Below are 144179 nucleotides of genomic sequence, written 5' to 3'. Positions count from 1 at the left end.
AGTCCTCCTGCGCTGGCAGGCAGGGCTTGGGGACTCCCAGGTCCTTTCTTCCTACTTCAGGTTTTCGATGTTGAGCTTGATGGTTTGGCCATCCCAGGTCTAATTTGGGGCTTTGGTTAGGGTTCTGGGCTTGTGCAAACTCACACTGCAGATTCACTCACTTGAACCGGCATTGAAGTCACAGGCATCACCCCATCCATGAAGCCAATACCAATAAACAAGAGTCGCCTTTTCCATCCTCAATGAGGATAATGAAGTACCTGCTGGACTCCCTCACACTCTGCACAGCTGTGCCAGGAAACTGGTCCACTGCTGCCTGGGCAAAGAGCTCCCCCAAGGTGCTGTCCTCTAGCTTGATGTAGGCCACCTGACCCTTCTCAGTGATCCGCAGCTGGCCACTCCGTATTGGCCGGTCCAACTGCCACTCCGAGGCCCTGCAGCCGCAGTTGGTGGCCGGCGGTGGGATGCCTTACACGTGGACCTCTGGCTTGACACAGCACAGACTTATACTCTCTCGTCTCCATCTCCAAGCCCACAGTCCACCGGACTTCTGGCTCCTTTCCCACCCTCGCGGGATTGGAAGCAGGCAGGACCTACCTGATTTGCAAAGAAATTTTCTCATCAGATGTTAGAATCATTTATTTTCTCAATGTCTGAGAAAAATATTAAGGCTATATGAAAGTTCTTTTATTAAGTGACTACTAATTATACCAGTCACTCTTACATTTAGAGGTACCTTGTTTATGGAACTAAAGTTGACTTGAACCTGTTAAAATACTATAAAATTGAAATTGTGCATTTTAGAATTTTTATTTTGGTTATGCACAAAAACATACAATTATGCTAAATTTTGATTTTTTTTAGGTCATCTTAAAGAGCATTAGAAAGTAAATAAGGTATGTAAAGTAGATATTTGAGAATTAAAATTTACAGATTAAAAATTTCATTTTATGGTTACAAAGTAGTGTATAGTTATACATTTGGCATTGTTATAATTGCATATCTTCTACTGAGAGAATGAAACCAGCTTTATATCCTAGGTTGCATCTAACAAAGTTATTGTCCTAAACTTATATGTAAATAGAAATCCTACTTTTCAGAGTGCAGTTGAATCTATGTGAAAATATATAGAAAGTTAAAGAGAGAAAAAGAGGGAGAAGTAATGGGTCCTTCTGAATTCAGGCTTACAAAAGTATTATGAATGATTGTTAACAGGGTTGCCTTGGAATGTGTCCCTAAGGCTAAGGAAAAATGAATGTGGGTTTACAATATCCAGTAATCTTTTGATAAATGTTGATGAAAATATCTTCCTATTGGTCTGAACAAACAAAACATTCATTCATCCACGTTCCTTTTATTCCAAATGCACATTTACCCATTGGAAGACAACATAGGATTTTTCATCTCTTCTTCCTTGACTCCAACAAAATAGGCAATTGAGGCACTATGGTACACAGAGAAAAGAAACAATACTCATCCAACACTTTCTCACTACTGTGAATTGTGAAAATTCATAAACTGCTTTGCTGCAGATTTGGTATCTGCTGACCTGCGTTTTACAATCTTGAATATGTGAATTTCACAACAGAATGATAAGCCCTGGATCCTTTCCATTAGAGGAGGAAACGTTTATTTGCGGGCTCACAGTTTCAGAGGTCTCAGTCCATAAGTGGCTGACTCCATTCCTCAGGGCCCGAGATGAGACAGAACATCATGGTGGAAGTGTGTGGCAGAAGAAAGCAGCTTGGGATATGGCACTAGGAAGCAGAGAGGGAAGAGCCCTGCTCAAGGAGAACAAAATATAAACCCCAAAGGCACACGCCCATCACCCAGCTCCTCCAGCCACCTCCTTCCTGCCTACAGTTACCACCCAGTTAATCCTTATCAGGGAATTGATGCACTATTTAGGTTAAGGCTCTCATAACCCAATCATTTCACCTCTAAACTTTCTTGCATTTTCTCACACATGAGCTTTTGAGAGACATCTCACATCTGAACCGTAACTCCCACCGCCACACTCTACAATATATTTTAATTCAAAACATCCCCAAACATCCCCATACATCCTATTTCTAAAACTGTGCTTCATTCTCTTTATTATTATTTTTTTTATTTTTTTGTGGTACTGGAGATTGAACCCAGGGTGCTCTACTACTGAGCTACATTGTGAGTCCTTCTTATTTTTTATTTGGAGACAAGGTCCCACTAAGTTGCATAGGCTAGACTTGAACTTGTGATTCTCCTGCCTCAGTCTCCTGAATCACTGGGATTACAGGCATGCACCAACACACCTGTCTGTGCTTCACTCTTAATGGAAAATATGTTATAAAGACATGAATTCCTGTCGTGGGTTTATGGTGCCTTAATTAAAGAAAGCTTCTCTGATACACTGAGAAATGTTGCTTGGTTTAGTACATTGAAAAATGCAAAGGCTGGGGAGATAGCTCAGTCGGTAGAGTGCTTGCCTCGCAAGCACAAGGCCCTGGGTTCAATCCCCAGCACCAAAAAAAAAAAAAAAAAAAAAAAAAAAAGCACACAGTAAGATTTAAGAAGGATAAAATGTATGAATTTCTTCTGTGAAATCAAAAAGGTAAATTGTGAAAGGGGAGGTGAGAATAGAGAACTGGTAGGGACATTTTCCTTTTTGGAGGGGTATCAGGGATTGAACTCAGGGGCATTCGACAACTAAGCCACATTCCCCAGCCCTATTTTCTATTTTATTTAGAGACAGGGTCTCACTGAATTGCTTAGCACCTCACTGTAGCTGAGGCTGGCTTTGAACTCATGATCCTCCTGCCTTAGCCCCCACCCCCACCCCACAAGCCACTGGGATTACAGACGTGCACCCTGAGCCTGATAGTTGACATTTTCTTGATTAAGACAAATGTATAAAATTTTGCAAAATATGGTTATGTATCTGAAAGTAAAAAAATAACCAAAACTGGGACAGACCTCTAGGGATCAGCAATGCTTTTATTAAGCAGGAGAAGGGAGCATTTTTCAGGAGAGAAAATAGTGAGGGGCTACAATAGGGTCTGAGTTTTATAGGGTTCAGCAGAGCCAGGTCATGGGATGAGGTGGTTTGGCAGGCTCATTTAGGGTGGTACAGGAGGGCAGGTAGGGAAGTTCCTGGGGCCTATTGTACTGGGGTTAGCTAATTTAGTCCGGTGGGGTTCAGGTGCAAGTCAGGTGCAAGTTCCTTTTGTATTCTCCGTGTTTTCCCTTCGTGCCTTCCTTTAGCCTGAGGCCTGGCTTTCTAAATGACAAAAGCTCCAATTTGCCTCAGACTTCTCCCTGGGGGACCAACTGCAGATAGGGGAAATGCCCCAAGTCCTTCAGTATCTGTGCCCATACTCTTCTGGAATGTCCTTCTGTTCCCTTGGGGTTCACTTAACACAGGTTAAATACTCTGAGCTTAGTACAAACATGAGTCCATGTCAAATAAAATTAGGATTCTGCAAACAAGGACAATCCTACAATGTCTGCAATTGTCTTCTAGGGTGAGTCAGAAATAGCAATTGTAGAGGAAGGAAACTCAAGCTTTCTAGAGAACAAAAGTAGGATTGCTAGGCCATGCAGACCACCTGCTGGAATCTGTAATTAACATTTGATTGCAACACCAGTCTGAATTGGTTTTGTCATTTTTATGCCACCACTCGGCACTCAAGCGCTGACACAGGGCAGGTGAATGGTGGAGCTCATTCAGGACAGAGGTTGTGTAGGCAGATAATGTGAAAGAAAGGCAATTAAGCCCAGAATATTTGCAATAGAATGAGTGTAATGATGGGCCTAGGAATCTAAACTGGTATTAAAACACTGAATTTGGGACACCGCCCCCCAACACCACCCACCTTTGGGAACAAAATTTCTCCTGCTGAGAAAGGAAGCTAAAGGGCTGAGACCCTGTATCCTGACAGGCACCAGAGAAGCTGGAGAACAGAGAGGGAAGATTGGCCCCTATCTGTGTCCTGTGTTTATTAACACAGAATAACCAAATCTACGTACACATATCCCCTGGCTTTTATTTCTGTAATTTGTCACTGCTTCTGTGGGGCCAGAGGGGAGGAGCTATCTAGCTGCTTCTCCTGGGTTCAGTCTTTTTTTTTTTTTGCGGTGCTGGGGATTGAACCCAGGGCCTTGTACTTGCAAGGCAAGCACTCTACCAACTGAGCTATATCCCCAGCCCTCCTCCTGGGTTCAATCAAACTGCATAAAGTTAATTTTTCCCTTTTCTTGTCTTTTGCCTATTTCTTATGCGGTCAGGTGGCAGATCCAGCCTGCTGGGATACAGGAAGCATTCCTGGGCTAGGTTGTTGGTAACAGTATGGGTAAGGGAGGGCAGAGGGGCATGACAGAAAAAAAAAAAAAGTGGTGGACAAATCATAGATCAAAAAGTCTGATGAGGCCAAGTAGAAAGTTGGAAGGAGGGAATCATGGGTGAAAAATGGGATGTTTGCACGTTTGTGATTGGTGAGATGATAAATTTCAATTTTGGGGGTGTGTGTAACCATGGCCCTGAGCGACTATGGAGCAAGATTCCTAGTAATTAGGAGGTTAGGGAATGGCAACACAGGGCTACTGGATGGTCTTCAGGGTTAATGGCCATAGACATGTGAAAAGGGCTGGTGTGAGTGAGGCCCTTGGTCAGTGTGAGCAGGAAGCAAAGGGATGACCAGTAAGTAGGTAGTTATTCCAAGGTGGGTTGGTGGGCTATTTTTTTTTTTTTTTTTTTTTTTTTTTTAATAAGAGGGTGAGATGCAGAAGAAAGGCCTGGAAGTGGCTCAGTAAAGCAAAACACTTCCACTTCTCTCCCCTGAGGGTATGGTGCTTATCAAAGTTCACAGGCTCTTGGTGCACTACACAGAATCCCACTTCCCTTTCTGCAAATAAAGTCAACTGTGATTGTGGGTAGATGGGGCTAACCCTGAAAATTTATATACCCAACACTGAGAAATAAAAGCAAAATGGAAAATATGTTTTAAAATTTATATTTTCCAAATGTATGGAAATGGATTTTTTAAAATTAACCTTAAGAATTTCCCTACATTTCTTGATTTTCAGCGACTTCTTTGGTATTTCTCTCCCACCTCTGCCAGATTTAGGTAAGAGGGCTTCTCACTATATCAAATTATAATTTATTTTCTGAGTCCTACCAATACAATAACTTTGCACTTAGTGATCTGTATTGCTAATTATTTTCTACTTCTTTCTGCACTTAAATGAATACTTGGTGAGTGCCAGGAATGAATTCAACATTTCCTCCCCTCAAGGAGCTTTATCTAATAGGGATACAGTTAGATGTCTCCTTTATTTATCCATGCATGCATTTAAAACATTTTTTTAGTTGCTGATGGACCTTTTATTCACTTACTTATATTTATGTGGTGCTAAGAATTGAAGCCAATGCCTCACGAATGCCAGGCAAAGTGCTCTACCACTGAGCCACAACCCCAGCCCTGCATGCATGTATTGATTTATCCATCCATCCATCCATCCATCTATCCCTCAGCAAACATTTATTAAGTGCCCAATTTGGACATTGAAGGGTTACGGAAAATAATATTCCTAAAAGACAGCTCCCCAAGAAAAACGGAGGGACAGTGTGGCTTGAGAGGAGGAGAAATTGGCCAAACATTAAACCTCTCCCAGCGCACCCTTTCCTATTAACAATGGGCCCGAAACTTAGACTTCCCCCATCTCAAATTAGCCCTAAATGGGGGCACAGCAAATATTGAAACTCTGGGAAACAATGGATCTCAGAATAAGAACAATGAGTTTCAACCGTTTTACAACCACCCTCCTAAGTTAAAGTTTTAACCTGTACAACTAGACCCTGACAGTCAAAACTGCACGTACACGGCTTCCAGTGATTACATCATTGTACCCTATAAAACCAAAATACCCTCTGTTACTGAGGGTCATTTTCCCCATCTGGAAAATGGGTCCAATGGTATCCAACTATGCAAAGGAATAAAGGCTTCTCTGAATCCATTCAGGTCTTTTGCGCGTACAGACTTAGCGCTGTTTAGCAACTTTAACCACAGTGCATCTATAGAGATCCACAACCTGTAATGATGGGTCTGATGAGTAAAGATAATATTTTAAAGTACAGGGTACATCTTACTAATACTTAGCAGTGAATAAAATGCATATTGTTAGCCACAAAAATACCCCCAACGCAATATAACATGCCAGGACTTTGAAATCAAATACCCTTGGATTCAAATTCTGATTCCATCACATTTTAGTAATTTCCCTTTAGGCAAGTTTAATATCTATGGTCTTCAGTTTCCTTCTCAGTAAAAAGAATGTATACCTATTATTGGCATCAGATCTGCCATTTTGCTGCCGCCAGTATTCTGCCCCCTCTCGCTCCATTTTATAACCCAGATCATCAGTCTGCGAACATCCTAGCCAGTCATCGGTCTGCTCGTCAGCCTGCGAACATTCTCAGCAGTCACTGGTTCAGATTGTTAGCCTGTGAACCTCCTCGCCAGTCATTGGTCCGTTGTTATTAGCCTGCGAAATTCCACTACTTAAGCTCCACCGCCATTTCTCTCTCCCTCTTACTCTCACTCTTGCTCACTCTCTCATGTTCTCTCTCTCACTCACCCTTACTCACTCTCCTCCTCACTCTCTCATGTTCTCTCTCTACTCACCCTCATTCACTCTCCTCCTCACTCTCACTCACTTTCTCTCTCTCTCTCTCTCTCTCTCTCTCTCCCCCTGCAGGCAAACACTCTGCCTGTCTGCTTAATAAAATCTCTTGTGTGAGTTCCCACGTCTGGAGTGGTTTTTCTGGGTGCTTTCACCTATCTCATGAAGTTGCTGAAATTTGAGCAAGATGGTATCTATAAAGTGTTTAGTAAAAAAGTTCTCATGAGGTAACACAGTGCCATAGAGAAACCATCATTAAGGAAAATAGAAATAGACAATACTGGATGGCAGTTCTCCATGACCTTTTCTTTGTGTTCTGCCAAACTCAGTAATGAACAGTTAGAAAAGAAAGGGTGTGAAAACACAGGCATCTGGGCATGAAGACACATGCACGGACACATCCACACATGCACACCACAAATGCACAAAGACACCTGTGTGCACACATGCATATGTGCATGCACACACCGTTTGGGACACAAGAAAGCACAGGCAGAGTGGAGAACCCCGAAAGCACAAGTCCAGGTCATCTCTGTGACTCAAGACTTTTTCCATTTTACCAGCGAACCAGCTGTTCTCGGCACTGGGAGTAAAAACTGGTTGTGTAAAAAAATTAGGATTACATTGGCCAGATGCTTTATCTGGGGCTGAAAAAGACACTGGTTCGGATTTGACACTGTCGGAATTTTGCCTCAGATTCTGCTGAGCCATCATGGCTTTCATCTGAAAATGATAACAATGAGGGGAAGTGGTGAAATTCAGCAGTTAACCAATATATTAACTTTTCAGAGAAGAGGCTTTCAGTTTGCTTGAACATTGGAATCATTATGGAACTGGTAAAAAATACTGAAGCCAGTTCCCACCAGGGAGATTCTGATTTAATTGGTGTGGGTGGCAACCTGGGCACCGGGATTGTTAAAAGCTGCCCAAGTGATTCTAATGAGCAGCTGGAATTGGAACTTCTGCCCTCAAGCCTATGTTCCCACTTCAAGCAACAGAGGGGTTCCCATCCATATGGTGTGAAGCAGATGGTGCCTGCACACATGCATACACACTCACGCATACTCAATTCACACAAGACTCACAGGCACTCACATTCACACACACACACACTCACAATCCAGCCACCTCCTTCCTATTCTTGAGATCTCATTGAGAACAACGAAGTGATAAAGTGAATGGACACTAAGGAAGTTTTAACTTGAACACAGTTGGGGAAGAAATCCTACAGAATAGGGAGGGTCCAAGACCATTTGTAGACAAGGGAGAAGGCATTTGTACAGAGAAAGAAGGGATAGGAGGCTCATTTGCCTCTGCTTATTTTCAGCAATTGTGGTAGAAGGATGGAATGAAGGAAGGGAAAGAAGCAAGAGGGAAGGCAGTTGAGGGGAGTCACAAAGGTGTGCCAGTTTGGAGATGGACTGGGGTATTGCAGGAAATCTAGGCAGCCCCTGATAAAGATTCTGTGCAAAGTCAATGAATTACAAGTTCTGCTGGGAAAGGAAGGAAACTCAATTGATGATGGGCACATATTTGTTGGATTCCCTTTAATTAAATTTGTAAATTTTTTCAGCAGCCATACCTGGATTCTATTATGAATGATCATGGCTCCAATTTGAAAGATTTAGAAGACTCTCATTCCTGACTCAGAACATATATTTTCTTTTTCTCTTTTTTCTCTCTCCCTTTCTTTCCCTCTTTCTTCTTCCCTCCCTCCCTCTTTCTTTCCTTCCTTTTCTCCCTTCCTTTTCTTTCCCCTTCTCCCCTTTATCTATCTTCTAGTAGACACCATGGCCTGATTCTCAGCCCAACTCACGGCACCCTGCAGTCCACAAACTAACTGTAATACATGGTAATTTTCTCTGCAGTTATGCCACCTCCCTTGGAGAACGGTGGAGGCGCCATTTACATTGTCTCCACTGGGATTCTCATCATCTCCACCTCTTGCTTATTGTTACATCTGGCAGGGTTTAAAGATACACTTATATGTGCTGAGGGAGAAACTGTTGGTGACTCCAGAGGGATGACACCCAAGACTTTGATCTTTTCAGAAATAGTTTGGTGCAAAGTGTAGTCCTTGGTATCAGCAGGTCTTCCCTGATACTTTCATGAGTTCTCAGTAATGGAGCCTAAAACAGTGCACTTTCTTCCTGACTCATTTTCATGACAACAATCGTAGTGAAGATTTAATTAAATGGTTGTGAGTACCAAGGACAGACAGCTTCCCCTGCTTATGGTTGTGGTCTTTCCAGGCACACTTTTCACATGCCAGTAGGTTGGTGTCTGCCATCCTAGAAGGACTGCTTTAAGAGCAAAAGAATAAAAGATATCCTCAAATGAAGAATCCTTGAACTTCTTTTTAACCTCTGTTCTACCAACTGTGTAAAGGAACAAGGCACAACAGGACAAATTTAAGGGTTTCTGAAAAAAGCCAGATACTACTGAAAGACATGACATAGAACATAAATGAACAGCAGAAATGAAAATGTGCCATGAAATCTGATACATGTGTGATTTAGTGCCTCTTTTCTTGGGGAATTAACGTTTTTGGCAATAATTAGCACAAAGATAATATCTGATAGAAAAAATTGTGATGACCTTAATGCCTATTCAGTAAGTTTGTTGAATAAATTATGAAGCAGCAAATATAGTAGAATTTTATGTAGCCATAGAAGCGGAGTGTCTCATTTGACACAATGAGGTGTTTATTATATTACCTTAAGTAAAAATGCTGATTGCAGAACAGTGTGATCCCATTTTAAAAAATCTGGGAGACCAGGCGTGGTGGTGCATCCCAGCTACTCGGGAGGCTGACGCAGGAGGATTGCCAATTCTAGGCCAGTTGGGCACCTTAGCAAGATCCTGTCTCAAAACAAAAAATTAAAAAGGCAGGAAATGAAGCTCAGTGACAGAGCATCCTTGGGTTCAACTCCAATACTGTAAAACAAATAAATTCTGATAGAGACAGAGTACTATGTGGTAGAATGACAGGGACTTTCACTTCTTTTTCCACATCATTGAGTTCTTACAATAAACAATTCTTGTATAATCAGCAAAATGCTGGACCGATTCCATGCATACCCCAATAAATCAAAGAGAAAAGTTTTCGTGTGAGCATATAAGAATTTATACAAAAAGTGATGTACCTTACCTAAAAGGTGAATTACACTGCTCCCCCCATCCCACACCTTTCCCTCCTGGTATTAGAATTCAAAACCAACATTCCAGTGACAGACAGAAGATTTGGTAGCATAAAGACACCATGTCCCATGAACTTTTTTGAAGAAATTCACAAGTATGAGGATTTGAGAAAAACCTAACAAGTTGTCCACTTTTATGGTGGTGTGTTTGCACGTTTACAGGTTTAGACATGGCTTGTCCTGTGCCTTTTCTAGTGAATGTCAGACTCTGGGTGAATGTCAAGGGATGGACATTTCATATTCCCTCCTTCCTCCCTGATCCCAGAGGAAGATCTCCTTTTAGAACGATTAGCTGCGTCTAGCACCAGCCCTGGGGAACCTTCTTCCGGCATCCTGGCCATGGGATGGGCTTCCTGCTCTCAGCCTCCCATCTCCCCACCCACTGCCATACCAGAGCTGCATTCTCCCTGTATTTGTCATTTGTGTTCCCCCATCACACACCTCTGCCTTTCCCAGGCTGCTAAAGAGCATCACCTTCTACTTCAACTCCTTGCTGAACTACAACAACCCCTATAATGGTAGATCTGATTTCCTGGTTAGGAGGAATTACTATGATACTACACTGTAGATGATCAATCCTCTGACATGTACTATGTCACCAGGGCTAGTTACATCTTGGAGAGCTAACTTGGAGGAATTGATTTGTAATTGTGGAATTTCATCCAGGGATATAGACTAATCAGGAAGGTATTTTGGGTTGGGGAGAAGCTAGTTAGAAAAAAACAACTAGAATTAATTGTTTCCCCATTGCCAAGTCCAAGGCCTTTCTGGTGATAGTTTGCTGCTGATTTTTTCTCCTTTATTGGGATTCAACACTCTTGTCACTATTTTATAATTTGAAGAAATTTCCATCGTTCATCACTATTGTGATTTTGATATGATTTGAACGTGTCCCCCAAAGATACTGGTTGAAATTTAATCCCTATCGTGCAGCAACTTATGGTATTTAGAAGTTGGGACTTTGGGAAATGATAAGGATTGGATAGAGTCATCAGGGTGGAGCCGTATTATTGATTATGTGTGGCTTTATAAGAGGAACACATACATAGATGCTCTTTATCTCTTGCCATGTGATCCTCTGAACAGCCTGAGGACTTTGCCAGGAAGAAGGCCATCTCCAGATGCAGCTCCTTTGATCTTGCACCTCCAGAACTGTGAGTCAAAATAAACATGTTTTCTTTATGAAGTATCTTGCCTCAGGTATTTCATTATAGTAATGCAAAATGGATTAGGGGAAAAGTCTAGTTAGAGAATGTGCACATGAAGCTAATGTGTTTTAGGCGCTGTAGTATCACAAAGGGTTATTATATTGTAGTATTTGCAGTTTAAAAAAAAATCAAGATAGTATTTACCCTTGCTGTTTAAGAGAGAGTGAGTTGTGGGGTCAGACTGGGTTTAATGAGTTGAATTACATGCAATAGTAAGTTCAGCCACTGTGTGACCTTAGGCAAATTTTTCATGCCTTCCTATGCTTCCATTTCTTATTCTGTAAAACATGACAATAAAGGAACTCTCTTTTCTGAGGATTGGATCCAGGGTCTCACCAATGGTAGGCAAGGACTCTCTCACTGAGCTACATTTCCAGCTCACTGCTAACGTCATATGAATTGCTGCATATAAAACACTCGCGTCAGTGCCAGGCCCCAAATCAACTCTTTTTTTTTTTTTAAGGTTTTTTTTTGTTGTTGTTGTTGAGATGGACAGCATGCCTTTCTTTTATTCATTTATTTTTGCATACACTGCTGAGGGTTGAACCCAGTGCCTCACACGTGCTAGGCAAGTGCTCTGTCACTGAGCTACAGTCCCAGTCCCCAAGTCAACTCTTCTATTTTTTAAAATTTGTTCTAAATAGTCGTATATGACAGTAGAATGCATTAATACATTTTGATAGCTCATACATAAATGGAGTATAATTTCTCATTTTTCTGATTATACATATTGTAGGATCACAGTGGGCATGCAGTCATATATGTACATGAGGTAATAATCTGTTTCACTCTATTATCCTTCCTACCCCTATGCCCCTTCTTCTCCCTTCACTCCCCTCTACCTAATATAAAATAACTCTATTCTTCCCTATCTCCTTCCTCCCCCACCCTTATTGTGAATTAGCATCTGCATATCAGAGAAAACATTTGACTTTTGGTTTTTGGGGATTGGCTTATTTCACTTAGCATGATATTCTCTAACTCCATCCATTTACCAGCAAATGCCATAATTTCATTTTTCCTTAAAGCCGAGTAATATTCCATTGTGTGTGTGTGTGTGTACATACCACATTAATAGATACTCCTTACTATAGTAGTAGGTGAAATGAAAGTGTAGGTCATATATACACATGCATTCAAGTTAGAAAAACAAATCTGTAAAATATATTGATGAGAAGAGTCAGGAAGACTAACAAGAACAGTAACAGAATGTAGACTTTGTTAGACATTGCAATGTATAATACAATCAATCAGTACAATCAATGAAACCAATGAGGCTGTTGCAGCAATAAATGGAACGGAACAGAAATGTCTGAAAGCAACTCCTCCACACTTGAGAACTGAGTACTTGACAAGATTGACATTTAAAATTTGGGAAGAAAAGTAGAGTTAATCAATAAATAGCTGAAAGACAAATATGAACAATTAGGAAAAACTGTCAGATGTACATTTTATAATTTACAGTAAAATAACTAGTGAATAAGGTTAAATCTAAAAACAAAATGAAAATACAAAAGCATGAAACTAGAGATGATAAAGATATGAATCTGCCATCATGGTAAGAAAGGACTTCATAAGCTTGAAATTAAAGGAGAAGCTTTAAGTAAAAAGTTTAATAGATTTGCATACATAAAAATGTGAAACTGTGCTGAGGAGATAGCTCAGTTGGTAAAGTGCTTGCCTTACAAGCACAGGGCCCTGGGTTCGATCCCCAGCACTGCAAAAAAAAAAAAAAAAAAAAAAAAAAAAAAAAGTGAAACTTATGCACATTAAAAAATAAAGAAGTGGGGGAAAAGTCACTTATGCAGACAAGAACCTTAATTTATAAAACCCATTTAGAAATCAATAAGAAAATATGGCACCCACTGAAACAGAAAAACAGGAACGGTCAGTTTCACAATTTCCAAAGGACTTTTTTTTTTTCAAAATAGTACTAGGGATGGAACCCAGGACCTCACAAAAGTTAGGCAAGTGCTGTACCACTGAGGTACACCCCCAGTCCGAACGGTAGTTTAATAACAGCAGAAAAAGAAATTCAGTTGGATAAATATTTTAAAGAATACAAATTTTTAAAAAGAAATACTGTATGTCTCATCAAATTTGCAACTTTTAAGACTATAATCCCCAGGATTTGTGAAGATTTGGGGAATGGATATTTTCAATAATTGTTAAATTGAAGTATATTTTGCTACAGTCTATCTTCAGAACCATTTGGTGATAGAGCAGGAAGTCTTAACAATGGGTATTCTTTAGAACAATAATTGTACTCTTTAAAATGTATCTGAGAGAAATAATTAGGGATGTGACCGAGGCTTATCTGCAAAGATACTCATTGGACAGTTCTCATATTCAGCAGAAATAGAACAAAACAAGATTTGGGGCAAATAAACTATGGTTTCTTTCATAATCAGGAATAAAATACAGTTATTAAAAATAATCAAAGCTAGGTGTGATGGACCACAGTACACTTGTATTCCAGCTCTCTGGAGGCTGAGGCAAGAGGAACGCATGTTGCAGGCCAGCTTCTGCAACTTAGTGAGATCCTGTCCCAGAATAAAGATTACAAGAGCTGGTAATGTAGCTCTTTTAGTCTAAGGGCACAATTCCCTATACTGCCAAACAAACAAACAACCCCTACCCCAAATATTTTAGGAAACTATGTAAAGACATTGAAAACTGCTCATAGTATATTAAGTTTAAGAAATTAGCTTTTCAATGGTTCAATATCAATAATTTGCAATACAGGCTGGGGATCTAGCTCAGTCACTCGGTAGAGTGCTTGCCTCCCATGCACAAGGCCCTGAGTTCAATCCCCAGCACGACTCACGCACACACACACAAAACAAAATTTTTTTTTTCTTTTGGTACCAGGGATTGAACTCAGAGGCACTTAACCACTGAGCCAAATCTGCAAACTTTTTAATTTTTATTTTGCTACAGTGTCTTGCTAAGTTGCTTGGGGCCTTGCTGAGTATCCAAGGCTGTCTTTGAACTTGCAATTCTTCTACCTCAGCATCCCTAGATACTATGATTATAAGTGTGGACTGCCATGCCCAGCTCAATACAAATTTTTAAAAGCTTATAAGAACATATTTCAAAGTATAAGCAATTGCTTATTTTTAAGTGACAACATTGAGGATCATTTTTATTTTGTTCATACTCTTTATCATTTGCATATTTTCTACAGAGAGCATGCATTATTATTTTAGTTGAAATTTTAACTGAGATCATTGAAGATTTACCTGCAATTGCACAAAATAATCGAGATCCACATACCCATTACCTTGTTTCTCCCAGTGGTTCTATCTTGCAAAACTATTATATGAAGTCACAACCAGTATATTGACATCAGTTTCAATTGAAGCATAGATTATGTTCAGATTTCCCCCGTTCTACTCGTATTCATTTCTCTGTGTGTGTCTCATTCTTTGCAATTCCATCACATCTGTAGTTGTGTATCCTCCTCACTGTCAAGGTGCATACCAGTTCCTTTCCCATCAGAAGTATCCCGTTTCCTTTATACCCTCACCTACCTTCTTCTTGTTCCACCCTCCCACTCTGTCCCCAAATCTGAAAACCACTAATGTGGTTTCCGATCTTGAAAATTTATGATGAATATGTTTTAAAACTTGTTAAATAATTTAAAATATAGAACCATTAAATAAAGGGGATAAAAATGTTCAGAATATGTTAGATATTGGAATGTCCAATGTGAACATTGAAATGTTAAATAGATATACCTGTACAGGAGGCAACCTTGCAGGATTGGCTCTTTTCAACACAGCATAATTCCCTGAGACCCATCCGGGTTCCTGCATGTATCAATATTTTGTTCCTGTTTAATCCTGCATCTGTTCCAACTATTTACCCACCAATGAGCTGAGCTGCTTCCAGTTTGGGGTTGTTGTGAATGAAGCTGTTCTGAACGTTCAGGTATAGGATTTGGTTGGATGCAAAATTGCTTCTCTTGCCCAAAAGTGCAATGCTGCGTCACTTGATGTTTTCCTCTTTGGTTGTGAAAGGAACTCCCAGCGACTCTGTTTTCCCTGGGGTGGCATCACTGTGACACTCCCATCAACAGCATATCAGGACTCAGTTTCTCTGCATTCCTCACCAATGCTTGGTATTGCAACCATTTTCCATTTTCACCATCCTGAGAGGGACATCTTGAGGTTTTAATTTAATTTCCCTGATGGCTCATGATATTGGGTATCTGATTATTTGGACAGCTTCAGTGGAATGTCTGTTCATGCCTTTGACTCGTTTTCTAATTGAATTGTGCATTTTTTTTTTCAGTATTAGGTTTCAATTTTGTATTTGATGAGTATGTGGTTTGTAAATATTCACTCCCAGTCTGGAAGTTGTCTGTTCATTCTCTGTACATTCTTCACGCGAACCTTCACAGAGGAAAAGGCCCTCTCCCAAAGCCCTGCCACTGGAGATCTAGTTGATTTTAAAAGCTGTCCAAAGAACATTTTAGAAACTAGCTGTTTTAGTCAGCTTTTTCATCACTGTGATCCAAAGACTTTACAAGAACAATTTTAAGGAGGAATTTTATTTTGGGGCTCATGGTTTTAGAGATCTCAGCTCATAGATAGCTAGCTCCATTCCTAGGCTCGAGATGAGGCAGCACATCATGGTGGAAGAGTGTGGTAGAAAAAAGTGGCTCAGGACATTACACCAGGAAGGAGAGCGAGAGCGAGAGAGCAAGAGAGCGAGAGAGAGCGAGAGAGAGCGAGAGAGAGAGAGAGAGAGAGAGAGCGAGAGAGAGAGAGAGAGAGAGAATCTCCTTACTATGACAAAATATAAACTCCAAGGGTATACTCATCAACCCAGCTCCTCTAGCCACATCCTACCAGCCTACAGTCACCACTCAGTTAATCCCTATCAGGAGATTAGTCCACTGATTAGGTTAAAACTATCACAATCCAATCATTTCACCTCAACTTTCTTACATTGTCTCACACACTAGCTATTTTTGACAGAACTAGTATAAGATATCTGGGGTTTATGCAAAACTGGTTAATGTCAAACAGGGCTATCACAATAACTGTTAATGTTATCTGTTCCACTAGACAGAAATTATTCATATTTGTATCAAACAAGAATCTAAAAGTTCACCTCCACTGCTGCAGAGTTGTAAAAATGACCCAGTCAATAGAAAGTCAAGCTTAACAGTGCACAAGAACACTCAGCGATCTCTTTTGCTTCTTTGAAAGTACGATATGGCGCTGGGAGCCCAACACTAAACAAGTCAGTGAGAATCCTCAGGTCTTGAGCTTTAAAGGAAATACAGGTAATCAATATCCTCTCTTGGTTCTTGATGGAATGTTTAACCTGGGGCAGTCCTTCCATATTGACCATTACCTGAACAATTGCTAGGATTTTCCTTGCTGAGTTGGTTGGAGGAGTTCTCCACAGGGCTTAACTTCCACTCTTCCTGGGCAGTATTATAAGCATTGAGAGTGAGTCAGGTGGCCTTGCTGGCTGTAATACTCTGTGACAGTGATGGGCAACCCTAATTCAGATCCAGAAACTGCACCCTCCATGTGTCTGTGGACAGGTCCACATCTCCCTCCTGAGTTTCTCAAAATGAAGTGAGAGTGAAGACAGAAGCAAGGGAGGGTATAGACATGAACTAAGAGAGGACATCTTTTCCCTGTGCATCAGGCTCCAGGAGCTATGGAGAGTTCTCATTTTCAATGCCCCAGAGCCTTTCCAAGGTACGATTCCTGGTGATTTTGACATCTCATGGAGGAATTCAAAAGATCACCTTGATTCATTAAATAATGCTTCTGAACAATGCTCCTCCTTGGTAACCAAATCCCCAAGGTGGCTCTGTTTCATTAATCCAGGTCTGAACCCACTTGTTCAACTCCCTTTATCTCCAGTTTCAGTAACCTGAAGGCAATTTTTCCACTGCCTCACTCCTGACCCATGGATCTTTTCGTTAGGGTCTCATTGTTTTTGTTTTCAAAAATATAAACTATAGCATACAGGGACAATGGTAAACTACAAATGTGCCACTGTTTGATGTAGAACAATGATGTAAACATCCACAAAACACCATTTTCATTAAGAAAGAATGGTCGCTAGGTCAGAGGCCCCAAGCTCAGCCCCCTCTCCCTATCCCTCCCAGAGGTAACCACAAGCTAGACATTTGTGATAATCATTTCCATCCTTTATAGTTTTCCCCATTTTGTATGCATCCCTTTAATAACAGTTTAATTTTGCCAAGTCTTAAACTTTTATGATTGAAATCATACAACATTACTTGATACTTCATTCAACACTACATTTATGAACTTCATCCACTGTATTGAGTCTGACTGTAATTAGAATATATTCCTGGTTATATAGTATTATAAGATTATATCATACTTTTACACACTTTAAAATCTATTCTGTTGTTGAACATTCAAATTGATTTCAGTTTTTGGAGTTATTATAAGCATCCTTATGCATATTTACTGTTATATTTGTGGCAATAGTTTCTCCAGGGTAAATACCTAGGAGCAGAAGTTCTAGGTCAGAGGATATGGATATCTTCAATTTTATAGAGAATGCCAAAGATGTTTGCCAATTTACTCTCCCACCACCAGTTTCCATGCTCTGTGTGAGCAAGTGTATGTTTATAGTTCTGGTGGTAACACCTCTGTGGCTGGTAATTTCATATAGAAATTCCTTTTCCTTTTGTTTCTGTGGATCCCTGAACACCAGAAGTAGACCCATTACCTGGCTCAGATGGAGACTAACTCTACCAAAAGACAATAAGTTTCAAAGTGGTGTTCACTGAGCAGGTGGCGATATCACCATTAATATCACTGACAAATTGGTAAAGAGAAGATGTAATTTTGAAAACTTAAGATAATTTTGTAAGACATTAATCTGTGTTTTGCATTGAACAACATTAGTAGAAAATGGGATGAAATATTTATTAATAATTCTGCCACTTAAAAAAATCATACTGTTTTTCTGTTTCTTTTCAGACATGGCTCAAAAGACTATTTCTTCTTTTTTTTATGTAATTGTAGAAATCACAGCATGGATATAAGTTTGAGCTTTGTTCTATTTCTTTAACAAGATATTTTGAGTATTTTTTTATATTGCTACATAAACCTCCTAATAATTATTTTAGTCACTGTAATAGTTTGTCAATAGTGGCAGCCCCAGTGGAGATAGTTGGAGCTGATCCTCTTCTTCATTCCTCACAGGCTAACTTGTTTTGGTTTGTATATCATTTGAGTATGTTCTCTGAGGTTTCATGTTCTGGAAGCTTGGTCCCCAGTGTGGTGGTGGTGGACAGACTGGGCCTTTAAGAGAAGCTGCCTAGTATATGGTCATGGAGTCTTCACCCTTATGAATGTATTAATGCTGATCTGGAATTGGGCTGGGTCTTGAAGGACTGAGTTCCTATGAGAGTGAGAGCAGGTAGTTATTAAAAGAGTGAATCTGGCCTCTTCCCAGTCTCTAGTTTCTTGTCTTGCCATGTAATTTCCCCCTCCTTGCACATAGTTCCACCATGATGCTATCACCATGTTGTGATGTAGCCAGAAGGCCCTCACCAGAGACCAACTGATGGGGCTGCTTAATCTTGGACTTTCATCCTACAAAACTATAAGATAAATAAACCTCTTCGTGTATCACCCCACCTCAGGTACTTGGTTACAGCAGCAGAAAATAGACTAAGACAAACTCCACAAAAATATTCAGTTTAAGTAAAGAGAGCATTCAACCTATCTAAATGCAGCTGTAAATCCCTGGCCTCCCTCCTACAATACTCTATTCCATACTTTTAACATGTAGCAGTGCAGGGGCTAGGGAGATAGCTCAGTCGGTAGAGTGCTTGCCTTGTAAGCACAAGGTCCTGGGTTCGATCCCCAGCACCCAAAAAAAGAAAACATGTAGCAGTGCTGACATCATCCTGACTATCAAGGGTATATCATCACTGATTTAACTCTTCCCCCACTGTGAGCCTTCAGGATTATTTCCAATCCACTGGAATTTTAATCATAATCATCCATATTGCAGTTTCCTTCCTTTGGACTATTTCATTAGCATACATTCTTCTAAGAAGTCATAGTGAGTCAAAGATTTGAATCTTGACATACCACTCTAAAGCTCTTTACAAAACGTGTTCCAACTTACAGTTTGTATCAAGGATTCACAAATAACTCTACTGTATTAATCAGTGAGTGTCCTTAGGAATTTATTGGTCCTTCCAGAAATCCAGAGAATCAATCCTGGAAAACTATACAGCTATGAAGGATGCCCATGTTATATTAAGGAACACCAGAGAAGACTAGGTCAAAAGACAACACCAGAGCTCATTGACTAAATCTAGGTACTGGCTTGTGCCAGACACTGCTGCCCTCAAAGATGGACACTTCAGTTTTCACTTCCATTAGATAATGAATTCTGTACAGCACCTACATCTACCTATTGCCTTCAATTGACTGAATTTGATTGGTTGGATTTAAGTTACACATCTATATCTGTGTTGAAGGCAGTTGGGAATATCAGTTCTGAATTTTGTCAGACAGGGTCTTGATTAAGTTTCCCAGGCTGGCTTTGAACTTGTGATCCTGGGGTTCTCTATCATTGAGTTACATCCCAGCCCTATTTATTTTTATTTTTTTGAGACAGGGTCTCACTGAGTTGCCAAGTTTGGCCTCAAAGTTGCAAGCCTCCTGCCAGCCTCCCTAGTTACTGGGATTATAGGTGTGTACCACCAGGTATGGCTGAGTTCTGTACATTTCCTTAAGAAGCAGGATTCAAGGCAGGTGTGGTGGCACACCCTGTAATCCCAGCGACTCAGGAGGCTGAGTCATGAGGATCAAAAGTTTGAGGCCAACCTGGGCAGCTTAGTGAGACTCTGTCTCAAAATAAAAAATAAGAAGAACTGCTAGGGATGCAGCTAAGTGGTAGAAGAGCACCTTTGGATTAAATCTCCAGTACCCTGGGGAGGGGTAGAGAGATAAAGTAAGACTCCTAACTTGGAAACTTCTCCAAATATAAAAAAGTTGTTAATATAAGAAAGTTAAAAAGACGCGGGTGGTCACAGATATGCTATATGTCCACGTCACTTCCATAACACTGTGGGAATTAAATAATCAAGTTGCTTTTCCTAATTAGTTTCTTTTTGTTTATCTGATTACATCTTAAATTCCCTTCAAGTTTTTATGAACTAATTTTACATCTACTGACATAAACTGTCAGTTCATCTTCCTTGTCAATTTTCCTATTAGAAATATCTGTGAAAATATTTGTTAATAAATTTCTTATGGTTGTACAGGAACTTTAAGTATGAAGCTTATCCTTAGTTGTCAATGTTTTAATCTTTCAACATCTAAATGCCATGGTCATTTGTGTGCAGAGTGAAGGTCAGTTAGGTTCATCTTGTCTAACCCCAGCCCTTGTGTCTTTTCATTGTTGTAATATTACTTATTCTGAGAAGCAGTTGGTCTCTGTTCCTACACGTTGACATATGCCAGAGAATTTCAAGAACCTCCAAAAACAGAAGAAATGATGAAACTAAAAATCACAACTATCTGTGTACATATTTCATGAACCTACTTATTTTAGGAAGCAGAAGAGGAGTATGCTTTTACCTGGCTGAGACAGATGCTAATGTCTCATATGGTATTTTTAAAAGCAAGATAGACAGCCTTGACCTTGACATTTTCCTCTCATCTTCATTGTGGATTGATGAAACAGGCAAGGGAAATGATATTTGTTCTTGTTTAATCTTTCATCCAAATGATTTAATAGTTTACAAACATTAATCTCAAACAGAATCTACACTATAAATGGTGAAAAAGAAGTGTCTGCTAAGAAATTTTATCAAGGTTATAAATACTTTAACAACAAAGTCAAGAATTGACTCTTTCGCATATTTGGTCCCCTGTTATTATTATTTTATATGCCTTTTCTACAGAATTGTACAATGATCCACTGACATTGTCAAGAGCCAGGTGTTAGGCAGCACTCATTGGGACACAAGGCCACATTCTTTCCTCCTCCACCAATAAAAATTTAAAAGGTGCAGGTTACCTCATCAACCAAGCAACTGAGCAGATGCTTAGATCCTTCTGGAGCAATCTGCTCATGTTTTCTGTCACTTCTGGATTGCTGCCTCTGATACTGCCCATGTCTCTGGAAGGACTTGGACAGGTGAACGGCACTTTCCACTACTTGGTGAATGATGTGCTCTTGTGGATAATAAAAATGAATCTAACCAACAGGATTTCATTTCAGAGAGGGGGTGGCAGAGCAGGGAGCAACCAATCAAAAGTATCCGGAGCACCAGATTATGCCCTAGAGAAGTCATCTTGCATATCCTTGGTTTGGTTTCCATGGTAGTAGGACTGCTTGGGATACTCAAAGGCAATTTAAATGCATTTAGGCCACAGTTTACAAGGGGATAATCTGAGGAAAATCAGAAGCGAGTCAATATTAACAGCTAGTAAAATAAGCAGTATTAAAAGCCACACTCCATCTTGCTTGATTTTCTGTTTAGTGAAAAATATATATATTTTTTTTTTTTTTTTTTTTTTTTTTTTTTTTTTGCGGTGCTGGGGATCCAACCCAGGGCCTTGTGCTTGCAAGGCAAGCACTCTACCAGCTGAGCTATCTCCCCCGCCCGAAAAATATATTTTTGACATCTGGAAATTATGCCTGCTTCTAACTTGGGCTGAAGATGACTCATTTCAAGACAGTGCCACATTTGCCACACGCTAGAGTGCAGACATTTCAGGCTGCTTAGTTTTTTTTATCTTAATTTATAAGGTATGAATTTTCATTACTGTTCTCCCCAGGGCCAGCCTCAGGAATTCACAGACCAGGCAAGGGAGGGTTCCTCCAACTGAGAATCCTACTCCTTACTGAAGGGGTGGGGCCAGAGATCCACTTCTTTCATCTCTGTTGATCTATCTGCCTTTTGAAGTCTGGAGGAAAAATTCAAAGACTGCTTAGAGAAAGAATTTAAGATTGACACCTTAAACATCACAGGCTCTTCTCTTCTAACACCTTGATAGGAACCTGGTAAGAGTGCTCAAGATGAACACGGAAAAAGGCAGAAGGGACTGAAAGAAGGAAGGGATTGTATTTGCAAAAAAAAATTTTTACTAGTATGTGTCAGATGCCATTTTACAAGTATTAATTAATTATTAAACATTATAAAGATTCACTCATTTATTCTCCATAAGAGCCTTAAGAAGTAGGCACAGCTGCTGTCTCTGTTGGTTAGATGAGGATATAGGCACACAGAGGTTGAGGTGGAAGGTCCCAATGTCACCACCTTGTAAGGAGCAGAGCTGGGATTCTGGATCTAGGTCACTGGGCACCAGAATCACATCTTCGCACTTCTTCATTGTGTTTAAATGTAAGATGTATATGTTTTCAACTCTCTGTGAAAGCTTTGGGATTAGGGATTGCACATGAGCAGAGAGGTCAGTTTTGCAGTAACCCCTGGCTTTGGAATTCAGTTTTCAGAGAATTTATACTACTCTCTGTGGGAGGAGTTGAAAAACAGTTCTGCAATGCTATTCTTTTGCCTGCTTTGGGTAGCATTTGGAGAACAGCAGTCATTTGCTATCTCTCCATTCATCTTTGAATGAAGATTTTGATGTTGATCAAATAAAAATTTTAATTTTCAATGGGAAGGGAGATTGAATTTCCCCAGACAGAAACTGGACATTATTATCTCGATGACCTATAAAAGAAACTTCACTCTTTGGTCATTTGAAAATAGAGAATAGTGGGATGGGAGAATAAATGAGGAAACTGGAAGTATTTTGTGGTGTCTGAAAGTCTTCTATGTGGCTTAGAATCCTGGGAATTTTCTTGGCCTGGGTTGGGAAGGTAGCGTGACCCTTTCTCTATAAGGGATATGAGTTCACTATTTCCAACTATACAATGGCTTCATTATTTCACACTCCCATTTTATGTTTAGGTCAAAGAAAAGGACCATTGTTGATACTAAATTGTTACCTGAAAACAAGAGTATCATGCTTCCCCTAAGATGTCTTAATTTGTTCTAGGGAACAGTATATTTTATTTAGGATTGAAAAGCAATTTTCACACATCCTTATACAAGAAAAGATACTAGCCGAGCATGGTGGTGCAAACCAGCATTCCCAGAGACTCGGAGGCTGAGGCAGGAGGATTGCAGGTTGGAGGTCCAACTTGTCAAGTTAGAGAGACACTGTTTCAAAATCAAAAAATAAAAAGGGTTGTGGATGTAGCTCAGTGGTGAATCCTCAATACTGAGGGGGAAAAAATTATTAAATCTTCAAAATATGAAAACATCCCTCCTCAAAACCTATGTTCTGTCTTTTTTTTGGTCTTTTTGCAGTGCTGGGGATTGAACCCAGGGCCTTGTACTTGCAAGGCCAGCACTCTACCAACTGAGCTATCTCCCCAGCCCTGTGTTCTGGTTTTGTTTTTGTTTTTGGTATTGGGAATTGAACCCAGGGGCATTCTATCACTAAGCTACATCTCTGGTCCTTTTATAATTTTTAAAATTTTATTTTGAGACTGCATCTCACTAAGTTGTTCAGGGTCTCATTAAATTTCTGAAGCTGGTCTTCAGCTTTCATCCTCCTGCTTCAGCCTCCCTAGTTGTTGGCAGTGTGTGTGTCATTGTGTCCTGTTTGGGCTCTACTTTAAAAAATGTTTTAGTGTTTTAGCAGACTTGTACGCTTATTAGAAACCTGGGTTTTAAGTCTGTGAGAGTTGCAGAGGACACAAATGGTTTAGAGACCACAGCATTCCAAAGTCTCAACGAGACCAAGGTTGGATCCCAGGGTACATTTGTCAATGGCTAGAGATAGTTTTGGTTATTGGGACTGGTGGTAGTGGAATCTGACGTTGCTACTGGCATCTGTGGACTGAGACCAGAGACACTGTTAAATATTCTGTAAAGAATTGGACAGCCTCTTACGATGGATGAAGCATTGTTTGACCCAAAATGTTACTAGTGCTGTTTTAGTTAACTTTTTCATTGCTTGACTAAAATACCAACCAGAATAATTTTAGGGAAGGAAAAGTTTATTTGGGGACTCATGGTTTCAGAGGTCTCAGTCCACAGAGAGCTGAGTCCATGTCTCAGGCTTGAGGGGAGGTAAAAGATCATAGGCAGCAGAGTGTGGTGTAGGGAATTAGCTCACATGATGACATGATCATGATGATCAGACAGGAGAGAGAGAGAGAGAGAGAGAGAGAGAGAGAGAGAGAGAGAGAGAAGGAGAGAGGGAGAGAGGGAGAGAGGGAGAGATGGAGAGAGGAGGAGGGAGGAGGGGGGAGGGGGAGAGAGGAAGAGAGGGAGTACAGGAGAGAGATTCCACTCACCAGATACAAAATACATGCCCCAAAGGTACACCCCCATGATACACCGCCTCCATCCACACCCCACCAGCCTTCAGTTACCATCCAGTTTAATTCCATCAGGGGATTAATTCACTGATTGGGTTAAGACTCTCATAACTCTATCATTTCTCCTCTAAACCTTGCATCGTCTCACACATGAGCTTTTGGGATCATCTCACATCCAAACCATAAGGACCAAGGACTGAAATTGATCTTTTCAAAACCTTATTTGTAGAATTTTTTATGCAGATTGTTCATTTTACATTGCTTATTTTCTAAGCCCCCTCTCCCTTTTTTCTAAAACTTTAAATAAGATACAACCTCTGCTCTAAAAGTACTCACAGAATGGCAGGGTTGAGAAACAAGTCAAGTGGGCTGGGGAGATAGCTCAGTTGGTAGAGTGCTTGCCTCATAAGCACAAGGCCCTGGGTTCAATCCCAAGCACCGCAAAAAAAAAAAAAAAAAAAAAAAAAAAAAAAAAAAAAAAAAAAAAAAAGAGAGAGAAGAGAAACAAGTCACGATAGCACAGTGTGAGAAGTGCATATGGGGTGCTTTGGGAAGATGGGAGCAGAAGAACTTAACTTAGTCTGAGGGGAGCAGAGGAAAAATAGGCTCTATCCAGAAGAGGTGGCACTCGAGCCACCTTTTAAAGGCAGAGTAGGAGTTTCCCAAGCACATGTGGACGTGAGCAGGAAAATGGAATATAGGGAGATGCTCTAGTTTCTTACTTGGACTAGGTGAACAATGATGGCAGTGGTAAAGAAAGAGGATGTAGAGGGAGAGAGTTTTAGTCACGTTGCTTAGAAATGAGTCACCTGGAGTAGACTAGTACTCAGGTGAATATAAGAGTTTGGAAGGAAGGGGAAATAAAATAATTTAAAAAAAAATTTAGAATCTGGTGTAAGTCAGATACTGTCAAGTGGTTTAAATACGCTATTTCATTTAATTTCCCCAAAGTGAGTTAATTGCATTTTATTATCTCCATACTACACATCAATAAACCAGGGCTTTTCTCAAGGCCACTTAGTGGCAGAGGTGGAATCTGAATTCAGATTTATGTCCCTGCCCATGGTCTTTCCAGGATCTGAGGTTGTTTCAGGGAGAGATGATAGAGGGAAGGGTTGGAGACTGTTTGGGAATATCAACCCAGAAAGGATGACTCACCCTGCATTTGCATTTCTTTTATAAAATTGGATCGAGGTGTCCCTGTCACAGTAATTTTTGGTGCATAATTTTATTTATACTAGCTATTCTTTCTTTTTCTATTTTTTTCTTCTTTTTTTTAAAATTTTCGGCTAGGTAAGAGCAGTAGTATGGTTTTATTATTATTTATATTTCTTGTAAGTTAAGATTTGAACCAAAATTGAGGTTTAATGGTGTTATTAAGTCTGGTAAAATAGCCGACTGACTCCCAACCATAATTTAGTCTGCTTTGATAGAAGCACATTTGCTTCTTCATGCAGGAGAAGTGATCACTATGGTCAACCAAGATGAGAACTTAAATTTTGTCTCCAGTAGTTAAAAAGTTTATCCCATGAGCTATAACTAACATACAGATAAGAACCGTCATAAATTTGGCTTTCCTTGAATTATTTTTGAGGTTGCCAAAGTAGAAAAAGAGCCCCTGTTTAGGCTGATGGGAACTGCCTCTCTCTTGCAATTGCTTTCTCCCTTTTTCTGATCTCAGTCTCTTATCTTTCTGTCTCTCTGACCTTCTCTTTATTGGTAACACATTGAAATTCAGTTTTTCAACTTAAAATTCTTTTTTTTTTTTTTTGCGGTGCTGGGGATTTGAACCCAGGGCCTTGTGCTGGGGATTTGAACCCAGGGCAAGGCAAGTACTCTACCAACTGAGCTATATCCCCAGTCCCATCAACTTAAAATTCTTAAAACTAGAAAATCAAGGCTTCTTTTGAACGAGAAACATTTTATCCAAGCAGATCAATAGTCATGGGGAAATATCAAGACAGAGCAAATGTGTTGATTTCCATTCATCTGTCCTTGCAATTAGGAACAAATATCCAAAATTCCATTTGAATCATCTTGATCTCACTATTAAATGATAATTATAAGTCATCCAGTAGAGGGCAGTGTGGACTTATTCATTAACGCCCTCAATAGAAATTGGAAATTTAATAATGAACTCCTTTTCTTTCTTTCTTTCATTCTTTTGTTCTCTCTGTCTCTATTTTTTTTTTTTTTTTTTTTTTTTTTTTGGCTTTGCTGGCATTGAACCCAGAGTCTTGTACATGCTAAGCAAGTGATTTACCAATGAGCAGGGTAACCAGCCTGAAAGCCTTTTCTTGATGTAAATAGTTCAACCAATATGCAAATCAGATGATTCTTAATGCAGTAAAAACCACATTAATTCACATTTAATGGAATCAGATTTCATGATAATTTTCCTAGCAACTAAATTAGGGAATTTGCTTTCATGTTTCTTTTCCTCCCTTGGCTTTGTGGGTCTCTGAAAATCTTTAACTATATCAGTCTCATTTTTCCCTTTTAGAAAATGACACATTTGGTACAGATAAAGGATAACATCCCTTTTGCTTTGAGGGACATTTATTCTATAAAAAAGTATGCCAAATAAATCAATTTGGCAATAGAGATTTCCTGTTTAAAGTGGAAATGTCCAAGTCTCCCTTATCATCAGAATCACTGAGTTAGTATCACTCCAATGCCTTTGAAAGCTTTCCAGGAAGCTAAAGTGGCCTGGGTGTGAGTAGTGTAGGGAAACACACTAACCCTCCTGTGACCTCCACCTTTATTCACTGAAGAGGAAGGCTAAGAAATCAGCCTGAGTTTGAGATGAACTTGATGTACATCACTACTTCAGAGGTCAACGGAGTTTACACTCCAGTGTGATGGACTGGAAAGTTGCTGATTCCACCTGGGTCATGGAAGATTATTCCTGCATCCCTCTTGCATTCATTCTCACATAGAGCTCTTTCTACAGAGAGTTATAGAGTAAATACAGCTGTTCCTCCACAGCTGTGGGTTCTACATCTGTGGAGTCAATGAACAGTGGATGGAAAATATCCTTTAAAAAAATCCTATGTCTGTATGAACATATACAGACTTTTCTTCTTGTCATTAGTCCCTAAAAAATGCAATACAGCAACTAGTTACATAACATTTACATTATATTAGGTATTATAAGTAATCTAGAGATGATTTAAAATATATGGACTATGTGTGCAAATTATATGCCAATATTTGCCATTTTACATAATGGATTTGAGCATGTCAAGATTTTGATATCCTCAGGGGAATTAGAACCAATGGAAACTGAGGAACAACTGTGTGCTATTCTTTGAGGGTGATATGGTCTCTGTCTCAACAAGCAGTTATAATATGGTAATTCAAAAATAGCCATAGGAGTTGTCAGATCTATGTAACAAGTTACACTAAATTCAGTGGCTTAAAAGAGCAAATAATTATTATCTTATAGTTTTTTGGGTCTTGACATCCTCTTCATGGTCACTCACAAGGCCACCATCACAATGTCAGTCAGTGGTGTGATCTATCTGATGGCTCAACTGGGAAAGAACCTGTTTCCAAGCTCACTGACAAGGTGGTTGGTTGGATTGCATTTTGTATTGGCTGAGACCCTCAATTCCTTGATGGCTGTTGACCAGGGGACACCTTCAGTTCCTTCCCATGTGGGCCTTTTATATTGAAGCAGGCAAACTGAGAAGGCAAAGGGAGAAAATAACAGCAAGAGGGAGTCATGGTCTTCCAAAATCCAACCACAAAAAGAATACCCTGTCACATTTGCTGTATTGTGCTTTTAGAAGAAAACACCAGAACTGGTCCACATTCAATGAGGACTGTATAAGGATGTGAAGACTAGGAAATAGGCCTCTATGTGATAAGATGTCTACTACAGCAGCCATTGACAATATGCAGGTGAATGAGCATATATGTGTTCCAAAGAAACTTTATGTACAGGAACAGACAGATGGAGTGATGGCAGCAAAAATGGTGGGGTGGGTAGCTCCAAGGGCACCTGTCAACCAGAACATCCAAATGTCAAACAAAATCTCTCACTATCAAGTGTTAGAATTCTGCCAAGAAGACAAAAACTTACAGCAAAAAAAAAAATGAAGAAAAAGGGGAACTTAGAATGGTAGGCCATGGAGACAGTGAAAAGACAACCCACAAATGGAGCAAAATATTTGCACATCATAAATCTGATACTTGATTAATATTCAGAACTTATAAGGAACATCTATAACTTCACCACAACCATCACAACCCCAAACCAAACAACCTTATTCAAAACTAGGCAAAGAACTTAAATAGACCTTTTTCCTAAGAAGATAAACAAGTGGTCAAAAATCATACGAAAACATGCTCAACATCACTAATCATGAGGGAAATGCAAATTAAACCCCCAATAAAATATAATCTTATATTCATTAGGATAGCTACTATCAAAAAACTAGAGGTAACAAGTGTTGATGAGGATGTGAGAAATTGGAACTCTGTGTGATGCTGATAGGAATATAAAATGGTGGAACCAGTATGGAAAACATCGTCCCTCAGAAGTTAGGCAACAAATTATATAATCTAGCAATTTCACTTCTGGGCATATGCCACAAAGAATTGAAAGCAGGGACCCAAATATTTGTATACTGATGTTTCTAGCAGCATTATTTACCTAACATGGGCATAACCCAGATGTATACTGACAAGTGAATGGATAAAGAGTGTGGTATATCCATACAATGGTACATTATTCAACCTTGAATGAAGTTCTGAGATAAGCTACAGCATGTGTGAACCTTGAGGACGTTATAATAAGTGAAATTAGCCAAAGACAAAATGTCAAACATTGTATAATTCTGCTTATATGAGGTATCAACAATACTCAAACTCATAGAGACAGAAACTGAAATGGTGGTGACCAAGGTCTATGGAACAGGATGGAGTGTTATTCTTTGATGGGTAGTATTCAGTATGAAATAATAAAAAAAAGTCATATACTTTTGTATTACATTTTTCAGAAAGTGCATGACAATATATAACGAGGGAGGAGTGGCGGGGGGAAGAGAAGAATGAAGGAACTTTGGATGGTATAGAGGAAAATGGGGTGGAAGTGAGTGGAGGACAGAAAGATTGTAGAATGAAACAGACGGTGTTACCCTATGTATATGTATGGTTACATGAATGGCGTGAATCTACATTGTGTACAATCATAGAAATGAAAAGTTGTACTCCATTTGTGTACAATGAATCAAAATGCAGTCTGTAAAGATAAAAAAAGATTTTAATAAAAAAATTGAAAAAAAGAACAATATGGTTATGCCCAAAGTCATTGAATTGTATACTGAAAAAAATAGTTAAAATGATAAATTTTATGTTACATATAGTTTACCACCATAAAAAAAAAAAAATGGGCAGAGGAATGGCTTCAGCAGGGGAACTCAGAGTGAGTGATGGAGTGAAGCGGGAAGCCGTCCTCTGACACCATCCTAGCCTGACTCACTCTCTGATCATGAAAGCTATCCACCTCTTCCTGCTATTCCTTCCTTCAGACCCGCTGGCTCATGGATGATATGACATGGATTTCCTGTCTCCATTTCCTGATCATGACCAGTACACCTAGCATAGCAGTCAAGATAGACAACCCAGACTGCTATGAGCATCCAGAAGTGTCAAAAAACTTGACACCAAAAAAACAAATATCCCAATTAACAACTGGGCTAAGAAACTGAACAGACACTTCACAGAAGAAGAAATAGTCTATCGACAAATATATGAAAAAAATGTTGAATTTCTCTAGCAATTAGAGAAATGCAAATCAAAACTACACTGGGATTTCATCTCACTCCAGTCAGAATGACAATTATCAAGAATACAAGCAACAATAAATGTTGGTGAGGATGTGGGGAAAAAGACACACTCATACATTGCTGGTGGGACTGCAAATTGGTACAACCATTATGGAAAGTTGTATGGAAATTCCTCAGAAAAGTTGGAATGGACCCACCATTTGACCCAGCTATCCCACTCCTCAGTTTATACCCAAAGAATTTAAAATCAGCATACTACAGTGACGGAACCACATCAATGTTTATAGCATCTCAATTCACAGTAGCTAAATTGTGGAACCAATCTGTGCCCTTCAACAGATGATGGATAAAGAAATTATGGTATATATACAAAATGGAATATTACTTATCCTCAAAGAAGAACAAAATTATGGCATTTGCTGGTAAATGCATGAAACTAGAAGATATCATGCTAAGCAAAATAAGCCAAACCCAAAGAGCCAAAGGCCGAATGTCTTCTCTGATATGCCGACGCTAATTCACAGTAAGGGGCAGAGGCTAGGGAAGAATACAGGTACTTTGGATTAGACAGAGGGAAATGAAGGGAGGGAAGGGGGCATGGGAGTTGGAATGATAGTAAAATGAATCAGACTTTATTACCCTATATGCATATATGTTTATATGACTGGTGTAACTCTAAATCATGTACAACCAAAAGAATGATGAGAAGTTATACTCCATTATGTACGATGTGTCAAAGTGCATTCTACTGTCATATATAACTAATTAGAACAAATAAAAAAAGGGCACCACTAAGAACTTTACATCGAAAAATAAAAGAAGTAAAAGAAAATCTAACTATACATCACAGGTAAACCAACTAAACACAAAAGAAGGAAAAAATAGAGGAAAGAGGAACACAAAGATCATAACACATAGAGAATGCAAACAGCACAATGTCAGAAGTTCTTCCTATCAATAATTACTTTAAAGGTAAATGAATTAAATTCTCTAATCAAGAGACACAGTTGCAAAGATTTTTAATACTCTATGTTGTCTCTAGACAGACTTTAGGTACTAATACACAAATTGATAAAAGTGAAAGGATGGAAAAAGATATTCCATGCAAATTTTAATCAAAGAGAGCTGAGAAGACTATACTAATACTGGACGATATGGTCTAAGATTATGCTTCAAAAATACCAGTTGGAGAAGACATTTTAGGGATATTGAGGAAACTTGAAATTGGGGTAGATATTTGATATTACTCAGAGGTACAGTTTATTTTTGTTAGCATGAAAATGATATTGTGGTTATGTGAAAAAATGTCTTCATATTTTAAAATTTGAGACAATTTTGAAGTCATAGCGAATTAGAGAAGCAATCCAAAGAACTATTTGCGGTGATGGGAATTGAACTGAGGGCTTTGATGCTTGCAAGTCAAGCACTCTACCAACTAAGCTATATCCCCAGCCCCAAAGAACTCTTAAATAACCTTTGCCCAAAGACCCCAATCAAGTTTCACCGGTTGTCACAATGTGTTTCACATCAAAACAATCCAACACCCTGTTATGCCTTGCTCTGGTTTGGTGTGTCTCACTAGAGCCTTTAGTCCTGATAATCTCCTCAGACTCTCATGTGCTATTGTCCTTAATACATTTACTTATTTGTCAATTCTAGTGTCTAAGGCGAGTTTCTGCTCCTGTTGGGTCATCCCCTTCAGGATGCCCTCCTCTTGTGTCCCAAGTCCATACCCCTGTCTGATGCTTTCCATGGGCAAGACCTGGCAATTGGTAGGTTGTCTTTCCACCAAGAAGAAAGGAAAGAAGGCAGATCAGCAGATGTCTTCATTTTCAGGAGAGATATTATTCATTATTTGAGATGAAATTTTTTTGTTAGTCTCAGTTTGCTTGCATATGATTCCACACACACTAAAAGAATATGTCCTTATATGCATATGTAATTCTTATAGATGATACACATATGTTTTAGTCAGTTTTTTCACTGCTGTGACCAAAAGACCTGAAAAGAACAATTTTGGAAGAGGAAGTTTATTTGGGACTCAGTTTCAGAGGTCTCAGTTTATAGATGGTTGACTCCATTCCTTGGGGCCTGAGGTGAGCAGAACATCATGGCAGAAAGATGTGGAGTAGGAAAGCAGCTGGGGACATGGTACCAATAAGGAGAGAGAGAGAGAGAGAGAGAGAGAGAGAGATCCCCTCACCAAGAATAAAATACATACACCAAAGGAATGTCCCCCAATGACCACACCTTACATGCCTACAGTTACAACTCAGCTAATCCCTATCAATGCATTAATATACTGATTAGGTTATTTTATATATGAGATGCACTTGTACATCATAATAAGTCTATTTGTGGTTAATAGCACTGTTTCCTAAACTTATAAGAGATCTAAAGCAAGTTTTTGATTTTTCCCCAGTGCTATTAACACACGTAAATTCGTTATATGCTGATCTATGAGATTACAGTTGTTCTAAAGAGCCATGAATTCTGAATTTCATCTCGAAAGTAAAATATATACATAAAAGATATATATGTATCTACATATATATATGACTTCTGTGTAGTTGTGATGCTAATTTTTACTGTCTTCTTTGTATATTGAACATATTTATGTTCCCTAAGTATGTCAGGCTTCTGAAGTGCCAAGCTTGGGAAAACACTTTACCAAGCTGTTGTTAACTAGCCTAAAACTATTGGGCCTCTTCCTTTTCAGCATTTTGTTTGTGGGCTCCTAATTATATCATGATATCATCTTTGAGCAAAGATAATTAGATATATCCAAACATTGGCATTTCAAATTGTGTTTTTCTAATGATTAAGCTTGGTTGTTGGTTACCCAGGGACTACGTATATAAAGAAGTACATTCTTTTTGTTTTTAAAACATTTTTAAAAATTGAGTGGAGATTTATTTAAGTATTTAATACTTTGCAATTGGATAAAAAGAACCTGTTGTTGATGAAATATATGGAGAATTATGCTATTCTTTACATTGTGGTGAGGATTTAAATGTGTTTTTGGAAAGATAATGATAGACTGATTGATATATAGGTTAGCAATATAAAACATAAAGATATTTTGCCACTTCTTCCTCATAGAAAGGAAGTTAAGAGCACTATTAGCCTTTTGTTTGGTTCATGTTTCAGATGTGATGCTATTTTGTTAACTGTCTTCAAATAGACCCAGGAAAGTTGGGTTTCAGATTTCTGTGGAAATTTTGTTTTTTGATACTTCCAAATACAATGATATTTAGGAAGGGAGTGAAGATTAGCTTCAAATACATGAAGTTTAACCAAGATTTGTCAGAAGGGTTTGCTTCACCTAGCGTTTGAGTTTTCTTGGGTATAACTTATGTGGCACTGACATAGAATTCATATAAAACGTGCATGTAAGATCAGTACTACAAAATTATGGCTGTGCTTGGTGGATTTTCTCTCTGTTTTGTTTTCATTTTCTTGGGTTGTGTTTCAATGGAACACAAGACCTGGAGCTTACTAAGAAAGTGCCCTACCACTGAGCTTCACGGCCAGTCCTACACTATTTTTAGAGTTAGGAATCTCCAATACATTGCCATTTTATTGACTGTGGGACTTGGTCTTGCTCAATCCCCTACATTTCCACAGGTAGAATGTGTGTGCCTCTTCACTGTCATTGGCTGCTTTGTGGGTGTTTGTGTTAGGTCCTTGGTGCTTTGTGTTTACTTGGACTTTGAGAATTGAATAAAATTAGTTTCTATTTTTATTATGTAATTCTACAAATTACTAACCAAATTATATCTGAAAAGGATAAAATATTGAGAGTACTTGAATGAGTATTCAGCAGCTAGACAGTGAAGTTATTTTCTCTTATCAAGCAAAAGTTAGAAGTTACAGTCACTAAAAATAATGTTAAACAAATTGATTTTTAATTTTTCAATTATTTTACTTTTGCTGGAAAGGTAAGTTTTGAAGGATTTAAAATTTAATTGTAGTCTATTGTGTAGTTGTAGATGTTGCCAATTTGCATATTAATCTGACATATTACCACTTATTTAATAAGTTATACTAAAATTTGTTTAACACACAGTTAAAATTTTAGTAGCTTTTAAATTTTAACTTTTAATTAATTTAAAGATTGAGTCATTCTTTATCTGCCTTGACAAAGGTAAGCTTTTTTTTTTTCGCGGTGCTGGTGACTGAACTCAGGGACTTGTGCTTGCAACGCAAGCACTCTACCAACTGAGCTATCTCCCCAGCCCCAAAAGTAAACTTTTATAGGACTTGCTTATATATAAAGTGAACAAATACATACAGTACATAAAAATATATTATATATCTGTGGAATTGCTATTTCATGAGGGGGAGTTTTAGGGGAAAATGCCTAAAAAACTCCTTTTGGGTAGTGGGATAAAGAAAAATGTTAAAAGAACATGAAAATTGACTCTAATACTCCAAACAGCTGGGGTCATAAAGATGGGCAGACTATGAAGAAAAAACAATTATGCTCTTTGACTGTTCTATAGATAATAGTTTTTTTTTTAACTTTAAAAATTAGACATCACATTCACGTAATATAAAATTTAAAAATCCATAAGGACATATGGTAAAAAGTCAATTTTGATCCTTGTTCCCCGGATTCTCAGTATGCTTCTCTGAAGGAAACCATCACTTCCTGCCTCTTGTGTCCTTCTAGAGAATCCTCTGCATTTCCAAGCATGTTTCTCACAGGTGAATTTTAAAGGAAACTGAATTAGGATATTGCCTGTTGATCCAGAAAAATCTATAGCACAAGACAAGATTATGAAAAGGGAAATCAACCACACATATAAGGAAAACTCAGGTTTTAGTTGACAGAAACCTCAGCGTGAATCAGCTGTGATGTGCCCCCCAGCAAAGATGAGGCGAGTCTGGCTGCTTCTGTAGACACTTAGTGTCTGAAGAAACAACTACCAGTGATACCTGTGTGCTGGGCACTGGGGGCACAGCAGTGACCTGCCACAGCCTGGGTCTTCATAGACCCTACCCTCTGCAGGAAAGGGAAGTGATTGAGTCAGCCTATCCTGTTCTGCTCTGCCCAAACTCCACTGGAATCCTGCGTCCTGTTCTGGTTGTATCCCTTCCACAGGAGCATTGACCAAGGAACCAGAGCTGGTAAACAGATGTTGTGAGAAGAGTCAACGACCAGGTGCTCATGACATGTGAGGATAGCAGCAGAAGTTGAATATGCTTATTTAGCCTTAGAGAAGCAAGAGATGGGAGCACTTTGGGAGGACAGACAGTTGTCTTCAAGCACATGAGGACTGCCATGTGGAAGAGGTTGGGTTTATTCTTTCTGATGCCAGGAGGCAGGCCTGTTGCCCACTGCTGCCAGTCAGCAGAAGTGAAAGCTGTATCCCATCAGTGGAAGAAAGAACCCTGGAATGATCAGACTTGTGTGAAAGTCCCAGATGACTAGCTTCCACACCCTGTGAGGGAAGGAAGTAGAGACTAGTCAACAGTTTGAGGAGAGAATTTTCAAACTGGGTTTAGCATTGAATGTAAGTTTCTTTCTAACTCTAAAAGTCTGTTCTCAGGGACTCTTTATTGGGGTGGGGGGTGAGTCTTTATGTATACCAGATTTTGTGAAATGTAAATGAAAGCTGGTGCTAAACAAAAGTCTTCTGGACACTTTTTTTTTTTTTTTTTTTTTGGCGGTGCTGGGAATTTGAACCCAGGTCTTGTGCTTGCAGGGCAAGCACTCTACCAACTGAGCTATATCCCCAGCTCTGGACACTTTCATTATTGGCTTTATGAAATAGTTGCTTATTGGTATAAAAATGAAGAAATCTTTGTTAGCTCTAGGTCAGTTAATAAACAATTCCAAATAAACTATATTCCTCTTAGAGGCTGAGTATGAAAGTATCTGAAATAATGAGTAGTCAAAAGCTAAAGGCTTATCTGAATACACACATGTCATTCCCGTGAAGTCCTTCTGGCTCAGTTGTACCTTTCCACAAATGTACATCACCTAAAAGGAGAGATTTATAGCCCAGACACTGCTAGGGATATGTAAACATCCAGGTTTAGATGTTTACAAGAGACTCTTTTCCTAAGGACTTTTGTATATTTGGAATGTTTAAGAAACATACTGGTTTTAAAATAGTGACTATACAAAGGGCTGGTATGTATAGTAATTTGGTGGAAGAACACTTGCCTAGCATGGGTGAGGCCCTGGGTTCAAACCCTAGCACAATAAAAGAAAATTGATCATGTTTCAATGTGTGTTATCATAAGACAGTGGACAGTGTGGACTTTGGAGTTAGATATACTTAGGCTCAAATGCCAGCTCTGGCAGGGTTCTTGAATAATGATTAAATAGTTATTTAGTTTTGAAGTCCTTTCTGTGTTTCAGTCTCTTCGTTAGACAGCAAGGCTGACCAATGAACAGGACAGATGGGGTCCCAGCCTTGATGGAACTTACAATCTAGTTACAGTAAATTAATCTCTGTTAACCTCAGTTTTCTTTTTCTAAAATGGTGAGAAAATAATACTTATTTCATAAGGTTCTCATGAAGGTTTTGATAAGTAAGTCAAAGCACATAGAAGTAACAAATACAAGTTAAGTCAGGAGTATTAACCCCTTGGCCAAAGAAGGAGACATTAGAACAAAGTCATTGAGTGAGCATTTTATGTAGTAAAAATATAGCAAAGATAATTAAAAGAGAAAGAGAAAGTTCATTGGTTGAAAAAGAAGATAGGAAGAATCCTCAAAGGAGAAAGTGGGTCTTCTCAGAGAGGGGAATGACAACTCCCTTCTTTGTGTACCAGTTTTTATTAGTTACAAGGGGTGTTTCTCAGAGGGTCCTGCTGGAGCACCACCTCACAGCTCTTGATTGATAGTTGGATTGTATCAGATTTTTAAAGCCTGAATGTATATGTCTTATTCCTAAGTGTCTATGTGAAACCCACAAAGTTAAATAATATGCTGAGAACCCCAAGCAAATTTATTCATCTTGGTATGTGCTGACCAGTTTTATCTGGAACTTATGTTTTATAGATTTTATGGGAGTTTTAGGCCAGGACAATCTGTCCTCCTTTATCAGAAGAGGAGTCTTGGCTAGACACTTCTCTCCAGAGAAAAATATGCTGTTTGTTAGGGGCTATAATTTTAAGTCAGAGCAGTGCCAGGATGACTTGTGTAAGTTGTTCCTTTAAAATCTGTTGAGAGTTAGTACATAGGCTCTGTCGACAGAATTAACCTGTCATTTTCCATGCTCCCTCCTCTCATGTTGACCTGTACCCTATCACTATTACAAAATCACATTAGCTGGCAGAAATCCTATACAACTGGCAAATGGAGAAAGTATTACTTTAAAAATGTAGGATGATTACATCTTATCATAGAGCAGCACTTGGGATAGTGGCATTCCTCATCAATAGCTCAATTTAATAAAGTTGGAAGAACTTACTGAAAACAGGCTGGGACCTTTAGGGATCATCTAATCTGAATTCACCATTATATGGAGAAGGAAAGTAAGTCTGGGAAACGAGTTTCTGTTTGGTTAACTTTACTTTTCTTTATGATACAAGTGGATAAATATAACCTTGGTGTGAACTATGGAGCTATAAGGCTTAGCTGGAAGTAAAGATGCAAAATTTACCAACATGCTGAAATATACAAAATACTGTGTGGGGTTACTGCTAATAATATGACTTGTATTCATATATTAAAAATTAGGTAGAAGACAGTTTCTTAGAAAATTTAAAATTTTAAGCTCCATATATTAGGTCTTAACATTTCGTGGTATTAAGGTTTGTTTATTCCAGTCTTTGACATTGGGTATAATCCATCACTTATTTTCTGCCCTCCAACCCTACTCCTTCTTTAATAGAATGGGAGCTGACTGACATGGTGGTGTGGGTGACTGGAGCATCCAGTGGGATTGGCGAGGAACTGGTTTACCAGTTGTCTAAACTGGGAGTTTCTCTTGTGTTGTCAGCCAGAAGGGTACATGAGCTGGAAAGGGTGAAAAGAAAATGCCTAGGTAAGTGAACCTGAAACAGCAGCTGTGCTTCCTAGACACGAGTCAGACTCCAAACTCAAGTGCAGCCTGGGAATTGTAGAGGGGAGATGGGCTTCTCCTGCCAATCCCCCCACCCCTCCAAATGTGCCAGCGCTTTGCCCCTGGCCCTTTTCTTCTGTCACCTCTTGGTGGCTTCCCTTCACCTTTCATGCCTCATTTTGTCAGCTTTGTACTCCTTTTTTTTTTTTTTTTTTGCACTGACCCTTGGTATTAGGGAGTGATTGCCAATTCTGTCCAATGCTGGTGGCTTTTTAGTGACTAAGTGACTGTGGGCTCTGAGCTTAAAATACTATTTTCTACAATGTGTGTAAGGCAGCAGTTCACCTTTGTGAGCCTACTGCAAAATGAACAAAACTGTACTTCTAAAGAAATTGCTCTACAGTTTTTGTTTCTTATAGCTTGTAGATTCATCTTGATTTCTGTCAGAGTCTGTTGTAAAGTTCTACTGTCTATATTTGAACTGAAGCAAGCCATTGATGTCTGGTGAAGCCCAGGTTTTGTCTCAGATGTTGCCCTATGACCAGTAGTTCTCTTCCTGGTACCTGAGAGAAACTTTCAAAGGGCCACAGAGAAGTGAATCTGTTGGCAACTCCTGTTCTAGGGTGTGTGTTTAACTTAGAGTAGCAAGGAGCATAGTGAATCTATGTCATGATGTCCCCACTAATTTTTAAGTATCTTTATTTAGAGAATGGCAATTTAAAAGGAGAAGATATGCTCGTTTTACCCTTGGGTCTGAGTGACAGAAGTTCCCATGAGGTGGCAACTAAAGCCGTTCTCCAGGAGTTTGGTAGAGTAAGCAGCAATGTATGCTTATACAGTGTTAATGGCATTGCTCTGTCTGAGTTTGAAATAACAAGAAAGGATATTCTCATCTATGGTGCTCTGGGGGACATGGGTGTATGAGGTACGGTCAGGCCCATGATTTTTGGACCAGTTAATCATTGAGTCTTTGTCTTTAGGCAATTAATACTTTTCAAACTTTAACAATTACTAATTGTTCCCTATAGAATGAAAGCTAAAATTTCACTGCTATTTTTATTTTTATGACATGTATTATTTTCCATAAAAAGTTACATAACATGGGAGTGCCATAGTTGCATTCTGGTTATTTTATTTTATTGTGTTTTTAACTTCTAGAAATTTACCACTCTTTCATTGAGTTTTTTTTTTTTTTTCAAGTTAATGATATAAGCAATAAGCCTAGTAATTCCATTCATAGAACCATCCGCAAGCACCTTTTTTTTCTGACTTGAATTTTACTAGACTGATGTTCTGATCAACAATCCTGGAAAAGCACAGTGTACTTTGATTGTGGAAACCAACCTACATATCTTTAAGGAACTAATTGAACTTAACTACTTAGGGACAGTGTCCTTGACAAAGTGTGTTCTACATCACATGATTGAGAGGAAGCAGGGAAAGATAGTTACTGTGAATAGTTTTGGGAGTGTTACATATGTACCTCTATCCAGTGGATATTGTGCTAGCAGGCATGCTCTTTGGGTAAGGCTGCTGAAACTCAACTCTGATAGAACTGACCCAGAAGGGGAATGTGGCCACCACTGGAACTGAAGAGTAATCTGTGAAAATAGATATAGGAGAATATTGGTAGAAGATATCCCCACTAGATGATAAAAAATACTTGAACCACCAAGTATTTGACCCAGACATGCTTCCAACTTGTTCGATATATATGTATTGAACACCTGCACTGTGCTATGCAATGCAACAGATCTTGGGAATGTAAGATATGATTTGTACTCTTAAGTTATATAGTCTACTCAGCATATGACCCTTTATTTTACCCTAGTCCTAACACAAACTCAAGGTACACTAGGGCTCTTCCCTCCTTTCTTCACACTGACTTGAGGATGTACTTTTCCCTCCTGTTCTTGTGACTTCCTTTCCTTCCCTTTTGTACTCACTCTCTGTTTTGCCTGGTCTCATTTAAACATGCATATGGGAAGAGGTGCTGCCAAATGATGATTAATCCTGGGCCTCAGTCCCAATGGGAAAAACCCTCACCCTATTCCCTCTGGATTCACTGGAGGAAGAAAACCTAGCCAAGGTAGAGACCAGGAGAAGAGTTGGATTTTGAGTTGCATAACTTCTGACGTATAAATATTAGAGTTGAATAAAATTTTAATGTTGACTTTAGAGTGGATAGAACTCATTAGAACAACCCATTATGCCCATAAGAGGAGAATGCTTATAGGAGGTTCAAAAGGTAGAAGCAATAGTGCTGAAGGTCATTTTGAGTCACGATTTTACTGTTGGGATAATGAGATGCGATAGCTGCATAGTCCATCTTACTCTCGTGAGAAAGTGAAGCTTTGGTCATCGGTGCCGTGATAAGCAGATGATTGCTGTGGTGATGATGTAGAATTCAGCATGATGAGTCCTCCTCTTTAGCAATGTGCTGTAGTCAGTGCCTGTAGGACAACTGGAAAAACCTCAGAGGGGCAGATGAGAGAGGGTAGCCACTGGCCTGTTGGTGCCAAGATTCTTACAACATGTGCAGGATGCTCTAGCAAAACACAGATGAAATGTCTGACCTGCCTCCAAGACTCTATGTTTCCTTACTGGATTTGCCCTTCTGAGAGTATGTGTAAGGTTGAGGTGCTAGTAAGTTATATCAGCAGTGGAACACTGAGACCAGAAGGTTATCTGTGAAGAACATAATTGCTTCTAGGATTCTCACCAAGTTAAGGAGGGGACTTCGTTCATTAAAAACTTTACATATTATAGTATATGTGATTTCAAACAAGAGGTTTGAACCTTTTAAAGAGAGAGGTGTCAATTCTGATGAGTGGCTTGCTTGATGCCCTCTCTACTTTTGTTATAGAGGGACAGGAGGTTAAAGGTTCAGAAGTTCTTTATCCATTTGCAAATCACTTTTTCTTGGTTCATCTCTGTCAGGAACTGTGTCAGTCTCAGATGGCAGGAACCCTCCTAATCCTCATAAGACTCAGGATTAATCATGCAGGTCACAGCACCTCATAGTTTATTAGAGGTCAGCATTTAAGGGCTGGTAACTGAGTGACAATACTGGATCATATATGAGTGTACCATGGTTTAGGTGTTTAGGTTTTTTAATAGTTACCCTGGCTTTATAACAAAGTAGTCTTGGAAAATCCTAATTTATGAGCAGTGGTGATGGGAAGCAGATTTCTGCCGACTCCCTATTGGATTAGAAATGACCAGTATGTTTAAGTCCAGAAGGTCTAGCTTGTCTCTACAAATGTCATTCAGTAGGTGATCATGTTACAATTTTAACTGGTCAGGTACTTGTTATCACCTGAAAAAAGACACGTCTGCTGAAACTAGCACATCCTGTTAATGCAGTAGTCTACATTGAAAAGGTTGCCTTCTTTCTCTGTGGTGAAGTTCTGTGCAGCACTGATCCCTCTGCACTCCCTACTGCCCCAACACTGGCACTTTAGATGACTCTGGGGAATAAAGAGAACGTCCACCCCAGTGATTTCTGGAGAACATGCACTTGTTTTGGAGAAAGGAGATGAGGATTGCTATGAGGAGGGTGTATCAGAATTTTCTGGGATAGTTTCTTGCTGGTTCAGGGCTTGGCCTTCCACAAAAACCATTGATGACAAGAGCCACTACTACCAAGGTGGCAATCTGCAAGAGCTGAGTCCTTCCTGGATCGCCTCTGTTCTCACAGTGAAAAATGCCTAACAAGCTTGTATGACTATACTACCTGTCCTTTACTCAGGTATTTCAGAGCTTTTTTAAGAAATCATGCCATATGAGTCTCCATTTGATTTTATTTGTCTTTTTTCTTTCCTTTGCTTTTCTTTTCTCTTTCTCTCTCTACTCTCTCTCTCTTTTTTCTGAGTGTGTGTGTGTGTATGTTAGGGTTTTTAAAATAGCCTCCAACATGAACTTTCCAAATATCCAGGCCTAAGAGTTTCTAACATTTGCCCAGGATCTGTCCATTCAAATATTATAAAGAATGCCCTAGCTGAAGAAGTCACAAAGATTAAAATTTTATAGTTGAGGAATAATTTGAATGCTTTACCAGTTATATTTTAGTGCTATATTACTATATGTCAGGATTTTTGTGTCAGAACTGCTTTTATGTCAGAAACTTAACTCATAGTATTATGAATGTTATTAAAGTTAGCTGATTGTGCATTTGCATTCAGTTTAAATAAAGTATAATTAAATTTCTAAGATAATATTTACAAGTAATGTGCCATTATGTGTCCACTATTATGTAACAGGATTTTCCCCCTATTTAGTCCCTCCCCGTAGGGCCCCCCAGGCTCCCCCACTCACCATGGAGTGGCCTTATGCTTGTAAGGCAAGCACTCTACCAACTGAGCTACGTCCCCAGCCCCTCCCACTACTTAGAAATCCCTTTTATCTTCTCCTATTTCATCCCATGGTCTTCCTGTTTTATGGGATTTCATTTGGTAAATGCACATAATAATAATTTCAATTTTGTTCTTAAAGTGATATTTAAATTATTACTCTAAGATGATGCAATTTCAATTAAAAGCAAAGAAGTTTCATATTTTATCTTTTCCATTCAATCTTAATGTGTGATTCTTATTGATATTTTTGAAATATTACAAAAATCGGGCTGGGGATGTGGCAAGTTGTAGAGTGCTTAGTTTTCATGCACAAGGCGCTAAGTTTGATTCCCAGCACTGAAAACAAAAATCTTAAATTTGAAATATTACAAATTTTATAAACCTCCATTAGTATCTATCAGGACTTCTAAGTGGAATGAGGATTCACTAAAGTAACATAACTAGATGGCCTTTGGGTTTTTCTAACTTGAATGTTATGAAACAACTTGAAAAATTACTCAGCATTCACTTTATTTTTAATTTTATTTATTTATTTATTTTGCGGTACTGGGGATCGAACTCAGGGCCTTGTGTTTGCGAGGCAAGCACTCTACCAACTGAGCTATCTCCCCAGAAGCATTCTAAAAATGCTCCTAAACTTTTATTAGACTGTGGTCCATGATGGACAGAAGTCATCCAAGATGGCAACTAGTTGTTGTGTACAGCTGATGTTAATTGCCATAGCTAACAATTTGAAGGAAGTTTGGATTGCAGAGCAACTTGTTTGGTTGCTGACATATCTGTGGCAATCTATGCTGACTTTGGTCTGGTGGATAACCAACAAGTTCTAGAAGAAAAAGATCAATAACATTAAGAGTGATGTGGTAAGAGCAATTTAAATATTTCCTATCCTTTCCATTTCTTTTTTAAAGTTGACCTCTTATAAGTTGTTTTTAGTTTTTTTTTGTTGTTGTTTTTTTTTTTTAGTTTTCTATGGATCTTTTATTTTTTTATTTATATGTGGTGCTGAGGTTTGAACCCAGGGTCTCATGCATGCCAGGCAAGTACTCTACCACTAAGTCACATCTCCAGCCACAATATTTCTTAATAATATGTATCAAACTTATAGAAAAATATTAAATCCTTCAGTTATTAAAACATTCTTGCTAACCTCCATGTATTTCATTATATTAATGCAAAAAGTATAACAAGCCACTACATATCTGGTGGCTTACCATAAGTTATTACTAGTCTTGGAGAAATGAGTTTTCTACAAGGTAAAATCAAACCAAAGTTTGCCATTTTTTTTTTGCACTTACTGTTTGATCCAGGATATGTGTCCAAGTGCTCCTTCCCCACTGTCTCTCTTTATTTAGACGGTCTTACCTACCTGTCTCTCAGGTCAGGTGTCACCTCTTTGAAGTGATCCCTGGCCTTCCCTCCCACTCTCCCCAGAACTAGGTGCATCTCGGGCCCTGCACTGTCTTCTGTCAAAGCACTGACTGCACTGCTTAGACACTTGCAAGCACACTGTGCAGGACACACTCCTGTTACCTCATTCCAGAAGTACTCTGCACATCTAGCAAGTGCCTGTGGCCACAGCTACAGAAAAAGTGTACACTGCTATAGCAATTAGTGAGGCATATCATTCGCTGATTGATAAAATCGTGACCACGAGGAGAATTTAATGCATGAATAACACAACAAATGTAATGAGTTAATCTCAAAAATATAGATTGATTGTGCAAAGAAAGGTAGTGCTATGGATGTATTTTTTTGTTAAAGGTATTTCTTTCATACTTTGTTACTATCATGTTTTAGAACTCAGAAAATGCAGATGACATAGAGAAGGAGAATTATAAAACAGGATCATGCTCCATATGTTGGTATATAAACTACCACTATTTTAAGCAATCCATTGAAACACCTAATCTACTTGTTACACATTTAATTTGTTCTAACTTTTTGTAGTGCTGGGAAAATGATTTACTGGGGAAAACAGCAAAACACCAGAATGTGCCAAAATGCCTAGAGATTTTTATAAAATAGTTTCATAATGCACAAAAAATTCTAGAGCTTAAAAAATCAGAAGACAGTTTTTCACTGTGTCTATTTTGTAATGTGGTACAGTTTGATCGGGGTCAAATCATTTACAACATTTTGCCACTGTTGGGGCTCAGTAGTGTTGAGGCATTCCAAGGCAGAAGTTGATTAAAATTATGCCTGAGATTTAAATTTGGAGCATAGTTGATCTAATGGCATCAAGCTCAGCAATAGATAAGAGTTGGAAGAGAAAGGCCACCTCTCCAGAGGGAAAGCCCAACAACCTGGCTGAGAGCATGGAGCCTAGTGCTGGGCCAACCATCCTTGCTCCTTGACCTCAGCTCTACCCATCCTTGCTCCTTGACCTCAGCAAGTTACTTCTCCATAGCTCAATCTCTCCATCAGGGCAATGGAGATTAGTGAATACTACCTAGTCACAGGATTGTTATGGAGATTGAATGAATTATTACACAGAAAGCTCTTAAAACATAGTCTGGATTGTTATAAATGTTAGCTGTTGTGTTTTTATTTCATTTCTCATTTTGGCTTTCTTAGTATCAAGATATTAAGCATATACAAATATATGGTAAAGATCAATGATTTTTTAATGTTATAAGTGAAAAATCAAAATCATATATATGTAATGTGTCTAATATGGTGATTTTTAAAAAATATTTTTAGTTGTAGATGACACAATACCTTTATTTTGTTTATTTAGTCTTTTAATGTGGTGCTGGGGATCAAACTCAGTGCCTCAGGTGTGCTAGGCAAGCGCTCTACCATTGAGCCACAACCCTAGCCCTAATATGGTGATTTGATATATGTAAGCATCATTAAAAGATGACCACAATCAAGTTAATCAGCATATCCATTACCTCCCATTGTTACTTTTTTTTCGTATGTGTAGTGAGAATATTGACATTAAATATCTTATCAAATTTCAAGTATATGCCAGGCATGGTAGTACATACCTGTTATCCCAGCAACTTGGGAGCTAAGACAGATCATAAGTTTAAGGCCAGCTTGGTCCACTTAGGGAGACCCTGACTCAAAATAAATATTAAGAAGGGCTAGTGATGTAGCTCAGTGGTATAGTGTACCCTGGTTCAATCCCCTGGACAAAAAAAATTTGAATATACAGTACAGTGTTATTAACTATAGTCACTATGCTGAATATTAGGTTGACATTTCCAAGTCATATAAGCTCTTCATCTTGCAGCTGAAAGTTTGTACCTTTGACCAACATCCTTCCATTTTCTTCATCTTCTGGTCTTTGCAAACCTTAGTTCTATTCCTCCCTCCTGTGAATGTGACTTTTTAGATCCCACATATACCTGAGATCATACAGTATTCTTTCTTATTTGCCTATTTTGCTTGTCATAATGTCCTCCAGCTTCATCCATGTTTTTGGAAATGACAGGATTTCCTTTTCAATGGTTGAATAATATTCCTGTGTGTGTGTATGACCTTTTCCTATTCATTCATTGACAGATCCTTAAGTTGCTTCCATATCTTGGTTCTTGTGAATAATGGTGAAATGAACATTGGAGTACAGACACCTCTTCAAGATACTAATTTCATTTCCTTAGGATATATACTCTGCTATAGTTTGTATGTATTTCATCTTTCAAAGTTTGTCTCCCAGTGTGGTGATGTTGAAAATGTAGAATCTTTCAGAGGTAGGAGCTAGTGCCAGATAATTAGGTCATGGGGGCATCATCCTTGGAAATGATTAGCATACTACTCACATGTCCCCAGTTACTTCTTGAGTGGGGGCAGGGGTTGTCACAAAGCAAGGATATTGTGTGCACTTAGTTCCTTCTGCATGCAGCTGATCCCATTTTTTTCTCCACCATATTGTGACCCTGCCAAGAGGTACCTCACCAGATGCTAAATGGATGAGATAACTCAGTTGTGGACTTTCAGCCTCCACAATTGTGATCGAAAACTTCTTTTCTTTATATAGTACTTAGCCTCAGGTACTTTCTTATAGCAAGAGAAAGTGGATTAATGCAAATTAATAAGAATATATTATAGAATAATTATATTATAGAATGATTTTTGTTTAAATAATATCTGTATTTAAAATATAAACAGCACTCTGAAAATCTAGCATGTGATTATGCTTAGTTATTTGTAAAAGATGGTTTCTTTTTCTTTTCTTTTTTTTTTGCAGTGCTGGGGATTGAACCCAGGACCTTGTGCTTGTGAGGCAAGCACTCTACCAACTGAGCTATCTCCCCAGCCTGATTTCTTTTTCTTTCATCATCTTTACCAGTATATTTCTTATCATAGGATCTTATTGTCTTATCACTTTTTTTTAAATGATAAACTCAGCATTCTCTCAGTTCTCAATACTATTTGAGACATAATACCTCATTCTTTAGCCCAAACCACAGACCAAGAAGCACACTTAATATTGTGTTACCATAGTCATTATTATTTTTGTCTTTCTTAGTGTGAATTTGTGAAGGAGGTAAATGCATAACTTCCCAAATAGAAGCCATATCTTCAGGATGAACAAGTTTCCTTTTTAAATTACTTAAACAATATATTAAGTTCATAAATAATTTTAGAGTTATCTTTGAAATATTGCATTCTAAATGCTCTGGCCTATTCTTTGTATTTATTAGGTTGTATTTATTAAGTTAGTGTAAATATGATATGCTAATCAAGAAGAGTATTAATAAGATAATTCCTTATTTAAGAAATTTCATGAGCAGATACTAGCCAATGGCATTTATGTTAGACAGAGAAACTAATGGAGCTAAGACCATTGGAGCTATTTATATGTAGACCTAGGCCATTGGCTATGATTCTTGAATTCCATTTAAAGAATTTTACCCAAGGTTTCTAAGAATTTTTATCAATGAGTCATAATGAGATAGTTTCTGCAAACAGAAGATTCGATCCAAACAAATATGAATACAAAAAAAAATGCTGGGTGGAAACTCAGGGATAGAATATTTACCTACTGCACAAAAAGTTCTGGGTTTCATCCCAAGCACCAGACACACACACACACACACACACACACACACACACACACACATGCGGGCACGTCTTAGGTACATAGGAAGAGGGACTGATTCATGTTGCTGTCCCTCTTTTATAGGATGTTTGCAAGACAAAACATAAGTGAAAAGAATGCTTGAAGTTTTCAAGCCATTCTCTAATATAAGTGGAACACATAAAAACAATTTGCTTATGCTCAGAAGATAAATTGAAGGCTAATTTGTGATTTTGCTTCTGGATATCACTCTTTTCACCAAAAAAAAAAAAAAAAAAAAAAGTAAAAAATAAATGATAGCCATGAGTCTTGCAAAATGGTATTGACACATATTACATTCTTGAATAAAAGAACACCTAAAAACACTTAGGCATATATGTTTAAAATCTAGGTTAACAGAAATCGAACCAAAGAGTTAATCATTCACACAGTGTCTTTGTCCATCCGTTCTTCTATAGTAACGTATCACAAACTGGATAATTCATAAACAACAGAAACTTGTTTCTTGCAGTTCTGGATGCTGGGAAGTCTGGTATTGAGTTACCAGAAAGATTGTTATCCGGAAGGGCTGATGTCTGCCTCCAAGTTGGTGACTAGTTGCTGTGTTTTCTGCAGAGTCGAGGGACACTGTGTTTTTCCATGGTGAAGGGTGGGAAAGGCTAAAGGAGCAGGTTCCTTCATCGAACCTTTTCTTTTGTGGGGGACACATATCCACTTTCATGACTTAGTCACCTACTACAGTCACTTACTACTATTACATTGGAGATTACATGAATGCTGGGTGGAACAAAGACATCCTAAGCACAACAACATAACTGTATGGAATATTTCACACAAAGCAGAGTGCTGAATAATGAGCAGATATAAAGAAGTGTTTTGAATGATCCTACCTCCAAGAGGCTTTTACTTGCCTAGAAACATGGAGAGGTACAAATGACCGTACTTTGAAGCAATAAGTAGGACTCACAGCAGCCATGTTCTGTTAAACACCTGTAATATGCCATTTGCTATACTGGGGTGCATAGTATTAGCTAACTCATTTATTCTTCCAAAGAGACGCTAAGGTAGGGGTATTTTCTATCCCTTGTAGATGAAAAAAGAGATGCACAAAGAAAGGGGGTATAACTTTCCAAGGTCACAAGGTAGTAAGGGGTAAAATCAGGATTAAACTCAGGTAGATTCTACTGGCAACTCATTACCACTATTATAATTATCATTATAATATTGTAATTACTTTTGCTTTTAACATTAAAGTCTTGCAGCAGAAAACGTGTATAGGCCATAGTACCCATTGATAGGAGTAACAGAAGAAACGCATGGTCTAGCAGTTCACAGTTGAGCTGAAGACAAAGGAATATACATAAGATAACTGCAGGCTAGGTGTTGAGCACAGTGGTGGTCTTCCAGGACTATCCCTGTGAGAGGAGAACGGCGAGATGTGGCGATGGTACACCAGGACACAGAGCAGGTAGAAACAATGGAATCAATGCACACACGTGAACTTGAGCACACACTGTCCACGTGCTCTGGGATGTATGTCCGTAGAACACAGGGCTCGTTTTGCAAGAAAGTATGGAGTGAAAAGATAGCACCCAGAATTACAGTGGCATCATGATGGCCGCTGAGAAGGCCGAGGGGAATGGGGGTGCTCGATGGGGATAAAATGTAGTGGGCAAGGGAGGTGTGGCATGGCCTGAGATGAAAGTGGGAGGTGTGACTTATTGACCATGCCACCCCTAGGGTAAAACCCGAGTGGAAGAATTTTAGAATAGAATAAAATAATGCATTCATCATGTGGTATGATAAATAAATAGGATAATGTGGAAGCCCTTTGTGTGGAAGCCATGACTTGTCCTGAGTCTTGAAAGAAGGAGATTGAGGCAGATGAAGAGAAACTTCAGGTTTGTTTTGGCTCTCACTGAACGCCCAGTGGGCACCTGGCATCCTGCCTGCTGCTGTTAGAGCTTGTTGAGAGAATGAGAGGCAAGCAGCCTTGCCCCTAGCACATCGTGAATGAAAACTCACGGGCTGAGTGGGATGGAGAGGAAGTGGAAAGTTCTCTCACTGGTTTGTTCAGTTATTCAGCCAATGCAGGTAGAGGAAGCGTTCGAAAATTAAATGATCTTTGGAAGTTCATCTCTGTGGTGTTTTCTATGGAATGAGATATTAGAAATTATTATTCCTAATATATTATGATATCATAATAATTAGAAAAATACCATAGAAAATATACAGCACACCCGCTTTCTTCCTTAGGCTCTTTCATCATCAGACCAAGATAACTTCATATCAAAGTCATTCTGTCGGACAGTCAAGTGACACTTGGTAAAACCAAGTGTTCACGTACTGTTTGGGAAGCGTTCGTTCTGTACTGACTTGAGAGATTTCCCAATCATTTTCTGTTTTTAGCATGGCTAGGGATGGGACTAGGGCCATATACACGCTTGGCAAGTGCACTACCCCTGACGGGCACATCCAACCCCCAAACATTATCTCTAATGCCTCTTGGAAATATGTAGAAAATGGTTCATTGGACCAATATTGATAGAGAGGCACAGTTGGAGTTTGGTCACGTGACGACTGGTAAGTGGTGACTAACTGCTCCAGGAAGTCACATGAAACCACAGTCACAATTACTCAAAGGCAGATTTAACAGACATTATTGAATTATTTTTAATACCTTTACCAAGGTTTAATTGATGCACCGAGGTTTAATAAACTACACATATTTAAAGTGTACACCTTGGAAAGATTTGACAGGTGGTTACATTTGTGAAACTAACCATCATCAAGGGGACTAATATGTCCATCAGTCCCAAAAGATTCCCTGTGAACCTTTCCCCATACACCCCAATCAGGCTATCAGTGATGGGCTCTTCAGTCATACAGATTTGCTTTCATTTTCTGCAAAATGAAGGATCTGGGTCTGGAAATTTCTTTTTTCAGTAGATTTGACTTTATGAATTAAATTTTGGTAATGCTTGCAGGATTCTCAGGTTGTCTATATCATCTCAGTTGGGTGTAGATTGTGACTTTCAAGAACTGGATTATTTTTTCTGATTTGTCTAGTTTGTGAGCCCAAAGTAGTTTCTAGTTTCTAGTATTTATTATCTTTCCAATCATTGCCTGATTTATAGTGATATTGTTCATTTCATTTCTAGCTTTGGTGATTTGTTTCTTCTTTTTATCAATAAGCCTTCTACAGGCTTATTGATTTTGTTCTAAGAACTAATTTCCTACTCCTGTGATTTTCTCTTTTTTCAATTTCATTGATTTCTGCTCTTTCCTGTTTTCATTCCTTTGCTTATTTTGGGTTTATTTCACTGTTCTTCTGGTTTCTTGTGGTAGGAATATAGGTTTTGACTAAGTTAACACTATTGCTTACTTCTGATGTAAGCCATCTTCAAAGGTATCGCGTGGGAGCTAGGATACATCGCTTCATCACTGTGACCAAAATACCTGAGAGTAACATTGAGGAGGAAAAGCTTATTTTGGACTCAGGGTTTCAGAGGTCTCAGTGGATGTGTGGTTGAGTCCTTGACTGTGGATTGGAGATGAGGCAGACATCATGGTGCAATGGTGGGTCAGAGGAAAGCTGATCACTGCATGGCGGGCGGGAAGCAGAGAGAGGGCTGGATGAACCAGGGACAAATAAAAGTCCCCAAGGCACACCCCATGGGACCCACTTCCTCCAGTGACAGCTCTTTCTGCCTATTAACACTCAGTAATCCATACAAATTACAAATTCAAATGAATTAGTTCACAGAGTAGGATATGACTCTCACAATTTAAGCATTCCACCTTCTGCACTAACACAGGAGCTTTTAGGGGGCACCTCATATCGAAACTATAAGGTATGTTTACTTGGGGACCAGAGTAAAGAAGACACTTGCAGAAGGGAAACCCAGCTGCCTCTTTACTCTCTGCAATCAAAGCAAAAGGGTTTCAACAGTCCAACATTAATTATTTTCAATACTTTTTTTTTTTTGGTACTGGGTACTGGGTATTGAACTCAGTGCAGTTAACCATTGAGCCACTCTCCAGCCCTTTTTTTAATTTTTAAAGTGTGTTTTAATTAGTTATACATAACGGTAGAATGCACTGTGACACATCATACATAAATGGAGTATAATTTCTCGTTCTTCTAGTTGTACCTGATGTAGATTCACACCAGTCATGTAGTCATATATGCACATAGGGTAATAATGTCTGATTCATTCTACTATCCTTCCTACTATCCCTTCACTCTCCTCCACCTAATCTAAAGTAACTCTATTTTTTCCCTAGCCCCCACCCCCTTATTGCGAATTAGCATCCACATATCAGAGAAATCATTCAGGCTTCGATTCTTTGGGATTGACTTATTTCACTTAGCATGATATTTTCCAGCTCCATCCATTTACCAGCAAATGCCATCATTCCATTCTTCTTTAAGGCTGAGTAATATTCCATTGTGTATATATAACACATTTTCTTTATCCATTCATCTGTTGAAAGGCACCTAGGTTGGTTCCATAGTTTAACTATTGTGAGTTGAGCTGCTATAAACATTGATGTGGCTGCTTCACTGTACTATGCTGATTTTACGTCCTTTGGGTATAAACCAAGGAGTGGGATAGCTGAGTCAAATGGTGGTTCTATCCCAAGTTTTCAGAGAAATCTCCATTTTGCTTTCCATAGGTTGCACCGATTTGCAATCCCATCAGCAATGTATGAATGTACCTTTTTCCCCACATCCTCACCAACATTTATTGTTGCTTGTTTTCTTGGTTTTCCATTTATTTATTTATTTTTTATTGTTTGTTCTATTTAATTATTCATGACAGCAGAATGCATTTTGATTCATTGTACACAAATAGGGTACAACTTTTCATTTCTCTGGATATACACAATGTAGAGTTACACAATTCATGTAATCTTACACGTACTCAGGGTAATGATATTTGTCACATTCCACCATCTTTCCTTACCCCCATCCTCTTTCCTCCCCTTATTTCCCTCTACACAATCCAACATTACTCCATTCTTCACTTACACCCTATCCCTGGCCCCCCACCCCTGCATTATGTATCAGAATCCACCTATCAGAGAAAACATATGGCCTTTGGTTTTTTTTTGGGATTGGCTTATTTCACTTAGCATGATATTCTCCAGTTCTATCCATTTACCTGCAAATGCCATAGTTTTATTCTTTTTTATGGCTGAGTAATATTCCATTGTGTATATATACCATAGTTTCTTTATCCATTCATCTATTGAAGGTTATCTAGGTTGGTTCCACAATCTAGCTATTGTGAATTGAGCTGCTATAGACATTGATGTGACTGCATCACGTAATATGCTGATTTTTAAATTCTTTGGGTATAAACTGAGGAGTGGGATAGCTGGGTCATATGGTGATTCTATTCCAAGTTTTTTGAGGAATCTCCATACTACTTTCCATAATGGCTGCACCAATTTGCAATCCCACCAACAATGTGTGAGTGTGTCTTTTTCCTCACATCCTTACCAACACCTATTGTTGCTTGTATTCTTGATAATTGCCATTCTGACTGGAGTGAGATGAAATCTTAGAGTAATTTTAATTTGCATTTCTCTAATTACTAGAGATGTTGAACATTTTTTAATTTATTTGTTGCTTGATTGTGTTTCTTCTTCTTGGAAGTGTCTGTTCAGTTTCTTAGCTCATTTATTGATTGGGTTATTTGTTTTTTGGATTTTTTTTCTTTATATATCCTAGAGATTAATGCTTTATCTGAGGTGCATGTGGTAAAGATTTTCTCCCACTCTGTGGACTTTCTCTTCACATTATTGATTGTTTCTTTTGCTGAGAAGAAGCTTTTTTGTTTGAATCCATCCCATTTATTGATTATTGATTTTACTTCTTGCACATTAGGAGTCTTGTTCAGAAGTCAGACCCTAGGCTGACGTGGTGAAGATTTGGGCCTACTTTTTCTTCTAGTAGGCACAGGGTATCTGTTGTAGTGCCTAAATCTTTGAACCACTTTGAGTTGAGTTACATGCAGGGTGAAAGATAGAGGTTTTATTTTGTTTTGTTACTTGTGGATTTCCATTTTTCCAAGCAACTTTTGTTGAATAGGCTATCTTTTCTCCAGTGAATGTTTTTAGCACCTTTGTTTAGTATGAGAAAACTGAATTTGTGCGGGCTTGTCTCCGTGTCTTTTATTCTGTATCATTGGTCTACATGTCTGTTTTGGTGCCAATACCATGCTGTTTTTTGTTACTATAACTCTGTAGTGTAGTTTGAGGTCTGGTATTGTGATGTCTCCTGCTTCACTTTTCCTTCTAAGGATTGCTTTGGCTATTCTGGTTCTCTTATTTTTTCCAAATGAATTTCATGATTGCTTTTTCTATTTCTATGAAGGAAGTCATTTGGATTTTAATAGGAATTGTGTTAATCTATATAATGCTTTTGACAATGTTAATTCTGTCAATCCAAGAGCATGGGAGAACTTTCCAGCTTCCAAAGTTTTCTTCAATTTCTTTCTTTAGTGTTCTGTAGTAGTTTTCATTTTAGAGATCTTTCACCTCCTTTGTTAGATTGATTCTCAAATATTTTATTTTATTTTTTTTTTGAGGCATTGTAAATGGGGTAGTTTTCCTAATTTCTCTTACAGTGGATTCATCACTGATATATAGGATGAATATGATTTATGGGTGTTGATTTTATATCCTGTACTTCACTGAATTCATTTATGAGTTCTAGAAGTTTTCTGGTAGAATATTTTGAATATTCTAAATACAGAAACATATCATCAGCAAATAGTGATAGTTTGAGTTCTTCTTTTCCTATTCATATCCCTTTAATTTATTTCTTATATCTAATTGTTCTGACTAGAGTTTCAAGGATGATGTTGAATAAAAGTAGTGAAAGAGGGCATCCCTGTCTTGTTCCAGTTCTTAGAGGGAATGCTTTCAGTTTTTCTGCATTTAGAATGATGTTGGCCTTGGGTTTAGTATTGATAACTTTTACAGTGTTGAGGTATTTTCTTACTATCCCTAGTTTTTCTAGTGTTTTCAACATGAAGGGGTGCTATATGTTGTCAAATGCTTTTTCTGCATCTACTGAGATGATCATATGATTCTTGTCTTTAAGTCTATTGATACGATGAATTATGTTTGTTGATTTCCATATGTTGAACCAACCTTATATCCCTGGGATGAACCCCACTTGATCATGGTGCACCAACTTTTAAATATGTTTTTGTATGTGATTTGCCTGTATTTTATTGAGAATTTTTAACCTCAACATCTGTGTTCATCAGGGATATTGGTCTGAAGTTTTCTTTCCTTGATGCATCTTTCTTTGGTTTTGGTGTCAGAGTGATTCTCATTCTTCATAGACTGAGTTTGGAAGGGTTTCCTTCTTTTCTATTTCATGGAATAATTTGAGAAATTTTGGTGTTAATTCTTCTTTGAAGGTCTTATAGAACTCAACTGAGAATTGATCTGATCCTTGGCTTTTCTTGATTGGTAGACTTTTGATGGCATTTCTTTTTCATTGCTTGAAATCAATTTGTTTAAATCGTGTATGCCCTCCTGATTCAATTCGGTAGGGCATATGTCTCTAAAAACTTTTCAATGTCTTCAAGATTTTCTATTTTATTGAGCTCTAAATTCTCAAAATAGTTTCTGATTATCTTTTGTATTTCAGTAGTGCCCATCACATTTCCTTTTTCATCATGAATATTACTAATTTGAGTTTTCTCTTTCTTTCTCTTCATTATGGTGGCTAAGTGTTTATCAATTTTATTTATTTTTTCAAATAACCAACTTTATGTTTTGTCAATTTTTTGAATTGTTTCTTTTGTTTCAATTTCATTGATTTCAGCTCTGACTTTAATTATTTCCTATCTTCTGCTGACTTTGGTGTTGATTTGTTCTTCTTTTTCTAGGACTTTGAGATGTAATGTTAGGTCATGTATTTGTTGACTTTTTGTTATATTAATGTATGAGCTCAATGCAATGAACTTTCCTCTTAGCACTGCCTTTATAGTATCCCAGAGATTTTGATATGTTGTATGGGTGTTCTCATTTACCTCTAAGTATTTTTTAATTTCCTCCTTGATTTCTTCTTTTATCAATTCAATAGCATACTATTTAGTCTCCGGGTGTTGGAGTAGCTTCTATTTTTTATTTTATCATTGATTTCTAGTTTCATTTCTTTATGATCTGATATAATTGCAGAGTAGTATTTATATTTTTTTGTATTTGCTTGAGAGTTGCCTTGTGGCATGACCTATGGTCTATTTTAGAGAGGAATCCATATGCTGCTGAGGAGAAAGTGTATTTGCTCTATGATAGATGAAATACTCTATATATGTTCATTAAACCTAAATAATTGATTGTATTATTTAATTCTATAGTTTCTTTATTTAGTTTTTGTTTGGAAGAGCAATCCAGTGGTGAGAGAGGTGTGTTAAAGTCATCCAGTATTATTGTGTTGTGGTCTATTTTATTCTTGAAATTTAGAAGGGTTTGTTTGATGTATGTAGATGCTCCATTGTTTGGGATATATATATTTATGATTGTTATGTCTTGTTGGTGTATGAGTCGTTCCTTTAAGCAATATGAAATGTTCTTCTTTATCCCTTCTGACTAACTATGGTTTGGAATTCACTTTATCTGAGATGAGGATGGAAACACCTGCTTGTTCACACAGTTCATGTGAGTGATATGTTTTTTTGCCAGCCTTTCACCTTCAGTGTGTGGATGTCTTTTCCTATGACGTGAGTTTGTTAAAGACAGCATATTGTTGGGTCTTTTTATCTAATCCAATCTGTCAGTCTATGTCTCTTGATTGATGAGTTTATGCCATTAACATTCAGGGTATTATTGTGATATGATTTGTATTCCCAGTTATTTGGGTTTATTATTGTTTTTTAACTTGACTTAATTTCTTCTTTGCTCGTTTTCATTGCTTTTTAAAATTTCTTCCTCATGGAATATTTTGCTGAGAATGTTCTGTAGTGCAGGCTTTCTAGTTGTGAATTCTTTTAACTTTTGTTTATCATGGAAGTTTTTATTTCATCTTCAAATCTGAAGCTTAATTTTGCTGGATATAAAATTTTTAGTTGGCATCCATTTTCTTTCAGAGCTTGAAATATGTTGTTCCAGGACCTACTGGTGTTGAGGGTCTGGGTTGAGAAATCAGATGAGATCTGAATTGGTTTCCCCCATATGTAATTTGAGTTTTTCTCTCAGAGCTTTTAAAATTCTATCTTCATTTTGTATGTTAATCATTCTCATTATAATGTGCCTTGGTGTGGGTTTGCTGTAATTTTGTATGTGTTTTGGGACCTATAAGTTTCTTGTAGTTGATTTTCCATTTCATTCTTTAGATTTGGGAAGTTTTCTGACATTATGTCATTGAAAAGATTGTATATTCCTTTGTTTTGTATCTCCATGACTTTTTGTCTATTCTGATAGATCTTTAATTTGGTCTATTCATGTTGTCCCATGTTTCTTGGAAGTTCTGTTCATGGTTTCTTACCACCTTCTCTGTGTGGTTGACTTTATTTTCAAGTGTATATATTTTGTCTTCATTGTCTGAGGTTCTGTCTTCCAAGTGGTCTAGTCTGTTGGTGATACTTTCCATTGAATTTTTAATTTGATTTGTTGTTTCCTTCATCTTGAGGATTTCTGCTTGATTCCTTTTATAATCTCTGCCTCTTTATTGAAGTGATCTTTTGAAGTGGTATTTTTTCTCCAATACCATCCTTTATTTTGAGGATCAATTTAACTAAATATTTTCTAAACTCCTTCTCTGACATTTCTTCTAATGTGTAATCTATGGATTCTATTGTTGGACCATCTTGGTTGGTTTGAGGTGCTTTCTTCCCTGTATTTTTTCATGTTGTTTGTGTGTCTCCTCATCTAGCGGTATGAAGCTGAGGCAGTACAGATTCTACCCTGTAGTCTTACAGTGTCCCTGAAGGCTTCCAGTACCTCACCTTTTAAGGGGGAGACCAATATTAACAGCACCCAGTGCAAATGATATGTCACCTTAAACCAAATGGCTCCTATTAGGTGTTCAAAGTTTTGTCACAATAAACATAAATGAAGTGATCAATTATTGTCTACAATATAAACAGTAAGTTTGCTAAAAGGGTTTACCATTTCATATGATGGACAATGAGGGAATGAAAGTAGTGTAAGATGTGATGTTTATGAGGGAGAGGGAGAGAAGATAGAGGTAAAAATTTATAGTAAAAGTGAGAGAGGAATTAATAGAGGTTGGCTGTTAGTATGAGAGAAGTGAGAAAGAGAATCTAGGGAGACAGGTAGGTGAGAGAAAAAATATATACTGATTTAAGAAAAAAAAGTAAAAATATAGGAATATACAACAAAACTATCATATACTATCAGACATCCCATTCCTCAATAAATTTATGCATGAAAAATATTTCGATTCAAAGATGGTAGAAGTGTAAGCGAGAAGGTGAAAAAAGAAGAAACAGAAGGAAAGTCTCAATGGAAAAGTGAATGATTGCTTCTGTTGGCTTTCAAAAATTTTCTGTTTCCCTTCTCTGGTGTCTTTAGTCTTGATACCCCATCACTTGGCCCTTGAATTCTGGATTCATCATACCCAGTGCAGGTGGTTCCTGCAGCCCCAGGGTTGTCTCTGTCTACTCTGCCATCTCACTTCATTTTCTCTTTTTCTTGCTCAAGTTTGGTGCCTAAGCCGTGGACTGACAACAGATGAACAGCCAAGTTCTCCTCCTGTGCCACCTCATCCCTCATCTGGTGAGGAAGCCTACTTCTTTTTTAGGGGGAAGAGGGGAAAACCTGTCTGATTTCTATAGCTTTCTCATAATTTCCTTGTAGACACATTGGGAGAGGAGAAAGGAATTTGTTGGGATTACATTTTGGAGTGGCAAAACAGATTCTTTGGCTACAAAGAAGCCTAATGAGGTGTTTGGACCCTTTTAGAACACAAAGTGTGTACTGTATTTTCTCCTCAGAACTGGATTCTAGTCACCAATTCCAAAGACAGAGGAAAATTTTTACTCCTCATCCCGCTGGGGACGATTCTGAGGTTTTGGCCTTACAGAGTTATGGCATCACTAATTGAGATGGGAGAAGCATTATGGGGAGAAAAGCATCAGGAATAGAAGTCATGGGTTCTGTTAGGACATTTTAAGTTTGAGGTGAGTGACAGACAACTGGATAGGTTGTACATTTGTTAGTCCAACATTATAGTTTGGATACAGATGTCCCCCCAAAACTCCTGGTAATTCAGTAATGTTCAGAGGCAAAATGATTCTGTTATGAGAACTGTCACATAATCAGTCCATCTTAGTCTGAATGGACTGAATAGGTGTAACTGCAGGCATGTAGGGGCATAGCTGGAGGAGGTGGGTTGTGCCCTGCATGTGCATCTTCCCTGTAGCTTCTTCCCTTACTCTGACTTTGCTTCTGTACCTTACCATAAGTGGAGTAGTTTTCTTCCTTCATATTCTTCTGTCCTGTCTATGGACTGTCTGTGGGCTGTCTATGAACTGAGACTTCTGAAGTGGTGAGCCCCAAACAAATTTTTCCTTCTCTAAGTTTTCCTGTCATGAACTTTGTTCACAACAATAAAAAACATTGCTAAAACAGAAATCGTTACTTGAGAACTGATGTTCTTGTTGTAACTAACCTGACCATGGGGTTTAGAAACCTTTGCAGCTGCTTTACAATAGGAATTTTTTTAAAGTTTAGAGATGTACCAAGTGTGGTGGCACAGTCCTGTAATCCCAGCTGCTTGGAAGGCTGAGACAGGAGAACTGCATGTTCAGCAACTTAGCAAGACCCTGTCTCAAAATACAAAATAAAAGACCTGGGTATGTGTCTCAGTGGTAAGCACCCTGGGGTTCAATACTCAGTACCAAAAAAAAAAGCTTTAGAGATGCAAGCTGGAAAAGAATTAGAATATTGTCAGTAGCACTTAATGGGTGATTCTGGTTGGAACTCAGAAGACCAGAATGCTGATAGGACTGCAGACAGTAAAGACTGGTCTTATGAGTATTCAGTGAATAGGGAGGACTTTATTGGAAATTGAACTATAAGCCTTTCATTTTACGTTCTAACAGGGAAGTTGTCTACACTTTGCTTGTGACCTGAGACTTTGTGTGAGGTTGAATTTAATGAAAATGAAATAATTAATCTGATGAAGAAAATTTCATAGCATCTGGTCAGTGGAATGGATACTGTAGTCAACTTTTTAATTTTGTTTTATTTTATTTAGTTGTAGATGGACACAATATCTTTATTTTATTTATTTATTTTTATGTGGTGCTGAGGATCGAACCTAGTGCTAAGCAAGCTTCACATGTGCTAGGCAAGTGCTCTACCACTGAACTACATCCCTAGCCCTAAAGACAGCTTTTAACTCAGTTTACTGTCAAATTCAGGAGCAGAAAGCAGAGTTAAGATATTTTAAAAACTTTTGGTTTGGATAGAAAAGTGCACATTAAGCTGGCACAAAGGAAAATGGGCTTATTGAAGAAATTATAGCCTGAAACATTTGCAAATTTCTTTGCACAGAGACAATAGGAAAAATGACTCATAGGTATCTAAAGAACTCGTAAGACCATATCCACTACAGGATCCAGAGCACAGAAGAGAAAATTCCTTTGAGAAGAGACCATGTGGGAATCCTGCTCACACAGGTAGAGGCCCTTCTGCCATGATGTGCTGCTTCATGCCTAGAACAATGGAGTAGGTCATCTATGGACTGAGATCTTTGAAACTGTGAGCTGCTATTAATAAGCTTTTCACTTTTTTTTTTTTTTTTTGCGGTGCTGGGGATTGAACCCAGGACCCTGTGCTTGCAAAGCAAGCACTTTACCAACTGAGCTATCTCCCCAGCCCCCAATAAGCTTTTATTACTCTAAGTTCTTCTTTTTGAGTGTTGTGGTCACAGTTATGTAAAAGTTAGCTAAAATATCTATGGAGAAATCAGTACCAGAAACAAACACATGAGTCTCATCAGAGTATAGAAGGGATACAAAAGAGAAACCAAGAACATGCAAAGAAACAGAGGGGCCAGAGAGGAGGTCAAGGACTGCCCTGATTGTCCTCCAACATTCAAAGGTTAGGAGGAGAAAAGGGAGCTAGCAATGGAGACTGAGAGGCAGGAAGAGCACAAGTCCAAGGCCACCCTGGACAACAGAAACCTTGTTTCAAAATAAAAATTTTAGGAAAGGCTTGGAGATGTAGCTCAAAAAACTCTCCTGTTTTCAATCCTCAGTACTGCAAAAGATAAAAAAAACACAATAATGAAAAGGCGGAGCATCCTATACATGGGGAGTAGTGAGAAGAGCAAATGAAGAGCAAATGAAGTAGATGAGGTGGACATAGAGCACGCAGCCATCTTTTCAACTCTGATTTTCAAAAGAGCAGTGAAAAATGGACCAAGAGCTAGAGGGGAATTTGTGATTAAAAAATTGTTTCTTTTTCAATAAGGAGCATATTATAAAAGTTTTAATGGTGATTCAAATGTAGATAGAATCAAAGATTTATGATGCAGAGAGGAAAAAAAAATAACAAAAGTAAATTGCAATTATAACTAAGACTAAATTAATGTCTTGGTGTTTGCATTTTCTAGTGAGAGGAACACATGATCTGGGATGAAAGAGAGAAAAAAATAACATACAAGTAAAATTATAATTATAATTAAGATTAAAATTATAATGTCAAATATGGAATTTTGAAGTCTGTAACATAAAAGTAAAAAGGACTATATCATGTAGGTCTCTGGTTTACTAGTGACGAAATACAATTCAAAGCAGTTGAGCCCCAAAGAGAAAGAATTTATTAGCACATGTATCACAGGGAGAAAGCAGCATGGGCCATAGGAGGGGGAGAAGGCTCAGAAACAGTGTAACAGTGGTGACGTCCTTGTCACCATCTGCCTCTTGTCTCTGTTGTGGCTTTCCTTTGCATGCTGCCCTCCTTCCCTCCCCATTTCAGATGTGCCTCTTCCATGGGGTCAGTGTTTGGTCACAAACGGTCTCCAGTCTACATTTCCCCAAAGCAAGAGGAACTCTTCCCAACGACACTAGCAGGTGGGTCCTGGAGGATGCTGAGTGGTCAGCAGGGTCACATGTCCATCCCTGAACTTGCCACTTGGGCTGAGGAGTCTTTGACCAGTTCACGGTCACATGTGCACCCACTGACATGCTCTCTCCTTCTTCTTGCCACCTTTGAAGTGCAGCTGAATGAGAAAAAAAGGAAAAGCAAAGCAAGTGAGAAAGAAAATCAGATACAATTCTCCCACTCACAATCCATACATTCCCTCCCAAAGGAAGATGACCCAATGTCACCTGCATCTACTGTCAAGTCTGATACCCCTTAAGGATACATTATTTCCTTTGATGCAGCAGTGTTTCAAATACATTTACATACATGAAATAATACATTTAAGGGCCTCCAACACAGAGCACCCAGCATTAGGCAAGGATGGGAACCACCATTAGCCTCCCCTGACTGTGGCATGTCCTGTGCTGCTGCAGAGGAACAGGCACAGGCAGGCTTTGCTCCCTGACAGCACACTGCCAACCTGGTTGCCCTAAGTTCTGCTTACAGGGAGGTGCAGAAGTGAGGGGTCATCCTTCCCTCCCTTTACTGTTGGAGACCACTAGGGGCCTGAGACATGTTTCAGACTGTGCCATTTAGGTTGAGGGCTTCTGATCCCATAAATCTCAGAAGGGGCAGTCCCTTGCTTTCCTGGCAACTCCTTGCCTGCTGGGGACTCCTACTGAGGGAACATGCATGGAGCTGGCCTGAGTGGTGGGTGGCGGGGGAGGGTGCCCCTGGAGGAGCATGGTGGACAGAGCACAAACACCACATCCTGTTGTGTGTGCCCCAGCAAAACTCCACAGCAACCCAACTTGTCTTCTTTTATATATTCTCAGTCCCGTCCAGATTGTTCACTTTGCCACATGTCAGAGGATGAGTTTACCCAAGAATTGTGCAAATATGAGAGATTGTTTTGAGGTGGACTACTTTTTCTCTTACTTCTGCACTCATTCTTTTTCTTTCTTTCTTTCTTTCTTTCTTTTTTTTTTTTTTTGCTAAATTATCTCTTTATTAGGAAAGCACCAACACCACATTCTTCAAAATTACTGGAATTTTATTTGCCTCAGGCTTATGACTTGCAACCAAAGACATTGTGCAAAGAAAACAAAGATTAAGTACACTTTAGGGAGAAGGAGACAATACACATTGGTAACAGAGGAGATCAGGTGGACAAAAGAAGCCATCCAGTACACTATATAGATTGCAATATTCAATAGCGTTTTCAAAAACTTTTTAAACCAAGAGAAAAAAAATTAAGCAATGTTTACAGTAGACATAAATCTTATACAATTCAAAAAGCATTTGTTTTTCAGATCATAGAGCATAAAATGGAAAAATGTATATGCAGGTGAAATCTAACTACTGTACATTTATCACCTATTAAAGTTGCTGATACGTACCACAGTGTAAAAAAAAAACAATACTGAACAAATAAAAATCTTGAAAATTGCCTGATGAAAAATAAAATAACTCCTGGTTATCAGTGCTACAAAAGACAAAAATCTCATCTGAACAGGTGATAAAACCAGGCACAATCAAATCGTTACCAAATTAGACCCACCCATAGAAATATACTATCCACCCACGTATTTTCCACCAAAAGCTTGTTTTAATCTTTGAATCTTTGAGGCCCATTTGGTCACAATATGTTACACCATGATATCATATGTTTGTCGGGCACTATCCTAAAGCTAGTTTATAGATGTTGATGAAGACATAGAAACAACACAGTACCCAAATGACAATGAACTCACTGGGTAGAAATGAGAAAGAAGGGGAAGGAAAGTGTTCCGTTCTACCATGGAAAAAGGTCCATAGGATCACTCGTCATCAGTCCCACTTGCTTCTGACTGCTCGTTTTCATCCTGTTCTCCGTCGCTGTCAAAATCACTCACTATGGGTTTGGCTTTTCCTCGATTTGACCTTTTCTTGCGCTTTCCTTTGTCCTGGCCTTTCTCATCTTTTTTATTGAGCTTGATTTTCACCTTAACAGATTTTGCCTTGGACTCGGACTCTTCCTCCTCTTCCTCTTCCTCTTCCTCCTCTTCGTTGCTTTCCTCCTCACTTTCTTCCTCTTTGGCAATTTTCTGCCGAGCACTCTTAAATATTGACTGTAAGACGATAGAATCTTCATAGATATGGGATCCCTGCAAGTTGAAGGTCTGAGAGAAGCATGGCATCTTTCTCCAGGTCTCCCAGGCTCTGGTACTTATGATTACAGATTCTTTCCTTTATTTTTTTGAAATCCATGGGCTTCCTAATTAATTCATAGTATTCTGGTAACTCTTTCCTGGAAGGTATCTGAAAGAAGACTTCACTGAGCTGTCGCCCTGAACTGTTTCCTTCTATTTCCAACTGAGAATTACTGGGCACCTTCTCCACGTTACACCTATCTTTGTAGTTTATCACAGTATCGATGATGGCGTTCATCTGCTTTGTCAGTTTGGGGGGGTTTGGTGATAGTTTCTCAGCTGGAGGGTGGCCTCTTCTCTTCTTAGCTTTTTCCACATCTTCCTTTGCCGGATCTTTTTCCACATTTCTTCGTCTTTTTCTCTTCTTAAGCTGTACTTCCTCTTCCATTTCTTCCAAATTTCTGTCTTCGATGGCCTGCAGCCAGTAAAAGCTCACAAAATGCCGCTCAGCAGAAGGAAATTCACAAAGGAGCCCCTCTGCAGGAGGGTCAGGCTCTGCACTCATTCTTATGAATCACGCTTTTCACTTTTTCCTTAAATCTTATCTCTCCTGTGTGTGACTAAGTTATTTACATGTATACTGGGAGTTAGGGGGCAGATATAATTCAGCCTCTGACAATAAGTGAAAAAAACAAAGTTGAATTTTTTTGATAAGTTATGTAGGGATGAGCTCATCAGGAACAATCTCCTAATTAATCTTTTGGGGAAGTGTGAAGTTTCGGTGACTGAATGTCAGCTGAAGGACAGTGATTACTAGAGTGAGACTGATTGATTTGTTGGCGAATGGTAGGTGTTCAGTGAACCTGTGCTTCCACAAGTGACTTACTTTCACAAGTGAGAGACTGTCCTGCTTGATTGGCTCCTAGAAGTGTATTTTTTTAAGTGAGTTGCTGATTAGTTAAAAGCATTCTAAGCTTCTAGAGATTTCATGGTGAATAAACTATCACTTATATTTATAAACTGTGTTTAAAATAATTTCTGACCACATCTTATTTCCTTGGAGTGTGGGAACTTTACAATTTCTCAGTGGAGTCAAAGAATAACAACTTTGTGTCAGTGAAAATTCATATGTTGCAGATTGAAACAGTTCCATGGTTAAGGTGATGGCAGTGGAAGTATTCCAAGTCATCCCCAAAACTGAGACTGGTCTCTTCTTGTCCCCATCAGATCAGGCAGAGAGATCTTTGACTAGGCAGGTGCTGCAACCTGTTAATTCAGGAAACTGTTAATGCAAGGCTGTTAATTCAGGAAACTGGATACGGGGTGAGGGGAGATTAGAAAAGACAAACACACAAACAAAGACAGAAAAAGCTGGGGCCCAGTGGATCTTGTCCCCTGATGAGGGATGGATGATCCAGAGCTAGCTCAGCATGTTTAGTATATAGGTTTTATCATCAAAGTTTTTTTAAAATTTAAAAAAATTTTTTTATTTTGTGAGAAAGATTCTTCAAAGCACACAGATCCAAGATCAAGACTAACATCCCAATTATAATTATCAGCTTGCACCCATGATTCTCTACCCCAGGCAGCTGGTGAAGAACTGATAATCCCAGGGCAGGTACAAAACCTCCTTTTGACCATGGCTTCACCATAGCAACTGGGCAGTCTCCACCTGCACCTTCACACTGAGAGTTCCCAGAAGAGGCAACACTTCTACTGCCAAACAGCTCAAGGACTATAATTCACTCACCACTCCCAAAAGGCAGGGTAATCACCCTTTACCAGTTTAAAGCAGTTCTGGAAGACTTGTCCTCACCCATCCTTCATTGTCCCTTATAAATAAGAGATTTCAATTGGGGAGGGGGGGAGAAATGAGATAGGAATTTGGGGGTAGAGAGAAAGAAAAGAAGTAGACTGAGTCTCAAAAGAGAAGAACCCATGAATCCTTGGAATACCAACAAAGCAACTTGTGGGCAACCCAGCCAGCACCTTTGCCCTGTATTCTTGCTCCCACAAAATAACAGAAGACAATGCCCAAAAGTGATAACGAAATAGGCAGGAAATCATATAACTTTTCCAACTCCACATCTCGTCCATCCCCTACCTATGGTCCCCTTATGAATACTAAAATGCCAAACAAAGGGGTGACTGAATCTCCCTCTGGAGAGGGCCTGCATTCTCCCTTGAATGTATATTCCTTGCTTTACCCCAGAAGGTGTCTCACTCTTGAAATAGCCAGCATTCTCCCTTGAATTTGTATCTACTTCCCTAAATAAATTCAAAATATCTCTGTACCTGTACCCACAAGTTCTTAGACTCATTTATTTGATGTTTGTCTTGAGTCCATGTGCCCCACTCTCAGGGAACATTCCATTGTACATCTTTCAGTGTCACAGCCTCCACCAATTCTAAAACTAAGAATGCTGTAGTAAGAAAGCCCATAGAAGAGATTTTCCCACCTCAGTGTAGGGTGCCTATATGATGTTCCCACCAATGTAATTGGTAAATGTATTGATTTCTGACTTTCTTTCCCCTGTGGCTATTAAAGTTCATGTAACCTCTTTCACAGTGGAACATATCATTTGGGTAACTTAAATCAGTTCCCAGACCATTGTCACTGGTATTTGGCTCAGAATAAACTATTTCTTATGTCCTTTAAAACAGACTTGTTGTTTTTCATCACAAGTTCTGGGTAGGTTCAAGGTTAGAATGTGTGTTTCTTTCCAAGGCCGAATCACTGGAATTGGAAGAAAAGTACTTGCCCTCAAAATATCTTTTAAAAAATGAACTTTTTTTTCTTTCATGTTTTTGTGATTATGTCAAGGTATATCCTGGTGTTGTATCATAACTAAAAAGAATTTTTAAAAATCTATCTAAAAGTTACAATGAATAAAAAATGGTAATCCAAAACATTTGGCACTACCATGAACAGAATGTAAAATATGTGAATTATCTAGATTATGACAATAGAATGAATGCTTTCTCTGAAATAAAAGGGGAAAATGTGTATGATTAAAACAAAAACAAAAACAAAACCCAAACTCTTTCTTATCATCACAAATCCTATTGACTACTATCCCAGCAGTATTGCCAAGTAAGTCATTCATGCCTTCTGTTCCTACTGCACCTTCATTAGGTGCACAAGCAAGCCAAAGAGTACCAATGACCAGTGGCCAGTTTGGGGACAGTACCTGGCACCTCAGCTCTCTGTGCCCATGGGGCAGGCCAGGACCACTCCTCTTTCCCGCCTGTTCCCTAGGTGGAGCCAGGAGGTGAAGGCAAAGTGTCATTTAGGGCTAAGGTTCTTCAGAGGTAAAGCATTGCTTGGGGCCAGGGCAGTCTTCTGCTAGCAAAACTGCACCAAAAGGCGATGAGCTGGAGTTGGCTGCTGGCTCTGTGTGTGCCGTGTTTCCTGGGTGCTGATGGCCACCTAACTCTGATGTGGACCATGTGGCAGGGGTGACGACCAGATGAGGACCTTCCATGGCCACCAACCCTGAGTGGGAGACCCAGCTAGTGAGCAGTGGAAACCCATCCAGGTCTCCACTGGCTCCGAGTTCCTCATGGGTCACTCCTGATTGCATGGAGCTTCTGGATCTCAGGGCGGTGCCTTTCCCAGGGGCCGAGGCGGAGAAGCGAGAAGCCAGGGTAAGTAGATGATCAACTCCTTTGTCCTCTCTCTTGGTCCAAGATGTCCATGATTTGCTTCCAAGCCTAAGAAACTGCTCCAAGGGTTGCCAAAATGCAGAACACTGGAATTGGAGGTAGCCCTTAGAACTCATTTCTCAGCTAGGATTCCAGTGCAGTGTCAGGGCAGGACACTTGGAGAAATGAGGAGCATCCTCCTGCATTGTCTGGCAGTCAGTCTGCTTGTAAAGAGTCTCAGTGCATCTTCCTCAAGTCATTTATCCTCCACTTCTCACTGTTCTGTAGTGTGGAATCAAATCTGACGTAAAGGAGTCTCCCACCTGCCTATCCACTAGGATAAATGTGTAACACTACAGAGAGCTGAACTGGCATTGTCCCTGGGAAGAGATCATTCTTGGGACACAGAGGCATTCTGCCTATCCCACTTTTGTCTTCACTTTGCTTCCTTTTTGACAATCCTATAATGTGTGTGTGTGTGTGTGTGTGTGTGTGTGTGTGTGTGTGTGTGTTCATGAACATGGTGTGTACTAGGTAGGCAGTGTGCTTAGCACTTTGCAAGCATAATGTTTGGCCTCACAAAACTGGTACAAACTGGGCACTACTCTTGTTTTTCTACTTCGGGAAATTGATGTTCAGAGAAATGACCTGCCCAAAGGTGAAGTTTCCCTGAACCGAGTTTCCTGCATGAAAAGACCTGAAACATGTAATGAAGTTGGCTTGGAAGTAAAATAGTAGCTCAGAAGATAGACTATGTTTTCTAAATAGCTTAGGGGTGGAGGTAAAAATTGGTTCTTGCACTGAAAAAAAAAAATTCCATGGTACAGTGTTTTGTGCCTCTCCAAAGCTCAACAGTACCTGATGAAATCTTATTCTGTGGTGTTTCTTTTCTCTGGTTGTTTTTCTTGTGTACAATGTGTGAGGCAGCACTGTTGCTGAATTAATACATAGCAGGTCAGACTACAGCACATAATTGGCTGTGTTGGTGTGCTTCCTCTCTGTGGATTTTTTTTAATGGTCTAGGAAAGAGCTACACCTCCAGTCTCTGTTTCTTTTCAAGTTAGGGATCCCAAATACACTGCAGTTTTATTAATTGTAGGATTTTATTCTGATTGATGGCTTCATTTCCACAGGTGGAATGCACATACCCATTTGCTGCCAATGACTGCCTTGTGGGTATTTGAGTTTGGTCCTTAATGCTTTGTGTTAACTTGGACTTGGAAACTAAATAAAATTATTTTCTATTTTATTACATACTTTTAAAAGTAATTCCATTCATCAAACTATGTCTGAAAAGTTAAAATGTTGACAGTATATGAATGAATACCCAAAAGCTTATAAGTGAACAGTTATTTTCTCATATTAAGCAAAAGTTAAAAGTAAAGGTCTCTAATAATAATGTTTAAGAAATTCATTTAATTTTTTTCAATGGTTTTACTTTTCCTTGAAGAAACAGTTTAAAGGATTTTAAATTTACTTACAATTATGTAGTTATGTGTTACAAATTTACATATTAATAACATGTAACCACTTAATAATTAAAAAAAGATTTTTAACAGAAATACTTAAAACTTTAATAGCTCAAGTTTTAATTAAAAAATTTAGTCATTCTTAATCTGCACTGACAAAAAGTAAGCTTATATGACTTCTTTTTTTAGTGCTCTTGTAATGTATGAACCAAATGCAAAACATATATAGTATATAAAAACATACTGTGTATCTGTGGAATTATGATGTCATTAGGGAAAGCTTGAGGGGGAAAATGTCTAAGAAGACTCCTGGTGGGGTGGAGGAATAAATTAAAAAAATTTTTGAAAACATGGAAATCAACTCAAATATCCCAAACAGCTTAGGCCATAAAGATGAGCAGATCTATTTAAAAAAAAAAAAAAAAAAAAAAAAATATATATATATATGTATATATTATGCTCCTTGACTGTTGTGTAGATAGAAATTTGTCACCTTAAAAATTAGACACCACACTCATCTAATATAAAATTAAAAAATGCAAAAGGATATATGGAAAAAAAATAAACTTTGATCTATCCTTGTACCCCAGCCTCCCAATATGCCTCTTGGGAGAGACATTCTCTGCATTTCTGAGCATGTGAGAAGGTAAAAGGTGAAATTTAAAGTAAACTTAGCATGGATACTGTTTGATCCAGAAAACTCCATGGCACAAATCCAGAGTATGAAAAGGGAAAACAGCAGGACATGTATGGAAAACTCAGGTTTTAGTTGACAGAAACCTCAGTGTGAGTCACCCGGGAAGTGGCTCCCAGCAAATGAGGTGGGTCTGGGCTACATCTGCAAATGTTAAGTGTCTAAAGAAATGACTGCCAATGATGCCTCTGTGCTGGACACTGGGGACACAGCAGGGACCTGCCACAGTCTGTCCATAGACCCTACGTTCTGTGGGACAAGGGAAATGATGGAGTCAGCTCACCCTGCGCTGCACTGCCCAGACCCCACTGGAATCCTGGGTTCTTCTGGCCAGCTCCCTTCAACAGAGCATTGAACAAGCAATGGGAGCAGAGCCCAGGACCTGGTGCTCATGACATGTGAGGATAATAGCAGAAGTTGAATATGCTTATTTAGCCTTAGAGAAGCAAGAGATGGGAGCACTTTGGGAGGACAGACAGCTGTCTTCAAGCACATGAGGACTGCCATGTGGAAGAGGTTGGGTTTATTCTTTCTGATGCCAGGAGGCAGGCCTGTTGCCCACTGCTGCCAGTCAGCAGAAGTGAAAGCTGTATCCCATCAGTGGAAGAAAGAACCCTGGAATGATCAGACTTGTGTGAAAGTCCCAGATGACTAGCTACCACACCCTGTGAGGGAAGGGAGTAGAGACTAGTCAGTGGTTTGAGGAGAGAAGTGTCAAACTGGGTTTAGCATTGAATGTAAGTTTCCTTCTAACTCTAAGAGTCTGTTTTCAGGGTTCTTTATTGGAGGGGGGGGTGTGTCTTTATGTATACCAGATTTTGTGAAATGTAAATGAAAGCTGGTGCTAAACAAAAAGTCTTCTTCAGGGTGGGAGGGTGGATGTCAGAATTGAGTGTACTACGGTAAACTCAAGCCTGGACATTTTCATTATTGGCTTTATGAAATAGTTGCTTATTGATATAAAAATGAAGAAACCTTTGTTATCTCTATGTCAGTTAATAAACAATTCCAAATAAACTATATTCGTCTTAGAGGCTGAGTATGGAAAATATCTGAAATAATGAGTAGTCAATAGCTAAAGGCTTATCTGAATACACACTTCATTCCTGTGAAGTCCTTCTGGTTCAGTTGTGCCTTTCTACAATTATCCATCACCTAAAAGTAGAGATTTGTAGTCCAGACACTGTTAGGGATATTTCATTCCAGGTTTAGAGGTTTACAGGAGTCTTTTCCTAAGAACTTTTGTATTTTTGGAATGTTTAAAAAACATATTGGTTTTAACCGGGCATGGTGGCGCATGCCTGTAATCCCAGCACCCCAGGAGGCTGAGGCAGAAGGATTGCCAGTTCAAAGCCAGCCTCAGCAAATGCCAGGCGCTAAGCAACTCAGTGAGACCCTGTCTTTAAATACAATACAAAATAGGGCCGGGAATGTGGCTCATGGTTGGGTGCCCTGAGTTTAATTCCCAGTACTCACCTCTGGAAAAGAAACATATTGGTTTAGAAATATTGACTATACTTAGGGCTAGTGGTGAAGTTCAGTGGAAAAACACTTGCCTAGCATGGGTGAGGCCCTGGGTTCAAACCCTAACATGTCAAAAAAATTGATCATGTTTCAGTGTGTGTACCACAAAACAGTGGAGGTGTGGACTTTGGTAGATATACCTAGGCTCGTATCCCAGCTCTGCCAGGGTTCTTGGGTGTTGATTAAATAGTTATTCAACTTTGGAGTCCTTTCTGTTTCTTTCAGTCTCATTATTAGGCACAGGGGCTTATAAAGAAACAATACAGGGTCTCAGTCTTGATGGAATTTATAATCTATTTAGGATAAATTAATCTCTATTAACCTCAGTTTCCTTTTTCAATATGGTAAAATAATAATACCTATTCCATAAGGTTATTGTGAAGGTTTTAATAAGATAAAGTGAAGGTCATAGATGTCATTAAAAATATTAATTGATCAGTCCTTAGAAAACTTGGAATGGACCCACCATTTGATCTAGCTATCCCACTCCTCGGCCTATACCCAAAGGACTTAAAATCAGCTTACTACACATCAATGTTATAGCCACATCAATGTTCATAGCTGCTCCATTCACAATAGCCAGACTGTGGAACCAACCTACATGTCCTTCAATTGATGAATGGATAAAGAAACTGTGGCATATATATACAATGGGATATTACTCAGCCATAAAGAATAATAAAATTATGGCATTTGCAGGCAAATGGATGAAATTGGAGAATATCATGCTAAGTGAGATAAGCCAATCTCAAAAAACCAAAGGATGAATGATCTCGCTGATAAGTGGATGATGACACATAATGGGGGGTAGGAGGGGGGCAAGAATGGAGGAAGGAGGGACTGTATAGAGGGAAAAGAGAGGTGGGAGGGCTGGGGGGAGGAAAAAATAACAGAATGAATCAAACACCATTTTTTCTCACATTTTTTATTGGTGTGTTACAGTTTTATAACATTTTGGGATTTGTTGTTACATATTCATACATTCACACAATATAACAATATAATTTGACTAGTGTCAATCCCCAGCACATCCCCCCATGATCTAGATTTTTATGGGATCTCATTTGCTAAATATGTCACAATAATTTTATTTTTATTACTAAAGTGATAATTAAATTATCTAAGATTAAGCAGTTCTAACTAAAAGCAATAAAACTTCATCATTTAGCTAGCCCATATGCCCTTATCTGACCTATTAATACTTTTAAAATATTACAAAAATAGGACTGGATTGTGGCTTGGTCAATGAGTTAGCACACAAAGACCACAGGTTTGATGTTAGCTACTGGAAATAAAGCTTAAATTTGAAAAATTGCAAAAGTTTCATACTGCTACTAGTGTTCATGGGGACTTCTATGGGAAATGAGACCCCACTGAAGAATAAACACAAGTAGTTGGTCTTTTGTTTTCTTCTAACTTAAATATTTTATGAAACAGCTTGAGAAAATACCCAACATTGACTTAATTTTAAGTTTTTCTTAGATTGCAGACCATGATGGAATTCAGGGACACAGCACTAGTGGCACAGGGGCCACTAGTCATTGTGTACAATTGATGTTAATTGCCATGGCTAATGATTTGAAAGAAGTTTGGATTGTAGAGAAACCTGTTTTGTTGGTGACGTATTTGTGGCAATATACCCCAACACTGGCCTGGTGGATAACCAACAAGCTCTGGAAGAAAACGATTGATAACTTTAAGAGTGGTGTGGTAAGAGCAATTCAAATAGTTGTTAATGTTATATACCAAACTTATAGGAAAGTATGAAATCCTAAGGTGAATAAAACTTTCTTGCTACCTTTCCACCTATTTCATGCTATTAACATGAAAAGTAGAACACGTATTCTTGGAGACTATCATGTGAAGAAATAAGCCAACCCCCAAAACCCAAAGGCGGAATGTTCTCTCTGACATGTGGATGCTGACTCACAGTCGGCGGTGTGTTTCATTGGATTGGACAGGGGGAGGAGTGGGGAGCAGAGAGGGGATGGGAATGGGAAAGACAGGAGAATGAATCAACATAACTTTTCTATGTGCATATATGAATACACGACCAGTAGCTGCACATCTTGTACAACAACAAAAATGGGAAGTTATACTCCTTGAATATATGATATGTCAAAATACATTCTACTGTCATGTATAACTAAAAAGAACAAATAAAAAAATTTTAGAAAAAATATTCTATCCCCAAACGTATCTGAATGTTTACTGTAAATTTTGACTAGTCTTGGATAAATGAGTTTCTTACAAGGTAAAGTTTGCCATTTTTTTTTTCTACACTTACCGTTTTACCAATATATGTGCCAAAGTGCTCTTTCCCCACCGTCTCTCCCTAGTAAGTCCTACCCAGCCTACCAGTTTGGGGACCTACCCTTCTCAGGTCAGGAGTCACCTCCTTGAAGTGATCCCTGGCCTTCCTTCCCCCTTTCCCCAGGTCTAGGTACACCTTGGGCCCTGTGCTACACTGTGCACTGACTGCACTGCTCAGACAGGGGCATGCACACTGTGCAGGACACACTCCTGTTACCTCATTCCTGAAGTCCTCTGCACATCTAGCATGTGCCTGTGGCCACATCTATGGAAAAAGCTGATTACTCTCTTCAGTTCTCATTGCTATAGCAATTAGTGGGGTGATTCACTAACTGATTGATACAATTGTGACCATCGGAAGAGTTTAATGTATCAATTGCACAGCAAATGTAATGAGTCAATCTCAAAATCAAAGATTATGATTGTGCAAAGAAAGGTTAGTGCTATGGATGTATTTTATTGTTAGAGTTATTTCTTTTTGATATTTTGTTATTACCATGATTTAGAACTCAGTGAATACAGATATAATAAAGCAGATACAATAAAACAGAATTGATATACTAAGGCAGAATTATCAAAAAGAATCATACTCTATATGTAACTGCATAATCTGCCACTATTTTAAGCAATCCAGGGAAACAACCTAACCCACTTGTTACACATTTAATTTGTTTCAACTTTTTGCAGGGTGATGAAAATAAATCACTGGGGGAAAATAGCAGAACATGACAAAATGCTTTGAGATTGCTCTAAAATGGTTTCATGATCATGAAAAATTCTAGAACTTAAAAAATCATTAAGGGAGTTTTTCATTATCTATTGCTTTGTAATGTGGCACAGTTTGTTTGGAACCAAACCATTTACAATTGTTTTGGCAGTGCTAAGACTCGGTTGTACAGGTGTTCCAAAGGTGAACTTGGCCAAAGATTACACCTGAGATTTAAATTTGGAGCAAAGCTGATTTATTGGCATTGAGCCCAGCAATAGATAAAGAGTTGGGAGGGAAAGGCCACCTATCCAGAGAGGAAGCCCAGCATCCTGGCTGACAGCACAGAGCCTAGTGCTGGGCTACCCGTGTTTAAATCCCAGCTCTACTCATCCTTACCCCTTGACCTCAGCAAGTTACTTCTCCATAGCTCAATCTCTCCATCAGGGCAATGGAGATTAGTGAATATTAGTCATAGAATTGTTATGGAGATTAAACAAGTTACTACACCGAAAGCTCTACATATAGTCTGTATGGTTATAAATGTTTACTGTTGTGCTTTTCTTCTCTTTTCTTTCTTTCTTTCATTCTTTTTTTTTTTTTTTTTTTTTTTTTGTAAAAAATGGTTCATCAATTCCATTTTTGTATAAAACATATGGGAGAAACCGAGCTAATCAACACACAACTGTCACCACATGAAAAGGCACTTTATCAAACTTGGAGTCTAAGAACATACAAATATTTCTTTTAGCATGTGTACAGTATTTGTCTATGCCTTTCCATTTAACTGTTTTTAAAAATTCCACATATCCCCATTGTTATCTTCTGTCTCAGTTACAGTACAATGATGGGGAGGAAGAGGGTTAGTTAAAACAACCCCCTAAGCAGTTTTCCGCTGTCCCTTCTTTCTAATTAGAGATTTGTGAATCTGAGGGATCGCACCACCCCAGCTATGGCAGCCTTGATAAGATATCCAACTCTTCATCAACATGGATTGCAAGCTGCAAGTGACGTGGAGTGATATGCTTCACTTGAAAATCCCTGGAAGCATTACCTGCCAGCTCCAGACCTCAGCAGTGAGGTCCTTCAGAATCGCCGCAAAATACATGGCAGGAGTGTCACCCAGCGGTCCGTGGCTTGTGGTGCGAGTCTTCAGGTGTCTGTGGATGCGGCCCACAGGAAACTGAAATTGTAAGACTTGCAATAAAGCAAGTCTTAGCAAATACAAAAAACCTCTCATTCTATCAAGTCATAATGAAATGAAAATAGAAATCAACTATAAAATTAGAAAAAGAAGCTACTCTAACACCTGGAGACTACATAATACACTATCGAATGAACAATGGATAGCAGAAGAAATCAGGGATAAAATTAAAAAAAAATACTTAGAGGTAAAAGAGAACAACACAATATATCAAAATATCTGGAACACTTTGAAGGTGTTTCTAAAAGAAAGTTAATTGCATCGAACTCATTCATTAAGAGAATAGAAAATCACAAAATAAATAACCTAACATTATGTCTCAAAGCCTTAGAAAAAGAACAAATCAACACCAAATGTAGTAGAAGACAAGAAATAATTAAAACCAGAGCCAAAATCAATGAAATTGAAACAAAAATAATTTAAATTTAAAGAAAAAAAAGTTGGTTATATGAAATAAATAAATAAAATCAATAAACCCTTAGCTAAGCTAACTAAGAAAAAGAGGGAGAAATTCAAATTACTTAAATTCATGATGAAAAAGGAAAAATCACCTACTGAAATACAGTACTGAAATACAGATGATAATCAGAAACTTTTAAAAATTCACACTCTAATAAAATAGAAAACCTTGAAGACATTGACAAATTTCTAGAGACTTATGGTCTACCCAAAATGAAGCAGGAGAACATAGGATATTTAAAGAAATCAATTTCAAACCATGAAATGAAGATGCCATCAAAAGCCTACCAACAAAGAAAAGTCGAGGACTAGATGGATTTTCAACCAAGTTCTACTAGACTTTCAAAGAAGAATTAAGTCCAATAGTTCTCAAATTATTCCATTAAATAGAAAAGGAGGGAACCCTTCCAAACTTATTCTATGAAGCTAGTTATCACCCTGATATCAAAACCAGATGAAGACACATCAAGGAAAGAAAACTTGAGACCAATATTCCTGATGAACATAGAGGAAAAAATTCTTAATAAAATACTGGCAAATCACATACAAAAACATATTAAACACAGAGTGCATGAGGATCAAGGGGAGTTCATCCCAGGGATGCAAGGTTAGTTCAACTTATGAAATCAATAAATGTAATTCACCACATCAATAGACTTAAAGACAAGAACTACATGATTATCTCAATAGATGCAGAAAAAGCATTTGACAAATATATCATCTATTCATGTTCAAAACCCTAGAAAAATCAGGGATAGGAGGAACATACTTCAACATTGTAAAAACTGTATATGTTAAACCCAAGGCCACCATTATTCTAAATGGGAAAAAATTGAAAGCATTCCCTGTAAAACCTGAACAAGACAGGGATGCCCTCTTTCACCACCTCTATTCAACATCATCCTGGAAATGCTAGTCAGAGCAATTAGACAGATTAAAGAAATTAAAGGGATACAAATGGGAAAAGAAAAAACTCAAACAATTCTATTTGCTGATGACATAATTCTTATTTAGAAGACCCAAAAAACTCCACTGAAAAACTTCTAGAACTAATAAATGAATTCAGCTGTTGGGGGCTGTTCTGCTGCTTCTGAAAGTGTAGTCTCTCTCTCTTAAGCAAAGTCTCTCTCTTATGCAAAGCCTCTCTCTCTCTCTCCTCTCAAAGCAAGTAAGCCTCATTTCCTCTATCCTCTATAAACAAGCAAGTAAGGAAGCAGCTCAGAAATAGAAGTAGCTCAGTTTTCAGTCCACCTTTGATAAATACCCACGTAATTGTTGCCGCGGGCGGTAATAAATATCGGCGGACGGCAACATTCAGCAAAGTAGCAGGATATGAAATTAATACCCATAAATCAATTGCATTCCTATACATCAGTGATGAATCAACTGAAAGTGAAATTAGGAAAACTATACCATTCATAATAGCCTCAAAACAAAACAAAACAAAAAAACCATACAGAACACTAATGAAAGAAATTGAAGAAGACCTTAGAAAATGGAAAGATCTCCCATGTTCTTGGATAGGCATAATTGATATTGTCAAAATGGTCATACTACCAAAAGTGCTATACACATTTAATGCAATTCCTATTAAAATTCCAATGACATTCTTCATAGAACTAGAAAAAGTCATCATGAAATTCATTTGGAAAAATAAAAGACCCAAAATAGCCAAAGCAATTCTTATGAAAGTTAAGTAAACAGGCATCACAATACCAGACCTAAAATTATACTATGGAATTATAGTAACAAAAATGGCATTGGTATTGGCACCAAAACAGGCATGAAGGCCAGTGGAACAGAATAGAAGACACAGTGACAAATCCACATAAATACAGTTATCTCATGTTAGACAAAGGCTCCATAAACATATAGTGGAGAAAAGATAGCTTCTTCAACAAATGGTGCTGGGAAAACTGGAAATCCACATGTAGAAGAATGAAAGAACCCCTGTCTCTCACCCTGCACAAAACTCACTCCAATGTGCATCAAGGAGCTAGCCATGAAACCAGATACCTTATGCCTTCTGGAAGAAAATGTAGGTCCAACACTCCAACATGTCAGCTTAGGAACTGACTTCCTCAACAAGACACCTAAAGCACAAGAAGTAAAATCAAGAACCAATAAATGTGATGGTATCTAACTAAAAAGCTTTGTCACAGCAAAGGAAACAATCAAGAACATGAAGAGAGAACCTATACAGTGGGAGAAAATCTTTACCACCTGCACCTGAGATACAGCATTAGTCTCTAGGATATATAAAGAACTCGATAAACTTAACTCCAAAAAAACAAATAATCCAATCAATAGATTGGCAAAGGAACTTGACAGGCACTTAGAAGAATGAGAAATGTGATCAGTCAACAAATACATGAAAAAATGTTCAACATCTCTAGCAATTGGAGAAATGCCAATTAAAACTACACTGAGGTTTCTTCTCATTCCAGTCAGAATGACAATTATCAAGAATACAAATAACAATAAATGTTAGCAAGGATGTGGGGAAAAGGTACACTCATACGTGGGTGGTGGGACTGCAAATTGGTGCAAGTACTCTGGAAAGCAGTATGGAGATGCCTCAGAAAACTTGAAATGGAACCACCATTTGACCTAGTTATCCCACTCATTGGCATATACCCAAAGGACTTAAAATCAGCAGACCATAATGATACAGTCACATCAATGTTTATAGTAGCTCAATTCATAATAACTAAGCTATGAAACCAACCTAGGTGCCCTTCAACAGATGAATGGATAAAGAAAAGGTGGTGTATACATACACAATGATATATTACTCAACCATAAAAAGAATGACTTTATGACTTTTATCAGTAACGGATAGAACTGGAGATTATCATGTTAAGTGAAATAACCCAACCCTGAAAAAACCAAAGCTTAAATATTCTATCTGATATGCAGATACTACCACATAATAAGGCCAGGGCATGGGAGGGAGATTAGTGGAGTAGAAAGGGAAAAGAAGGGATGGGAAGGAGGACAGGAATAGGAAAGAGCAGAATGAATTGACTAAACTTTTCTATGTTCATATAAGACTACACCACCAGTGAAACTCCACATCATGTACAACCACAAGGATGGGATCCAAATTAGAATAAGTTACACTACCTGTATGGATCATATGTCAAAATACACTCTATTGTCATGTATATCTAAAAAGAACAAATAAGAAAAAGAATAATAAAAAAGAATTGCAGCTGGCAATATCACAAAGAAAGCTTTCCTTGAGAAATTTTTTAAGGTTGCCATAGTAGAAAAACATCCACTATTTACTCTGATGAGAATTGACTCTCTCTTCCAGTCACTTTCACTCTCTTTCTGATCTCAATCTCTATCTTTCTGTCTCTCTGTGGAGAGTAGGCTGTGTTCTCTTCTGAGTCCTGTTCTGGTGTATAGAACAGGAGTTTTCAGGCTTTGCCTGAATCTGCGTTACTACGATTTGTAAAGCAGTAGTTTTCCATGAGGTGTTCCATTTTGAGTACAGGTGCTAAGACAGAAAGACTCTACAATCACCATCTGACTGACAATTGTAAGGCACAAACTGATAAATTAATTGTGCAAATGAATAGTGATCACCTTTGAACTTACTGAACTAAATCTGAAGCACACATATGCGTGTTTATCAACCCCAAATCAGAAAAGCCAGACCCATGAGTGTATCAAATACACCAGAATACCAAGCGAAGCAAGTCTCTCACCCATGAGAAGGGTTGCACCTGAACACCGTACCTGGGTACACCAACTGTCATTCAGCCATCCAGTGACCAAGTCAGGAAATCCACAGGAAATACCTCTAACTCTCAGTCTCAGGATTCAGGTCAGTTTGATCTCCCGGAATCTCTCTGAAACTGCCTGCTTTCTGGCCCTGCCCTAGAATAAGCTCTACACTCCTGAACAAGTTTTTGGCTGTTTCATAATCTGATCTGACCCACCTACAGTGACTCTAGCATTTGTGTCTGCTCTCTGTCTTTTCTTTCAGTCCAGCTTTCTGGCCCCCTGTGGCCCTCTTAACTCTTCCTTAGCCTTTATATATCTTTGTGTAAAGTGTGGTGTTTGAATTGAATGTTTAAGATTTGTATAACTGTCCAGTTTATGACCACCAGGTGACCTGTGAGTACTCAGTGAATTACAACCGATAAAAGTGATGCAGCTTGTGAATTTATTGTTATTCAATAAATTCTGACATTTTGTAAAGGCAAAACTGGGCTGTTTTAATGTCATAGGTCCTGAACTACACTCTCTCTTTTTTTCTAACACATTGGAATTTCCCTTTCCAACTTACAACTTGGAAGAGAAACATTTTGTCCAACCAGATTAATAGGCCTGGGTGAATATCAAGACAGAGTAGGTGTCCTGGTTCCATTCATCCTTCCTTGAAATTAAGAACAAATATCCAAAATTCCATTTGAATCATTTTGGCCACAACTAATGAGCCATAAACAAAAGTCATCCAGTAGAGGACAATGCAGACAGTCATTAATGCCCTCAACAGAAAAGGCAAATTTGGTGTGGAAGTCCTCTTCTTAATGTAAATTATTCAACACACACGATGACCAGATGATTCTTAATGCAGTAAAAACAAACTCACATTTAACTGAATCACAGTTTGTGATAATTTTCTAGGGATTAAATTAACTAATAGGAAAAAAACAAACAAGCAAACCAAAAAACAAGAAGGCCTATGCTGAGAGTAAGAGAGCCAGCATTCATCTTCTTTCTTTTCTCTTAACTTTGTGGTCTTCAGAAAACCATATATATATATATTTAAAACCATAATTTTCTATTTCCAATAAGTAGATGGTAGTGCAATTGCACACACTGATGTTTATGATAAATAAAATATTAGTAATATTCTGTCATCTTTTTGTGGGAGGCCTTTTTACTTACAGATAGTTATAATGACTTTAACAAGTAAAATCAGTAATAGTCATTAATGTAATGTATGAGGAATACATACACATGAATGTAAAGCATTGCTTGTATTTACTTTATGGAACAGGAAAGAGTTTTAATGCCCATCTGTAAAGGATAAAAATGAAATATAATTTGGTATATATATTGAATGGAAATCTATTTTAAAGAAGATGTCAAGTTGGGCAAGGTGGTACATACCTGTAATTTCAGCAATCACAAGTTCAAGGCCAGCCTCAGCAACTTAGTGAGATTCTCAGTAACTTGGTGAGGCCCTGTCTCTAAATAAATAAATAAATAAATAGGAATGGGATTGTAGCTCAGTGGTAAAGCACACCTGGGTTCAATTCCCAGTAGCCTCACCCCTCAAGAGAATCACAATATTGGTAAATTAAACAGATGATGTTTATAATACATTCCCTTCCTCATGAGTTCAACCAAAAAAAAAAGGAAGTTGCTGATATTGATATTTGGCTATTTAAAAAAATAGGTTCATATACTTCATCCTAAGATTTATGGATGTTCACATGTGGAAGGGAATGTTGTGGAGGAATACTGCAGCCTCTGCCTGTGGTTACCCTGCTGGGGTAGGATCAGAGTTCATGCACAGGACATCACCTACTTTTCCTTGTGTTTGTTGCATCATTTATTTGTTATAAAGAACTTTTTCTATTTTTATAAATTTCAGAAAACTATTATGACAAATTTATAAAAATGAAAATAGTTTATTATTGTTATTATTTTTGCGGTGCTGGGGATTTGAAGCACTCTACCAACTGAGCTATCTTCCCAGCCCAAAAATAGTTTATTATTTGAAAGAGTATTTTCATTTCATCAGTACAAACCAAGTGTTTTAGTAAACTGACAAATGATTTCCCCAAAAATATTCAGAATGTAAATTTTCATTTTCTTAATTTATCAAATAATGGATAACTAGTCAAATGAGTGACTAACCACAGTTTGGTACCCTCCCTGCAACATACTTTACTACATTCTTTTAATCCAGTTGTTACTATAAAATCTCTACCACTACAATGCAAGTTCCATAGGAGCAGGAGTTTTGTTTTATTTACTGATGTATTTCCAGTACCTAAGGCAACACCTGTCAATTAGTAGGCATTAGTGAATTAATAGTTTTTGAATGAATGGATGAATGAATGAATATACTTGTGGCTGATGACGAGGAATATGGAAACTCTCCAGTTGTTTGTGTGACTCTGAGATGGCATGCACAGGTTATGATGATCTTTCTGTCAAATGGGATGAAGTAAGGAGATTATTTTGTACAATATGGTGCTGAAATTTTCTGTATCCATCCAACAAGTGGCAATGGACTTTTAAAAATTTTAATTAGATTTCTCCTTAATTATTCATTACTCTTCATTAGGAATCTGATTAACAAAAATATGACATATTATTTGCTCTCTTTGGTAAAGTTCAGGTTTTATCCCAAGTCTTGTGAGTAGGGAACTGACATAGGTTTTTAAAAGGTGACTCTGGTTGTTGAATAGAAAATAGACTTGGGTAAGGAGAAGGAAAGAGTGGGAGCAGGGAGCCCAGGGAGGAGGTCATAGCCGAGATGCACGGGAGAGGTAATGTCAGCTCAGACCAGGGTAGTAAGAATGGATGGGGTAAGAAATGGCAGATTTGGGGTACGATCAAATAGGGGAAAAGCAAATTTAGAAGTAGTTACAATAATAGACATTAACCCCATGGGAGGTTTTGAAATATTTTACTCCAATTTCAGTTGAATTTTATTTGATTTTTCTCTTTACTGTATTTCTGACCATTGGGACAATTTCCTGAGCATGTGCTGGCATTCTAGGGCCAGCGTTAGCCCATTCCAACTTCACCCTTCATATCAATTTCAACTTCATGTTCATCTTCCCACAATACTCACTCTCTCAGTGCCTTCTCTCATGAGGATTTGGAAGACCCTCCTTTCTCCCTTATATGGGACATATAATTACAACCTGAGCTCTTCTAACCACTCAGCTCCAAGTCCTCATTCTTACTGTTGGGGGGGTCCCTTTGGTTCTGCCACCAACCCTCTCTGATGATTTTAGTCTTGATGCCCCCATCACTTGGCCCTTTCAGGCATTCTAGAGTCGCCATATCCAGTGCTGGTCCTCCCTGCAGCCGCAGGGTTGTTGTCCCTTTGTCCACTCTGCCATCCCACCTCATTTTCTCCTTTTCCTGTACAAGTCTGCTGTCTAAGCAGGGAGTCAACAGCAGATGAACAGACGTGTTCTTTTCCTGTAGCCGTGACACCCCTAGGAGCTTCCCCACTTGTCTGGAGGAGGGGGCACTCACTTCTCTTTCACAGAGAAGTCAGAAAAAGCCTGCCTGATTTCCACAACTCTCTCTCAACACTTTCTTTGTGGACAGATCAGGAAAATAAAAAGGTCTTTGTAGGATCATATTTGAGAGTGGCAAGACAGGTTCTTTGGTTATAAATAAACCTAACGAAGTATCTGGCCATTTTTAGAACATGGATTGTGTAACATATTTTCCCCTCAGAACTGGATTCTAGATGCCAATTCTGAGGCCAGGGGGGAATATTTCCACTCCTCATCACATAAGGGATGATTCTCATGTTTGGGCCCTGTACAGTGGGATGTCATTTACTGAGATGAGAAAACAATCTGGGCAGAAAAACTTTAGGAGTAGGAAACACGGGATCTGTTTGGGACATTTTAAGTTTGAGATGAGTCTTAGACAACTAGTGACGTTACGAGTCTGGAAGTCCTGGGAGAGATCAGTGCCAGAAACACACACCCATGGAACTCATCAGAATGTAGATCTGATACAAAGAAGAACTCACTAGGACATATGAACAGATAGGAGGGCTAGTAAGGTGGGACAAGGGCTGTTGTGAAGGTCCTTCAACATTCAAAATTTAGGAGGAGGAGGAGGAGCCACTAATGGAGACGGAGATAGAGTCAACACCTATGAAGGAAGATGAAACCAGGAAATACATTGTCTTGACGCCAAGTAGACTGATCACTACCTTTCAATTTAACAAGATGGGAATCATTGGTGACAATAACAAGAGTGGGTTCTGTAGTGCCCAGACCACCGGGTGGGTGTCGCGCCCAAGCTCCGGACCCCCAAAGAGACCACAAGGGAGACCAAGCCTATGCAACTGCAAAAAGAGCCAGTTTATTCAAGCAGCTCTCGGGTACTCGACACAGTCCAGCTTAGCAGTCCATGCCGAGTACCCCGAGCACAAGTTTACAAGCTGTTTTATACACTTCAGACAAAGGGACTCAGTTTCTCTTTTACAATTAGATGTTTTATGTTCTTGTTTGCATATTAGGACATGTTTTGGCTGAAAAGTTTTAGTCACCACAGTAACCACTGGTCTACAGGAGGTCAGCTTGACCGCAGTCAGGAGGATCCCCCGTTATCTCTAGCAACAGCCCAAATCAACTGCCAAGGACATCCTGTTATCTAGCTAGGCTGATTTCAGCTCGTCAGCAGCTTTTCATTTTTAACCTCTTTTTAGCATCAGCAACTTTGGCAACTTCTTAAGTTAACTCATTGGGGCTTTACAGGTTCAGAGGAATACTGAGGGGAGTACCTGACCAACATACACTGAAGAGAGAACAAAGGTGTTGGGTAGAGACAGTGCATGCAACCATCATTTGATTTTTTCTTTAGGGGAGCAGTGAAAAATGAAATGGTAGCTGGAAAGGAGTTGGGGATCAAAGCAGTGTTACTTCTTTTTTTAGGTAGAGCATGCTGTGCAGACATGGTGACACATGCCTGTAATCCCAGATCCTCAGGAGGCTGAGGCAGGAGGAGTGCGAGTTCAGGGCCACCCTGGCAAGGAGTACTGTCTCAAAAAAACATCTTTAGAAAAGGGCTGGAGATGAAACTGAGAGGTAGAACACTCCTGGGTTCACTCTTTAGTACTGAAAAAAAAAAAAAAAAAAAAAAGGTGGAACGTGTTATGCATGAGTGACAGGCACTAAAACCTGACTGACCTAAATTGAAAAGAAAATGAAATTGATGGGTGGAGACAGAGTATGCGGCTATCTCCTGAATTTTGATTCAAAAGAGAGTAGTGAAAAAGGGACCAAGAGCTGGAAGTGATTTTATGATCACAGAAGTATTTCTTTTTTAAGACGCAGCATATTAGAAAAGTATCATACTGACGCAAATGTAGAGAAAATAAATGACTTATGAGAGAGAAAAAACAATGAGTAAAATTGCAATTGTAATTAAGACCAAATTAATGTCCTACTGTTTTCTTTTCTTAGAGAAACAAATGATCTATCAAGGAAGAGAGAAAGAAAATAATTAACAAGAGTAAAGTTACAATTATTATTAAGACTATAATATCAAAATCTGAATTTTGATGTCTATAAAATAAATGTAAAAAGGACTATGTCATGTAGGTCTCTGGTTTACTAGTGACGAAATACAATTCAAAGCAGTTGAGCCCCAAAGAGAAAGAATTTATTAGCACATGTATCACAGGGAGAAAGCAGCATGGGCCATAGGAGGGGGAGAAGGCTCAGAAACAGTGTAACAGTGGTGACGTCCTTGTCACCATCTGCCTCTTGTCTCTGTTGTGGCTTTCCTTTGCATGCTGCCCTCCTTCCCTCCCCATTTCAGATGTGCCTCTTCCATGGGGTCAGTGTTTGGTCACAAACCGTCTCTAGTCTACATTTCCCCAAAGCAAGAGGAACTCTTCCCAGCGGCACTAGCAGGTGGGTCCTGGAGGATGCTGAGTGGTCAGCAGGGTCACATGTCCATCCCTGAACTTGCCACTTGGGCTGAGGAGTCTTTGGCCAGTTCACGGTCACATGTGCACCCACTGACATGCTCTCTCCTTCTTCTTGCCACCTTTGAAGTGCAGCTGAATGAGAAAAAAAGGAAAAGCAAAGCAAGTGAGAAAGAAAATCAGATACAATTCTCCCACTCACAATCCATACATTCCCTCCCAAAGGAAGATGACCCAATGTCACCTGCATCTACTGTCAAGTCTGATACCCCTTAAGGATACATTGTTTTCCTTTGATGCAGCAGTGTTTCAAATACATTTACATACATGAAATAATACATTGAAGGGCCTCCAACACACAGCACCCAGCATTAGGCAAGGATGGGAACCACCATTAGCCTCCCCTGACTGTGGCATGTCCTGTGCTGCTGCAGAGGCACAGGCACAGGCAGGCTTTGCTCCCTGACAGCACACTGCCAACCTGGTTGCCCTAAGTTCTGCTTACAGGGAGGTGCAGAAGTGAGGGGTCATCCTTCCCTCCCTTTACTGTTGGAGACCACCAGGGGCCTGAGACATGTTTCAGACTGTGCCATTTAGGTTGAGGGCTTCTGATCCCATAAATCTCAGAAGCAGTCCCTTGCTTTCCTGGCAACTCCTTGCCTGCTGGGAAATCCTACTGAGGGAACATGCATGGAGCTGGCCTGAGTGGTGGGTGGCGGGGGAGGGTGCCCCTGGAGGAGCATGGTGGACAGAGCACAAACACCACACCCTGTTGTGTGCGCCCCAGCAAAACTCCACAGCAACCCAACTTGTCTTCTTTTATATATTCTCAGTCCCGTCCAGATTGTTCACTTTGCCACATGTCAGAGGATGAGTTTACCCAAGAATTGTGCAAATGTGGGTCATTATTCCCAGGCAGGCTGTACTTTCCTATTTCTCTACTCATCCTTATAAATCATGTTTTCCCTTTCCTCTTCGCCTCTTACCTCTCGTGTGTTTCACTAAGCTTTTTACACATCCATCCACATTTGGGGTTTAGGCTTTCAACATATGAATTTAGGGAATGGATACAATTCGCCCTCTAATAATAAGCAAAAAACAAAGCTAAATTTGTTGTTAATTACATGAGGAAGAACTGTGCTCATCAGGAGCCTCTCACTAAGCAGAGCAGAGAATTGATTCTATTTTATCTTTTGGGGAAGCATGAAGTTTTGGTGGCTGGCAGAGTAGCTGGATGTGAGCTAAAGAGTTTCAGAGACGGACTCATTTGTGCATGGTAGGTGTTCAGTGAAGCAGTCCTTCTGCATGTGGCTTCCAAGAGGCCGTCATCACTGGCTTGGCTTCCAGAAGCATTTGTAGAAGGGCACTGTGGATTGATTAAATGTGTTTAGATCTTTTAGAGGTTCCAGGGTGATTAAACTGTCATTTATATTAATAATTAGTTTTAAAAACATTTCTGGCATCTTGTTACCTTGGTTACAGAACAATCTTTTCTAGGAGTGTGGGAACATAAAAAATTTTCACTAGTGCCAAAGAATAACTTTGAGTTAACCAGCTTTCCATCACTGTGACAAAATATCTTACGTAAACAACTTCCAAGAGGAAAGTTCTATTTTGGCTCATGTTTTTAGTCTATGGTCTGTCGGCTCTGTTGCTTTTGGGCCTGTGGTAAGGCAATGCATTATATTGGGAACATGTGGTGGAGGAAATTACTCTTCTCATGGTAAAGAAAATTGGCCACTTTGAACCAAGAGGTAAAGGGAGAAGGACGAAGAGGTCAGGGTCCCAGTATAATCTTCAAGGGTAGGCTTCCAATGACCCAACTTCCTACCACCAGGCCTTATCTCCCATCTCTCATTAGCACCATCATCTGGGGACTATGCCTTCAACACATCAGTCTTCTAGGTACATTCCAGGTCCAAACTATAGCATAAATTGAACATAAGAATTCAGGTAAGACTTGTCTGCCTGCAGAATATCAGCTTTACAGACAAGAAATCAAATACCCATATGTGGAGTGTGTGCAGGAGTGCTGCTCTGCAGCTGGAAGCAGGTTGTGGGGCTCCTCTCCACCACGCCAGACTGCAATTTTCAGAATAAGGGTGCTGTGGACTTTTGGTGGGACCATTTTTTGTTGGGTATGTCTTTACATGTTTCCCAGACCTTCAGTACACAGTGATACCACGGGTAACCTTGACGAGTCCTGCTTCCTCAGATGCTTAATTATAACACCAGAGAAGCACGCTGAGGCCAGTGTAGAGGAGAACGTAAGAAGCTTTATTAAAAAAAAAAAAAAAAGTAGAACAGATTTCTCCTGCGTGGAAGAAGGAGACCCAGAGGCAAAATCCATGGGATGAGCAAATCTTGCCCTTTTTATAGATTTTGTTCTCCCGTTCCTTCCCCTTTATCTCTTTCCTTCCTGCCTACATGATTAGGCCCAGGAGATGCAGGTGAGATGGCAAAAAGATGAGAAGCAGCTGGGCAGCGGGGAAGGGCCACATGGAGTGATTTAGGCATTAATTAGCAACTCCTTGCCTGCATCCTTTGAAAAGAATGGTAAGAGCAGGTAAATTTGGTAATTCAATGGGCTCCAGACATTTCATTCTTTGACATTCCATTCTCTCAGGGGCAGCCGCCAACTTTCCAGACGCAGATGGCTTTCATTTTCTCGATTTGACTGATTCCCTATTCTATGCTAACTGCCTGTTCTCAAGTCAGAGTGCTTCCTTAGCGCTCTGGCCACCCAGCACTATGCCAACAAAATACATTAAACTCATTTCCTCAAGTATCTAAGGGTTGGAATTACACCCACAATTAAAAAAAAACCATGAACTCCTTTTCCTTGAAGGGGAATATTCTCTTCCTAGATTTCCACAGTCCCTGTGTCTACTCATAGGCCTTGCTAATCTTGAAGGATCTAGAGTTTTAATGTTATTCTTATATGTACCTTGATTGTGAAATGTGGCAATGTGCTGATACAAAACTTCCTTCATCTTGAACAATCTGCTGTGATGTGGCAGGACTCCAGATTATCAACAGTATGGAGATTCCTCAAAAAACTAAAACAGAACTTCTATATGATCCTGTTATACTATTCTCATTTATGTAGAAAATTAAAAAAAAAAAAAAAAAGCAACAACAACAAAAAACCTGAATAAAAGAGGTACTAGAAGGGAAGAGGAAGTTTGGGGAGGGGAAAAAGACACTGAGACTTGAAGCGAGAGTACAGCCCATGCCCTTTGCAAATTGGAGCAGGGAAGAGGGCCTCAGCTGAAAGGGTTCTCTTCTCATCTCCAGGAGCTGATATCTTTCCTGTTCAGAGGAAATGACTAATGTAGTATCATCTGTGAGCTTATGTTTGAATCTATATTTTCAATTATTGGAATTTGTTTTTAGTACTGAGTATTGAACCCAGGGGCATTCAACTATTGAGCAACACCCCAGCCCTTTTTTATTTTTTATTTTGAAGCAGGGTCTCCCTAAGTTGCTGAGGCTGGCCTTGAACTTGCAATCCTCCTGCCTCAGCCTTCCAAGTAGCTGGGACGATAGGCATGTACCAGCAAGCTATTATTTGGAATTTTAAATTTAAATGCTTAAAGTTCTGTCAGCTTATGAATGACTGATACAGGAGAGTCAACATTCCTTTGCTGGGCCTATTGTTCCCACTCTGGTCTCAGGAGAGTCCCTTCATTTTTTCATCTGTCCTTCATCTGCTTTAAACACTGTGCTTCCAAGTTCTGATATGAATTCTGTGCAAATGGGAAGAGGTAATCATGGTGTCTGCTATTTGAGAAAAGATCTTTGAGTATCTTTATTAGAGGCATCAGAATCCAAGTACAAATTGCAGCACAAGATTAGTTGTACTCACTGTCTTTCTGATAATAGTAATGAATTCTTTGCATGTAACTAAGCTCCAAAATGAATTAAGGTTCTATTCAAATAGAAAGAAATTTTTGAAGTAGAAATTTGTAATTCACTTTATTTTTCTTTTCCAATACAAAAACTACTGTGTGGTTTCATTGCATTTTGTGAATTAGTCAGGGTTCTCCAGAGAAACAGAAACAATAGGTAAAGAAACATACATGTTAGAGAGAGAAAAAGAGAGAGAGAGAGAGAAAGAGAGAGAGAGAGAGAGAGAGAGAGAGAGAGAAAGAGAGAGAGAGAGAGAGAGAGAGAGAGAGAGAGAGAGAGAGAGAGAGAGAGAGAGAGAGAGAGAGATATTTGTTTTTAAGAAGTGGCTCATGTGATTCTGAACTCCTGAAGGACAGCCTGGAGTCCCAAGGGAGAGAGAACGTTGCAGCTGAAGTCTAAAGGCAGCCTGGACGGACACAGGATTTCCTCTTTTTCCAGGGACCTGCCTCCTCTTAAAGGCTTCTCAAACTGATTGCATAGGGCTTGCCTCCAATATGGAAGGTAATAGATAATTTGCTTTACTGAAAGTCTACTGATGTAAGTATTAATCACATCTTAAAAATACCTTCACAGCTATATCTAGACTGATATTTCACCAAAAACTGGGTCAGTAGACACATAAAATTAACAATCACAATTTGCAAATTAATAAATGGGATACTTCATTGTATACTTAAGTTTATAAAAACACACTGGTATGAATAAGATGTTCATATTGGACAAAATCTTCAGAGTAAAAGACATTTTTGAGAGTTTTACATTCAAAACTCACACAGAAAAGAGTACAAACAATAATAAATGCTGGAGAGGATATGAAGAAAAAAAAAGATAAAAAAAAAAACAAAAAAAAACTCACACAGATCTCAGATATTTAGAACTTGAGAGGGTACAGAGTATATTCTTTCTGCCAGTTTTTCCAACCCTGAGCCCACTGTCCCATTCTCTGCTACCTCTTCTCCACAACTGGAGTTTGTGATGGAGAATTCAGTTTTTGCATTCCTGGTATGGTTTGGCTTAGGGATGCTAAATCTAATTAATGCCTTCATTTTACAGAAGAGAAAATAGGCTTAGAGGAAACTTTTGAGTAGGCTCCATTTGGTATTTTAAAACATCTTAACATAAAAGTAATGTATCATAAAGAATATAAAACTTGGGGGCAGGGCTAAGAAAACTCAGCCTGTGAAAGCTACAGGCCAATGAGAGCAGCTTTTGAGCAATATTATTACCAATTGTAATTGGGGTAAGCAATAAAGCAAGATCAGAGTTTAGGGGATTCATATATTCCTAGGGTAACCCTGAACTAGATCACAGCAATTTCTGATTCATCGCAGTTTAAACATTTTTACTGCCTTCACTTGTAAGTGTAATTTTATAGGTGCAGAACATAGAAGTTAACAAAACAGATTCCCTATCTTTCAGGTTGGAGCCTAATAAGTGATAATTATAAATGAAAAATAAATAATTCATAAATATAATTAATACTAATAATTACCAATGAATAATATTACTGTATACAAGGTGCTGTCCCCTTTACAGGTATTTTTTTCATTTAAACCTCCTCATGTATACTTTGGAGATAATGAAATATTTACACAGGGTCGCGCTGGACTTAAACATTCATGTCAGGTCTAACATTCACTGACAAACTCCTCAGAACTCACTTTCTATCCCGCTATGGGCAAGTGTCACTTCGAAATGTGATTTCCAAATCTAAGTGGACATGGGGCAAACCCAACACAGCGACTGGGTTAATTCGGCGGTGGTATCAGTCTACGCTTTGTTGGCTTCAGCTAGTTAAAAAAAAAAAAAAAAGGTGGGGGGAAATGGTGGATGCGGCTAGGGTTGTAGCTCACTGGAAAAGCGCTTGCTTAGAAAGCGCAAGGCCCTGGGCTCCATCTCTAGCACCGAAGAAGGAAAAGGAAGGAAGGGAGGGACGGAGCCGCGTTCAAAGTAGGTTTGTTTCTCTCCCAAAACACTGGAGCCCTAAAAAAGTACTAGTCCTCAAGAAAACTGTTGAAAATAATAGTTCTTGTTATTAAAAACCCTGCTTACTGTCCCAACAATAGTGTTGCCAAGTAATTAAGTCAATTATGCCTTTTGTTCCTCTCGCAACACCTCATTAGGCGAACACCCAAGCGAAACCGCCAGCAGTATCCTGCTTCCGCGCAGCAGGGCTCCAACTTCTTAAATCACCTCGTGGTGCAGCCCTGGACCTGGATTCTCCGGGCCACTCCTCCTTCCAGCGGGTTGGGTGGGGCCGCGAGGCGGTGGCGGTGTGATATTTAGGGTTTGAGCCGGTTGTCTTCCGCTAGAGCCCGGCCTGAGGCCACGATGAGCTGGGAGCTGCTGCTCTGGCTGCTGGCGCTGTGTGCGCTGTTCTTGCTTCTGGTGCAGCTGCTACGCTTTCTGCGTGCAGACGGCGACCTATCCCTGCTGTGGGCCGAGTGGCAGGGGCGACGACCAGGTGAGGATCCTCTGTGACTCTCAGGCACGAGTGGCCAAGGCGGGTTTAGAGCGGCCGAGGCGGGTCTAGATCGCTAGTTTCCTGGTTGTCTTGGGTCCCTCCCGGTTGCGTGGAGCTTCTGCGTCGAGGAGCCGCGCCTTTCCCAGGCTGCCATTGGGGAAGGAAGAGGCCGGGCTTAAGGAAGGCAGTTCTGCCCTCTTGTTTTTTATCCTTTTCGGAAAGATGGCACAGACTTACTTTCCAGCCCAGGAAACGTCTCCAGGGGTGGCCAAACTACAGGAGAGCGTGGGAATCGGAGGGACGCCCCCAGGATCCAGACTTTTCAGCCAGGATCCCAGGGATTCTGGTGCACTGTCAGGGGAGGACACTTTGAGAAACAAGGAGCATCCCCCTGCTTTCTGAAAGTCTTCTTGTACAGAGGCTCAGTGTGTCTTCCTGAAGTTGTTTATCCTCCACTTCTCACTGTTCTGTAGTTTTGGAATTAAATCTGCCTTATCACTAGGATAAAAGCGTAACACTATAAAGAGTTGAATTGGCATCGTGCCTGGGGCGAGGTCATTCTTGGCACACTGAGGGGCATTCTGCCTACCCTTCTTTTGTCCTCTGCCTTGCTTCCTGTTTGATGGTCCCATAATGAAAGAGAGAGAGCACGTGTGCGCGCCCGTGTGTTTATGAATTCTGTGCTGGGTAAGCAGTATGCTCAGCGCTTTACAAACATAACGTCTGACACCGCACAACTTTCTAAAGTGGCATTAGTCTTGTTTTCTAGATAGGGAAACTGCAGTTCAGAGAAAAGAAACCACCTGCCCAAAGGTGGAGTTTCCCTGGACCAAGTTTCCTGTATGAAAATACCTCATGTGATAAAGTTGGCTTGTAAGTGAAATAGTTAACTAGCTCAAAAGACAGACCAGGTTTTCTAAATAGCTGAGGGGTGGAGGTAAAATTGGTTCTTGGGGACTGAAAAAAAAAAATCTGATGTTACAGTGCTTTGTGCCTCTCCAAAACTCAACCCTTCCTGATGAAATTTTATTCCATGATATTTCATTTCTCTGGTAGGGTTTTCTTGGGTAAAACATGTAGCAGCACTGTCGTTGAATTAATACATAGCATGTACGCAAGATCAGTGCTACAGGACTATGGTAAATAGTTTGTATCCTTGGTGGACTTTGTTTTTTTTTTTTTTTTTTTTAGAATCAGGAATTCCATATACACTGCAATTTTATTAACTGCAGGACTTTCTCCTGATTGATTGCCCCATTTTAATAGATGAAAGGCATGTGCCTATTCCTGCCTTTGGCTGCCTTGTGGATATTTGTGTTTGATATTAAGTGCTTTTGTGTTAACTTGGACTTTGTATTTTTATCATGAAATTCTACAAAAGTTATTCAATCCATCAAATTATGTTTGGAAGGGAAAGACATTAACAAATCTGAATGAATATCTAGCAGCTTAACTGCTAAGTAAGTTTAATTTTTACTTGCTTATTGAGCAAAAGTTAAAAGATAAGGTCACTAATAATGTTTAAGAAATTCAGTGAATTTTTTCAATTGTGTTACTTTTGCTGGAAAAATAAGTTTTGAAGGGATTTTAAATTTAATCATATTCAATTATGTGGTTTTATAAGTTGAAAATTTGCATGTTAATTTCATATTACCACATATAATGTTACATTAAAATTCAACAGATTCAGTTAACATTTTAATAGCTTTTAATTTTTAACTTTTAACTGAATTTAAAAATCCAGTCATTCTTAATCTGCACTGACAAAAAGTAAGCTTTATAAAACTATAAAGCATACACAGAAATATGTGCAGTGTGTAGAAACATTTGTGGAATGCAACTTCATTTGCGGAGCATTAAGGAAAACAATGTCTAAAAAGACACTGGTGTAGAGGAATAAGGAAAAAAAAAAAAAAAAAGGAACAAGGAAATCCACTGAGATTTCCAAAACAGCTTACATAAAGATATCTGGGCAGACCCTATCAAGAAAAAAATTATGCTCCTTGACTACTTTGTAGATTTATTATTTTTTGTCACTTTAAAAATTAGACAACACATTCATGTAACATAAAATTTAAAAATATGAAAGCATATATGGTAAAAAGCAAAGCTCACTCACCCCACCCTTGTCCCCCAGTATCCTGCTATGCTTCTTGGGCAATCACTATTTTCTGCCTCTTTTGTGTCCTTCTGGAGAGACAGTCTCTGCATTTCCAGGCGTGTATCTCATAAGGTGAGTTTTAAAGGAAACTGAATTTGGATATTGGACATTGATCTAGAAAACTCCATGGCACAAATCCAGAGTATGAAAAGGGAAAACAGCAGGACATGTATGGAAAACTCAGGTTTTAGTTGACAGAAACCTCAGTGTGAGTCACCCGGGAAGTGGCTCCCAGCAAATGAGGTGGGTCTGGGCTACATCTGCAAATGTTAAGTGTCTAAAGAAATGACTGCCAATGATGCCTCTGTGCTGGACACTGGGGACACAGCAGGGACCTGCCACAGTCTGTCCATAGACCCTACGTTCTGTGGGACAGGGAAATGATGGAGTCAGCTCACCCTGCGCTGCACTGCCCAGACCCCACTGGAATCCTGGGTTCTTCTGGCCAGCTCCCTTCAACAGAGCATTGAACAAGCAATGGGAGCAGAGCCCAGGACCTGGTGCTCATGACATGTGAGGATAGCAGCAGAAGTTGAATATGCTTATTTAGCCTTAGAGAAGCAAGAGATGGGAGCACTTTGGGAGGACAGACAGCTGACTTCAAGCACATGAGGACTGCCGTGTGGAAGAGGTTGGGTTTATTCTTTCTGATGCCAGGAGGCAGGCCTGTTGCCCACTGCTGCCAGTCAGCAGAAGTGAAAGCTGTATCCCATCAGTGGAAGAAAGAACCCTGGAATGATCAGACTTGTGTGAAAGTCCCAGATGACTAGCTTCCACACCCTGTGAGGGAAGGAAGTAGAGACTAGTCAACAGTTTGAGGAAAGAATTTTCAAACTGGGTTGGACATTGGACTGTAAGTTTCTTTCTAACTCTAAAGGTCTCTTTAAGGGGGTCTTTATATATGTGAGATTCTGTGGAAGGTTAAACAAAGGCCAGGTGCTAAACAAGAGTCTTCTTCAGGATGGGAGGGTGGATGTCAGAACTGAATGTACTACGGTAAACTTGAGCCTGGACACTTTCATTATTGACTTTATGTAATAGTTGTTTATTGGTATAAAAATGAATAAATCTTTGTTTTGCTGCTGTAAAGTCCACCTGTTAAAAATATTTACGTACTGGCAGGCATGGTGGTGCACGCCCATAATTCCAGCAGCTCCGGAGGCTGAGACAGGAAGATCTTAAGTTCAAAGCCAGCCTCAGCGAGACCCTGTCTCTAAATAAAAATACAAAATAAGGCTGGGAATGTGACTCAGTGGTAAAGTGTCCCTGAGTTCAATCCCTGGTACCCAAGATAAATAAATAAATAAAATTTTGTGTACTAATTAAAGTTGACATTATTTAGCAACGGTTATGTGCCAGATACTGCTTGAAGAGTTTTCCATGTTTAAACTCATTACTCTTAATAATCCTGTGAGGGATTTAATTATGAATCACTTTTCTTGATCTGGGAAATTAAGGCACTGAGCATATGAGGCATGCTTACTGCTGTGTGTGGTAGAGCTGAATTTTGAACCCTGGCAGTCTCTAGAGCTGCTATGGTTAAAAGGATTGGATTTGAAAGTGTTTAACTGAAATAGTATATAAGGTTCTTGATTTCAAGTTTCCTGATATAAAATCAGAAATGTGAAGTTAAGTAATTACTTGCTTGCTAGTTTTAATCCATTAGCACCTATCTTAATAACGTGAGAAACACAGGAAGTGAACCACAGTGACTCTACAGGCTCAGACAGTGGCTATTATCTCCTGCAGCACAAATAAACCACTTGTCATTGTTTAGTATTGCAGCATTTTCACAGTCTTCAACAGAATCACAACTGTGCAAGAAGAATACAACATGTCTTCCTGTCATATATTTTGTCTGGTAAATAACTAGATTCTTCTCAAATGAGAGCTCAGGCATTTCAGGAGCACTATTACGAAATGAGATTAAGTCATTCAATATGATTGGCAAATGGAGAAAATATTATTTTTAATATGCAGAATAATTACATCTTATCATAGAATAGCACTTGGAATATTGGCATTCCTCATGGATAGCTTAATTTCAAAAAGTTGGAAGAACTGACTGAAAAAAAGGCTGGGATCTGTAGGGATCATCTAATCTGAATTCACCTTTATATGGGAAGGAAAGTAAGTCTGAGCAATGAGTTTCTGTTCACTTACCTTACTTTTCTTATCACACATGTGGATAAATAGAATGATCCATGGAATGATAAGGCTAACCTTGAAGTAAAGTCTGGAAATTCTGAAAGGCACAAAATACTGTGTAGATAACTATTATTATATGGTCTGTATTCATGCTTTAAAAGATTAGGTACAAGGTGTTTTCTTGGAACATTTAAAAATTTAAGCTCCACATATTAGTATTTATATTTAGTGGTATTGTTTAAAAGGTTTGATGTTTGTTTGTTGCTAGTCTTTGATGTGCAGGTGTGATCCCTCACTTATTCATTCCCTTCTATCTCTTCTTTCCTCAATAGAATGGGAGCTGACTGACATGGTGGTGTGGGTGACTGGAGCATCCAGTGGAATTGGCGAGGAACTGGTTTACCAGTTGTCTAAACTGGGAGTTTCTCTTGTGTTGTCAGCCAGAAGGGTACATGAGCTGGAAAGGGTGAAAAGAAAATGCCTAGGTAAGTGAACCTGAAACAGCAGCTGTGCTTCCTAGACACGAGTCAGACTCCAAACTCAAGTGCAGCCTGGGAATTGTAGAGGGGAGATGGACTTCTCCTGCCAATCCCCCCACCCCTCCAAATGTGCCAGTGCTTTGTCCTTGGCCCTTTTCTTCTGTCACTTCTTAGTTGACTTCCCTTCACCTTTCCTGCCTCATTTTGTCAGCTTTTGACTCTTTTTTGCACTGACTCTTGGCATTAGAGAGACACTGCTGATTGTCCAATCCTTTTGACTTTTTAGTGACCATGTGACTTATATTTTTGTCTTAGAGAAAGAAGTTTGGTTCATATTCATGAGATTCATGTATATAATCACTGAAACTGAGGTAGGATGGGTCTTACTCATTTATTAAAATGTGAGATACTGTTAATGGAGTGGTATAAACATTTTTGTTATAGAGAATAAAACAGAGTGAAATTAGGTATAAAAAATGCAACAATAGCTAACATCTTTCACATTCACATAAAGGGTGACTGTGTTAATATTTTTGTTGGTTTGGGTTTTGGTGTTATATTCACATTGAAAGCAGCCTCAAGTAGGAGAGCTATTATTTCTCATAGGGTGCTTAGTACCTAAACTGAGAGAATGGTGAATTTTCCAGCACATTATTTTTTAGTCATTTGTTAACCCTTTATCAACTTTTCTTTAACTTTGTTGATTGAGCTAAACACAATGAGTTCATTGCCTGATTAACACTCAGCAAGACCAGAGGTCCTTTTTGATGATATTGCTTCCAAAGTCCTCTTGGGGTACCGGGTCATTTCTTATTGTAGTTACCCTTCTACTTCTGGGACCTGGAAGTCCTGCACTGTCAGAGAGGCGGAACCCTGTCAGCCTTTCTTAGTTGGTGTGAGCATCATTGCTTTCCTTTAATCTGTCTGATCGTTAGTGCAAGCCTTTACATTTATTATTATGCAGATGATGCTTCACTATGCCCTCTTTTGCCCCTAAGGCATTCCTACCTCCTGCATTTTCTATTTTATTTTTCTTACTGGCATTATTTGTTCTATTTCAAGGTTGGAGTTCAGGCAAATTTACTTTAATGAACAGAAATAGAAAATGGCAGTTGTAGTACAAGTTGATTCTTGGTGGGATTTGCAGAAGGACCCTGTTTTCTTATATGTCATTGGCCTCTGGCTTCTAGATGTCATTTGACTGTGGGCTCTCAGCTTCTTACTGATTTAACGCATAAACTTTCATTTTCGTTTTTTCTTTTTTTTTTAATGTGTAGTGGCAATCAAACCCAGGCTCATGTGTGTGCACTCTAACCAGTGAACCACATCCCAGGCCCTAAACTATCATTTTCTAATGTGTGTAAGGCAGCAACTAACCTTTGTGGGCCTTCTGCAAAACAAACAAAACTGTACTTCTAAAGAAAATGCTCTATAATTTTTGTTTCTTATAATTTGTAGATTAGTCTTGATTTTTGCCAGTCTGTTCTAACATTCTACTGTCTATATTCAAGTTGATGCAAGCCATCCATGTCTGGTGAAGTCAGACAGCTTTTTGTCTAAAATGTTTCCATATTACCTTTAGTCTTTTTCCTGGTGACTAAGAGGAACTTTCAAAGGGCCACCCAGAAGTGAATCTGTTGGCAACTGTTCAGAGTGTGTTAAACTTAAGGAGAGTAGCAAGGAGAATGAATGATCTTTGTCCTGATGTCCTGAATAATTTTAAAGTATTTTTATTTAGAGAATGGCAATTTAAAAGGAAAAGATATCCTCATTTTGCCCCTTGACCTGACCGACAGAAGTTCCCATGAGGCGGCAACTAAAGCTGTTCTCCAGGAGTTTGGTAGAGTAAGTAGCAATTTATATTCATTCATTGCATTGCTTTGTCTGCCTTTGAAGTACTGCAAAGGACATTCCCGTCTATGGTGCTCTCATTCTAAGACTTGTAAGTACATGGCGTCCATGCAGTGAGATCAGGCTTGTGAATTAGGCCTGTTAATCACTGAGTCTGACATTATTTTCCATAAAAAGTCATATAAAATGGGAGTACCATAGGTACATTCTGGTTACTTTATATGATTTTATTACTAACAATATACCATTGTTCCATTGGGTCTTCAGGTTAACAATATAAGCAATCATGCCTAGAATTTCCTTTAAGTGATTCATAGTACAACCCCTAAGCATCTCTTTTCTGATTTTATTTAACTAGATTGACATTCTGGTCAACAATGGTGGGAGATCACAGCGTTCTTTAATTGTGGATACAAACTTGGATGTCTTCAAGGAGCTAATTGAGCTTAACTACTTAGGGACAGTGTCCTTGACAAAGTGTGTTCTACCTCACATGATCGAGAGGAAGCAAGGAAAGATAGTTATTGTGAATAGCATTGCGGGCATTGTATCTGTACCTCTATCTAGTGGATATTGTGCCAGCAAGTATGCTCTTCGGGTAAGTCTGCTAAAACTCAACTCTGATAGAACTGACCCAATTGGGGAATATGACTGTCACTGGAACTGGGCAATAATGTTGGGAAATAGAAATAGGAGAACTTTGGTAGAGGATATGCCCAGTACATGATACAAAAAGATTTGAGCCACACATGCTTCAAACTTGTCCAACATATATGTATTGAGTACCTGCACTGTGCCACACACTGCAGCAGATCCTGGGAATACGAAGATATCATTTTGCTCTTAAGAAGTGTATATCGTCTAGTCAGCCTGTCACCCTTCACCTTATCCCTATTTCTACCACATTCTCATGGTAAACTGTGGGTCTTCCCTTCCTTCTACACAAACTTTGGGATGTATTTTCTTCTCCCATTACTGTGACTTCCTTTCCTTTCCCTTTGTCCTTGCTGTATATTTTGCCAGGTCTCATGAATGTGAAGAGGTACTGCCAAGTGGATGATTAGTTCTGGGCCTTATACCCCTACTAGAAAAATCCTGATTCTGTTCAGTGGTTTTAGAAGAAATCTTAGCCAAGGCAAAGGCTCAGAAAAGAATTGAATTTTGAGTTTTATAACTTATGAAGTGTAAATATTAGAATTGAAGGAAATTTTAATGTTTGCTTAAGTGTGGAGATGAAGACTATATAAAGCAGATATGATTAAAGGAGAATTATTAAAGGAGATGCAAAATGCAAAATTAATATTGCTGAAGGTTCGTTTGAGTCAGTGTTTTACTCTTGGGAAAATGAGATGCTATAGCTATGTGGTTGTCTTACTCTCCTGAGAATGTGAAGCTTTGGTTCTTTAGGATATCTCTCTGCTCTGAACAGGAGACAGTTTGAAGTGATGAAGATGCAGAATGCAGCACTGATTTCTTCCTCTTCAGCAATGGGCTGTCAGTCACAGATGAGGTTTGCATCTGGGCAAACCTCAGGTGGGCAGATGTAGGACAACTGCCTGTCTTTTTGTCCCCCAGAGTTTAATAAGACATACAGAATGTTGTCAGTAAAACACCAATGAGCTGTCTGGCCTCCCTCCAAACCTCTCTGTTAATTACTAGATTTGATTTTCTGATAGGATGTGGTAGGTTGAGACTCTAGTTAGTTTTACCAGTAGTTGAACACTAAGACCAGAAGGCTTTTGTGAATAACACAATTTATTCTAGGATTTTCAGCAAGTTATGGAGTGAATTTGTTTAATTGAAGTTTACATGTTAAAGTAGATGGGATTTCTTTGGGTACCAAGGATTGAACCCAGGGGCACTTAATAACTGAACCACATCCCCAGCCCTTTTCAATATTTTATTTAGATAGGGCCTCACCAAGTTGCTGAACTGGTTTTGAACTCATGATCCTTTGGCCTTGGTCCTCCAAGCTACTGGGATTACAGGCAAGTGCCACCACGTCCAGCTAGTAGATAGGACTTTTAACAAGAGGTTTGAACCATCTTGAGAGGTTTTATGGTCTGAAAAATGGCTTACTTTATGTTCTTTCCTGCTTTTGTGGCAGAGGGCAGAAGTTAAAGGTCAGGAGTTCTCCATTTGTTTACCAATTATTTTTTGGTTCATTTCTGAGGGGCACTATTCAGTCTCAACATAAACTCTCATAGTTCTCATGAGGCCCAGGACTAGTCATGAGTAAATAGCACTTGGTAGTGTGTTAGGGGTCAGTCAGTATTTAAAGGCTGGTAACTGAGTGATGATGTTGGATCATATATGAGTGTACCATGGGTTAGTGTTTAGGTTTTTAAAGTTACTCTGGCTTTATAACATTGTAGTCTTGGAAAATTCCCAATTTATGAGCAAAGGTGATGGGAAGCAGATTTATGCCAATTCCCTATTGGATTAGAAATGACCAGTATGTTTAAGTCCAGAAGGTCTAGCTTGTCTCTATAAATGTCATTCAGTAGGTGATCATGTTACAATTTTAACTGGTCAGGTACTTGTAATCACCTGAAAAAAGACACGTCTGCTGAAACTAGCACATCCTGTTAATGCAGTAGTCTACATTGAAAAGGTTGCCTTCTTTCTCTGTGGTGAAGTTCTGTGCAGCACTGATCCCTCTGCATTCCCTACTGCCCCAACACTGGCACTTTAGATGACTCTGGGGAATAAAGAGAACGTCCACCCCAGTGATTTCTGGAGAACATGCACTTGATTTGGAGAAAGGAGATGAGGATTGCTATGAGGAGGGCGTTCAGGGCTTGCCTTCAGTAAAAACCATTGATGGCAAGAGCCACTTCTGCCAAGGTGGCAAACTGCTTATACCTGGCAAGAGCTGAGAATGTCTTTCCTGGATCGTCTCTGTTCTCACAGTGAAAGATGCCTAACAAGCTTGCATGACTATACCACCTGTCCTTTACTCAGGCCTTTCAGAGCATATTTTGAGAAATTGTGTGATATGAGTCTCCATTTAACTTTATTTGCCTTTTTTCTTAGCTTTGCTTGTCTTTTTTTTTTTCCTTTTGTGTCTGCTAGGGTTTTTTTAATTGTCTTCGATCTGAACTTAACAAATATCCAGGTATAATCATTTCTAACATTTGCCCAGGACCTGTCCAGTCTAATATTATAAAGAATGCCCTAGCTGAAGAAGTCAAAAAGGTAAAAATTTCTCATTGTCATGTAATTTGAATACTTTACTTGTTATATTGTAGTGTTTTATCACTATATTTCAGGGTTATTATCATACATTTAATGTTAGAAAACTAAAGGTATGATGAAAATTGTTAGCTGATAGTGCATTGGCATTCAGTTTAAATAAAGGCTAATGATATTGCTAAGATAATATTTATAAGTAGTCTGCTATTATGTGTACACTATAATGTAACAGTTTTTTCTTATTTAGAAGTCCATTTTATCTTCCTCCATTTCATCCCCATACTCTCCATATTTGATGAGATTTCATTTGTTAAATGCATATCATAATAATTTGAGTCTGTACTAAAGTGATAATTAAATTATTCTAAGGTGATGCAATTCTAACTGGAAGGAAACCTTCATCTTTTAGTTAGCCTATACAGTGTTCTCTGGTATATTTATCATTCCTATTAGGCTGATTGAAGAATTTCAAAAATTGCACTGGGGATATAGTTCAGGTGTAGAATGCAAGGCCCTGTGTTTGATCCCTAGTGCTGAAAACCAAAAATTAAGTTTGAAAGATTCTGAAGGTTTATAAACCCCCATAGGGTCTGTGGGGACTCCTGAAGGAGTAACCCAACTAGTTGGCCTTTGGGTTTTTCTTGCTTAAATGTTCTGTGAAATAGCTTGAAAAATTACTTAGCATTCACTTACTTTTAAACTTTTCTTAGACTGTGGCCAATGTTGGAGAGCAGTCACACAAGATGGCAACTAGTCGTTGTGTACGGCTGATGTTAATTGCCATGGCTAATGATCTGAAAGAAGTCTGGATTGCAGAGCAACCTTTTTTGTTGGTGACATATTTGTGGCAATATATGCCAACACTGGCAACTTGGATAACCAACAAGTTAGGGACGAAAAGGATCAGTAACTTTCAGAGTGGTATGGTAAGAACAATTTATATATTTCTTAATAATATGTTTCAATTTTATAGGAAATAAAAAATCTTTTAGTGCTTAAAAACTTTCTTGCTAACCTCCAACAATTTCATATTAAATACAGAAATTATAACAAGTATTTCCCCCTCTACATATCTGGTGGCTTACTGTAAATTATTACTAGTCTTGGAGAAATGAGTTTTCTCTGAGGTAAAATCAAACCAAAGGTTGCCATTGTTTCTTTCTTCTACACTTACTGTTTGACCAGGATATTTGTCCAAGTGCTCTCTCCCCACTGTCTCTCCTCAGCAAGTCCTACCAGTCTTTCAGGAGTCACCTCCTTGAAGTGATCCCTGGCCTTCCTTCCCCCTTTCCCCAGGTCTAGGTACACCTTGGGCCCTGTGCTACACTGTGCACTGACTACACTGCTCAGACAGGGGCATGCACACTGTGCAGGACACACTCCTGTTACCTCATTCCTGAAGTCCTCTGCACATCTAGCATGTGCCTGTGGCCATAGCTACAGAAAAAGCTGGTTACTGCCTTCGGACCTCACTGCTATAGCAATTATTAGGGCATATCATTAACTGATTGATAGAGTTGTGACCATCAGTACAGTTTAATGCATGAATAATACAGCAAATGCAATGAGTTCATCTCAGAATTATAGACTGATTGTGCAAAGAAAGATTAGTGCTATGGATATATTTTAATTGTTAAAGTTACTTCTTTCATACTTTGTCACTATCATGTTTTAGAACTCAGAAAATGCAGATTGACATAGAAAAGGAGAATTATAAAACAGGATCATACTCCATATGTCATACACTATCTAATCTATCACTATTTTAGACAGTCCACTGAAACATCCAATCCACTTGTTACACATTTAATTTGTTCCAACTTTTTGTAGGGAAGTGCAAATGAATTACTGGGGGAAAAGAGCAAAACAGCAGAACATAACAAAATGCTTAGAGATTATAAAATGGTTTCATAATACACTAAAACATCCAGAGCTTGAGAAATCATTAATGGGTCTTTCCTTGTATTAATCTGTAGTGTGGCGCAATTTGTTTGGAACCAAACCATTTACAATTGTTTTGGCAGTGCTAAGACTCGGTTGTACAGGTGTTCCAAAGGCAAACTTGACCAAAGATTACACCTGAGATTTAAATTTGGAGCAAAGCTGATTTATTGGCATTGAGCCCAGCAACAGATAAAGAGTAGGGAGGGAAAGGCCACCTATTCAGAGAGGAAACACAGTATCCTGGCTGAAAGCACAGAGCCTAGTGCTAGACTACCTGGGTTCAAATCCCAGCTCTATCCATCCTTGCCCCTTGACCTCAGCAAGTTACTTCTCCATAGCTCAATCTCTCCATCAGGGCAATGGAGATTAGTGAATACTACCTAGTCACAGGATTGTTTTGGAGATTGAATTAGTATATAAAAAGCTTTAAAACAGTGTGTAGTGTTATAAATGTTTGCTGTTATGCTTTTATTTTCTTTTTCATCATCTCATAGTAGCAGGATATTCAGTTTACATACAGTAAAGGTAAATGATTTTTATATTAAAGCTAAAAAAACAAATCTATAATTTGAAAGGTGTATGTGATGATTTGATATGATATATACATTGTAAAATGGTTGCTATAGTCGATCTAATTAACACATCATCTCCCAGTTCTACCTTTGCTGTGTGATGAGAACATTTAAGATCTACTCTCCTATGCAATGTGAAGTATATGTTACAGTGTTATTAACCAGTCACCATGCTATTCATTACATTTGAATTTGTGACTTAATAATAACCTACACTATTCATCTTGTAATTGAAAGGTTGTGCCCTTTGACCAACATCTGCCCATTAGCCCCATCCTTCCAACCCCTGGCAACCATTATTCAATTCTGTGCCTCTATAAATATGAATTTTTAGATGGCACATACAAGTGAGATTATACAGTATCTTTTTGTATCTTACCTATTTTACTTAAGATCCTTCAGCTTCATCCATGTTGTCAGTAATGCCAATATTTATTTTTTATTCTTTTTGTGGTATTGGATGTTGAACCTAGGGTCTCACATTGAAGGAAGCACTCTACTACTACTGAGCTCCTTCCATAGCCCTTTTAATTTTATTTTGAGACACGGTCTCACTAAGTCACTCAGGCTGGGCTTGTACTTGGAATTCTCCCACCTCAGCCTCTCAAATAGCTGGAATTACAGGAATGTACCATCATGCTTCACAGGATTTCCTTTTTTATGGCCAAATACTATTCCATTGCACAGATATACACCACCTTTTGTTTAACCCATTTATTCTGACAGTATACTTAGGTTGTTTCCATATCTTGGCTCATAGAAAACTAGAAAAATGAGCATGGAGGTACAAATACCTCTTCAAGATACTGGTTTCATTTTCTTTGGATATATACCCTGGTAAGATTTAAATGGTTCATTCTTGAACCTTGGTCCCAGTGTGGTAATGTTGAAAATGGAGGAACCTTTAACCGTGGGGCCTAGTATAAGGTAATTAGGTCCTTGTGGAGGGCATCACTCTTGGAAGGGATTAATATATGTCTCATAGGACTCATTATTCTTGAGAGGGTGAGTTGTCATAAAGCAAGGCCATTCCATGTACTATGCTCTATCTCTATGGAGCTGATTCCATTTCTCTTCCATAAAATGACCCAGATAAGGGGGCTTTTCAGCAGAGGCTGAACAGATGAGGTCACTCAGTCTTTGACTTTTCAGTTTTCCAAATGTGAACTTAGGAAAGCAAACAAATGAGCAAAAAACCCCAAACTTTTTTTTTTTCTTTTGCCATACTGGGGATCTAATCCAGGGCCTTTTGCATGCAAGGCAAGCATTCTACAAGTGAGCTACATCCATAGCCCTTTTCATTTTTTATTTTGAGACAGGATTAAGTTGCTCAGACTGGCCTCAAAGTTATAATTCTTCAGTCTCAGCCTCCCAAATTGCTGCGATTACATGTGTGCACCACTGCACTTGGCTTTTTTTAGTACCCTGCCTCTGGTATTTTTCTTAAAACAAAGTAGAGTAATACATATAAGTGGAACTGCTGAGTATCTATGATATGGTAATTCTATTTTTAATTTTTTGAAAAACCTCCATATTGTTTTTCATAACCTCTATACCAATTTATATTCTCAATGATTTTAGTAACAAAGCAGACAAAAACACATTATAGAGGTGATTTTTTTTCAGAGGCTAAAGAGGAACCAGGGACTGGTAGTCATATGATAGTTGTTATTCTCTCAGAAATGTCCATATGAAGATTATTTCATTTTGTTTACACACTATCTAAATGTAAAATATAAATATCACTTGAAAATTGAGCATTTGATTACATTAGCCTTTAATAAAAATGATGGCTTCCCCCCCACCATCTTTACTATATTGTTTATCTCATGGTCTTAATGCCTTATCACTTTTTTATTTATAAATTAGGTTAGGTATTCTCTAATTTCCCATAACCATTTCTGAGGCATGATACTTCATTCTCTACACAAAACTACAGAACAACAGCCACAATGAATTTTGTGTTATCACTATCATATTATTATTATTGTCATTTTTAGTATAAATTCTTTCAAGAGGTAAATGCGTACTTTCCAAATGGAAGTCACAGATGAGGGATTACCAGGTTGTTTTAAAAATTCTTTAAATAATACATTAAAAGCTCATAAATAATTTATTTTTTTTAAATAATTCAATTTTAATAATCTGATCCATTCTTTGTATTTAAGTCAGTATAGGTATGATATGCTAATCTGAGAATAAATGAGAATTCAGCATTTAAGATATGATATGAGCATATACCAACCAATGGTATTCATACCAGATAAAGGAGATAATAATATTAAGCCATTTAGAGAGATCTGTGTACAGCTCTAGAATTTTGAATTTTGAATTTTGAATTTTTTTTTTGTTATAATCTAAACATTTGCCTGAGGCTTGTAAGGATTCTTAGCAGTGAATAATCAAAACAACTTAATTGTAAAAACTTGGGTAAATAATAGGAAGGACTCATACATATTACTGTTACTCTTTTACAGGATGCAGATTCCTCTTATTTTAAAATTTGGAAGACAAAACATGAGTGAAAGGAGCACCTGCAATTTTCAGGCCACTGGAGGGAGAAGTGGAAAACATAAATAGCAATCTTATGCACAAAAGAATAACTAAAGGCTAATATGTGATTTTACTTCTTGAAACAACTTTCCTTTCACCATACAATAAATAAAAAATAAGACTGTCACAAATCTGGAAAAACAGGATTAATACATACTACATTCTTTGAATAAAAGACTATCTAAAAATACTTAGGGATTGTTATGGCTTGGATGTGAGGTGCCCCCAAAAAGCTCATGTGTGAGAATGCAAGAAGGTTTAGAGGAGAAGTGATCGGGTTATGAATCCCCTGACAGGGATTAACTGAGTGGTAACTATGGCTGGAGGAGATGGGCATGGCGGGGGATGTGCCTGTGGAGTATATTTTGTATATGGTTTAGTCTGTCTGCTTCCTGACGATCACGTGAACTGCAGTCCCTCTGCTATACTCTTCTGCCATGACATTCTGCCTCACCTCAAGCCCCGAGGAATGAAGCCAGCTGTCTATGGACTGAGACCTCTGAAACTGTGAGCCCCTAAATAAACTTTTCCTCCACTAATTATTCTTTTCAGGTCTTTTAGTCATAGCAGTAAAAGAGCTGACTAAAACAGCCATGTATGCTTAAAATCTCGGTTAACAAATCTAACCAAAGAATAAACATCCATTTAACACAATGTCTTTGGCAATTTGTGCTTCTATAACATACCACAGATTACATAACTTATAAACATGACAAACTTGTTTCTTATAGTTCTGGATGCTGGGAAATCTGAGATCATTACTACCAGGACTGTTGTCTAGAGAGGACTGATGTCTGCTTCCAAAATGGTGCCTAGTTGCTGTGTTCTGCAAAGGGGAGGGTCACCCTATCCTTATGTGGTGAAGGGTAGGAAAATCAGAAGAGCAGGACCCTTCATCAAGGCTTTTATTTTGGGCACCTATTCACTTTCATGACTCTTGTCACCTTTAGGCCATGCTCTTACTACTGTTGCATTGGGGATTAACTTTCAACATGAATGCACAGTAACGTTAACTATGGAATATTTCAAAACAAAACAGAGTGCTGGATGATGAGCAGATATAAACAAGTATTTGGAATGATCCCTACCTCCAAGATGCTTATACTCTCTTAGAAGCATGGAGAGATACAAATGACTGGTCTGAAGCAGTCAATAGACTCAGCCATGATTAATTCAACACCTGTAATAGGCCACTTGCTATACTGGGGTGCTTATGTTAGTTAACTTATTTATTCCTCTTAACAGTGACTAAGGTAGATGGTATTATCTAGTTTTATAGATGGAAGAAAGAGCTGAACAAGGCAATTGGTAGAACTTCCCAACGTTACAAAGGTAGTAAGGGCTAAGATCACGATTATACTCAGCTCAGGAAGACTCTACTGACAACTGATAAGTGTTCCTAGAAGGAAAGCAAACCAAATGTTGAGTCAGGCCTCTAAATATCATTCTAGCTGGGATCTTGGATGCAATTCTTCACTGTCTCTTGGTTCTCTGGTGACTTTAAGCAGATTTAATTTTTTCCCCAATCTATTTTTCTAGTTCTCCATGCAAGACTGGTATGATTGGGGCTGGGGAGATAGCTCAGATGGTAGAGTGCTTGCCTTGTAAGCACAAGGCTCTGGGTTCGATACCCAGCACCCAAAAAAAAAAGACTGGTATGATTTAATCTAGGTCCTATAACAACTTGGAAGTATGAAACTGGGTTTGAGAGAAAATTTAGTAAGGGCAGTTTTTTAATGTCAGGTAGAAATATCAAATATTAGATATATAGATCCAGTGCAAGAAGAGACGTTGGGATACACACACACACACACACACATATATTTGAGTATCATCACTTTGTTGGTAATATTTTAAGTCTTGGGAGTGAATGAAACTGTCTGTGGTGAATACAGAATAAGAACAGGAAACCTAGAACCAACTGTTGAGAATTCCAAAATTTAGAGTTCTGGTAGAAGAGGAAAATCAGCAAAGGTAATTGAGAAGAAATAGGAAGAGAGGAGGAAAACAAGTGTTTCACAAAAGCCCAGAAGAAAACACAAATGGTGATTCAGGAATGAGATTCAAATATACTAAATGCTACTCAGAGGATAGGTAAGATGAGACAGTGACCTGCTGGTTTGACAATATATAGGTCAATAGTGACCTCAACAATAACTTTTTAAACTTTGGGTGAGTAGTAGAGATGGATTCCAGACTGGAATAGACAGACAAATGAATGAGGAAACTTGGCCATGAATGAAATGGAGCAATATGGCACTGTTTGAGGAGAAGTAGGGTTAAGGGAATACATGGCTTGGCATTGCTATAATAACAAAAATCTTTAAACAACTTTAAGTTCCTATTATGGGAGTGGATCAAATAAATCAACAGAATATAATTTAATGCAGCATTAAAACTGATCATCATAAACACTTTCTAATGACAAGAAAATTTCCTACCTAACCAAAAAATATAAAATTGTACAGCTAGTAAATCTCAATTATGTAAATCATAAGCCCAAGCTCTAACTCAGGTGTAATACAAAACCACAAATCTAATGACTTCATTAACTGAAAGTTAGTTCAAAAGTTATCCTCTAATGTTAGTGTAAACAGATCTACACAGTAAATAAATGGACTAATAATAATAATAATAAAATCCCAACAGGTACACTTAAAATTATTTTAATCATTTCTGAAAAGAATACATCACTACATTACCAATCTAGCAGGCTCCTATAGATCTAGTTGGAAATTAAATAAGAAGTGGAGGAAATTCATTGTCTCAACTGATGCAGATTTCATTGTTCATTCCTCTTATAAGTACTTGTAAAATGTTCCTAAGTAGCAAGAGGATAAAAATAAAATTCCAATCACATTATGAAAAAATTTCCTCCATCTCCTAACTTTTAATCATATACCTTAAGAAATTAATAACTGGTAGTCCTTTTGGGGAGGTAATTTTTTTAGAAGGAAGAAATTCAGTTGAAAATAAATGCATAAGGAATCAGATCCATGAAATGCCACTAGCGGGCACACTCAAATTACCCACAAATTGCCCTTCCTGTACACTCAACTCACATAATGAATGGGATGAGCACTATTTCTTTCATATATATTAAAAGAAAGATATTTAGAAAAGAGGGAGAAAATTTTATTGGAAAGATTTTATTAAAAGTTGTTAAGATTTTTGAGTTGAAGTACATGAAAAAATAAATACATTATTATGAAATTGTGTGAAATGTTAAAACAATACATTTGAAAATACTATAAAATTATATTTCAAATAAATATATATATATATATACACACACACACACACACACATTAAGTTAACCCTTAAATGGATTTAAAACACTGGTATGTGTATTGTTTATGTATATAAAAATTATACAGTTGACATTTTTAAGGGTGGTCACCTATCAAACATTCAAGAAAGCAATAAAAATTTATTATCTAACTTATAAAAATGTTTTATTATATCTACCAAAGCCTACCATAATCTGTAGGGCACAAATATTGGCCAATTAATTCTAACTTTGTTAGACATAAAGTTGCTGTTATTTTTCTAAACCACAGATGATTAAGGAAATTAATTCTATGAAGCTTAGTTTTTTTTTTCATGCATCCTTGGGGCAGGAAAAAGTCCACTGAAGTTACAAAATTACACTGTTACTTTTCTAGTAACACCTCCACTGATGATATTACATTTATAAGTTAAAACGGGCTCTAATACAAATGTATTGAGAGAGGTTTTGAAGAATAAATTGGATATCCCAGAGGAGGATCAGCCGCTTGAACTGTAAGGTTTCTTAGAAGCAGAGGATGTGCTTGTATACTATAACGCTCCTCATCATCATTTGTGGCATAAAGCAATTCCCATGAAAGATTGGCCCACTGACCTCTAACAGCTTCTGCATTTAACTTCCCAACCTGGATCAACAATTCTTGAAGGGTAAGTACTCTCCCAGTGTAAACTCCCTTTAAAATATAAAAGGGGAGGGAAAAGCGGAAAAGAAAAGAAAAAGGGATTACACTCAGGACTTTCATTTTATTTATACAATTAGAGAAAAATCTTGCTGCAGTTAGACAAACTTTCTCCTGAGATTAAAAACAAACTGGTGTTTTAAAATGTACCCACATAATTTCCATATATTTAGAGTCGAGAATCACCTGTATTTTCTTTCTTAGCTCTTTGAATAAATATGAGAAGAAAAATTTCCTGGTAGCCATTTCATTTAATCACCCGAACAGTAAAATCTCAGCTACTTATATCTTTTCCTTCTCTGGTGCCAGGCCATGTAACTTCAGTAATGCATAAATCATAAATACTCATCAATGGATAATCATGCAATAGGCTCCATTTTAGAATCAGCTTTACTGAGATAAAATTTATATTCTATATGATTTACTCAACATTTAAAATTCAATGGTTTTTTAGTATATTCACATATGTGCAACAATCACCAATTTATTTTAGAACATTTTCATGACCTTAAAATGAAGTCCCATATTGTTTAGCTCCTACTTTCCTGTCTCTTCATAAGATTGCCCTAAGCAATCATAATGTAATGAGTCATGTAATATGTGACTTTTTAGAACTTGCTTCTCACACTTAGAGTATTTTTGAGGTTCATGTATGTTGCAGCACAAATCAGTACTTAATTCCTTTTACATGACTGAATATTGTTTCATTATATGAACCTTTTAGCAACTATAAATAATGCTGCTATACATCTGTGTACAAGTTTTTAGGTTGATGTTTTGTTTTTCTTAGGTATACTTAGGATTGCTAGTTCATACAGTAACTCTATGCATAACTATTTGAGAAACTGCCAGAGTATTTTCCAAAGTGACTGTACCATTTTACATTCCAACAGCAGTGTATGAAGGTTCCAGTTGTCAAAGTCCCTTGTCATTAGTTATTATCTTTTTGTTTCAGTCATCCTAATGTATGTGCAGTTTTGATTTGCATTTCTGTGATGACTAATGATGTAGACTATTTTTTCATGTGTTTATTGGCCATGGGTATATCTGTTTTAGAGAAATATCTGCATAGATCTTTTGCCCATTTTAAAACTGGATTTGGGTTGTCTTTTTATTAGAGAGAGTGAGTTCTTTACACATAGTAACAAGTCCTTTTTCAGATACGTGCAATTATTTTTCCCATTCTGGGTTATCTTTTCACTTTCTTGATGATGTCAAATTTTTAATAAAGTCTAATCTATTTTTATTTCTCATGCTTTCAGTGTCAAATCTAAGACTTCACTGTCAAATTTGAGGTTGTGAAGCTCTACTCCTGTGTTTTCTCCTGAGATTTCTATGTTTTTAGTTCTTTTGGTGTATTTTTTATGTGGTGTCTGAAGTAAGATCTGGAGTGGGTTGAACAGCATCTTCAAAGAAGATATATTCCAGTTCTAACTCCCAACACCTATGAATATGAATTTATTTGCAGTGGGTACTTTGCAGATATAATTAAGGATCTTGGGAAGAGAGTATCCTGGATTTAGGTGGGACCTTAAAAGTCAATGACTGATGTCCTTATAAAAGAAGTAGAAGAATTGCCACAGGATATAGGGAAGAAGGCCATGTAAAGATGGAGAACCACCACGAGAAGGAAGAAAAAATATTCTCCTCTAAAGCATTCAGAGGAAGCATGACTACTAACACCTGGGTTTTAGACTTTAGCCTCCAGAACTGTCAGAGAATAAATTTGTTTTTCAGTCAGTTTGTGGTAATAATTTGTTCCAATAGCCCTGGGAAACTAATATTAAGAACCCAATGCTATTCTTTTGAATGTGGCTATCTAATTGTCTGAGCACCACTTTTATAAAAGAGGACCCCTTCTTCATTGAATGGTCGTGGCATCCTCAGCTGAAAATCAGTTAACCGAAGACCCAAAGGGTTGATTTCTGGATTCTTAATTCTATTTCATTGGTTTATATGTCTATGTTTATGCCAGTATCATATTTTATTGATTATTGTTTATAGTAAATTTTGAAAATCAAAAGTCATGAGTCCATCAGTTTTCTTTTTCATGACTATTTTGGGTATCAGGGTCCTTCAAAATTCCATATTAATTTTAGAAAATCAGCTTACCAATTTCCACAAAGGAGGCAAGTGGGATTTAGAATGAAACTGTTATATCTGTAGATTAATTTGAAGAGTTACTGACATCTTAGCAATAGTGTTTTAATCTGTGAACATAAGATGTTTTTCCATTTATTTAGAGCTTTAATTTCCTTTTCCACCAATGTTTTATAGTTTTCAGGGTATAAATTTTACTTACCTTGTTAAATTTCTTACTATTAATTCTTTTTGATGCTATTGTGTGATTTTAATTTCATTTTTGTTTTGTTCATTGTTAGTGTACAGAAATATAACAAATTTTGTATGTTGACTTTATATGCTACAATCACCCTGAACTTTGTTTACTGAGTAGTTTTTAAGAGGGTTCCTTAGATTCTATATTCTATAAGATCATGTCACCTATAAAGATAATTTTAATTCCCCCTTTTAAATTTGAATGCCTTTTTTTCTTTTCTCTCCCCTAATTACTCTGTTGTCTTAGCTCAGGTTATTATAACAAAACACCACACACTGAATGACTTATAAAAGACATTTACGCCAGGTATGGTGGCACATGCCTATTATTTTGTTGAATAATTTTTCTTCTCCTTTTTATTTCTCCTTCTGATACATTATATGCATGCAGGTGCCATTTATGGTCCCCTACATTTCTCTGAAGTTATCTTCCTTTTTAATGTTCTTTTCTCTCTTCTTTGGATAGAATAATCTCTATCAATTTAGAATCTTTAAGTTCATTAATTCTTTATTCTGCCAGTTCACATCTACTAGTGAGTCTCTTTTAGTAAATATTTTTATTTTTTATAATTTCTGTATCTACTGACATTCTGCATTTAAGATTGTTATCATACCTCCCTTTATTGTTTTAATCATGGTTTCTTTTAGTTATTAGAACATACTCATAATGACTATTTTGAAATCTTTGTTAAATTTGATATCTGGTTGCTCTAAAAAGCAATTTCTCTTTTCTTCTTTTTTTCCTGACATGTGGATTAGACGTTCCTGTTTCTTTAAATATCTTATGTTTTGTTGAAACTGAATGGTTTAGATAACACTGTAGAAATCCTGTATGGTTCAGATATGAGGTGTCTCCCAAAAACTCATGTGAGAGATCATGCAAGAAAATTTAGAGGTAAAATGATTGGGTTATGAGAGCCTTAGTCTAATCAGTACATTAACACCCCCCACAATAGGGATTAACTGCATGGTAACTGTAGGCAGGTAGGGTGCAGCTGGAGGAGGTGGGTCCCCAGGAGCCTGTCTTTGGGATTTATATTTTGTCCTTATTGAGCAGAGTTCTCTCTCTCCTTCCTGGTGCCATGTCCCCAGCAGCTTTCCTCCACCACATTCTTCCACCATGATGTTCTACCTTGCCTCAGGCCCTGAGGAATGGAGCTGCCCATCTATGAACTGAGAGCTATAAAAGCGTGAGCCCTGAAATAAACTTTTCTTTTCTAAACGTTCTTGTCAGGTCTTCTAGTCACAGAGGCAAAAAGCTGACTAAAACACTCTAGGTATTGGTCCTCCTTACTCCCCACCCCAGAGTTTGATATTTTTATGTCCTTGTTTGTTTAGTGAATGGTTAGATTACTTTTGTGAAGTAACCTGTGCCCCACTAACCCTACCATTTAACATCTCAGATATTGCTCCTCTGGTAGTGCAGCACTGTGAATGCCTTGGGATGGCAATGATTTGGGGAGGGCCATCTTCATTAAATGTTCACACCTAGCTGTTAAACTCTACTGATTACAAGTTAGTTATTCTATGTTTGCAACAACAACCTGGGATAATTGCTCCACAGACTGATCCATTAAATTTGGGTTCCTACAAAGGAAAAGTTTTTGATGTCAGTGTCTGACATTTGTTCTGACCCCAGGAGGGCTCTTCTTTACTTCTTTCCCTAGTTCTCTTTGTTAATCTAGCCAGTTTACAGTTTAGCTCGTATCTCTAATGAATCTACCTTATAATTGTTGCTACAATCTTCATTGCTTTGGAGAACCTATTAGGCTTCAATGTGTCCACACCTGCAAATGAGTCAGTTCTTTCAGGATGAATTTCAGAGTTCTATGCATTAATGATTTGCTTCTCCCATAGGGAAAAATCTGTGGGAGAAGCAGAGTTCTGGACTATTAGTGGTACAATAACATGCTTCTGAGTGACACTTCTGCTTAAAGAGATAGACACTTGGTGGAGGGGAAACAGGAGTCCCAAGTCTTTCTGGCTTGCTTTTTTTAGTGAAGAACCTCTATCTTATGAGTAGGCAATGATCATCAGGGCTCCAAAATTCCCAGTGATAATATGACAAAGATAAAGTTTCCTTTCCATGATTGGAGTTGGCCAAAAAGGAATCCTTACCTCGACTATACATGCTAGAATCTAACCTCAGCAACAGAGAGTGGAAGCAGGATGAGAAATACTGAACTCCTGATCTTCCTGGGAAAACAATCCTCCAAGTGGGAGCAGAGGGGAAAGAGGGCTGTGTTCCTGGTTGTACTGGTCTGAATAGTTTCTGTATTGCTAAGAGGGAAGGCAGTGGGTCACTGTTCAAATTACTGGTATCTTGCAGTTCTTACTGAGTTTTAGTAGATTTTTCCGAATTAAAGTTCTTTATTTGCTTTATGCCCTTAGAATTATTTCTCAGACATAAAAGTTTATTATCCATCAGTTTTTTTAGGGGAGAGCACTTACAGAATTCCTCACATGCTAAGGCAGGCTTGGAATCTATAATACACTTGTAACATTGAATCTTTCATATTGGGCACAATGAGTAATTTTGCACTTTAAATGCAATAAGAACAAATACTAAATCTTTAAAAAATCCCCTATTGGGAGTATTTCTAAATTCTCTGGAACTATTTCAAATAAAGTATGCATATCAGCAAAAGAAATAATTTTCCACTTACAAATTAATTTCTTTTCTAGGAGTCAAAACCAAAGTGATAATTCTTACTCTTGAACTGGGTAAAGGAATCTGATCTATTTTGTCAAATACACTATATACATTACATGTACTTGGATATGTCATCTGCTCATTGTTATACAATGGCTATTTTTTTGTCTCTGAAGCAGTCTAGGGTTGTACTATTGGGATCATTAAGTCACGATTAAAAATGCCTTGAAACTATGATTTGTGTGTGTGTGTGTGTGTGTATGTGTGTGTATGCATGTGTGTATCAAAAGCCAGAATGTCATTTGTTCTATATCGTATAACTGATTTAAGAACATTTTTAACCTTACCATATTAGGATCATATCCCAGAGAAAATAAGCATGGCTTTTCTTGTAAAATCGCTTCCTTCCATTTTTCATCTGATACTAAACCAATGTACCAGTCACTTTCATATTCGTCAAGGCAGCTGGCCAGCTCTGTAAAGTCTTCTATTGCACCCAAACTTGCTTTATCAACCATTAGTTTCAGAGTATACCTAAAAAGAATGGAAAACCAAATAGTTTTAGAATATTTTAAAATGAACTGCAGAGGAAATAGATTTGCCCAATCAATATTTTTAAGACTTTGAACTGAAATTATCCATATTTCAGATAAAAAAGGAGAAATGATGCAGTTAAAGTGAAGAAATCCAGTAAGTCATATGAAAAACAGGTCCTTTGCATTAAAAAAGCAAAGGAAGTAGAAATTAAAGTGTACTGCTGATATGATCACAATACATACTAAACATTTTTACGAAAGTGATGCTTAAAAAAAACAGAAGTCAAGCAATCTTCTTCTAGATGATTACAAATAAAATGCTGTTTTCAGCCAATGTCACACCTTCTATATAATCAAAATGAGTTACCTGAATGCTTTCAAAGCCAGGTGGAACAGCTCTGTTTTTTCTGTGAGCCAATCCAAGGCACCAGACCAGGGCAAAACACCATTGAAAACTCTTAATATATGACCAGGACTAGGAACCACATTGTCTATTCCAATTAAACTAAAATAACAAGTCATTACTGTATGAACATAAAAGTCTTTTAAAACTTTATCCTTTGCAATTTCTTCCAGTAGAGTTGAGGCCTTTTCTTCTGAGTGGAAACATTTCAACTGCCTTAAAACAAATAGGTACCAGTCTTCTGGAAATAATGAACTCAGCTCTTTCATTGTGGAATTAGGCATAAAGTTAGATCTCCATTCTTCAGGTAAGCTCAGTAAGTGAGAATGGGAACAACTGAAGTCCATGAGAGGGACATATGCCATCTCTTCCTGTTTCCCTTTGTCAACAGCAGGGTATCCCAACATAACTGCTTTGTAAAGACTGTTTTCAGCAACTGTGCCTGTAGAATGATCACCAACCCTCTGTGAGTCTACTGATCCTGGAATAGGCAAATTTGTACCTTGAAAATCTTTCAACTGCTGTTTTTCTTCTTTTTTTTTGATACTCGGTTCATCATCAAAAATATTATCATCAGACCAGTCATCAAACGTTTCTGAATTTAAACTATCAGTGTCTTCTGGGGATTTTGTATGTGGTGAAGTATTTGAAGCCGGCAGGATCACTAGAGGTGTTTCCCTTTTACTTTCACATTTGTGAATATTCTCTTGCATGCTGGGCCTTTTAGCACAGTACTGAATGAGTATCCACACAAGTACTTTAACAAGGTCACCTTTAAATTCTTTTAAGTTTTCATGGGAATCAATTATGCCAGATAGGACATTCCTGGCATCAGAATACAGTTTCACAGGCAAAACAGTACAGGGTGTCAAGACATTTCCAAAGTGTTCATTAAGGGAACATACTTTTGTATATTCTTCAGGCTCAAAAGCACTATCAAAAACTTCATCAACTCTTTGAGCTTCAGCCATATGACATGATGTTTCTTGCAATTCTAACCCCTAAAGAGGAAATAAAAAGTACTTGAGTTTATGATCATTTATTACATAGAGAATAGCAACTAATCTTGTAAATGCCTGTAGTTTCTTATCATAAAAATATGGGAAAAAGGCAAAAAAAATTATTTAACTCAAGATCTTTATCTTAATATAAACTTTATGATGGATGGAGACAGTAAAAATAATGACACCACTATTTTAAAATAAATTATAGAAAACTCCACTAGAAATCAGGCAAAGAACTTCACTGAAGACAAACAGGGACTAGGGAGCTTATTTAGGGCCTTGGCTTTTACCTTGAATGGAAGAAGAGTTCTACAAAAGGGCTTTAAGTGGAGAAGTGACAAACTATGACTTAGGTTTAAAGATACTTTTGGCTAACTAAGCTGTAGGAGGCACACTAGAAGCAGGGAGAGCAGTTAAGAGGCTACTGCAATTATCTGGGAAGAGATGAAGGAAGCTGAGAGCTGGTTGTGAAAAGTGATGAGATACAGGATATGGTTTAAAGGTGGAGTGAACAGAACTTCTTGTTAGAGTGGGGTATGGAAGTGGAAAACATGACTCCATTACTTTTGGCTTCAACGACAAGGACAGTGTTGTTACAAATGACTGCTAGGCTCTGGGACATTCTGATGTGAAGATGTCAAAGAAAGAAAAAGAACCATCAGATAAACTGGGACAAACCTATGAAATAAGAGATAAAATGGAAAAAAATGAAATTGGAGATATGATAATAAGCAAATCTAATACAGTATTTTGCTCTTAAAGGAAATAGAGAAATAGTCTGTAGCAGGTAGGAACTGTTGGGTCAGAAGATGGTTTTTATTAAACTGAGAATGCTTATATGACTTAAAAATATTATCAATTCACATTTTTGAGATGATCGGTTAGACATGGATAAAAGATGCAGGACTGGAAGAAAAGGAAGTAGGTGTATTTGTTTTCATTTTCTATTCTAAAATCAACACTAGGCAGCTAACAATATGTTGTTACTGAAATATGCCTTAAAAAAATCACTAGGTGTTTTCACAGGTAATTAAAAGACATTCTTCTTTCAATTTGAGTTATTGTTTGATGTGTGAACAATAGGTAAAATTTTACACATGTACTGTAAAAACTATTAGAGAAGTTTCAACAATGCACATTGACCTTAATGTTAATACAGCAGTAAGTATAGCCACGTTCTAGAATCATTATCCATATTAAACGATCCTGGAAACGGCCCAAGTAATGAGACCCAGGTAAGAGGAGACCTAAAACAAATTAGGAAAAAAAAAAAAAAATTATTTCAAGTTTTTTGGTTTTGCCATATGAATCTTCAAAATTAATAACGTATCTAAAATTGATTCACAATTCCTACCCTCTCATTAAGTCAAGAATAGAAATAACTATTCATTGTATATTAGGAGGCATTGAACTGAGCTCTATAAAAGTATGGAAGAGAAAATGTATATGTGGTAATACACAAAAATTAAAGAATATATATTTTCCAGAAAAACAACAGATTAGAAACTTGTATAAAATATTAAATACATATTAAGAATACTAGGAAAGGCAATTTCACATTGCCTTAAAAGATCTTGGACAATTTTATATACATGCATAAAAATATATAACAAGTCTGTGATTTTGTTTACATGAGTCACATCAATTTACAATGCACAAATAATTTTATTTTTGTTTTGTTTGTCACACTGGGAACTGAACCCAGGGTCTCAAACATGCTAGGCAAGTGCTCTACCACTGAGCTACATCCCCAGCCTAGAGATATTTAAAACTTAGTTTTTCTTTCAACATCGTATCTTTGAGATTTTTCTCATGTTGAATGTAAACAGCTCCCAAATTAATTCAATATAACTGCTACCAAGAGTTCAGCATATGAATATAACTGAATTTGAGTATTCATTTCATTGTTGATTAACATTTCAGATGTTTGTAATTTTTCACAAGTAATGCCATGGAAATCATCTTTGTGAAAGTACTTGTACAACATATTGTGCAGAAGAATTCGCGCAGCAGGACTGACTGCTATTCTTTGAAGGTCTGCTTACAGCTTGGGTCTTGGCTGGCATCTGGGAACCATTCTACCTCTTTTGTTTTCAAGAGTATTGATATTGGAATATACTAGGCAGAGAAGGGTTACATGACCAGGTAGTTTTCACTCTTTATGGATCTAAGCTAGAGCATCTACTTGACATAAACTAATTATAAATTCATGGAAATACTGAGGGAAAAGTGTTTCCACATTACAATGGAGGGCCTGTAATCTGAATTTATTTAAGAAAATGTTCTTTAAAAAATGATCAAATTACCTTGAAAAATTTCCGAAGAAATTGTTTTATAACCTTATTTACCTTCAAATAAGGAAGAAGACATACACTTCTTATTTCATATTTAGTCTGTCTGCCTGGGCTGCTTTTTTTTTTTTTTTTTTTGTACTTTAAATACACTATTGAGGTTTTTTTTTTTTTTTTTTTGGCGCGGTACTGGGGATCGAACTCAGGGCCTTGTGCTTGCAAGGCAAGCACTCTATCAGCTGAGCTATCTCCCGAGCCCTACTGAGGTTTTCTTAAGCACAACCTATTTACTTACCTAAACTTCCAGATGCCATTGCAGTCTGCAATGCGGCAGTCAAACTGGGGACCATCTGGGAGTAGAAGACCGTATCTGCACAAACACAAGCTGTGGTGCCTACTGCTCCTGGCCAAACCTGAATAGGTCGGGGGAACCCCACAAAGAACACAGGCAGAGTAAAGAGGGGGAGTAAGGGAGAAGAGAGTAGTGTAGAAAAAACGATGATGACCATCACAAATGGAGAGAAGACAATATTGAGAATACATAAAGTAGCAGTTGTTTTTCGACGCTGCTTCTTCTCCGTCCAAGATGCCACAAGTACAGTTGCAGCAAACTGCAATTTAGAGATTAACTGAATCAGACGATCACGCATGATACCAACCTGTAGAGACATAAAAATTATTTTTATTTATTCTCAAAGACCTTTTCATGAATTTTTAGAATTACATAAGGAAAACAACATAATAATTTTATTATTGCCCCCAATATTTTTAAGGAAATAGTCCTTATATGTGATTATTTGTTATAATTTTCTACAGTATCAAAATGAACAAATGAGACTACATTTTTAAGTTTGGGCTTTTTTTTTTTTTTAAAAAAAAGGTAAGACTAGTCAGTTGCAGTGGTGCACACTTGTAATCCCAAGAACCTGGGAGGCTGAGACAGGAGGATTTCAAGTATGAGTCCAGCCTCAGCAAATTAGCAAAGTCCTAAGCCACTTACTGAGACCCTGTCTCAAAATTAAAAATTAAAAGGGCTGGAGTGTAGCTTAGTGTCAAGGCACCCCTGGGTTTAATCTCCAGTACCAAGACTAAAGAAAATTGACATGATACTACCCACACTATAAAGGTGAACAACTATAGGCTAACGAATTAGATAATTCAGATGAAATTTGCTCAATAATAAATTTAAAAAAATCTGAATAGACTGAAAACAAGTAAAAAAATTAGTGATTTTAAAACCATCCACAGAGAAAATATGAGGTTCAGAGGGCATCAATATTATAAATATTACATACTATAAAATATTTAAGATATATCCTGACTACTACAAAATACATAGGAATAATCAGTATAAATACTTCATCAACTTTTCCAGAAAGTATTTCATAGAAGAGTATGGAATCTTCCTACCTCATTTAATTGATATTTAAACTAGACAACATCATCACAAGGAAAGAGAACCCACACACATATATCTTATGAAGAGAAATGACAGACAAAATACTAGCACACTGAATTTTGCAACATATGAAATGGATTATACAGGACATTTATTTCAAGAATTTAAGACTGATTTTAAAACTAAAAATCAATCAATATACTATATCATATATATAGATTAAATGACCAAAACCACATGAGACACAGAGAAAGCATTTGATAAAATCTAACACACTGCATGACAAAAAAATTTAGCAATTAAAGGGAACCTCCTCAACCACATAAAGAACACCTATGAAAATCTTTAGTTATCATATTTAATGGTAAAAGATGATATGATACTTAATGGAGAAAGACTGAAATGAAATGTCCACTCTCACACCTTCTATTCAACATTAAATTGGAGTCCTGGTCATTGCAAGTAAGAAGAAAAAGAAATAAAAGGCATCTAAGTCAGAAAGGAAGAAGTTAACACTGTCTCTATTTGCAGATGACCTCATCTTATATGTGGAATATCCTAAGAATTCACTAATATTTTATTAGAACAAATTTTATTAAAACAAATTTTCATTGGTTGAATGCAATTTCAGGATAGAAGATTAATATAAAAAATCAACTTTGTATAGTCCAGCAGCAAATAAGTCAAAACACGAAATTAAGACAATTCCATTTCCACTATCATCAAAAAGAATAAGATACTTAAGAATAAACTGAATAAAAGAAGTATTAAGATTTGCATACTGAAAACTATAAAAAATTATTAAAATAAACTAAAGTTCTAAATAAATGTATCTTCATCTCATGGAACAGGAGTATCTCATGTTTATGGGTTGAAGAATTAATATTTCTAAGATAGTAGTATTCCTCAAATTGATCTAGAGACTTAAGGTATTTCCTATCAAAGTTCCAAAGGTTTTTTTTTTTAATAAATTGACAAAATGAAATTAATACTTATATGGCAATGTAACAGTCTCAGAATAATAAAGACAATCTTGAAAAAGACAGACAAAATTGGTAGACTCATACTTTCCAACTTCAAAATCTAATATACTACAAAGCTACTATAATGAAGACAGTGTTGTACTGGCATAAGGTTAGATAACTAGATGAATGGATAACAACTCAGAATATTCTACAAATACACCCTAATTTGACTTTTGACAAGAATGTGAAGCAAAGTCAGTAGGTGCAGAATAGTATTTTCAATAAACAGTGCTAGGACAAATGTACATCCACATGCCATAGAATAAATATGGAGCCCAACCTTGTATCATATGCAAAAAGTAACTCAAATTAGATCACAGATCCCCATGTAAAAGTTAAAAACTATAAACACTTAGAAGAAAACATAGTAAATCTTCATAACCTTGGAGTAAGTGGGAAAAATAAACTTCATTAAAATTAAAAACTTTAAGAAAAAAATAAACTTCATTAAAAGTAAAAACTGTGCTTCAAAGGAAATTATCAAGAAAATGAAAAAAGCTAAAGGAGAAAATTTTTGTGTATTATTTTGTATATCTATCAAGGGACTTGTATCCAGACTATATGAAGAACTCTTGTAATTCAACAATAAAAAGATAATCCAAATAAAAATTGACAAAGGATTTAGACATTTCTCCAAAAAACATGTAGAAATGGCCAGTGAATACATGAAAAGATGCATCATTAGTGATCAGAGATATGCAAATCAAAATCACATGATGGGAGTTTGCACATATGAGTTTGGCTATAATGAAAAAGTCAGATAATAACAAGTGTTAGTAAGAATATAGAGAAATTGGAATCCTCATACACTGTTAATGGGAATGTAACATGGTAGAGCCACTTTGGAAATCATTTGCAGTACCATGAAGTGTTAAATATGGAATTACTATATCACCAGAAATTCCAGCCCAGATATACATAACCAAGGAAATAAAAATATACATCCATTCTAAAACACGTACACAAATGTTTGTAGCAATATTAATAGTCAAGAGAGGAAACCTAAATATCCATCACCCTATCGGTGAATCAAACCACTGTAGTCTTTCTATACAATGTAATATTATTTGGCAATAAAAAAGAATTATGTACTAATACATGCTATAACAATGAACCCGAAAACATATAAATGAAAGGAACCAGATGCAAATAACTACATATTCCATAATTTCATTCAGGTGTAATATTTCCAAAGGGTCAAATCTATAGAGACAAAAAGTAGATAAGCGGAACTGGAGATGTACTGCAGAGGTAGAGCACTGAACTAACATGTACAAGGAAGGCCCTGGGTTTAATCTCTAATACCACAAGAAAAAAAAGAAAAAAAAAAAAGGTAGGTAAATGGTCCATGGGGCTGGAATGGGTATGGGTGATGGGATAGAGAATGGGAATGGGGAATGATGACCATTAATGTATATGAAGTTTCTTTTTGAGATGTTGAAAATGTTCTCAAATTAGATTATGGTAATGAGTATAAAACTCTGAATATAGGCCACTGAACAATAAACTATGAGTGGATAAATTTAGTATGTGAAATATATCTCAATAAAACTGTTAAAAATATACTTACCAGTAACAGTCTGATTCCTGTATCTAGGCTTCTATTCCACCATAAATCTGAATTAGAGATCAACAAGTGTACTGCTGATACAATAGCTGTCTCCAATAAAGCATTTTCTGTATTCTGCCATACCTGCAGTATGCAAATTATCTACTTTTACTGAATAGAATCTGATAAATTAAGCAAACAGTTAAATAAAATTATGAGCTTAGCAAAAGGAAAATACTTTTAAGTGCATATTAGGATTACCATTCTAAAAGCTCTTGTGAATCCAATGGAGACAGAGAGAGAGTGGAGCTCTTGTAAGGAACTATCCAATGAAAGAAATGCTATCATAGCAAAAGGTGACACTTAAACAAAGCAAACAAAAAGAGAAGTTTATAATTAAGGTAAAGTTACCTCTTCTATCATATTTTGTTTTGGAAAATATGAATTTTATAAGTACATTTAAGCAATTAATTTAAAAACCTAATAAACAAAAAGCAAAACAAAGAACAAACACTTATATACAGTATAATACACAAATATGGGTATTCCATCATATTTTTGAACACTTCCTACAGATTGTTTGTAACACAAGGTTAGTAGATTTTATCTTCCTACCTAAAGTTAGCAATATCCGTCTGACAACGCCAATCTTCAGGAGCTTGCTTTGTTTCTCTAAGAATACAGTCAGAGTTTGTACATCCTTTGGATAAAAAGGGTTTCGGAAAATTCCGAAGATATAGATACTTTGAATTTCTTTAAGTATCCACGATATTATAAGTAATATCATCAAGATATAGCCAACAATATCCTGGGAACTGCTTTTAGAAATCTGTGAGAAACCAGCAAATTGATGTAGCAAACTAGTTTCCAGGAGAGCCAAGACTAGTACAATGACATACAAAAGGCATTCCTTCCACATAAATTGTTTTTCTGAACCACTGGGTAAAGTTTCAGATTTGTTTCCTTCTCTGTATTTCATTATACTGTGTTTGAAAACAAAACTTATGTCACTTAGGTTAAGACTCAGTAATAACCCAAGTCCAGTCATGAAAAGAACTACACCAATAGTGCTGGGAATGCAATATGATATTATGGCTGTTCCAGTAGAAATGATGAACATTACTAATAACCTGCAGAGGGAAAAAAGAAAACAGATTTACTTGAAAAGAAAAATGTTAAGGAAAATACATATAACATTAATATAAAAAAAATTACCGTAGGTGGGTTGACATAGACGAACCTCCAAGGCCAAACTCTAAAATCTGTTCCATTGCCCATAAGAAAAGTGCATCAGGTGGGGGCAGAGTCCCAAGTGCCCACAGAAAGGGTAAAAATATAAACAAGACGTGTAAAATCTGATTCATTTGTTCTAGAACTGGTATGTTTTCTACAAATCTACAAGAAAAAGAAAACATTTAGATCATACAAAATAAGATATAGCAGAGGATCTTTCCAGAAAAATACCACCACACACCCTCCCCCCCACATAAAAAACACTTACAGAAAGATTCCAGTCCCAACTGAACAAATGACCCATATATACTATGACACACTGTCCCTTCTCTAAACCAGTAATTATCCCTATTCAATTGTGTAAAGCTTACCACGAACTTTGCTAACTCTTAGTAGGAAGATATAATCTACTAACCTTGTGTTACAAACCATGCAGGAAGTATTCAAAAATATGATGAAATCCACGTATGGATTCAAATGTGCAAAGAAGGAAGAAGAAATTAAAAGTCATCACTGAACAGTAATAAAACTGAATGTAGGGATTTGTAAAACTGAACGACCAAGGTTAGAAGAAGCAAATGTTTCCCCTAAATCCAAACTACACTGGCTGAAATTTTATCAATGATTCTCTATAGAATTTAATATTTTACAATATAAAATTGCAGGTAACTTTGGGAAAGCAAAAGCCTTACTAACATTCATACATTAGTAGCTTGCAGTATAGTTAATATCAACAATCAGCAACATGGTCATGACTATATCACTGTGAGTTAACCTGGGAACTTAATTGGCATTTATGATAGTGTTTTATTTTTATAAGCAAAAATGTCTTTGAGAACATAAAATCATATGACATAGTCTTGTCACAAAGTATGGGCTGCCTCTATAAGTGTAGAAACTGATACTTGGTATAGCATTTCCAGTGAAAATATAACATTATTAAATTGTTTCAGATAATTTTAATGAAAATTTAAAGCATAGGAAAATAAACAATATCAACATATTGCTAATTTTCTGGAATAAGGTTAACTAAACACTGGGTCTGGATACCAACAAAGTCAGGGTACTTACGGAATACTAAAGACTTTATAAACAGAAAACTATAGCTCAAAACTTATGATTGTACTTGAATGTCTCAGCTGCTAGGTAAGGAGAGAGAAAAGTATTACAACAGATAACAACTTAAGTATATGATAACAGCCCAGAAGCAAATGTATAACAACTACAACATAATAATGGTATATCATGTTTGCTCACAGAGATACTAGGACCTACATCACCTAATATACTGTCTCACAATGTATGACCTTCAAATTATTATAAGCAGAGAATTAATGAATACAATATTAACAATGTGAAATGAGGATAATACTTTCTGTAGTATAATTTTAAAATAAAATTCATTTCATTCTGAGAACTCTACAAACAACCAACCAAACCAGATATCCCACAGGAAGGTAAAGAAAACATGCAGATCTGTACAGCACATTTTTCCCAAGAAAATAATCATCTTGTGAACACACTCAAGGATAGGGTAATTTGTGTATAACCAATGTATACTCAGGAAATATTTTTACCAAAATTAGATTCTACCTCTTTAAATCTTTTGTTCTTAAATAATATGCAATGGCACAGTACTTTTATATATGAATATTATGAACAAGGATACATAATTGAAGTAACTAAACATACATATAAGACTCAGACTCAAATTGATAATTGTGGTTAATTCTTTTATATGAAAAAAACCTTTGAATCTAATGTTTCTGATGATGTTAATTAACATTAATTTTCTGGGGTAAAAAATCTCAGCCCTGAAGAAAAAATTGTTGTTTTGAACTTAAAAACTACTAAATACATTGTATTCTGAAAGCTCACTAAGATCCACATGCTATGCAAAAAGTGTCCCATAAAGTGGTTAGGAGGATGTAAACTGCAACATTCTTTCAAATAATTCCTGAGCAAAAGCACTATAAATTAAATATTTGTCTTTGATAAAACAAAAATGCACAGTAATTTAAAATTGTCATGCAACTGTATTAGGTAAAGAAAGGGTAAAGAAAAAAAATTACATTATAGAAGTACATCTCTTCACCTTTCTTTCACATCTTCTGAAACAGAATTAAGGAACAATTAGATATTTCTGACAACTGCCCAGATTTTAAGAGTGCGTGCATTTCATGCATCATACATCATACCTACTGTACAAAGATCGTTAATTCTTTATTATTTTGTTATTCACAAGTTAAACTTTTCTAAAAATGAAATGAGAGTTAATTTCATTACATAAACCACTTTCTTCTTTAAAATAGATATGGAGATTCCCTTTGGTTTTTGTTTTTAAGTCATAAAAAAAAACCCCTTTACGATTATCAAACTTTAAACAGTAAAACAATATATAAAAACCTTTTTTGCACTTTGATTTAGAAATTAGTACAGAAGTTAAGGTAACCAAATTAAAAATTTAATCTGTGATTTTTTAAAAATAAAATTAAAGAATTTAGGACACCATTTTATATACAAAGATGTACTATAACATGAATGTAATTCATGATTTCAGAAATGGCTGAGATAGTAACTCAATAATCTGTATTCTGAAAATAATCATCACAATCTCATAAACTTAATTCTGTACCCGTGCAAAGAAGGTCCCATGCATACACACACTCAATATCATTCTAAGCTGGATATGGTGGCAAATACCTGTAATCCCAATGATTCTAGAGGCTAAGAGAGGAGGATCATAAGTTCGAGGTCACCCTCATTAATGTAGCAAGATCCTCAAAATAAAAATTAAAAATTCTGAGGATGTAGTTTAGTTGTAAAATATCCCTGGGCTAAATCCTTAGTACCAAAAACAAAAAAACAAAAACGAACAACAAAAACGCACATATACACACAAAACAATCTCTACTAACTCTCCAAAATTAAGCACTTCATTATAATTACCTTATAAGTTAGTAAATGATACTAAAAAGTCAATTAAAGGCAAATTTTATATTAACTCTCCCCTTTCATATTTGATTAAACGAAGAACTACATATATTGTCCTATGATTCCATAAACACAGCACAATTAGAAGAGATTCAGATTCAGGGAGTAGTGAACGGACTCTACAGAACGTCAGTTCAGTGTACAAACTAAATATTTTAAAAGTCTTGTCTTAGCTTAGGTCGCATTAACAAAATACCATACAGGGGTGGCTTAAACATCAGGAATTAACTTTCTCGGTTTTGGAGGCTGAAAGTCTAAGATCAGAGTGCTAGCATGGTCGGATTCTGGTGAGGGGCCTTTTCCTGGTGCCTGAGAGCAAGTTCTCTGGAGTCTCTTCTTATAAGGGAATTAATACCATGAGACTAAGTAGGACTCCACCTTCATGACCTAATTAATTCCCAAAGGTTCTATCTCTAGTTAACATCACATTGAGGGTTATAGCTTCAATATAAAAATTTTGAGAAGATGATTTGGTGCAAACTTTTCCATCCCTATCCCTTGCACTCACCCCCAAATTCATAACCTTCTCCCATGCAAAATACATTCATATTGTTCTAATGGCCCCCAAAGTCTTAACTGATTCCAGCATTAACTTTAAAGTCTCATCTAAATCACCTGTGAATCTAGACAAGTAATGTATTTCCAAAATACAATGGTGATACAGGAATAGGAAAAACATTCCATATACTCCAAAAGGGAGAAATAAAAAAGGAAAGGGTGATAGGTTCCAAGGAAGTCTAAACCTAGCAAGGCAAATTCCATTAGACCTTAAGGCTTGAGAATGATTTTCGTTAGTTCCATACTCTGTCCTCTGGGCCGCTGGAGTAGAAGTATCACCCCCACAGCTCTACACAGGGGTCCTTCTCCTGTGACTCTGAAGAATGATCCTGCCTTCAAGGCTTTTGTCAGAGTTCAGGTGGCCTAATGAAACTGAGGTACAACCTTAATGACCTCTGAATCACCTTGGGCATAATTTTTCTCTTTTCTTGTAGAAAAATGCACATTTGCAGCTGACTAGATCTTTTATTTTTTTGGTACTGGGGATCAAACCCCGGTGCTTTACCACTGAGTTATACCTCCAGCCCTTTATATTTTTTTTTATTTTGAGACAGGTTCTCACTACATTTCTGAGGACCTCGCCATGTTGCTGAGGCTGACCTTGAAACTTATGACCCTTCTGCTTCAGCTTCTGGGAACTACAGGCGTGTCACTGCTGCCAGATTGCAGTTGAATAGTTCTATCACCGTCTTGTAAGATCCAAGAAGTTCAACAGGCCTCTTCATTTTGTCCTTTCTTGATCTCCTTTAATTTGAACTGGCAGTGTTTCTACTCACATAATGCTTTTATTTTTATGTGGTGCTAAGGATCAAACCCAGCGCCTCACACGTGCTAGGCAAGTGCTCTGCCACCAAACCACAGCCCAAGCCCCCATAAACTCTTCATTAAGTAATAATCCAGCCACACCTTAGTGTTCTCATCAGAAAATGCTTTCTTATGTTTTCCAATATATGGATAGGCTGAGAATTTTCCTAATCTTCAGGTTCTGGTTCCGTGTTTTGCTTAACAATTCCCTCTTCAATTCTTCTGTCTCCTTTTGCATTTTACTATAAGCAGTCAGAGGCAATCAAGCTGCTCCTTCAATACTTTGCTTTGAAATCTCCTTACCTAAATATCCAATTTCATCACTTGCAAAAGCTACAACACTGTGCAGTCAAGTTCTTTGCTACTTAATCACAAGGATTACCTTTTTTCCAGTTTCAATAACATGTTACTCATTTCCATCTGAAACTTTATCAGTTACCTCTAACATTTTTATTTCTAGCATGCATGCCCAAACACTTCCAGTCTGTACCTGTTACCCAATTTCAAAGCCACTTCTACATTTTTAGGTATTTGTTATAGGACCATGCTACTTCTTAGTACCCAAATCTTAGGGTGAGCTGTCATAACAAAATACCAGACTGAGTAGTTTAAACACCAGAAACTTATTTTCTCAGTTCTGGATACTGGAAGTCCAAGATTAGAGTTTTAGTATAGTAGGAGTCTGGTGAGAGTTTTCCTGGCCTACAGTTCACCCACTTCTTGCTGTCCTCACCAAGAGATCAAAGTCTTCTATGTCTCCTAAAAGAGTAGTGATCCCATCCAGGGCCCCATCTTCTAATTATCTCCCCAAGGCTGTATCTCCAAATAATATCATATTGGGGTTTGGGATTCAATTTGTGAGGGAATTGTGGGATTCAATTCTAAGGGAATACAAATATCAAGTCCATAATATGCCTGTACATTTCTACCTGGACACTAACCTGGGAAAGAGAAATCTGCAATCTATAGAAACAGAGAAAGAAAAGTTGGGTTTAGCAAAGGAAAGCAAAAGCTGTTATTAAACAATTTTGTAAATACTCATGTTTTAAAAGTTTCTATTTTTCTAACAAATTCATTGACAAATTAATATTCCTTCTATATAACAAAATTAGAAGGTCTATAGTCATCTTGAATTCATTCGACTACATAATATTTATGCATATTACTTTTAAATTATTCTTTCTCTTTCCTCACAAAAAAGTTCCTTTTTTTTTTCTTTTTATAGGTTTTGGCCCAGTTATAGATTCTCAATGCTCTTTCTTTAAAAGTGAAACACAGGATTGAAAAATTGCTTACTTTTCTTGAAAAGGGCATTTTTCCCTTTTAATAAGATTTAATTATTACTTTGTAGCATAAATGTTTTACATTGATGAGTCCTAAAAGATCAATCATAAAAACAACCTATTGCTCATGATTTGGGCTTGATTTTTAATCCAGAATCTTTTTTTTTTAAATACTAGCAAAAGCTCTCTTACCAAGTATACATAGAAACAAAGTAAGTTACAAAATATTTGGTAGGTTTTTACCTGTGTGCAAGATCCACAGAAACAAAGAAAAAAATATAAATGGGTCTCATAAGAGGAGTGATTTCATAAGTATCCTGAGTTTGGAAAGTTGCAGTCTCTGTAGCTGTGTTCACAATTAATGAATATTCTCCTATACACAGTGTTATCCATCCAAAGACAAACAGAGGAGCAGTGCCTCCTGTACTGCCATATAGTGAGGTTATTCTGTCAGGAAGCAGATACCATGTTCCAAGAGCACATACTAGCCCAGCAAGAACAGAATGAAAAACTATATTGGCTACATATTTCTTGCCAGGAATTAGAAATTTGACAGTCTCAGCACCAGCACAGCTTGTAAATTCATGCTCATCTTCCTCTGCTAAGATATCTGTGACTACCATTCTTTGTACTGTCACTGATTTGTTTTTGGCATATAAACTTGTGAACTGGATGACAAATGCAGTGAAAAGCATTAGTCCACCTGAAAGTGAGGCTGTATAATAGTCTTTCAGGATGCTCAATTGGTACAAAAGTGTTCCTACTCCACCCAAAACCCATGGCATCAGAAAAAGGATAATTTGATTAACATATACGTAAGGAGGAGCACAAAAGCCTAATTTGAGTCGAGGGCCTCCAAGAACAGTCTGTGGAAAGCGCTTCAGAAAGAAGTCCTGTTTGTAATCATTCAGGAGAGGTACATCTGGACTCATCCTTCTCATGCAGGATTAGTCTGAAAATCACATCCTCTTCTGTAACCAGAAGTCGCTATGAAAAAGAAAAAAAAAAAAATCACTATTTGAAAGTACCATACTCAAAACCTACAGTGGAAATCACCCCATATTTCTACTCCACCTTCTTAGTTCCTTTAAGAACAGGGTTTATACCTTCAGTCTGCAGGCTCCTTCCCATTATCTGATCCTTGGCACAAAGTTGTTTTTTAAAAAAACAAAATAAATATGCTAAGTTATTTTTTACTTTTAAAAAACAATAGTCTGTATTAATATATGAAGAACTTTAATATGTAGAATTAGATTTGAACTCATATTCAAGATTCTGAGGTCAAAGGAAAGTTAAACAAAATCTGCCAGTATTTTCGTCACTTCCTTGTGAGTTTTTGTTGTTTTTAACTTTTTCTTTTATTATAAGGGTAATTTTTTTCCCCAATGGTCAGATAGTAAATATTTTAAGCTCTGTGGACCATATGATCTCTGTTATAATGACTCTATTTTGTTGCAGCAGCCAGCAAAAAAAGTAGCTGTATATAATATTACACATCAATGGATATGAGTGGTTGTTGCAAAAAAACTTCATCATATTTATCCAGATAAGCTATGGGACAGATTTAGCCCTTAATGAGTAAAATAAAGATTCTCCATAATTCCCTTGAATCAAAATGGAAATAGAAGTGGAATATAGAAAATTTGTTAATCATATCACTTAACAATTACAGTAAGTTTAGCATATCCAATAATTTAAAAAGTTAAGTCCTGCTAAAGTAAGTAGCATTTCAATAAAAATCCATAAGGTCACTGGCAGCTCAATAGGTAGTAGGAAGAACAATAAACTGGAAATTAAAAGGTACCAGAGTGGATTATTATTTCTATTAGCCATGCTTCCTTTTTTAGTCTTTCTGTTATCAGTTTCCAGAATTTATCAGAACTGGGAAGCAAGGAATAATAATAGGACTCTACATCCTTTAGCGTAGACTTTAGCATAGATTATTTTCATTAAGGGCCACAACAATCGAAGTTTCAAGTACCATGGGTACTCTTCAATTTAACTTACTTATCTGCTTATTCTGAAGAAGTTGCCTGACACAAGATCAACTAGAAAAGTATTACTTCAGCTGAGCATATGTAGGGCTAGAAAGAAAAATTAGTCATCTTAAACTATCTTTTCTTTCAGTCAGTTTAAAATAGTCTTTCCACTAGTTCTACCAAACCATTATCAGGTCTGAAAAGAGTTTTATGGCACCATTAAAGGTTTTGGGGTCAGCTTTAAGAATTAATACCTTAAAGGCACCTCTTTGTTATACTAATAGAAAGTTTTTCAAAACTGTAAACATCCGTCTTAAAGTCACTGTTTTTTGGTTCTGCACAGAACAAGTGACACCTTTCACTCACATGACAGTCCTGCAAGGATTCACAAAATAACAACCACAGGCCCACATAGAACCTTAGTGATCTAAAGTTGAAGCTCAGAGAATGAAAATACTGCCTCCATTCCCTCTGTATGAGCTTATCTCCTGCAGTGATATCAGGCTCATTATTCTGATAACATTGTTATGTTCAAGTCATAGGGTAAGTAAGGTCACACTCATGTGGATGGGGGTTAACATTTTTACATCATTTTTCTACGGAAGATCCATGAGACAGGAAGATGAACTTTGACAGATTGATGAATTGATAGACTGATGAACTGATGAATCCTAGATGAAGAGATGCACCTACATGGCTGCTACCTTTAGCGCGTTCAAGTGAAAAATGGCTCAAGACATGAAAAACAAAACTGTAAAAAGAAAGCTTAAGGGATAAAAATGGCACCAACGGTTATCTGATTTTAACAAGGTTTATTTAAAAAAAATCTACCATATTATTCTAGGAATAGAATGAAGTCATCCATGCTCCTAAAATGTATTTTACAAACTTTGAAAGGAAACTTACTAAAGTTTTACTGTTCTAAGCATCATTGCATTTACTAAATTTTGAAAACAGAAAACTTCATGTGTGAAGAAACAAACTGGCCTACATCTCAGTATTCAAAAAGCAGTACTTCTCAGTTGCTCTGAATAAAAATCATGTTATTACCAGAGCAGTTCTAAAAAGTATGCAAATATAGGTTTTTTTTGTTTTTTTAATAGTCAAGTTCTACCTGTTGAGGATCCTATAAGGAAAACAGAGATAGAATGATAGCTACCATTATAATTCTAAAAATAATCTATGGGATCTTAACTGAAAGCCAGCCAAGTCATGAAAAGATTTCTTTTTCTTTTTTTTTTTAATTACCAATCCTGGAGGCTGAGCTCACTCTACCACTGAGCTACATCCCTGGCCCTTTTTATTCTTTATTTTGAGACAGAATCTCACTAAGTTCACTCACTAGGCTGGCCTCAACTTGTGATTCTCCCTTCTCAGCTTCCCAAGAAGCTGGGATTATAGGCATGTGCTGCCATGTCCAGCTTACAGATAGATTCTTGAAGCGTCTTTGTAAAAACATTTGGTGCTCAAACATGAAATATATATTTCATGCTCTGGTTCACAAATTGTGCGGTTAGCACTCTCCTTCGTCCACTAAGGAAAGGAGAATATATCTTAACACCTGAAAAGAAAGTCTTAAGAAGGAACAAGTGTATTAGATCTTTTCGGATCTATATTATGAGATTTGTAAAATTCAATACTTTCAGAGGGTCTTTGAATTTAAGAGCTTTCTGTTAGTCCATTGGAATTGGTCTATATATAGAGAACTATGACTGTAAAGGAGGGATGAGTAGTTCAATGGATTCACTGCAGGTTTTAGGAATGCCTCACAAAAGGAATCATTAAGTTTTAGTTGGTTCTAAGCTTTCCCTTTCCTGGTGTACACCAGGATAACAGAATTCCATTACTCATGGAAAACTAAAATAGTTAGGAAATAGCTGAAAACCACATGGAAGAATTATAAATATACACAGGGTCAGGCAACACCACTGTTCCTATCCCAAACTACCCTTCCTGCACCTCACACAACTTACCCATTATAAATTCAATTGAGTTGACAAGCCATTCTTTCAAAATGGCTTAGACTAGAGATAAATTTAACAGAAAGACAACTGAGAACCAGTGACTGCAAGTGACTTAACCAAGATATTTTATCAGTTGGTGGCAGAGTGAGTTTTTGAATATATCAAGCCATTGCCAAATGAAAGAGAATTTTATTTTGAGGCTAGAATGCTTTTTTTTTTTTTTTTTTTTTTTGCGGTACTGGGGATTGAACTCAGGGCCTTGTGCTTGCGAGGCAAGCACTCTACCAGCTGAGCTATCTCCCCAGCCCCTAGAATGCATTCTTGAAGGAAAGGTGGGTCTGAGAATAATCTATAAAAATGTCAAAATGGGAAGTGTTTGATAGCTAAGCTAGCATAAGGGCATAAGACAAGTAGAATTTAAAAGAAAAGGTCCTTGTCATCAAGAAAGTGAAAACAATCTATAGAAAATTTTTGCAAATCATATACATGGTAAGAGATTTGTACCTATAATATATAAAGAATTCTCACAATAATGAAAAAACAACCCCCCCTTTTTTAATGGACAAAGGAGGACTGGGGACATGGTTCAGTGGTGGTAGAATGCCTGTACGGCATGCATGAGGCCCTGAGTTTGATCCTTAGCACAAAAACACCCCCCACCCCCAAAAAAAAAAAACCCAGGATCTAAATACATATTTCTCCAAAGATGATACACAAATACCAATAAATCCATGAGAGAAAACATAACATTAATCACTGGGCAAATAACAAATCAAAACCATCATAATATACCAATTTCAAATCCCCTTGACTGGCTAAAGTTAAAAAAAAAAAAAGACACACAATAACAAGTATCGGTGAGGTTATGGAGAAATTAAAACACTGAAACACATCTGGTGGGAATGTAAAATAGTGCAGCCCTTTAGAAAAAACTTGGCAGTTCCTAAAAAGGCTGAACACAGAACTACCACATGACCCAGTTATTCCACCTCCAGGTGTTACACCCAAGAGAAATGAAAACATATGCCTACACAAAAAATTTACACGGGAACAGTCACAACAGAAATATTTTTAATAGCCAAAAAATGGAAACAAACTGTCCATCAAACCCTAAATGGATAAATAAAATAGGGCACTGCCACACAATGGAATATTAATAGATTATAAACAGAAATGCAGTATTCATACATGCTACAACATGGGTGAACTCTGAAAGCATTATGCTAAGTCAAAGTCAGTCAGTCACAAAAGAACACATACTGTAAAGTTCCATTTATGTGAAATATTCAGAATAAGCACATCTAGAGACAGAAAAATAGATTGGTGGTTGCCTCGGGCTCATGGGGGTAAGGATAACGGAGGTAGGTGACTGCTAAACCATAAAGGCTTCTTTCCGGGTTAAGGAAAATGTTCTAAAATTGTAGTAATGACTGCACAATTCTGTAAATATATTCAAAATTGTACACTCTAAGTGGGTGAACTGTATGGGATGTGACTTATATTTCAAGTCCTTACAAAGGAAAACGAAGTAGTTCCCTGATATTTTCTACAGCAGTTGTAACTAATAGGCAGCTCTTTATTTACGAAGTCTAGACCTAGACAATAGAGGTCCCAAACAGTTAAATTATGTCTTAAAAGGTACAATAATCGTACTTGAAGGTTTTATAACAAAGGACAAAAACCTTGTGTAATAAAAGCTGGAAGACATCGTGGCCGTGCACAGGCTTGGAAACTAAGGCAGCGAAGATGCCAGGTGTGGGTGTCTGGGATCAAACATACCTCGAATCACCCGAGGGAAGAGGCGGCGCGAAGGCAGCCTGGGGTCTGCATTTCCGCTGGTAAACCCGGGTGAGCACTCCCACCTGGAAGCTGGCTGCGGTACGAAGGCGGAGACAGAGAAGCTGCAGCGGTCCCACAACAGGATCCCAGAGATACCTCCCGGGCCGCTCCCGGTTTCCATGGCTAACATCAACTCCGGCGGGGGCCCGAAAGGAGCAGTACGCGCGCGTGCGCGTGCGCGCACTCAGGAGCGGGGCCGGCTCGCCCCAGCCTGCGCTCGGTGCCGAGGCGGGCTAAGCGAGGTAGGGGAAGAGACGCGCTTCCTCCGTTCCAGGCCTGGCTCCGCGTATGCCTGGCCCGGAGCCGTGGGAGTCGCTGGTACTCTGGTCCCTCTCTGGACCCGGGCGCCTGCATTAGGGGTACGGGGACTACAGCTCCACCTCTGAACTTTCACCTGGGCCGCGCCCCCACGCAAGAGCGTCATGGCCCTGGTGACGTGACGTTCTTCCGCAGGGCAGGCTCCGGGGTTGGACCGACGCGCAGCCGCCATTTTGGGAGTCCCTGTGTCTCTGAGTTCGTGAGAGTCGTGTGACCCCTGACTCAGGAGTGTAGTAGGACCACAGCCTTTGAAGGTTGCACGACCTCCATTAATGGCGTCTGTTGTTTGGCCTTCACCACCCAACATTTAGACGGTAATGAGTACTTTTCAGTGATTCCTCGTGAACCCCGTGCAGGTTGGAATACTTGGAGCTGCTTAACGGGCATACTTCCTTTTATTTCGTTTCGGAAATATTGTGGGTTTTTTTCGTTTTGTTTTGTTTTATATTTTATTTTTAAACAAATTGAAGGTTTGTGGCAACGCCACGTAGATCAGTACTGTTGGCGCCATTTTTCCAACGGTGATCGCTTTGTTACATTTTGGTAATTCTCAAAATGTTTTGAGCTTTTTCATTTTCTTTAATATGATATGATGACCTGTGATCGATGATTTTTTTCTTTTGTGTGCGTATGATAAATGATCTTTGATGCTCCTATTGTAATTATTTTGGGGGTATTATGAAACACGCCCATATAAAACAACCAACAATGTTGCGTGTTCTGCTGTTCCACCCATGTTACTCTTATTTTCCTCCTTCTTGGGCTTCCCTACTCCCCAAGATGCAACACTGTTGAAATTAAGCCAGTTCATAACCCCACTATGACCTCTAAGTGAAAAGAAGAGTCGAATACCTCTCACTTTAAATCAAAAGCTAGAAATGATTAAGCTTAGTGAGGGCATGTCCAAAGCTGAGACTGGCAAAAAGCTTGACCTCTTGAGGTGAACTGCCAGGTTGTGAATGCAAAAGAAAAGTTTTTCAGGGAAATTAAAAGTGCTACCCCAGGAACACATTATTGATAAAAAGGCAAGTCATTATTGCTGATAGAAAGTTTTAGTAGTCTTGATCAAACCAGCATCAACATTCCCTTTAAAGCCAAATCCAGAGCAAGGCCCTAAATCTCTTCAGTTCTGTGAAGGCTGAGAGGTGAAGAAGCTGAAGAAGAAAAGTTTAAAGCTAACAAAGTTTAGTTCATGAAGTTTAGGGAAAGAATTTGTTTCCATAGCATAAAAGTGCAAGGTAAAGCTTCAAAGACTAATGTGGAAGCTGCAGCAAATTATACAGAAGATCAAACTAATTGATGAAGGTCACTACACTAGACAACAAATTTTCAACGTAGAAGTGGAGCCTGAAGATATGATTAAATTACTGCAATCATCCCATGATAAAACTGAGGAGGAGTTACCTCTTACAAATGAGCAAAGAAAGCGACTTCTTAAGATGGAATCTACTCCTAATGATGCTATGAACATTGTTAAAATGACAACAAAGGATTTAGAATATTACATAAACTTAGTTGATCATGTAGTAGCAAAGTTTGAAAGGACTAATTTTGAAAGAAGTTCTGCTGTGGGTAAAATGCTATCAAACAGCATTGCATGCTACAGGGAAATCTTTTGTGAAAGGAAGAATCAATCAATGCAGGGAACTCAATTGTCTTATTTTAAGAAATTATCAGTCATCCCAACCTTCAGCAACCAGCACCCTGATCAATCAGCAGCCATCAACATCAAGACCCTTCATGAACAAAAAGATGATTCACTGAAGACTCAGATGATCATTAACATTTTTTAACAATTTCTTAATATTAAGGTATATACCTTTTTTTAAGACTCTAGGACTCAGTATAATGTAAATAAAACTTTTATATGCACTGGGAAACCAAAAAATTGTGCCTGACTTTATTTCGATACTGACTTTATTGAGATAATCTGGAACCAAATCTGCAGTATCTCCAATGTTTACTTTATATGTGCTTACTATAGCCCATTTATTGCATTTTTTTTCCATGTGTGAATTGGTGGCTGCCTTCTGAAGTGCAAGGATCAAAATGCACATCGTTGAAACATGTTACTAAGATATCTGTGTTAATAAAACAAGACAAAGTTCTTGTGTTCCACTTTTTTTAAAACCATACCTGATATATTAGTGTGGCATTTATTGTACATGCAGGAATCTTTATGGAATGAATGGTCATAAAGACCCTAGTTATTCTTGCTACAGATTTATTCATATTCCTAGTGCTCACTGCCATTATTCTCCATGAAGTTTGGTTTTTCTCCCAAGTTCTGGAACCCTTTCACATTGCCAATTAGGAATCCTCAAGGTGGCTTCTGAGAGTTGTAACAATAATTGGTCTCTGCTGAGACCAATGAGCTCAGGTAAAGGAACATTTAAGCCAATTTGATTGTTCATGGTACCCATGTTTTCCTGTTTTTGATCTACTTTTTCTGCACCCATGGGACTTCTAAATGGCTTGAGGACAGTCTTATTTGGATCTCTCTATCTCAAAAGTATAAATGTAAACTATAAATGCAGTCTTGTTTTTCTGGCTATACTGAAAGTGATGGTTTTGTTAAGCATTTAGGCTTTCAGTTCCTATGGGGGAAAAACATTATTAAAAGAAAGCCAAGACTTATTTTTAAAAAGATATTTCTTTCTAAAGGTATAATAGTTTATGGAAAGCATATAGAAGGAAACCTTACATAGTATCAATGATGTACAGATATTTGGACACAGTTTGCATATAGAACTTGTCATAGTTCAGTATCTTCACCATTTGATAGATTTTGAGAAAGTGTGCTTTCTGGTCCATCCATAATGTTTCCACCTCTTTGCTGGGAGACAAGCTTATTTATCATTAGTCACATTAAGTAACCTTGAAGCATCACCTAAATGCTAAGAAGTCCAAGTGTAGCAGCATTAAGAAAGAGTAGAGGCTCCAGAGTCAGGAATCATGGATTAAAACCCTGACACCACTGCCCATTATTATGTGATCTTTGGGGTCACCTGATTTCTCTAGTCCTCAGTTTCCATGTAACATAGGGCTAGATGAGAGAATTTAACTCACAGTTAGGTAGGTTGTATTAAACTACATGGGAACAGTCATAATGGAAATATTTTTAATAGCCAAAAACTTATCATAGTAACTGACACAGTTTAAGTGCTTATTAAGGATGCACTATTGTCTTTATGTAGTTTATAATACCTTTCTTTCTCAGGGACTTTATATAAGACTGAACCAGAATTAATGTTATGTTGTTGTTGAAATACCTGCTGTTTATATTTTTTTCAAATATGTTTCAACATTTTAAACCACTTTTAAAGGTAGTTTATAGTATGAGGCCCTTAGTTATTATTTGCGTATAAATATTCATTCAACATTTATTGAAATTGTAGTTCCTCCTTCCCAGGAACCATATTGCTCCAGATACAAAGTCAAAATATTATTCTTAAGGTTTGCCAAAATATAACTTGGGAGATGAACAAGGACATCAGTAGCAGAATGTGTTATAAACCAAGAAGCACTGGAAGCTGCAGAAAAATAGGACACAAAATATTCTGGTGAAATTAAGGATGATTGCAGTCTAGTTTAAAAGAGCAAATAGATGACGATGAAATAAACGATGAAAATGTGAGAGAGCAGGTATTCCAAATGGAGGAACATTCATTTATTAATTCATTTGACAAATATTTAGAGCATACATAGAAATGGGTTCTTTTTGCGCTTCATTTAATCTTAACTTATGAGGTAGTTTATTATTATTCTCATTTCAAATATAAGGAACCTTAGCTTCAGAAAAGTGAAATGATGAAAGTGGGAGTTGAGCTCACATCTGTATGTCTTCACAATTCTCCGTTTTCTGCTACCTTCCTTGTTCACATGAAATTAAAATACGATAAAAATCTGAAGCTGCTACTTAAACCAGAAAAAAATGTATAGCAAGTCATAATCATGACATACATGTTTTTGTGTAATGTTATAATGTCAATCCAGTTTTACGCTCATACTCAAGCTGTTCCACTTGCTAAAAAGTAAACACAAATTATCATGAAGCTCTTACTTTGCAAAAATAATGCAATCTGCAGCATCAGGAATAATAGGTAAAGAAAGGTGAAATTTTAAAGTAAAGTTAAGAAGCAAGAATGATAACAAAAATGGGCAAAATTACCTCAAGGCATTAAAAGCTGAGTTTCCAGTGCAAGGAAGCAGAATTGCTAGAATTTGGTAAATGGATGGGGATGGGACAAGGTGCAGAGGAGTGTGAGGAGACCCAAGAAAAAAGGATGATGATGAACCCAACCTTCCAAGTCCAGTGACCACAAAGTTTGTGGCACCCTAAATTAAATAAGCAAAGGAGAAAGAATAGTTTTGAGAAGAGAGATAATGAAGCCATTTTAAGAGATGTGTTTAATGGGCAGTTGGGCTATTCAGGTACATATCTAGTTAGAAATACAGACATTGGACCTTGGGAGAAAGGTAAAAAATAGAAAAGATACTTAGAAATATTAAAAAAAAAAAAAAGGACAGTGAAGTCATCAAATTGAAATGCCAGGGTTTAGGCCTTATGGGAATGATAACCAAAGAAGAAAACCATTGGGAGAAGAAGAAAGGGACTATAAGATGATCAATTTTTCAATTGCTAGAATTTATCTCATTGCTTTATATCACAGATCATGATGTGATTGTGTGTGTGTGTGTGTGTGTAGAGGGTAGGGCTGGGAATTAAACCCAGAGCCTTGCACTTGCAGGGCAAGCTCTCTACACTGAACCATACCCCCAGTCCTATAATTTGGATATTTTTAAAAGATCATGGGAATGGGTAGGTGGTGAGTAGAAATTTCAGTGTCTGGGCATATTCACAGGTATGCAGGTTGTGTGATACTCAGTTTTGAGGATATTACAGACAGGAGTGACCAATAATTACTTACAAAGTTTCATATGAAACTTCCTTTAATACAGAAAATTTCATACCCCACAAACATAAATAGATCAAATAAGATGTAACAATCATATCTTTGCCTTTTGCTGATTTTAAGCTTTATCGTATAATACTTTAAAATTATAGTTCTGAAACATTTAAGGTAATTGCTGATGGGAAGTATAGGGTGAAAAGATGGTTGCAGATTTTGGTTATGATCAAGAATTCTGAAGTTTCTTGGGTAGCTCTTAAAGTTCACTATCATTTTGTATCAATAACCTAACAAATTAGATGTTTAATTTTAGGTGTGTTTCAGTTAATGTTAACTTAGAATATCACAACAGGAAACTGGTTTCATTTAGTTGTTCAAAAAGGGAACATAGGTATATAAAAAGAACAATTTTTGGTAGACTAATAATAAAACTATCTAAAATGATAAAATTTAATTTTAAAATTGTTACATTTTACAAAACTGTGAATATGATGTCACTAGAAGATCAAAATTCTGTATATCCAGAGGTATAATTTGATTTATACAATTAATTTATACCACATCTGCTTTAAGTAGAGATTTCCCTTGGTTTTGGTACACATAATTGAGGGATAATAATGCAGATTTTAGAGTCTTCATCCCAGCATCTTATACTGATTGGAACATCAATTACCTGCTTCTACTGATAGTGTTATACAAAATATGATGCCTTGTTATTAATACTGATATCTAAAGCTAGAATTACAATAACTTGAAATAGATACCCTTTTCTTCATATCTGCTTGCTAAATTCTGTTTTTAAGTGTACCATTTAGAATCCTGTGAACATTATCTTTTCACTTACCTGGAGAAAGAATATATAAGGGAGTGCAATAAGCAAGTTAACAGAATTTCTACTTGGTAGGAAAATTATAGTTACATAAGAATGGAGGGAAGTTAGGTGCAATTTGCCTAATGGTGGAATATCCTCTTATAATCTTTTCAGACTCATTACTATTGAATGGAAAGTTAGAGTTTATTCACATTAAATAGTTTTTTAGGGGAATGAAACCATATTTAGCAAATAAAATTTATACAAAAATATAAATGACAAAAATCAGTGTTTATGGGGCAATGGAGGAATCAAGCAAAACTTAAAATGCAGTTTCTTTTGACAATGAAATTTTATTTATTGAAATGCCTTACAGATGTCTAACCTAAGTATGCAAAGATTTGTACAAAGATGTAATTAGACTGTTTATAAGCAAAAAAAAAAAAAATTTCTTTGTGAACGTAACAAGTTAAACTAGGCCCAAAAAGAAGTACATCTTCTATGCAAAGACGCCCAACTTATATTAAGTAAAAAAAAAAATGAAAAATTAGTTTGTGCAGTATTGTTTTATCTATATAAAAATTCACTATAAATACAAATATGCTTTCTGTATGCTTATTTCAGAAGGTTACATGAGAAAATACGATAGTCTTTAACTTCAGGAGGGTAACTGGAATTTGATGGTAGGGCAGCTTTTACTTTTTGCTTGTACTCCTTTGTACTGCTAATAAATTTTTAAACAATTTTATTATGATTTTTAAATTTTTATTTATTATTTTATTCTTTTGCAGTACTGGGGATTGAACCCATACATGTTCTATCTCCATCCCTTTTTATTTTGCCAAGGCTGGCCTCACACTTGTGATCCTCCTGCCTCTTACCCTCTTGATTTCCTGGGGTTACAGGCATGTGCCATCACACATGGCAACATTTATTAGTTTTATAATCTTTAAGCCATAAAAACTTTAAACAAAAAATTAACAAAAAATACTCCCTTTTCCAAGAACTCCACCAAGCTATTAAATCATTAAGTCAATATGTAGTCAATAAAAAGACTTAGTGGTCAGTACTATGACACACACCTGTAATTCCAGTGACTCTGGAGGCTGAGGCAGGAGGATTACAAGTTCAAAGCCAGTCTTAGCAATTTCATGAGGTCCTAAGCAACTTAGTGAGACCCTTTCAAAATAAAAAATTAAAAGGGATGGGATATAGCTCAGTGGTAAAGTTCCCTGGATCAATTCCTATATAAAGTAATTTGGAAAATGTTAATTTTCCTGAATAAAGAAATAGTTTATAGTATTGATACTTCATAGGAAGAGAAATGTAATTTTTTTTTTAGTGTTATAGTTTAAAATTACTGCAAGTTATTTGGCATACTGGTAAATCTGGGGCTCTGATAATCAGACTGCATAGATTCTGTACTACTGTAATGTTAGATCAATAGATCATCATTTGAACTCCATAAAAATAGTTCATTTTATAATAAATGAGAACATTTA

At 37.7% G+C, this 144179-nt stretch overlaps 2 protein-coding genes and 4 pseudogenes across 15 annotated transcripts; 3 read left to right on the top strand and 3 right to left on the bottom strand.

The window, feature by feature from the left end:
• Nucleotides 1-622, bottom strand: part of LOC124976611 (adaptin ear-binding coat-associated protein 2-like) — an 868-nt pseudogene extending 246 nt beyond the window's left edge.
• Nucleotides 623-38095: 37473 nt separating this feature from the next.
• LOC124976610 (dehydrogenase/reductase SDR family member 7-like) lies at nt 38096-47123 on the top strand (annotated as a pseudogene).
• Nucleotides 47124-63446: 16323 nt separating this feature from the next.
• Nucleotides 63447-64337, bottom strand: LOC124977221 (probable global transcription activator SNF2L2; annotated as a pseudogene).
• A 20931-nt stretch (nt 64338-85268) lies between these two features.
• On the bottom strand, nt 85269-136983 carry Pcnx4 (pecanex 4). 14 transcript variants are annotated; one of them, XM_047542348.1, is made up of 13 exons: nt 136576-136983; nt 131097-131840; nt 127287-127325; nt 125197-125376; nt 124597-125111; nt 124243-124343; nt 124003-124125; nt 120304-120667; nt 118861-118964; nt 116678-117714; nt 116122-116308; nt 110700-110778; nt 85269-85672 (listed from the first exon to the last, which is right to left on the bottom strand). In XM_047542348.1, exons 2-13 carry the CDS (start codon nt 131792-131794, stop codon nt 85425-85427), a joined length of 3675 nt encoding a protein of 1224 aa, XP_047398304.1. In that variant the 5' UTR covers nt 131795-131840; nt 136576-136983; the 3' UTR covers nt 85269-85424. The 14 variants fall into 14 exon arrangements, with proteins under 14 accessions (XP_047398304.1, XP_047398305.1, XP_047398306.1 ...); XM_047542349.1 differs by having other exon boundaries at nt 127287-127322; XM_047542363.1 differs by lacking the exon at nt 136576-136983 and adding an exon at nt 130512-130533 and having other exon boundaries at nt 85270-85672; nt 131097-131209.
• Dhrs7 (dehydrogenase/reductase 7) lies at nt 91725-106962 on the top strand. Its single transcript, XM_047542364.1, has 7 exons — nt 91725-91913; nt 96555-96707; nt 98440-98546; nt 98911-99150; nt 101628-101750; nt 102458-102673; nt 106741-106962. Exons 1-7 carry the CDS (start codon nt 91781-91783, stop codon nt 106786-106788), a joined length of 1020 nt encoding a protein of 339 aa, XP_047398320.1. The 5' UTR covers nt 91725-91780; the 3' UTR covers nt 106789-106962.
• A 287-nt stretch (nt 136984-137270) lies between the features above and the next one.
• LOC124976609 (tigger transposable element-derived protein 1-like) lies at nt 137271-138991 on the top strand (annotated as a pseudogene).
• Nucleotides 138992-144179: the final 5188 nt, after the last annotated feature.

Source organism: Sciurus carolinensis, chromosome 2 (assembly GCF_902686445.1).
Source record: "Sciurus carolinensis chromosome 2, mSciCar1.2, whole genome shotgun sequence".
NCBI classification, from domain to species: domain Eukaryota; kingdom Metazoa; phylum Chordata; class Mammalia; order Rodentia; family Sciuridae; genus Sciurus; species Sciurus carolinensis.
The sequence above is the reverse complement of the archived record's forward strand: the minus strand, read 5'-3'. Positions and strand labels throughout refer to the sequence as shown.

What these genes read in the sequence shown, in the direction of transcription:
- Dhrs7 (XM_047542364.1), top strand. Translation starts at nt 91,781, where the DNA reads ATGAGCTGGGAGCTGCTGCTCTGGCTGCTGGCGCTGTGTGCGCTGTTC. An exon ending in GGTGAAAAGAAAATGCCTAG is followed by an intron (nt 96,708 to 98,439) that starts GTAAGTGAACCT and finishes ATTTTTATTTAG; the next exon opens with AGAATGGCAATTTAAAAGGA. An exon ending in TTCTCCAGGAGTTTGGTAGA is followed by an intron (nt 98,547 to 98,910) that starts GTAAGTAGCAAT and finishes TTATTTAACTAG; the next exon opens with ATTGACATTCTGGTCAACAA.
- Pcnx4 (XM_047542348.1), bottom strand. Translation starts at nt 131,794, where the DNA reads ATGAGAAGGATGAGTCCAGATGTACCTCTCCTGAATGATTACAAACAG. An exon ending in ACGGATATTGCTAACTTTAG is followed by an intron (nt 124,344 to 124,596) that starts GTAGGAAGATAA and finishes GCTTTGTTTAAG; the next exon opens with TGTCACCTTTTGCTATGATA. An exon ending in TCACAAGAGCTTTTAGAATG is followed by an intron (nt 124,126 to 124,242) that starts GTAATCCTAATA and finishes TGCATACTGCAG; the next exon opens with GTATGGCAGAATACAGAAAA.